Source organism: Eulemur rufifrons, chromosome 7, assembly GCF_041146395.1.
Source record: "Eulemur rufifrons isolate Redbay chromosome 7, OSU_ERuf_1, whole genome shotgun sequence".
NCBI lineage: Eukaryota > Metazoa > Chordata > Mammalia > Primates > Lemuridae > Eulemur > Eulemur rufifrons.
In genome coordinates this window covers 202,324,660-202,454,417 of record NC_090989.1, presented here as the reverse complement: position 1 = coordinate 202,454,417, position 129,758 = coordinate 202,324,660, and the positions used below count along the sequence as shown (strand labels likewise).

The 129,758-nt window shown below is 37.4% G+C and overlaps 2 protein-coding genes across 2 annotated transcripts; both read right to left on the bottom strand.

Moving 5' to 3' along the window:
• Positions 1-20,691: 20,691 nt before the first annotated feature.
• LOC138385915 (zinc finger protein 383-like) lies at positions 20,692-46,194 on the bottom strand. The gene is made up of 5 exons (XM_069472099.1): positions 46,154-46,194; positions 45,428-45,500; positions 39,164-39,290; positions 37,598-37,693; positions 20,692-21,881 (listed from the first exon to the last, which is right to left on the bottom strand). The coding sequence occupies exons 2-5, from the start codon at positions 45,458-45,460 to the stop codon at positions 20,692-20,694; spliced, it is 1,446 nt and encodes a 481-aa protein (XP_069328200.1). The 5' UTR covers positions 45,461-45,500; positions 46,154-46,194.
• Positions 46,195-63,308: 17,114 nt separating this feature from the next.
• On the bottom strand, positions 63,309-129,266 carry MFSD14B (major facilitator superfamily domain containing 14B). Its single transcript, XM_069476289.1, has 12 exons — positions 128,858-129,266; positions 109,562-109,657; positions 88,801-88,863; positions 83,728-83,855; positions 80,819-80,933; positions 75,362-75,580; positions 73,246-73,359; positions 69,563-69,634; positions 67,992-68,104; positions 66,440-66,537; positions 64,382-64,524; positions 63,309-63,680 (listed from the first exon to the last, which is right to left on the bottom strand). The coding sequence occupies exons 1-12, from the start codon at positions 128,978-128,980 to the stop codon at positions 63,432-63,434; spliced, it is 1,533 nt and encodes a 510-aa protein (XP_069332390.1). The 5' UTR covers positions 128,981-129,266; the 3' UTR covers positions 63,309-63,431.
• Between the last annotated feature and the right edge of the window lie 492 nt (positions 129,267-129,758).

The following is a 129,758-nucleotide window of genomic DNA, read 5'->3' as shown; positions in this document are numbered from 1 at the left end:
CCAGGCCAAAGTACCACACAGGAGAAAGATGCACACACACACACATATTGCACAAGGCTGAAAATATTAATAGTTCCTATTCTGGCCACTCAGAATGGACAGTTTCATACTTTGTGTGGCATTGTGGCATTGTGGCAGGTTTTGCCTCAGGAGCTGGGCAAATTTAGCCTATGCCAAATGCTGCTCTGGTCCTGCCTAACAAACCTTAAAAGCAAGACCCTAAAGGGTCAAAATGTTGTCAAATAATTGAACTGCATTCAAAAACAAATCTCAGAAATACTATTGGGAACACAAAAATATTCACCATACAAGGTAATAATCACAATGTCTGGTATCCAATTATAAATTATTACAAAAGAAGAAATGAACAATTTGAACATTTCTATGTCTATTTAAAAAATTGAATCAGTAATTAATAACCTTCCAAAATAGAAGGCACCAGGTCCAGGTGAGTGCTCTGGTAAATGCTACATTTAAGGAAGAAATTATACCAATTCTCCACAACCTCTTCCAGAAGATAGAAGCAGAAGGAATACTTTCTAACTCACTCTGTGAGGCCAGCATTACTCTAATACCAAAACCAGACAAAGATTCTGCCAGAAAGCTGCAGACTAATAGGTCTAATGAACACAGATGCAAAAATCCTCAACAAAATGTTAGCAAATTGAATCCAACAATGTATAAAAAGAATTATGTACCATGATCAGGTGGGATTTATCCCAAGTATGCAAATTTGATTCAACATTTGAAAAATCAATAAATGTAATCAATCACATTAAAGGCTAAAGAAGAAAAATCATAAGATCATATCAATAGATGCATAAAAAGCATTGGAAAAAATTCCATACCAATTTGTGATTAAAACAAACTCTCAGCAAACTAGGAGTAGAGAGGAACTTCCTCAACTTGATAAAGAACGTCTACAAAAAACTGCAAGGATTTCCCCTTTTCTCACTGCTTCTCAACATCACACTGCAAGTCCCAGCTAATGCAATAATAAGATGAGAAATGGAAATTGAAAGTATACAGATTGGGAAAGCAGAAATAAAACTTTGTTCACAGATGAGATGGTTGTCTATGTGGAAAATCTGAAAGAACTGACAAAAAAAAATACCTCTTGGAACTAACAATTATAGCAAAGTTATAAGATACAAGGTTATATAAATATATATATATATATCCTAATGCCAATTGCTTTCCAATATACCTGCCATGAACAAGTAGAATTGGAAATCTAAAATAGAATAGCACTTATATTAGCATAAAAAATGAAATACTTAGGTATAAATCTAATAAAATATGGACAAAATCTTTATGAGGAGAACTACAAAACTGATGAAAGCAGTCAAAGAAATAAATAAATGGAGATATATTCCATGTTTATGGATAGGAAGACTCAATATTGCCAAGATGTCAGTTCTTCCCAACTTGATCTACAGACTCAATGAAATACCAATCAAAATCTCAGCAAGTTATTTTGTGGATATCAACAAACTATTTCTTAAGTTTATATGGAGAGGCAAAAGACCCAGAATAGCCGATACAATATTGAAGGAGAAAGCCAAAGTATAAGATTGATACTATTCAACTTCAAGACACACTAGAAAGTTATAGTAAATGACATTGTGGTGTTAGCAAAAGAAAAGAAAAATAGATGAGTGGAACAGGATAGACAGCCCAGAAATAAACCCACATTAATGGAGTCAACTAACCTTTTACAGAGGAGCAAAGGGAATACAATGGAGAAAAGATAACCTTTTCAACTGTGACGGTTAATTTTGTGTCAATTTAAATAGGCCATGGGGTGCCTATATTAAAGATTGTTTCGGTTATGTTTGTGAGGTTATTTTCAGATGAGATTAGTGTTTGAACTGGTGGACTCAGGAAAGTAGATTTTCCTCCCCACTGTGGTTGGGCATCATCCAATCCACTGAGAACCTGAATAAAATAAAAGGTGGTGGAAGGAGGAATTTGTCGCCTTTTTCCTTCCTCATAGCTTACCCTTAGACGTCTCATCTCATCTCCAGCTGTGAGCTGGGCTGCTGTCTCATCTGAAGGCTTGTCTGGGGGAGGATCTGCTTCCAACTCTCTGTGGTTGTTGTCAAGACTCAGTCCCATATTGGACTGAGGCCTCAATTCTTCATGGGCTATGGCTGGAGTCCTTCCTCACTTTTTTGTCATGTGGACCTCTCCATAGGGCAGCTGATAACATGGCCACTGTCTTCTTGCAGAACAAGCAAGACAGTGAGAGACAACAAGCAAGATGGAAGCCACTGTTTGTAACTTAATGTCAGAAGTAATATCCCATCACTTTTACCATTTCTACTTGTTTGAGGCAAGTCACTGGGTCCAGCCTACACTCCAGTGCAGGGAGTTTTAGAAGGGCTTGAATACCAGGAAGTGGGATCCTTGAACCAGCTCAGAAGCTAATACAACCCCCATGAGGAGCATTAAGAGACATGACAACTCCAACTTCATGTATTAGGTAATTTCCCTAATACATGAAAACCTCCTAAAATCACTAAGAAAAAGAGGCACAACTCAAAAGAAAAAAATGGGAAAAGAATATGAAAGACAATTGAAAGACAAGCAAATGCAAAGGGCTCTTAAACATGAAAATATGTTCAATCTTAAATATAAACTGAAGTATCATTTTCACTTGTGAGATTGACAAAGATCGAAAACGCTGATAATACAATATTGCAAGGGAACTAGAGAAACAGGTATTCATTCATTTTTAATTACAGTTACAACCTCTATGAAAGGCATTTTGGCAAAATCTGTCAAATTTAAAATGCATGTACTACCACAGATATATGTATAAATATCCAAATCTGTTTTAACCTACAGCTATAATTACCAAATGCAAAATGATATATGTACATAATTACGTATTGCAGCATTTTTCTCACAGAATCGGAAACACAACCTAAATTTCCATCAATAAGAGAATGGTTACATTAATGAATACTATACAGGTTTTAAAAATAATGGAAAATTTATTATTTCCAAAATATACTATTAAGTGAAAAAGGCAAGGTTTTCCAACTTTCATATAAAAAGGGGGGTGGGGAAATATGCAAAGAAGGATATACAAGGAACAGATAAGAGAACTGCATAACTGGGGAACACAGATGGAGGAATAATTATTTTAATTGTGTATCTGTCCCAGATATCACTACATCAAAAGACACTCCAAAACCTAAACCAACTATTTTATTATTGTCTATAAGTCTACAGGTCAGTTGGGAAGTTCTGTTCTTACTGGGTTCATTCATAAATCTGCAGTCAACTGTGGGTTGGGTGGCAGCTCTGTTGAACCTGGCAGGGTTCTCTCACACACACATTTGGGGACCAGTTGCATATAGGCTGTTTGAAGAGAGCATCAGTTGCAACAACAGTAGTATAATTCTCCAGAGAGCCAGCCCAAGGCTGTTCATACGATGGTGGCAGAAACAAAGACTCTCATGGCCTAGGTTCAGAACTGGCACATCATTACTTCTGCTGCATTATATTAACCAAATCAAATTACAAGACCAATGCCAATTCAAGGGGTGGGAAGTTAACCTCACACCTTGGGAAAAGCTGCCCAGTTATGTTGCAAGAGTTACAGATGCAGAGAAGAAGAAAAAAATGCAGCTATTTAAAAAATCATTTGGCCAGGCGCAGTGGCTCACGCCTGTAATCCTAGCACTCTGGGAGACCGAGGCGGGCGGATCGTTTGAGCTCTGGAGTTCGAAACCAGCCTGAGCAAGAGTGAGACCCCGTCTCTACTAAAAAATAAAAAGAAATTAGCTGGACAACTAAAAATATATAGAAAAAATTAGCCGGGGATGGTGGCGCATGCCTGTAGTCCCAGCTACTCGGGAGGCTGAGGCAGAAGGATTGCTTGAGCCCAGGAGTTTGAGGTTGCTGTGAGCTAGGCTGACGCTATGGCACTCTAGCCAGGGTGACAGAGCGGGACTCTGCCTCAAAAAAAAAAAAAATCATTTTATCCCAATATCCTTTTGTACTTTTCCAACTTCAGGCATGTTTGTGTAGTACCTATTCAGAAATTTTAAAAATTATTTTTAAAATTGAGCTCAAGAGGTTTAATTAAGTGGATCATAGCCTACAACTGGTTAGACTCAGTGCTCAAATATTTAAGGGCACTATTTAGAAAAAGGAAAACTTATCTACTGTCCTATCATCCAAATATAATTAGTAGTTAAGTTTCGACTTAATTTCTTCCACTATGTATTTCTGCCTATAGATCATGTATTTATGTTTAAAATTATACTTAAATGAGTTTTGGTACTATAAATGTTTATGTTTAGTTCTCACTTCCTGAATTTAACATCAGAGAGGGTGAAAAGAATGTTTGATGTCCTCCTGAAGCACATAGCATAGGGTCTTAGATATAGGCAATACTTACTAAATGCGTGATTTGATGTAACTTTTTATTTTTAAAAAACAAAGGTTACATTTTTATAACTAAGATTCTCCAGGAGATGAGTTCTAGCTCATCATCATCAATACACCTGGAAATCTGGTACATATGGAGGTCTCTCCCAAATTTTGTGGTAATAATTTATACGGTCAAAACAACAGGGGGGCTACTTGATACTACCAGGAATTTGTCAGGTAAACATCCAAAGAGAGAGAGAGGAAAGAAAAAAAGTATATTTTAGCCACCTAGAAATACAACCCATTCTAAAGATTTTACTTAAAAGGAAAAAAAAGGGGAAAGGAACAGATTACTTTGCAGTGGGCATTCAAACCAGAGACAATCTACTGCCTAAAGGCTCTGGGCCCCCTTCCCTCTTCCGCTCTTCCTCTTATCAGCCAAAGACAGAAACTAAGAATTTCAGCTTCAGGTGGCTAAAAATCTTAAAACTAAAAAAGGGGATGGGACATTGCCAATTAGGTGGCCACAAGTCCAAGAAAAAAAAAGTTTCAACTTTAATTCTGAGCAAACACCAGGTCAAGCAAACATAATGCTAGCCCTAGATTACTTGCTGATTTATTAACAAACCCGTAGATATAGGGGAAAATAAAAGGTAATTAAATAAATTTCATATATTTAATATAAATATATGATAAACATATAAATTGTGTACATATTTTCCATAATTTGATATAATTGGAAATTCAAAACTTATATACTAATTTATATACTATAGAATTTATATAACAAAAAGATTAAAAGAGAGGCTTTTGTGCCTCTACAACACTCATTCTAATTCAACTATTGTTTTTGTTTGTTTGTTTGTTTGCTTTTTGTTTGAGACAAGGTCTTGCTCTGGTGCCTGGACTAGGGTGCAGTGGCATCATCGTAGCTCACTGCAACCTCAAACTCCTGGGCTCCTGGGCTCAAATGATTCTCCTGCCTCAGCCTCTCTAGTAGCTTGGACTACAGGTGTGCACCACCACACTCGGCTAATTTTTCTATTTTTTGTAGAGATGGGGGTCTTGCTCATGCTGAGGCTAGTCTCGAACCCCTGGCCTCAAGCAATCCTCCCACCTTGGCCTCCTAAAGTGCTAGGATTACAGGCATAAGCTGCTGTACCTGGCCTTCTAATTCAACTTTAACATTTATTAAAATGCACTAATTGACAAAAATTCATGGATTTGATCTATACTGGAGCTCAAGTTGTAGTTATACCTTGAGATGCCACTAAATTTAAGCACTCTGCCCTGATAATTTTAAGAAGGTAACTAAATATCAATGTTTAAAAATAAGTATGCCTCACCATAGCCTTGCCTAAATTTCTCATAGTAATATAACCATTGCTGTAAAATATTTCATGTTGGACATAGATGCTCTGACACAATAAAGTAAATCTTTGGCACTTACAAATTGGCTTGATAAAATGAGACCCAGAAGCCCCCACGTGAAACAAGGCCTTCAAGAATTAAAGCTAATTATATAAAACCTAATTAATAAAGGGGTGATTATTGCCACAATTTCTCCACTTAAGAGCCCAATATTCTCCCTGTTGCCAAATTTGAAAAAAAAAAAAATTGTACAAAGGGCATCTTATGATGGATTAGTATACCCTTAATGCTGTGGTCTCATCCATCCAGGGCCTCCATTCCCAATTATTAAAATGACTGACTCCATCTAACCCACACCTGGAAAATATTTTGCTCTTACACAGTTGGCTAAGCTGTTTTGTGTGGTGCCTATTTTTACAGCCTCTCAGTGGCAGTTAGCCTCCACCTCTGAAGGGACACAATATACCTATAAAAGCTACCAATAGGGGAATTCCATAGCTTTGTCATCACACACAGTCTTTGCAGATAAGATCTTAATGACATTCACCTTCTTCAGGAGCAGGGATGTCACAGTACATTGAGAATAGCCTCCTCCAAGGAGACTTATTTGATACGTGCATTAAGGACATTTTAGTTCAATATCTCTTGGTTCTTTTGGATTCTGATGCCAACATATTCTTCATTTACAAATTTTACTTCTTAATTAAGTCAACAGGTGCTCCTGTGAGTGGCCTCAAAAAACACCAAACAAAAACTCAACTCCTTCACTGTAGAAGCATTGGTAACCTTTTGTAATGATTCCTTGAGTCTCTAGATAACTTACTATGGCCATTTTAGTTGCCCCAGGACTTCTAAAACAAGGTATTGAGCCTCTTGGCTTTGTTCTGTAATCCTTAAAACAACAAATGACTGGCTCTCTACTGGACTCTTTGGAAAGAGAGGCTGTCACAGACCCTGAGCCTCCCCATACTCAGCTGCCCATTATACTTCGGGTCATTGAAGCAACATCCCACAAGCTTGACACAGCTACTGAGGCCTCCCTAAGACAGGATGGAAACAAAGCTGGGCCCTCTGGTATATTCCACCTGCAAGAGGGGGTGACTTCCTCTGTCCTCAGTCCCTTGTCAGAAGCCAAAGTGCTGCAGGAGGTCATCCCTCCCCTCAACTCCTTGAATAACTGGGAAGGCCCTTGGGATTAACTGAGTAAACAGTAATGAGAATTCATAGACTATGGTAAATAACACTGCTAACCATCATATGCCATAGGGCTTACTGGAACGTTGCCCCTTTGCACCTCTTAGCCAAGATGTCCCTAATAAATGAGGGAGCCCAAGGAACAACACACTTGGCCAAAACTTCAGGCAGTCACCTTAGGACTGGATGCCCAGGTCAACAAATGACCCCATCACATTTATTATAAACTATTACCTAAAACCTGTCCTTTTCAAGGTAAAAAAAAAAAACAACAACAAAACAACAACAACTCTGGAAATTTTTTTGCCTCACAGATACCCAAAATATAAATTAAAATCACACATCCCCACATACACAAAGGACACTCCCATTCCCTTCAGAGTTGCAGACATTACTAATAATAGCCAAGGCACACATGTCAATTCTTAGGATACACCATACTGGGCTTTTGGAGGAGGCATGTAATAGAACCTTCACGTCCCTGATAGGTCCCAAAGAATTAGTTTAACTAAGAAACATAATGATGTCCTCAAACAACTCCTTTTCAAATTCCAATACAACAAATAAACTGTTAAAGATTTTAGTTCACTCCAGGACTCAACCTGGATTTTTTACATAAAATTTTTATCTTGCCTCCATCCCACAAGGGTTAGAGGCCAGATTAAGGGCATGCAAACTCATGGGACATATTAACCATAGATTGTCCCACACACCAGGCAGCTGCTCATCTGATAGGGGATCCATTTGAACCTAAACTTCCACCCAAAACAAAACCTGGTCAGGTGCAGCTACACACTTTTAATTGTTGGTCTAATTGCTACTGGTTTGGATGCTTTCATTGGTTTACAACCAGAGACCCCAAACATCCAGATCCTCCAGCAGATCACTGTTACAATCAAACATGGCAAATGCTGAGGCCCACATCAACTCAAATGGCCACCCACCGGAAAAGAACACTCCAGTTCCACATCCCAGATGACACTGCTCTGGCCCCACATCTCACCACAGGAGATGACATTGCCTCAGACATCACTCCAACCAAGACCTTGACATTGGAGATAACTTCACCCCCATGCTGGAGATGACTTCACCCCAGATACTAAAGCCTTCACCCAGTGGTGCCCATGGACTAACTGCCTCTCCTAAGGCAGAAAATTGACACGATGTTTTTTGGTTTTGGGTTTTTTTGTTTTTGTTTTTGTTTTTTTTTTTTTCTTTTCTTACTAAACTCACTGTCTGCTTAGCACAATGATCCTGGTATACTTCTTGCTCTCTGCTCAAATGTCCATGCCCACACTCCCATACCTAAAGGGAACTCCGATACAGGTTACTAAAATTAATGAACATTATTGCTTTCCCCGGAGGCATCAGCCCCACATGAGTCAACCCTTTGACCTCCTGGGGGAAAGGAACACCCACTCCTTGATGTCTTTTCCTACTATCACCCTCCAGACACCACAATCTCTTGCCCTGTGTCTCCAAATGTAACCACTGTTTCCCCTTGTGGTCAATAGATCACCACTCCGCTACAACTTCCTTTCTTTTAAATATGATGCTCAAACACCAAGAGATGAATGCTAATGAGTGCTTATAATTTTATGTTGCCCCAGCATCCATTTTTTTTGTTGTTGTTGTTGAGACAGAGTCTCACTTTGTTGCCCAGGCTAGAGTGAGTGCCGTGGCGTCAGCCTAGCTCACAGCAACCTCAGACTCCTCGGCTTAAGCGATCCTACTGCCTCAGCCTCCCAAGTAGCTGGGACTACAGGCATGCGCCACTATGCCCGGCTAATTTTTTCTATATAGATTTTTAGTTGTCCATATAATGTCTTTCTATTTTTAGTAGAGACGGGGTCTCGCTCAGGCTGGTCTCGAACTCCTGACCTTGAGCAATCCACCCGCCTCAGCCTCCCAGAGTGCTAGGATTACAGGCGTGAGCCACCGTGCCCGGCCCCCAGCATCCATTTTTAAACGTAAGTTTAACTTTCTTGTACCAGAAGCAGAGCTCAGTCATCTTTAACACAGCATCCAATTCTACACCACACTCAAATGACTCACGCTGGTGGCCAGAGATAAAAACTTAGAGGCATCCCTCCTGCCTAGCAGACTTTTCTAGTTTTTTTTAAACGGACCATTCAGACATTTGCCTGTGTGACCCACAGTCTATTTTCCAATATATACTGCTAGTTGTCACACTTTCTCCTCTCTCTCTCTCCCTATACTCCTTGACCTCTGTGTGTGTGGCCTCATGGCAAGTACTTAAGAAATCCTCCCATCTTTCACATTGTGGTTATGTCATTGAAGCCTACAATGCAACCACTGACAGTGAGGCCACCCAGAGGAGATTCACAGAGGTGGGTCCCCTCTGCTGGTGCCCTTCTATCTGGGCCTCTGGTGGCTGCTGGCTACAGTAGGTAACAGCTGAGAGATGATGAATCTTTAAGTTTCATTCAAAACAATGAATAACTTAAAATAGCCAAATTCATAGAGAAAGAAAGTAGAATAGAGGTACCGAGGAACTGTGGAAGGAGGAATGGAGAGTTATTGTTTAATGGGTCCAAAGTTTCTGTTTGGAATAATAAAAAAGTTCTAGAAATGGATAGTGGTGATTGTTACACACACTGTGAATATACTAATGCCACTTAACTGTACACTTACAAATGGATTAAATGGTAAATTTTCTGTTCTGTATATTTTACCACCACAATAAAAAGAATAATATGAAAAATAAAAACCTGTACACAATGTTCATAAAAGCACTCTTTACAATAGCCAAAAGATGGAAACAACACAAACGTCCACCAATGGATCAACTGATAAATAAAATGTGTATATCCATAAAATGGAATATTTTAAAAAATAAAACATAGGCTTTTTTCTTTTCTTGATTTATTTTTAAATTGTGTAATATATATAATGTAAAGTGTATCATTTTAACCATTTAAAAATGTCATTCAGTGCCAATGAGTACATTCACATTATTATGAACAATTATCACCATTATCTGCAGATGTTTTTTGTCTTGCAAAAGTGAAACAATAACTCCTCATTTCTCTCTTCCTGCTAGCCCCTGGCAACCAACATTCTACTTTCTATGAATTTGATTACACTACTATGGTATATTTGTATTTGACCTGTTGTGACTGTCTTATCACATACCATAATGTCTTCAAGGTTCACACACAATGTGGCATGTATCAGATTTTCCTTCCTTTTTAAGGATGAATAATATTCCATTTTCTGTATATACCATATTTTGTTTTTCTGGGTTCTCTACCTTTTGGTTATTATGAATAATGCTGCTATGAATATGGTTGTACAAATATCTCCTCTAGACCCTATTTTCAATTCTTTTGTGTATATTCCTAGGTGTGGAATTGCTGGAACACATGGCAATTTAATTCTTAATTTTTTGAGAAACCATTATATCAGAAGCTGCACCATTTTATTTTCCCACCAGCAATGCACAAAGTTCAAATTTCTCCACATCTTCAACAACACTTGTTATTTTCTTTGTGTTTTTTAAAATAATAATCATCCTAATGGGTATGAAGTAGCATCTTATTGTGGTTTTGATTTACATTTCCATAATGATTAGTGATATTGAGCATCTTTTCATGTGCTTGTCAGCCATTTTTAATACCTTCCTTGGAGAAATGTCTATTCAACTGTTTTGTTCATTTTTAAATCAGGTTGTTTTTTGTTGTTGAGTTTTTGTAGTTTTCTATATATTATACTCTTATCATATATGCAATTTGCAAATATTTTCTCTAATTCTGTAGACCTTTTTACTCTGTTGATAGTTTTCTTTGATGCACAAGTTTTTTTCCATTTTGGTAAAGTCTGATTTTCTATTTTGTATTTTATTGCTTGTGCTTTTGGTGTCACATCCAGGAAAACATTGCCAAATCCAATGTCATGAAGATTTTCTCCTTGTTTTCTTCTAAGAGCTTTATAGTTTTAGCTCTTATGTTTAGGTATTTGATCTATTTTTTCCCATTTCCCACTTATTTTTTATTTGTATACATTCATAGATGCAAGTACAATTTTGCTACATTGATACATTGCATTGCAGTGAAGTCAGGACAGTCAGTGCATACATCACTGAAGCAATGCACGTTGTACCCAACAACCAATTTGATCCATTTTGAATTAATATTTATACATGGTGCTAGGCAAAGTCTCAACTTCATTCTTTTGCATGTGGATATCTGGTTTTCTCAGCATCATTTGTTGAAGATTAACCTTTCTCCATTGAATGGTCTTTGCATCCTTGTTGCAAATCATTTGACCATGTATGCAAGAGCTTATTTCTGGGGTCTCTATTCTGTTTATGCCAGTACCACACCATTTTAAATACTGTAGCTTTGTAGTAAATTGTGAAATCAGGAAGTATGAGTCCTCCAACTTATTTCTTCTTTTTCAAGATTGTTTTGGCTATTGGTGGTCCCTTGAGTTTCCATATTAATTTTGGGCTGGATTTTTTTTATTTCTCAGAAAACATCATTGGGATATTGATAAGAATCGCATTGAATCTGTATATCACCATGTATGTTAATATTGATATCTTAAAATAGTGTCTTCCAATCAATGACCATGGAATGTCTTTCCATTTATTTATATCTCATTTAAGTTTTTTCAGCAGCATTTTGTAGTTTTCAATGTACAGTTCTGTTACCTCCTTAAGTTACTTTCTGAGTATTTTAATTTTTTGATCCTATGGTAAATGAGATTGTTCTCTTAATTTCCTTTTTGAAATGTTCATTGTTAGTGGATAGAAACACAACTGATTTATTAATGTTGATTTTATATCCTGCTACTTTCCTGAATTCATTTATTCTAACAGTTTATTTTGTGGAATCTTTAGGGCTTTCTACACATAAGATCATGTCACCTGATAATAGAGATAATTTACTTCTTCCTTTCCAATTAGGATGCCTTTCATTTCTATTTCTTGCTTAATTGCTCTTACTAGAACCTCCAATAGTATGTTGAATAGAATTGGCAAAAGTGGGCATTCTTGTCTTGTTCTTGATCTTAGAAAAAAGCCTTTAGTCTTTCACCATTGAGTATGATGTTAGCTGTGGGATTTTTCACAGATTGCTCTTATTTTATTAAGGTAGTTTCCTTCTATTCTAAATTGTTGAGTTTTTTTAAATAAAAGGATGTTGAATTTTGTCAAATGCTTTTCCTGCACCAATGGAGATAATCATGTGGTTTCTATCCTTTATTCTGTAAATATGGTATATTATACTGATTGCTTTCATTATGTTGCATTCCTAGAATAAATCCCACTTGGTCATGGGTACATAATACTTTTAATATGCTGCTGAATTCAATTTGCTAGTATTTTGTTGAGAAATTCTGCATCAATATTTATCAGAGATACTGTAGCTTTCTTTTCTTGTAGTGTCTTTGTCTGGTTTGGATACTTTTCACAGTGATGGCTTTATAAAATGAATTTGAAAGTGTTCTCACCTCTTCAATTGTAGAGGAAGAATTTGAAAAGTATTGGTGTTGATTCTTTCAATATTTGGTGGAACTCACCAGTGAAGTCATCAGATCCAGGGCTTTTCTTTGTCAAAAGGTTTTTGATTACTGATTCATATAATTTGTTTCTATTTTTAGTAGAGACTGTCTCAAAACAAACAAAAAAAAAAGAATGCCATTGAGATTTTGATATGCATTGCATTGAATTTGTAGATCACTTTGGGTAACAATACTAATTCTTCCTGTTCACGAACACAGGATGTCTTTTCATTTATTTGTATCTTCTTTAATTTCATTCATTGATGTTTTATAATTTTTAATTTGTAAATCTTTTACTTATTTGGTTAACATTATTCTTAAGTATTTAATCTTTTGTTGTTATTGTGAATGGGATTGTTTGCTTAATTTCATTTTCAGATACCTTATTGTGTACAGAAACATGATTGATTTTGTATATTGATTTTCTATCCTGCAACTTTATTGATTTTATTTATTACTTCTAACAAATTTTTGTTGAATCATTAAGGTTTTCTGTCTATTAGTATATGATTATGTTATCTGCAGAGATAATTGTGCTTCTTCCTTTCCAATTTAGATGCATTTTATTTCTTTTTCTTGCCTAATTGCTCTGGTTAAGACCTCCAGAACTATATTGAAAAGAAGTGGTGACAATGGGTATCCTTACCTTGTACAAGATCTTAGAGGGAAGGTTTCCAGGTTTTTGCCAAATAATTATGTTATTTGTGGGCTTTTCATAAATGGCCTTTTTTTTTTTTTTTTTTTTTGAGTCAAGATCCTTCCATACCTATTTTCTTGAGAGTTTAATCATGAATGGGTGTTGAACTTAGGCAATGGTTTTTCTGTATCTATTGAGAGTATTATCTGGCTTTATTTTTTAATTTAACATGTTATATCACATTGATTGGTATATGTTGAACCATCTTTGCATCCAAGGGATAAATCACACTTGATTATTATGTATATTCCTTTTCGTGTTCTGTTGAATTTGGTTTTTTTTTGTTTGTTTGTTTGTTTTTATAAGAGACCTGCTAGTACCGTGTTCTGTTGAATTTGGATTGCCAGTATGTGGTGGAGGATTTTTGCATCTATGTTCATCAGAGATATTGACCTATAGTTTTCTTTTCTTGTGGTAATTGCCTGCTTTTGGTTTCATGGTGATGCTAGCCTCATAAAATGAGTTTGGAAGTGTAACTTCTATTCCTTTACTTTCAGAGGAGTTTAAGGATAAGTATTGATTCCTCTTTCAATGTTTGGTAGAATTCATCCATGAAGCCATTAGGTTCTGGGCTTCTTTGTGGGGACATTTTTTATTGCTGATTAATCTCCTTATTTGTTATTGGTTTATTCAGGCTGTTTCTTCCTAATTGTTTGGTAGTTTGTATGTTTCTAGGAATTTATCCATTTCTTCTAGGGTGTCCAGTTTGTCAGCATATAATTGTTCAAAATAGTCCCTTATGATCCTTTTTATTTCTGAGACATTTGTTGTAATGTCTCTTGTTTTATTGCAGCTTTTATTTATTTGGGTCTTCTCTTTTTCTTAGTCAGTCTAGCTAAGTTTTTGTGAATTTTGTATATCTTTTCAAAAAACCAACTCTGTCTTACTGACTTTTTCTATTCCTATTTATTTCTGATCTACTCCTTATTATTTCCTTCCTTCTAACTTTGGGCTTAATTTGTTCTTTGTCTAGTTGCTTGAGGCATAAAGTTAAGTTGTGTATTTGAGATCTTTCTTTTTAATGCAGGCATTTATTGTTATAAGCTTCCCTCTTATCGATTCTTTTGCTACATCTCGTAGGTTCTGGTATGTTATGTTTTCATTTAATTTTGTCTTGAGATACTTTAAAAATTCCCTTTGATTTTCTCTTTGACCCATTAATAGTTCAAGAGTGTCCTGTTTAGTTTCCACATATTTGTGAATTTCTCTGTTTTCTTACCTTATTGATTTTTAGTTTTATTCCGCTGTGGTCAGAAAAGACACATGTTTTCAATCTTCTTAAATTTGTTAAAACTTGTTTGCAACTTAATATGTCATCTATACTAGGGAATCCATCCATGCCTGAGAAGAATGTGTACTCTGCTGTTGGATGGAATATTCTATAAATGTTCATTAGGTCCATTTGGTCTAAAGTACAATTCAAATTCAGTATTTCCTTATTGATTTTATGTATGGAGGGTCTATCTATTATTGTAACTGGAGTATTGAAGTCCCCTATTATTTTTGCATTGCTTTCAATTTCTGTCTTCAGATCTGTCAATATTTGCTTTATATGTTTAGGTGCTCTGATGTTTGGTACATATTTATAATTGTTATATTTCCTGTTTAATTTACTCTTCTATCATTACATAATCATATTCTTTGTCTCTAAATAGTTTTATATTTAAATTCTATTTTGTCTGATATAAGTAGAACCACCTTGCTTTCTATTGTTATAAAACCATAAAATACCTCTTTCCATCCCTTCACTTTCAGCCTATGTGTGTTTTCATTTTATACTGAGTCTCATAAACAGCATATGTGAAATCTTGTTTAATTAATTCATACAGCCACTCTATGCCTTTTGGTTGGTGAGTTTAATCCATTTATATTTAAAGTAATTATTGATAAGGGAAGGCTTACAATTGCTATTTGTTCACAGTTTCTGTCTTACAGTTGCTTTGTTCCTCTCTTCCTCTCTTATTATTATTCTCTCATCATTTTTTGTAATGATTTATTTTTATTTTTTCCTTTTAATTTTTTGTATCTGTTGTAGTTTTTCTATGTGGTTAGCTCAAAGCTTACATAAAATATTTTGTTATCATACATTCTCATTATAAGTTAGTAACAATATAACTTCAGTCACATACAAAAATTCTATACTTTACTCCCCGTCCACACACACTTTGTGTTCTTAAAGACAGAGATTGTTTCATTTTATATTGTGTACTCATTAACAAATTTTTAACTTTTTATATTAGGGTTGAAAGTAATTTATGCACCTTTACAGCATGTTAATCTGTATAAATCTATATATTTACCTTTACCTATGAAATTTATGCTTTTTTTTTTCTAAACTTCAATAGATTTAGGGGGTACAAGTGTTTTTTGTTATATGGATGAATTATATAATGCTAAAGCCAGGGATTAAAGAATTAAATATAAGACCTGAAACCATAAAAATTCTAGAAGAAAACACAGAAAAAACTCTTCTAGACATTGGCCTCAGCAAAGAATTTATGACTAAGAACCAAAAAGCAAATACAGCAACAACAAAAATAAATGGGACTTAATTAAACTAAAAACTTTATGTTTTCCTATGCTTTCATGTTGCTGTTTAGCACATTTTTCATTTCAATTTGAAAAAGTTCCCTCCTCAGAATTTTTGGTGAGATGGGTTTAGTAGTGATAAATTCCATCACTTTTTGTTTCTCCGGGAAAAATTTTCTCTGTCCCCTCAATTTAAGAATAATTTTGATGAGTGTAGTATTCTTGGTTGGCAGTGTTTTTTCTTTTGACGCTTTGAATATATCATCACCCTTTCTACTAGCCTGCAAGGTTTCTGCTGAGAAATCTGCTGATAATATTATGGAGGTTATCTTTTGAGTAGCTTTTCTCTTGCTGATTTCAAAATTCTCTTTGACATTGCCTTTGCCTTTTGATAATTCATTATAATGTGTCTTGGTGTAGACTTCTTTGAATAAGATCCTGTTTGGGAACTTTTGAGCTTTATGAATATGGATGTTCATATCCCTTCAAAGATTTGAGACATTTTCAACCATTTTTTTTTTCCCCCTTTGGAGACAGTCTTGTTCTGTTGCCCGGGCTAGAGTGCCGTGGCTTCAGCCTAGCTCACAGCAACCTCAAACTCCTGGGCTTAAGCAATCCTTCTGCCTCAGCCTCCCAAGTAGCTGGGACTACAGGCATGCACCACCATGCCTGGCTAATTTTTTTTCTATATATTTTTAGTTGTCCGGATAATTTCTTTCTATTTTTGGTAGAGACGGGGCCTCACTCTTGTTTAGGCTGGTCTTGAACTCCTGACCTCGAGTGATCCTCCCGCCTCGGCCTCCCAGAGTGGGAGGATTATAGGTGTGAGCCACTGCACCCAGCCTCAAGCATTATTTCTTAAAGTAAGATTTCTATTTCTTTCTCTTTCTTCTTTCCTTCTAGAACTTCACTAATGTGAATACCAGTTTGCTTGTTGGTGTCACAAAAATCCCACATGCTTTCTTTTTCATTTTTTCTTTTCCTCTGACTGGATAATTTCAAATAACCTGTATTTCAGTTTAAAGATTCTTTCCTCTGCTTGATCAAATCTGAGATTGAAGCTCTCTTCAATTTTTATCTCATTCATTGTATTCTTTAGCTCCAGAATTTGATTCTTTTTTTTAAGATTTCTATCTCTTTGTTGAACTTTTCTTATTTTGTTCATGTGTTGTTTTTCCTGATACAGTGAGTTGTCTGTGTCCTCTTGGAGCACTCTGAGCTTCTTTAAAACAATTATTTTGAATTCATAGGTAATTTCTGATCTCCATTTTATTGAGATTGTTGCTGGAAAATTATCGTGTTTCTTTGGCAGTGTCTTATTTCTTTAATTTTTCACATTTCTTGTGGCCTTGCAATGATGTCTATGCATATGAGAAAGCAGTCACCTCTTCCAGACTTTCTGGATTGGCTTTGGAGAGGAAAGACCTTCACATATGGGTGTGTATGAGGGTGCTGGCTGGGTGGGGTGCAGTGGCTCTAGCTTCTGGGCAAGCACAGCAGCAGTGTTGGTTTCAGGAAGGACACAGAAGCATAGTCTTCATGGAGCAACTTTAGCTTAAATGATCATCAGCAAAGACTGTGGTGGTCCTACATGGCCAAGTCTACTGATATCCATGACAGTGGCAAGGGCAGTGGGGACCTCTGATTTCCTTTTCTCCTGCATGGGTAAGTTGTGGCCATTGGGGATCCCTCTTGGCATCAGACCTGGCACATGATGTACCCACTGCAATGGTAGCACCGTGCCTGAGGCACAGGTAGATGTGGGGCTGCTGCAAAGCTGGGGTCTAGGGTATGTACACATGTGTGGGAGGTGGTAGTGGCACTGATGCTGGAAGATTGGGACAGTGCACAGCAGTGGCTACAGCCCTGTGGGGGGTGCTTAGGCCCCAAAGGAGTAGTGGATGTTGGTGGCTCTGGTGCCAACGGAGTGATGTGTAGCTGTGGCTCAGGCCTCGGAGGGAAGTCAGCATGCAGAGGTACGCCTGGCCTGGGGGAGAGGGGTATTATGCAGTGGTGGTCTGGTTCTGGTGGCGGACACAGTGGCAAATCTTTTTCTGGGAGACACAGAGTGACATGGACTCCAGGCAGCTGGGTCAGCTGAACCCAGGGGTACTCAGTGGCAAAAGCTGCAGGTGTCCACAGCAATGACAAAGGCTTCTTCAGTCCTCTTGCTCTCCCTTTACCCCATAGGGGGAAGTTGTGTCAAGGGGATCCCTCTAGGTGCCGAACTGTGCCAGATTGTAGTATGGGGTGGCAAAGGTAAAATGCTTCCTATATTTTTCTATTCAGCCATTCTTGTTTTGGGTACTTCATAGAGTTTCTGCAGTTTCTTTTGTATTCCATAGCTCTCCCAGAGCCACTTTTGCCAGTACGTAGTTGTATTCATTACTTTGGGGTGGGGTGGGGGCAAGCATTGGGACCTAGTAGTTGGCCACCTTATGGACATAACTTCTCAACTTTTATAGTTTCTTTATAGAACAGCCAGTAATTTTTTTGTAGTTTTGACTCATTACTTTTCATGTTTCTATGTCAATTATTTCTGTCTCTATATCCTTCTTTTTCCTTTAGATTTATTTTACTGTCCTTTATAAAAGCTACTTGTTATGTTAGTTAATTAGTAATTATTAATTACTCTTGCAATACTCTAATGTGTCATGCATTTTAGCCTTATGTATTTATAGGATAGTATATTTTATAGGTTACAGCATTTCTCATAACCTTTAGGTTTTTCCATATAGTGGACTTTTTGACATTCATTTTCCTTCAAAGACTTTGTAATTTTTGTCTTAATTTCAATTTAAATTTAGATAGACCTTAAATGGATATGTGGATGTTGTAGGCTATATTTCTGTCAAGGATTTTATTACTATGATTTTGATCAAAAAGCATGAGCTATACATCCAGTCTCATTTTCAAAAACTGATTATAGAGACACATTTCAACATCTTTCTCTGATCTTTAGATAGGTGTGCTCACATATACCCTACAGAGTTTCATATTGACATGGTATCTTTCTCCAGCCTATGGGAAGAGGTCTAAATAAAATGCTCACACACATTATGTTCCGTTTTTTCCTCAATTTTTCAGAACAAATTCTTTCATGTTCAATAACTTAAAACTACTGAATGAAGTCTTCCCAATATTTATTACATTGAAAACATCATAACCACCAAAACTCTAAGATTGAATGTGGTATACAACATATTTAAATTCCTATCCACAAATAGTTATCATGATGGTTAATATTTACTGAATGTTTATTGTATGCCAGGTACAGTTCTAAGCACTTCAGGTTTATTAACTCGTTTGATCTTCACACTCACACATGAGGTAGAATCTCTCCCTATTTTATAATGTATACATGTAATATCATAAAACATATTAATATATTACTAAAAAACTTAGATAAAAGATTTGGACTCATAAAGACTAACCTGATAAGAGTGATTGCCTATGTAGAGTGTACAGGGATTCAGGATAGACATGAAACAGGAATTTAAGAATCTGTCATCTTTAAATCTTTTTCACAAGAATAATGTATTTGTGCATTATTGGCAATATAAACTTCCCTAAAAAGAAAAAAGTAGATAAGCATACAAAGATGTGTCTTTTAAAATGTTAATCTAGGACAATTTTCATGATCTCCCCAAATCAGAGGCAAATCTTTGAAGGTATGTGGTAAACATAGTCTCATAAGGAATACAAGGAAGCCATTAATAACTATGGAAGATTTCTATCCATTAATAGGAAAATTTCTTTGGCATGGGATTGGTAGGTAAAAGTATAGTATGTTAATCTTTCATAAGCACAAAACCTGGATTTGATACAATTATTTGCCAGTGGATTTCTCTGGTTGATAGGACTGCAAATAATCTTTTTTCCTGTGCTTCTCTATTTCAACTAAAGTTTTATGGTATTCTTTTTATAATGGGCAAAATAAATAAAGCCAGCTTTTAAAACAAAGAGATATAAATATATCCATTATGTAAAATAGTAAATTTAGATATTTAAATAGTGAGAGCAACTATAGATATTTTTGGATCAAAGTATAGTTTATCTTTTAACAACAGGGTTTGAACTGTGCACATCCAATTATATAAGGATTTTTTTCAATAAATGTTACACCAAATGTGCCTGCCTCCCTGCTGCCCCTTCTACCTCCTCCTCCTCCTCTTGTACCTCTGCCACCCCTGAGACAACAAGACCAACTTCTCCTCTTTCTCCTCCTGCTCCTCAGCCTGCTCAATGCGAAGACAATGAAGACCTTTATGATGATCCATTTCCACTTTGTGAATAAATATATTTTCTTTCCTTACAATTTTCTTAATATTTTCTGTTCTCTAGCTAACTTTACTGTAAGAATACAGCATACAATACATGTAACACACAAAATGTGTGTTCATTGACTGTTTAAGTTGTTGGTAAGTCTTCTGGTCAACAGTAGTCTATCAGTAGTAAAGTGTTGGGGAATCAAAAGTAATGTGTGGATTTTCAGCTACATGAAGCAGTCAACATCACTAACTCCTGTGTGGTTTAAGGGTAAACTGTAATAGAAAAGGGGGTCTAACACATAGCATAATTGTAATAAAAATATAACATATCAATGACCAGGAGGCAATACAAGCATGTAGAATAAAGAAATTAATGATTACCTAGTCCTCAGATAAGAATGTGAGGATAAATTATAAATTTAGACACTTTCATAATTTGGAGTAAAATTTGAAATGGCTTCAAAGCTGAATATAAAAGTACAGACATTAATTTTAAAAGATAAATTCACATGGTCACTCTCAAATATAAACCTTTTAATATATACCATAAGATTATAAGGGTAAAGTGTATCTGATTTTCTGATGCCAATTAACTTGGAGATGTTAATAATTTTTCCAATTTTTATTTTGTTCACAGGATGTTTCTATTATTTTGATTAGTTTTATAAACTCTGAACCATGAAAAAAATCCTCTAAGCAGTCCTTGTATTCATTGGGTTAATCAACATTATGAATTCTCTGATGTTGAATACAGCTTGAACTCCTAGTGAAGGCCTTCCCACAGCTCATGCAGTGATAGGGTTTCTCACCTGTGTGCATTTTCTTATGCACAGTAAAGTTAGAGCGATAACTAAAGGCCTTCCCACATTCTTTACATTCATAGGGTTTCTTACCAGTGTGGAATCTCTGATGTTGAGAAAGGTATGAGCTACAACTAAAGGTTTTCCCACATTCTTTACATTTATAGGGTTTTTCACCAGTGTGAATTCTCTGATGCTGAATAAGGCTTGACCTCCTACTAAAGGCCTTTCCACATTCTTTACATTCATAGGGCTTCTCACCAGTATGAATTCTTTGATGCTGAACAAGTTTTGAATTCTTATTAAAGGCCTTCCCACACTCCTTACATTCATAGGGTTTCTCACCAGTATGAATTCTCTGATGTTTTGTAAGATAGGAGCTCCAACAAAATGTTTTTCCACATTCCTTACATTCATATGGTTTTTTACCAGTGTGAATTTTCTGATGTTGGGAAAGATATGAGCTAGTTCTAAATGCCTTCCCACATTCCTTACATTCATAAGGCTTTTCACCAGTATGAATTCTTTGGTGTTGAGAAAAGTATGAGATCCAACTAAAAGCCTTCCCACACTGTCTACATTCATAGGGTTTCTCACCAGTATGAATTCTCTGATGTCGTAAAAGGTCTGAGCCACAACTAAAAGATTTACCACATTCCTTACATTCATACGGTTTCTCACCAGTGTGAATTTTCTGGTGTTTTGTAAGTGCCGAACCACAACTAAAGGCCTTCCCACATTCCCTACACTCATAGGGTTTCTCACCAGTATGAATCCTCTGATGTTGAGTAAGTTGTGAGCCACGAGTAAAAGCCTTTCCACATTCCTTACACTCATATGATTTCTCTTCATTGTCAATTCTTTGGTGTAGAGTAAGAGATACACGCTGATTGAAAGCAGGTACATCTTCATGGGTGATTATTACTTGGCTGAAATGTGCCTTCTGAAGTAACTGTTTTCTCTCAGGCTGATCTTTACATTCCCAAATATCTCTGACACTTCGTCCTGGCCTTATAATTCTTTTCATTAACTCCAACTGGAATGATTTTACATTACTAATTTTTTTCCTTAAAGACGATTTCTTGCTTACAGATGTTGATGGTTGATCTGAAATGAAATAAAGAGGAAATATTTGCCTTTTTTGTAATCTGGGGGGAACAAAACTTCTATAGTGGGAAAGGTAAAAATGAAATGAAAACATTTTCAAATAAACCTCTAATAGTGAATGGCTAAGAAACTACTAAAATGCAGCTATCCATCTCAACAAATGGACAAGGAAAGCAGAGAATGAAAAATTTCATAAGTAAAATAAATAAGAAATTACAATGATTCTCAAATATTTGTATGACTCAGAAATATTTGGGAAGTTTGATAAATATTGTCCTGAGTGATCATCCAAATTGAAGATTTGGTTAATTATATATGCATACCTCATTTTATTCCACTTCACTTTTTCAGCTTTGAAGATACTATATTTTGTTTTACTATAAATTGAAGCTTTGTGGCAATCCTACATTGAGAAAGTCTATCAGTGCCTTTTTTTTCCCAACAGCTTGAGTTTGCTTCACCTTTCTGTGTAACATGTTTGTAATTCTTACAATATTTCAAATTTTTTCATTATTAATATATCTGTTATGATGATTTGTGTTCAAACTTGATGAAACAGCCTTATATTGGAAGAAGATGCCATCTAGGACTTTCATAGCTAGAGAGAAGTAAATGCCTGGCTTCAAAGCTTCAAAAGACAGGCTTACTCTCTTGCTAGGGGTTAATGTAGCTGGTGACTTTAATTTGAAGCCAATGCTCATTTACCATTCCAAAAATCCCAGGGTTCTCAATAATTATGCTAAATCTACTCTGCCTGTGCTCTATCAATAAAACAACAAAGCCTGGATGACAGCACATCTGTTTACAGAATGGCTTATTGAGTATTAATTTTGAGACAGGGTCTTGCTCTGTCACCCAGGCTGGAGTGCAGCAGCAGCAGCATAGCTCACTGCAGCCTCCAACTCCTGGGCTCAAGTAATCCTACTGCCTAAGCCTCACTAGCAGCTGGGACTATAGGAGCACATCACTCTGCCAAGCTAATTTTCTTTTGCTTTTTGTTGAGAGGGTATCTCACTATTGCCCAGGCTGGTTTCAAACTCCTGGCCTCATACAATCCTCCCGCCTGGGCCTACCAAAGTGCTAGGATTACAGTTGTGAGCCACTGTGCCCAACTTGAATATTTTAAGCTCACTGCTAGGACTTATTACTCAGAAAAAAGGATTCCTTTAAAAATATTACTGCTCATTGAGAATGTACAAGGTCACCTAAGAGTTCTGATGGAGGTGTACACGGAGATTAATGTTATCTTCATGCCTGCTAACACAATATTCATTCGATAGCCCATGGATCAAGAAGTCATTTTGGCTTTCAAGTCTTAATATTATTATTTATTTTATTTTTTTTTTTTTTTTGAGACAGGGTCTCGCTCTGTCACCTAGGCCGGAATGCAATTGACACAATCACAGCTCACTGTAGCTTCAAACTCCTGGGCTCAAGTGATACTCTCACCTCAGCCTCGCAAGCAGCTAGGACTTGTATGACGCTGACACACCCAACTAATTTTTTAATTTTTTGTAAAGACAATGTGTCTTGCTATGTTGGCCAGGCTTGCCTCGAACTCCTGACCTCATGTGATCCTCCTGCCTTGGTCTCCCAAAGTGCTGGGATTAAAGGCATGAGCCACCACACCAGGCCTCAAATCTTATTATCTAAAAAATACATTTGGTAAGGATATAGCTACAATAGTGTTTCCTCTGATGGATCTGGGCAAAGTAAATTGAAAAACTTTTGAAAAGAATTCACCATTATAGATGCTATTAAGAACATTCATGAGAGGTCAAAATATTAACATTAACAGAAGCCTGGAAGAAGTTGATTCCAGCTCTCATGGATGACTTTGAGGGGTTCAAGATTTCAGTGGAGGAAGTCACTATAGACGTGGTTTAAATACCAAGAAAACTAGAATTAGAAGTGGAGCCTGAAGATGTGACTTAATTGCTGAAATATCATGATAAAACTTGAATAAATGAGGAGTTGCTTCTTATGGGTGAGCAAAGAAAGTGGTTTCTTGAGATGGAATCTACTTCTGGTGAAGATGCTGTGAACACTGTGGAAATAGCCACAAAGGATTTAGAATATTACACAAACTTAGTTGATAAAGCAGTGGCAGAGTTTGAGAGAATTTACTTTAATTTGGAAGAAGTTCTACTGTGGGTAAAATGCTGTCAAATAGCATTACATGCTATGGAGAAATCTGTCATGAAAGGAAGAGTCAATCAATGTGGCAAGCTTCATTGTTGTCTTACTGTAAGAAATTGCCACAGCCACCCTAACCTTCAGCAACCACCACCCTGATCAGTCAGCAGTTACCAACATCAAGGTAAGACCCTTCACCAACAAAAAGATTATGACTCACTGAAGGCTCAGAAGATCACTAGCATTTTTTAGTAACAAAGTATTTTTAAATAAATTATTTAATACATATATCTTAAAAATATATTTTTAGATATAATGTTATTACACACATAATAGACTACAGTATAAATGTAACTTTTATATACATGGGGAAACCAAAAAATTGTGTCACTTGCTTTATTATGATATTCACTTTATTATGGTGGTCTGGAACTGAATCTGCAATATCTTCAAGGTATGCCTGTATATATTTCTATACATATAATATCAAACTATATATTCTGAAAAGGGGAGGAGTATCATTGCTGTATCATAATGTGATAAATAAAGTATAACCATAGGATGTTTCTGAGGTGAAAGGACAGAGAGCTTGTTAACAAATAATATATCAGAAATGATCTGAAAGTAGGTTAATAGAAGGTAGAAATCCAGACTGATTATAACCTAAGAAAAAGACATAAAATGAGTCGGGCATGAACGGACTTAGGAAAAACTCTGCTGTAGCTAGACTTCAAAATGTGTGAAGTTCAGTGAAAATACTGGTTTGTTTATTTGTTTGTTTATCTGTTTTTAGAATTCCACAAAACACAATCTTAGCACAGGGGACATTATTCAGCAAAGGCTACAATGGTGACAAACTGTGGGAGGAATCAGCTATAAGTTCAGATAAATGGGAAAAGTATAAAATGGTCATGTGATATTGTAGGAATATTAGAAGCATTGGGTTTTTCTGTAACCCAGCATTGAAACACTAGTTTAAAATTTGGAGGCAAATCAGTAAATCACCCTAATCCCCAGCTCAGAAAATGATTAATCTTGCCCAAAGAAAGGTTTTGCCCTTGCTCAACTCTTGGTACTTGAAACAGTTCTAAAGAAATAGGATGAATAAAGTGGACGTTGATGGGAGCCAAACAAAGATCTCAAAACAGCACAGTTGGAGGTGGGGTGGATCAAGAGAAGCCTGTGTAGTCCTTTGATACCGAAGATTGCTGAAAACAAATTGCTTCATTTACCCTAGTTTGGAAGAACTTAAAAAGCTGTAAGGCAAAATCATTACACAACATATACATATATCAAATCATCATGTTGTATACCTTGAGTATGTACAATTTTTATCTGTCAACTAAATTTTTTTTTTTTTTCTTTCAAAAAGCTGCAATGACCGCAAGGAGGAACTTGACCTCAAATCACCTGGGGCAAACAAACTAATCAGGGAAAAGACTGACAAACAGACCAACATTCCTTGGCAAATCCCCTAGCTAGGAACCCAAATTCACTATGTGCAGCAAAGCACATGTGTAAAATGCTGCGGGGGTGAGGAATAAACTTTTCTGGGACTCTTTGATGTGGAAGCCCAATGCACCACGATTTAAAAACTCTTTAGTAAAGTTCTACTGGGGGCTCCAGTTAGACTGGGAGAATATGAAAAATTGATGGGATTAAGTTGAAAGATTGGACAAGATTTCGAATGAATAAACAGACTTTATGTGGAGTGATTATATCTCCTCTACCTGAATATATTACAAGAATGGACATTATGCCTGACTGGGAATACTTCTTGGTATTACCAAGTACTGTAAAACAGAAGATGTATACCAAATATTGATTGGACATGCTAATTGGTAACCAATAGAATTGCCCAAGCTCACACAGGTTGTTAATTTGAAACAAAATAGAATAACTGGTGGACAAAAAGAGATTACCATTTTAATGACTTGTTAGAAGCTAGAATGCTTCTACTGACAAATTCTGTCCAATAACTCTGTGTGGACTAGAGACTGGTCCATACTATAAAACCCAGTGAATGCCATGTTGCAGAAACCAGTTAAATTTTGGATGAGAAAATTTCCAGATCCTGTGGTACAGTATACACTATTTGAGAGACATTTATTTGCTTGCCTAATTGTAATTGCCCCATGACTGAATCCTTCCATTATTAAAATCTTGGATCCTAAATTGCCCATAATTCCTTTTTAGCATTTTGATTATGATGGGTCTTGCTGAATTTCAAAAAAATATACAGTCACATGTTGCTTTGTGACAGGGATATGTTCTGAGAAATGCATTGTTCTGACAAAAGAATTTTGTCATTGTCCAAGCTTCATGGAGTATACTTACACAAACCTAGGTGGTATGAACTACTACACACCTAGGCTATACAGTAGCCTATTGCTCTTAAGCTACAAAGCTGTACAGCATGTTACTGTTCTGAATACTGTAGGCAACTATAACAAAATGGTAAGTATTTGTGTAGCTAAACAAAGAAAATGTACATTAAAATATGGTGGTATAATCTTATGGAACCACCATCATACATGCAATCCATCATTGACTAAAATGCCTTTATGTGATGTACCGTATAGTTTTCTTGTACTTGGGGTTCATTATGGTTATTGGCTTGGTTGTTTCTCAAGTTTTCAGCAATTATTTCTTCAAATATTGTTTCTGCTGTCAGTCTTTTGGGAGGACTCCCAATATACATATATTAAGTGACTTAAAGTTAACCCAAAGCTCACTAATCTTTTCTTTAAAATTTTTTTCTCTTTTCCTATTATATAAGTTTCTATTGCAATGCTTTCAAGCTCACTAATCCCTTTTTTTTTCCAATGTAATGTCTAATACATGGTTAAATAGTTTTCAACTCTAGAAACTAAATGCAGGTTTTTTTTGTTTTTTTGCCTTTAGACATGGGGTCTTGTTATGTTGCCCAGGCTGGACTGCAGTGGCTATTCACAAATGCAACCATAGCACGCTACACCCTAGAACTCCTGGGCTCAAGCAATCCTCCTGCCTCAGCCTCCCAAGTAGCTGGGACTGCAGGCAACTGCCACCACATCCAGCATTGAATATGGGTGTTTTAAAATATACTCTATGTCTGTCTCTACTTAACTTTTGAACATCTGGAATATAGTTATAATAACTGCTTTATGGGACTGCAAATTAGTGCAACCTCTGTGGAAAAGAATTTGGAGATACCTCAAAGAGCTAAAAATAGAAATACCATTCAATCCAGCAATAGCACTATTAGGCATCTACCCAAAAGAGCAAAAGACATTCTATAATAAAGACATCTGCACCCAAATGTTTATGGCAGCACAATTCACTACTGCAAGGATGTGGAAACAGCCCAAGTGCCCATCAATTCATGAGTGGATTATTAAAATTTGGTATATGTATACAATGGGATATTACTCAATAAGAAACAACAGTGATCTAGCACCTCCTGTATTTTCCTGGATAGAGCTTGAGACCATTATCCAAAGTGAGGTATCACAAGATTGGAAGAATAGCTTCCACATGTACTGGCCATCAAATTGGCACTGACTGATCAACACTATGGTGCTCACACGGTAGTAATATTCTCCAGGGATTAGGGGGTTGGGGGTAAACTCACAACTAATGGACGCGGTGAGCATTGTAGAGGGGTAGGGCATGCCTCCAATCCTCGCTTGGGTGATGCAAAGACATAAAATGTAACCCAAATGTTTGTCCCCTCATAATATCCTGAAATAAAAATAATAAAAAAAGATTTCAAATGAAGCATGTTAAAGAATGAAAAAAAAAATAACTGCTTTAATGTCTTTTGCTAATTCTAATATTTGTCATTTCTTGGTCAGTTTTAATTGAAAATTCTTATTATGTGTCCTTTCCCTCTCTCTTTGCATGCAGTTATCTTTGATTGAATTTTGCCTTGTTAAGTGCCAGATTTTGTAATCTTCTAAAACTTCTTGAGCTTTGTTCTGAGATCCAGTTAAATTACTGAAAGTAGCTTGATCCTTTCAGGTCTTCCTTTTATGAATTGGTAGGAAGACCCAGAGAAGTCTGCTGTCCTCACTACTAAGGCAAGACATTGCTGAGTAATCTAACCAATACACGATAAATTATGACGTTTTCCAGTCTGACGGGTGGGAGCAAGTATCTTCCTGGCTGTGTAAGTGCTGGGCACAGTTCCTTCTAATCCTTTTGAATGGTTCTTTTGGCAGCCTCAGGTAGTTTCCCTCATGCTGACAAGTACTCTGATGAACTGTCAAAGGAGATCCTCTGCAGATCTTTAAGGTTCCCTTCCTCTGCAGCTTCCTCTTCTTTAGTACTGCTCCCAAACATTTGCTGCCTTAATCACCCTCAACTCTCAGCTCCATCTCCTCCATTCAGGAAATCTCTTGGGTTTTGCCTCACTTCTCTGCGTTAGAATCTCTCTCAAGCCAGTAAAAAGGGATAATCATAGAGCCTCATTTGTTTCCTATCCCTCAAGAATCACTGTTCCTTATTGCCTGATGTCCAAATATGTTCCTGAAAAACCACTGGTCATGTATTTTCTATTTTGGGGGCAGGATAGTAAAACAAGTTCCTGTTACTCCATCTTGGTGGAAGTAGAATTCTCAGAGAATGTGTACATTCATTTTGAAGTCTATTTTTGCTGGACATAAAATTCTAGGTTGACAGTTTCTTTCAGTACTTTTAAAGACATCTTTCACTTATCCTCACATTTTAATAGTTTCTGATGAATTCTTTGTTGCTGTATCTTTAAAGTGTCTTCTTTCTCTGGCTACTTTTTTATAAAGCTATCATTGCTCTTCAAAAATTGATTTTGATGGACCTAGCTAGATTTTCATTATATTGCTGTGGGTTCCTTAGTCAGATATGAGAGCTCATAGTTTTCATCTAATTTGGAAAATAATCAGCCATTCTTCTTTAAAATCTTTTCTGACCCTCCTCGTCCGGAATTCCATTATATTCAATTTTGACCATTTGCTATTGTCCCACAGATTACTGGGAATTTTTTTTTTTTTTCACTCACTCTGTGCTATTTTGGATAATTTCTGTGTCTTTGTTTTGAAAATCAATTTCTTCTGAACTGCATAATCTGCTGTTAAAAATCATTATTTGCATGTTCTTGAAATACCAGTTGGTTCTTTTACTATAACTTTAATTTCTCTTCCATTATATTCATAGTTTCTTCTAATTCATAAGCTTGTTAAAATATTTACAATAGCTGCTTTAACATTCTTGTCTGCTAATTTCATAATTTCTGTCATTTCCATTGACTATTCACTTCACCTGACTATGGTCATAGTTCCTGCCTCCTCCACATCTAGTACTTTGTAGTTGGATGCCAGAAATAATGAATGCTATGTTATTAATGCTAAGTTTTGTTAATGTCCTATAAAGATTGTTGGACTTTGTTCTGGTAGACAGTGAAGTCATTTGAGGATGTTTGATCCTTTCAAAGCTTTTATTAGTAGAGACTGACCATTCTCAGGTCTTTACTGAGCCAGAGTTATTCAGTGAACTCTCTCCACTGGCTATTCAAAATTCAAATGCCCCTTATTCGTGTGTGATTTCTGGAAATTGTTCAGATTACAGCTTCACTGTTATTCTCTGCCTGGCCCTGATGTAGCTTCATTCTGTGCATGTGTGGTTTGGTACTCAGCAACAGTTTCATGGGGACCACTATGTAGATTTCTGGATTTCTTTTTCAGGGTAGTTCTCCTCTGGTTCTCTTGGGGTCCATTTTAATGTCTTCAACCCATGCCTTTTGCTTATTACACCTATTTGAGGTAAAAAATTCTTCCATTATAACAGTAACCATAGAATAAACATTTACTTATATGCCAGATATTTTACGTTATTTTTTACCCACAGAATCATTGAATGAATGAGTTAATTTTTTCAACTTTTTGCCCAAAAGTAATTAGGGTTGTAGTTTTGGAGGTCTCCAAGACTTCAGGTTCAATGATTCACTAGAATGACTCACAGAACTCCAAACAGCTACTATACTCATAGTTTCAATTTATTAAAGAGAAAGGATATAGACTACAGTCAGCAAAGAAAATAAGCACATAGGGCAGGGTCCAGCAGAGTTCCAAACATGAGCTTCCAGTTGTCCCCTTCCAGTGGAATAGTGAGGACAGTGCTTTCTTCTAGCAATGTATGGCCATATGCATGGAGTACTGCTAACCAGGAAGTGCACCCAAATCTTGGTGTCCAGGGTTTTTGTGGGAGGCCAGTCATATAGGCACAGCCACATGGTTGCCCTATCTATAGCACCTCTATCTCTACCTGGCCTAACTCTAACTGGCATTGTGGTTGTCCTGTCTATAGCACCTCTAGACATTAAGCTGATACCACATGGCTCAAGGACCTCACCAAAAATCACACTGTTAGCACAGACTAACTGGTGTGCCCTAATCCCCAAAGTAAACAAAGTATTCTATCAGGCAGAATATTCTAAGACATTAGGGGCTACCTCCCAGAGCTGGGCAAAAGCCAAACATTTCTTTAGGCAAGGTCAATTCTTCGCTGCACAAGCCAGCCCCTAGCCCTTGACATAGACTCTCCTATAGTAAAATGATACTTGTCTGCGCATCTACATTTAGTATAACATTTTTAGATAATATGTACAGCAATAGCATCAGTATGACTATGACTAACATTTGGAGAAGTTAGTGTAGGGTAGTGGTAGATTTAAACAAACAAAATTCACCACATAAAGCCATTAACACATTTTTGGTTTTTTTTTTGTTTTTTTTTTTTTGAGACAGAGTCTCGCTCTGTGGCCCAGGTTAGAGTGCTGTGGTATCAGCCTAGCTCACAGCAACCTCAAACTCCTGGGCTAAAGCAATCCTCCTGCCTCAGCCTTCCGAGTACCTGGGACTACAGGTGGACGCTACCACACCCAGCTAATTTTTTCTATTTTTAGTAGAGACGGGCTCTCACTCTTGCTCAGGCTGGTTTCGAACTCCTGAGCTCAAGCAATCCTCCTGCTTCGGCCTCCCAGAGTGCTAGGATTGCAGGGGTGAGCCACTGCACCCGGCCACATCTTCTTATTTCTTTAGTAATTTGAATACTTGCTTCCTTCCTTGATCCATTGCTAATTGTGCCTTATGATAATCTTGTACAGATTAGCATAGAACTTAGCTGATGGTTATCTAAACTTTCTCAGGCCAATCATTTTCAATTGGTATTATATTCTGAGGAAGCTTTAAATCAATCACTTAATACATTTAATCATCCGTATCATTATTATCATATGACATTTACAGAAGGTAGTTGAATCTTATCAGTAATGTCAGTATTACAACAGATTGCAATATAGTCATGGTACCATTCAATTTTATTATAGAGCAGATCAGCAAAAATTAAAGTATTTGTTATGTCTTTCCAACGTAATTAGCCCATGCCCATATACCAAATATTAGGGACAGATATCATCACAATTGGTCATGACTTGGTTACTTCTGGGCTCCAAGTCAGTTGGGAACAAAGTCAGCCACCCTTAGTTCACAGGCTTGCACTGAGACTGGCTTCTATTGTGTGCTATCATACAGCAGGGTTGTTCACAACTGTCCTATAGTCGTATGGGTGGAATTCAGACTAGTTCCTTTTCCTGCTAATTATACTACAAAATATGTATTATTCTGACCTATTCTTGGGGAAAGGGGAGTTAGGGCACATCATTATACATTACAAGTGCCCCAAAGAACTTCAATATTTTGAAGTCCACACGTTTGCCATAGGTATAGCTCTTCAATCTCAGAAACTAGGATAGAGGACCATTGGCCTATGGCTACTTCAGCCTCCACTTGTCTCTGTTGGGTCAGCATACGAGTGGTTTCCCAACACTGAGTCCTAGCATTATTTGTTGCATCTTTCTGACTGTATTTATTTCCAGAGCTGCCATAACAAAATGCCACAAAGTGGATAGCTCAAAACAACAGAAGTCTATTGTTTCACAATTCTGGAAGCTAGACGTCTGAAATGAAGGTGTTAGCAGGGTCATGCTCTCTGTGAAGGTTCTCAGGGAGGATCCTTCCTAGCTTCTGGTGTTTGCTGGCAACTTGGTGTTCCTTGGTTTGTAGGTGCATCACTCCAACCTCTGCCTCCAACATCACATGATGCTCTCCTTCCATGTCTCTGTGTCTCTTTTCTTAAGGACACCAGTAACACAGAATTAGGGCTCACCCTAATGACCTCATTTTCACTACATCTGCCAGGACCCGACTTCCAAAAAAGTTCACACTCAAAGGTACTGGGGGTTAGGACTTCAAAATATGTTCTTGGGGGGCACAATTCAACCTATAATAATGACCCTAAAAGGCCTCATCTTCTTTCAAGGCTGAGTCTCATCCTTTGCCTTCCACCTGGAAGCAAATCCCTTCTAATCTGCTTATTCTAGTTCATAAGTTATTTTCTCTAAATGCTGCTCCTCAATAAATGTGAATTAAGCTTGCTGCATGATGCCTAGACTGGCACTTAGCTCCTGTAAAACCCTTTTCTGTCTTGTAGACAAATGTTTAAATAACCACACATGTTGTTGCCACTGTGTAATAATGGCCTGAGTGTGGTTAGGATATACAATTTGCACCCCAAAATGTTAGGTCCTCCATTCTAGGGTTAGATGAATGGTAGTCACAGCTACATGTAATTTAGTTTGAGTGTGGCAGAAGGCTTCCCATAGCTTCACCCAGTCAGATCCTTAGGAATTCTGACACAAAGGTTTAATGGTACAGTTATGGTTTCTTGCTTAGGGATCATTCCTACTTCCAGCATCCACAGTTGCAGCCCTGGTCCCAGAATCACTGCACCAGATGAGAACAGAAAAAGTTGAGGTGATGTGGGAAGAATTGTACAGTCAAATAGATACCCAGGGCTATCAGCATCAGTCCAATGTAGTCAACATTGTGTGGAGCCTTTCTCCTGGAAAATCTGCCTTATAACCATCTACAGTGTCTCTCTTAATGGCAACAGTTTTTGGCATTTTGTGCCACAGAAAAGCAGAGAGAGCGATATATTGAGATTCAGCCCATCTCTGCATTGCCACAGCTCTTCCATGTCCATCTCACGGACCTATGTGGTGGCCTCAAGTGAACTCACCAGGATACCTATCTGACAGTTCTAATCACCTGCTGACCCTGGAAGGATTCTTCTGATAGGTTTCAACAAGTCGTACTTTAATGTGTGCCTTAAATTACCATAGTGATTTCCATACAAGCATCCCTTTAATAGTCCAGTTTTCTACTGCGTATCGTCTGACAATATGGTCAGGCCATTAGCCACCAGCCATGAGTTGATAAAAACTCAAACTAGGAGAGGACAGCATAAAATTCAGCTCACTGAGCTGATTTGTTTTTACTTCTAACCCTAGTTTTTCCATCAGTAATTCCTAGTCTCGTAGCTTTCCAAACAAGAGCTGTCCATTCATCTTGGAATTGTCATCCATAAACCAAGCAACTTTGTTAGTTTATATAGAACTGCTAATAAGGCACTACAAGTGGCAATAGGATCTGGAAGCTCCTCAGGTGATTGCAAATTTGTTCCTAGGCAAAAAAGGAGCTATCTGTTGTGACTATGAGTACCTCTTTGCATTCCCCAGTAGCATGTTCCTACACAAACCATTTTCGTTATAGCATGGAACTCTTCTGGACACTGCCTTCCACCACCAAGGAATTAGGGGTATTTCAGGTTTCAAGATTATTTAGACTTTTAGTCATAGTGGCAGTTTCAAGCTAGCAACTGTCTCTCAAATAGAAACTGTCTAGTCCAAAATCCCAGTAGTTACTATTCGGTGGTGCCCACTGGCTTTTGCCATAAGCCTCAACCTGCACTCCACATCGGGTTACTGTACAGAGAATCTGCCTGTACCAGTACTCCACCTTCTCCTTCTAACAGGGCTTTATTTAAAGTGGTAATCTCTTTTTTGTCCATCACATATTCTACAGTCTTTCAAATTAACAATTTGTGTAGACTCAGACAATCTTTTTTTTTTTTGAGACAGAGTCTCACTCTGTTGCCCAGGCTAGAGTGCCGTGGCGTCAGCCTAGCTCACAGCAACCTCAAACTCCTGGGCTCAAGCAATCCTCCTGCCTCAGCCTCCCAAGTAGCTGGGACTACAGGCATGTGCCACCATGCCCAGCTAATTTTTTCTATATATATATTTTTAGCTGTCCATATAATTTCTTTCTATTTTTAGTAGAGACAGGGTCTCGCTCTTGCTCAGGCTGGTCTCGAACTCCTGAGCTCAAACAATTCGCCTGCCTCGGCCTCCCAGAGTGCTAGGATTACAGGCGCGAGCCACCGCGCCTGGCCTGACTCAGACAATCTTAATGGTTCCCTTTTAGCATGCCCAATCAATATTGCTAAAGGTCGGGTTTATATGCCTTTTGTCTTACAATACTAGGTAGGGAAAATGGTCCCCAGCCAGGTTATGTCTATACTCATAATACATTCAGACAAAGGAGATACAATCATTTCACATAGTATCTGTTCAAATATTACAAGGTTTACCAAACCTTCCCCTTAATCCCATCAAACACTATATTCCCATAGCCTCTCAATCTAAATGTAGCCCCACCCCCCACCCTTACGACTTCACCACCAGGTTTTAGAATCACAGTACATTGGGCTCCCATGTCAAGGAGTCCCAGAAAAGTCTCTTCTTCACTCTTTCACCATTTTACCCACTCGTGTGCATATGGCCTTGAATCCCCAGTCAGGGATGGGGCCAAAGGACACTGCAACCTTCATCAATTCTTATGCTGATTAGATTACAAAACCATCAACCGTCATGATTCTCCAGGTCACATTCTCATTATCCCTTTGTATTCTGGTTTTCTAAACTCCTCCAAACTAGAGTAAATAGAGTAGGTTTATATAGGACCTTTCAGAGTTGAGGGGCTAGCAGGGGATCTTATATGTCTACCCAATCTCTAAGAGTGCTGCATTAAGACCTTTTTTTGCTCCATTAATGTTTCCTTTATCCTTCTCATTTTTCAAAAACTCTTTAAAGACTTCCACCTTCTCACACCTCATGCGTACAATGCACACCATATGGGTGATGGACACACTTAGAACTTTGACTCGAACTGTACAAAAGCAATTTGTGTAACCAAAACATTTGTACCCCCATACTACTCTCAAATTTAAAAAACAAACAAACACGATTTCCACCTTCTGAGATGAGTCCCTTGATTTTCCCTTTGTCTTTCCCCATTCTCTTACAAATCACTCTAACCTTCTTAAGTATCTGTCCTTCAGCATAACCTTCCCTTTGAAAGCAGGCCTGAGGCTAACAGCAGTGGCTTGGACCAGCTGAATTCAAGGCTGGCCCAACGCTTTTCTTACTTTTATTCTAACTTTACCATTAGCACTGAGACTAGAGGCCAGAGCATGGACCAGCCACAATCTAAGCTGGGCTCAGTGTCAGGATCCACCCCAATATTCTCCTTTACTTTTGTTTTATCTATTAATATTACATACCACAATAACCAAGGGATTGTACAGCTGGCATGTTTCTTGTTAATCTGCATTTCCTTGTACAACCAGTGAGTGAAGTTGGATCCATTTCTAAATGCCATTGGAAACATTTACCTCCTGTAACTGACTACAATATAGCTGCAGTTCCACGCTGTGGGTGACCCAATGGCCACCCAGGGATTGAAAGTTATCACCCACTCCTCATCCTTTCTCTCCCCAAACCACGTGTTTCAGTGTGTCAGGGTCATTCTAGAAAATTCCACTTCTGATACCAACTTCAGAGTTAGAGAAAACACAGTCCAAAGAGCCTCATTTCCGACAGCATTTCCAAGTCTGGGGAGGGGGAATTCTCAAACCTTCTCAGGTTCAATAACTTACTAGAAGGACTCACAGAACTCACTGAAAGCTGTTATACTCATGGTTATGATTTATACAGGGGAAATATACAGATTAAATTCAGACAACGGAAGAAAAGCATAGAGCAGAATCCAGGAGGGTTTCAAATGCAGAAATTCCAGGTTTTCTCTTCTTGTGGAATCACAGTTAGCATTCACTCCTGGCAATGATGTGCGACAATATGCACATAGTATTGCCGATCAGGGAAGGTCACCTGACCCTTGGTATCCAGAATCTTTACTGGGGCTCCACAGTCAACTGCCTGTGTGACTGATACATCATAAATTGATACACAATATTGATACACAATAAATCACACTGTTAAGACTTTCTCACATGGTCATCCCCCAACCTAAATGAAGACACCTTCTTGGGCATGACACTCCAAGGGCTTAGAAATTACCTCCCAGAAGCCAAGGGGAAAGGCCAGACCTCTCTTTGGGTACAGTTAAATCCTTTATTACATCATACCCTTCCCTTGTTTAAAAAAATTTCACCACACTTAAGACAATCAGATGTTATGTATTCAATTGCTTATTAATTTTCCCCCTATAAAAATGTAAGCTTCAAGAGAACACAAACTGTAAATATTTTGTTCCCTGCTGTAATCTGGCACATAATAGTTGCCCAACAAATATATGCCGAATTAATGTACTCTCCTAGGTCTCCCTTCATTCTTTTTCTCAATGCAAGTACAGATTCTGTATTCCCAACACTCTCACCATAGGCAACTCTACTCGCTCCAAGTATTATTTCTATGTGGACCAACTCCACTTCATTTCCAGTCTTCCCTTCCTTTTGAGGTAAATTCCTCTTGAGGTAAATTCTACCTCGTGGAAGTTATTTATAGGCATGTTATCAGCCCCCATTAGACTAAGAAAGACTTAACATTTTACACATTTTGTAATCTCTTGTACCCAAGAGATCACTTTGTATAATTTATGAATTCAATACATGTTGGTTAAAACAACAAATGCATGGGTGAACAAGAAAAATTGGTGAAAAAAAAGTAACAAAATGTTGGCAGATCATTAAGTGAAGACTCATATAGAAAAATATGCACGCACACACATACTTTTTCCTAGAACACGCACACACATACTTTTTCCTAGAAATGAACATCACTTATACAATTCTAAATACAAAATAAATAAGCAAAGAAAGATTTAAATACAAAATATAGATAAAATAATTTTCATGGGTGAAGAAGAAGGTTGAATGGTTAAAAAACAAAAGTAAAAATGGCATGCGTGAGAGTAAAGAAGAGGTGAAGTGGCCAGGCGCAGTGGCTCTTGCCTATAATCCCAGTATTTTGGGAAGCCAAGGCAGGAAAATTGCTTGAGGCCAGGAGTTTGAGACCAGCCTGGGCAACACAGCAAGACCCATTCTTTACAAAAAACTTTACAATTAGCCAGGCATGGTGGCACACACCTATAGTCCCAGCTACTTGGGAGGCTGAGGTGGGAGGATCACTTGAGCCCAAGAGTTCAAAGCTGCAACGAGCTGTGATTGTGCCACTGCACCTCAGCCTGGATGACAGAGCAAGACCCTGTCTAAAAAAAAAAAAAGAGAGGTGAATGGAAAGTCACTCAGAGCAGTTCTGTCTCCATAGACCAAAGGCCGTTTCCAGACTCAAAGGTGTCACCTTCTCACTGACAGCTGGATTACTACCTGAAATGCTCTCCTCCAATACCTTATTTCCCCTCACTTACCTGAGCACTGGCCTCTAGCTGGCATTCTATCATGTATCCAGGGCTCCTGCCCTTGCTCCAGTAAGGAGATCACAGCTGGCTTAGAAATGGAAAGTCCTGCTCATGAGAAAAAACAGTTATGCTGGGATGTCCGAGAATTCAAATCCAGTCCTTTGGTCAAGAAATAAATAGGCAAAAGCTCAGACTACAAAACAAAAATAAATAAATGGGACTAAATGAAACTAAAAAGCTTCTGCACAGCAAAGGAAACAATCAACGGTATGAAAAAATAACCTACCGACTGGGAAAAAAATACTTGCAAGCCACCTATTTGATAAGGGGTTAACATCCAAAATTTATAAAGAACACTTACAATTCAACAGCAAAAAAACAAACAGCCCAATTGAAAAATGGACAAAGGACCTGAACAGACATTTCTCCAGAGAAGACATAAAAATAGCCAACAGGTTTATGAAAAGGTACTCAATATCACTATTCATAAGGGAAATGAAAATTGAAACCACTATGATATATCACCTCCCATCTGTAATGATGGCTATTATCAAAAAGACAAGAGATAACAAATGTTGGTGAGGGTATGCAGAAAAAGGAACCCTAGTACTGTTGGTGGGAATGTGGATTGTTACAGCCATTATGGAAAACAGTATGCAGGTTCCTAAAGAACTTAAAAATAGACTTATTAATACCATATGACCTAGCAATTCCTCTGCTGGGCATATACCCAAAGGAAATGAAATTACCACCTTGTAAAGATATGTGCTCTTCCATGTTTTTTTGCAGCAGTATTCACATTAGCCAAGATATGGTAACAACCTAAATTCCCACTGATGGACAAATGGACAAAGAACATGTGGTTTATCTACACAATGGAATGTTATTCAGCCTTAAAAAGGAGATCCTGTCATTTGCCACAACACCATGGATGTGGAGAACATTATGCTAAGTGAAATAAGCTAGATACAGAAAAAAAAAGTATGATATCAATTATATGTGGAATTTAAAAAGGTCAAATATGTAGAGATAGAGAATAAAACAGTGGTTACCAGGGTTAAGGTGGGTGGTAGGAAATGGGGAGATGTAGGTCAAAGGAACCAAACAGCAGAAAAGTAGGATAAACAAGTCAAGAGATCTAATGTATAACATGAGGATTAAAGTTAATAAAATTGCACTGTATCAGAGATCTTTGTTAAATAAGTAGATCTTAGCTGCCTGTCACCAAAAAATTACGTGAGATGACAGATACGATATTTTGCTTCACTATAGTAACCATTTTACTATCTATATGTATCCCATTACATCATGTAAACCTAAAATATACATAATAAAATTTATTTTTAATAAAATGATTATAGGAAGGACCACAGAAAAGTAAATCTTAAGAAAAAAAGTTAAGCTTCAACCATTAGCTCATAATCTAATGAAGCCACATATTTCCAGTTCCACAAAAGTTCAAACTCTGTGAACAAAAAGCAGAAATTCAGCTGCAAAGGCAACTAATAATTCATGGTGTAGGAAACAGACATTCCTAAGGACAGATTTTAAAATTTGGGGGACAGATGTCCTTACCCACTGAGACCAGGTTTCTGTAGTTCTCCAACATCACGTCTCTATATAAAACTTTCTGCATAGAGTCCAGGCAGTCCCACTCCTCTTGGGAGAAATCTACAGTCACATCACTGAATACCACCAACCTCTGCAAAAGCAAACATGGAGAGAGGCAGAAGGAAATGAGGTGAGCACAGAGAAGGAAGAGGTATTGAATGAATGAAAGGGGAGCTATTGTGTGTCAACAATCTGGAAATGGAGAATTCTAAGAAAATCAATGACTGAAACAATAAGTGTTCGGGTCCTTAAACATTCCATTTTCTCCATGCAAAGTTTTCCATATAAAATGGGCATCTCCATGATGCCGAGACAGATCTGGGTATGTACCAAATCAAATTATGTGGAATCTCACAATGAAAAGATATATGCAAGCAACCCAAGACAATTTCTTGCAGAGTAAATCCTAATAAATGTTTCCTCTTTTCTCTCATCTCTCTATACTTTAGAAAGAAAAAATTCTGGGATTCTTTATACAATCATATTAAGATTTTTTATAATACTTGGTATAAACACAAAATCCTAAAACCTCCAGAGAGAAAATGTAGGTCCAATAACAGGTGCAGAGGCAGTATGGCAAGGGGCTCCCCAATAGCATCCCTAGAATGAGGGAGATAGAGGAGCAATTCTTCCAACATACTCAGGAAAATCAACACTGATCCAAATTCTATCGAACTACCAACTTAGTGAAAGTGTTGAATAAAGATATTTCTCCTATATAAGGACTAAATAAAGCATCGTTATCAAACGCACATTCCCCCTTCTTAGAAAGCTAGTGAAGTACAAGCTCTGTCATAACACAGAGATAAATCAAGCATGAGAAGACAAAGGATACCTCCCTTCTTCCCCCCTAAAAGAGGAAGTATCACAGAGGTTGTTGAAGCAAAGTCCTAGGATAACATGTGAAAGTGACATCTCAGCTACAAATCTTGTAGTAGCCACTGTTAGTCAATCTGTCCATTAAGGGCTCTATAAAGTCTCAAAAGAAAAACAAAAGAACTAATGCATGTGGCCATATGAAAAATATTATTGATAAGCATGTGATAGTATTGTTTGATTACTGGAAAAATTAAGTGATAGATCATGATGGATTTCTTTTAAAAACATAGCAAATAGCTCCAAGAACAAAAAGTTATACTTCAAAGAATCTATGAGCTTCATGTACTACATATCTTAGTAATGTGTAATCATAACCATGTGTACACTACTGATTTAACAAAGTAAGTTTATATATTCCCTACTAGGTGAAAGGGAAGTGCAGGTGTAGTAGAGAAACTCTAAAATTCATATGTACCAAGCGTGGTGGTAGCACATGCCTGTAGTCCCAGCTACTTGGGAGGCTAAAGCAGGAGGATCACTTGAGCCCAGGAGTTTGAGGCTGCACTGAGCCATGATGGTGCCACTGCACCCTAGTCCAGGCAAAACAGCAAGACCCTGTCTCAGAAAATGATTGAAAAATAAAAATAAAATTCATATGGGAAGTTAGATAATGATGTCTAAAACTGATTAAGAAATGCCAGGCTAAGAATATTAATTAGGAACATGGACTTAAATATCAGAGGAATCAACTAAAAGAGTTGATGTGGCCACTCTTTGCATGGAGACTGTGTCATGTGGCAGGAATATGCTTTTGCTTTAAATAAGCTCTAGCTTAGAAAATAGAATGTGCATATAACTTAGAAAATTTTAACTAATACATTCCTATGTCATACTATAATAAAGTGTTCCTTGTTATGAAAAATTATTTAGTAAACACCATTTTTACTGGCTGTATAATATTCTATTGTATGAATGTATCTTAAAACCTTAACACCTATGGCCCTCCATCTCTAGAGCCTTAGACAAAACTGAAACAGAGATTGTCCCTTTTTAACTTTCTGTTATAAAATAAAAACTGTAACTTCCAAACAATTGGAGACTGCAGGAAGATGGCTAATCAAGTTGGCTTACTACAGCTCTATAATGTTTTACTATCTGATTACAAATAAGGAAACAGTGACAGCTAGAATGAATCTTAAGGTGTTAGATTAGAATTAGAGATCAGTATTACCTTATGGCTTTTATTAGTAATATATATAGATAGGGACAGATACATAAATATAGATACATGTGAATATGTATTAGTATATATACGCCTCTGTATGTTAAAAGGGCATAGAGGCAATGACACCTCAGAAACAGTAAGCACACCTATCATCCACATCTTGGTTTCTAAATGCTATTCTTCAATGTAAAGAAACAGGGCTTGGGAACATGTTGACTCCAGGACTGAGAAAATGCAAAATAAGTTAGGAACATATTGTGAGTGCCAGAAAGTAAAGAAGTGGTCAAAAAATAACGGGGATATCAAAAGTATGTAGGAACTAATTTGAAGGAGCTTCCAATCAGCAAAACTTGGTCAATTTGAACAACAAAACAAATAAGAATGGAAAAAATAAATGTGAGTCTGTACTGATATAAACAAACAGAAAAAAGGAACAGCTCTTTCTTCTTACAGTTGAATTCCAATTAACAAGCAGAAGAAATAGGGAAACAGATATTTTTACACAAATACCACAATAAAAACTGTTGCAGGCAAGAAGCATTGATGGATGCTAAAATTAGTGGGCCAATGTATATAAGGAACAGGATATTTAGACAATCTCAAAGTATCTCTCCACAAGATATTAATTACAAAGGGAATAAACAGTAACTTTACAGTAGAGGAACTAGACACTACTTTAACAAAGTGATATACGTTAACAATGCCAGAGATAAAGACATACCATCATATCAACATTACATATCCCCTAGTAAGATGCTTCTTAAGGGGCACAAGATCACTTCTGTGGTATATTTGTCAAAATGCATAACCTCAATTTAATCATGATAAGGTATGGGCCATTCTACAATAAGTGACCAGTTCTTTTCAAAAGTGCCAAGGTTATTAAAAGACTGAGGAGTTTTCACAGATTCAAGGAGACTAAGGAGATACGAAAACTAACTGCAATGTGTGATTGTGTGGATTAGATTATGGACCAGAAAAAGTAAATTAGGAGGAAAACTGACAAAATTGGAATAAGGTCTGTAAATTAGTTTTTCATATTGTATCACTGCTGTATAGTGTCATACAAATGTATTCTCCCTATGAAAATATAACAATTTTAAAATTCCACTTTACTCCTCATGGGCATTGGGATTATTTCAATGAACATTATTGTACATCCAAAAGAAGCTATAAACAAACTCATAATAGTAAATATATTTATCAAATTCATTGACTATAAGATAAATACATAAAACCTATTTCATTTCTATATGTCAGCAACAAAATGAAAATTTATAAAATATCATTAAAGACAACATCAGAAAAATAAAATTTTTAAGAGTAAATTTAACAGGAGACATGTAAGACCTATACATTAAAAACTGTAATAAAAGTGAAGACCTAAGTAAATAGAGGGATATAGCATGTTCAGGGATTAAAAGATTTCATAAAGTAAATATCAATTTTCCTCAGATTAACCTACAAATAGAATACAATCTCAATCAAAATCCCAGCAGGATTTTTTAATGAAAAATAACAAGCTAATTCTAAAATGTATATTGAAAAAAGTGCAAAGAAATCAAAGGACCAACAGCCAAGGCACTTACAAAGTATACAAATAAAGTGGGAGACCCTGTCAGTTAGATATAAGGAGTTATCAGAAAGGTATATTTAATATAGTATGGTATTATCTCAGAGATAGATAAATAGACCAACAGAACAAAAAAGCCCAGGACAAAACCCATGTGTATATGGTCATATCATTAAGGAAAGAACTGTCATCAAATTAGGAAGAAAAAACGATTTTTCAGTAAATTCTAGTGGAACCATGCAGTATCCAAATACTGGGGAGGAAACCCACCTAAAATTGATCTTATAAATCACATGATACACAAACATAAATTCCAGATGGATTAAGACAAATTGAAGATCTAAAACAATAAAGTTTTTAACATATAATTCTATATAGGATAATATTTTCAAGGATATAAGGAACAGAGCACAAAACACAGTAATTATAAAAGAAAATATTAATAAATTTAACTATATTAAGAACTTCTGTTTATTCAAAGATACCATACAGAATCAAAAAAAAGTTACAAAAAGATACAATACATATAACATAGGACTAGCATCAAGAATATATAATGACCTACTAAAATCAGTAAGAAAAAAACAGACAACCCAATTTTATTCCATTGATTTGTGCAGGGACTTTACAAAGGACATCCTTTATCCAAACACCACGTGAAAAAGTTCTCAACCTCATTAGTCATCAGGGAATGTCAATTAAAACCCAGATTAGGTGGCTTTTACCCAATTTACCAGAATGACTAAAATTAAAAAGCCTGATTATACCAAATGTTGGTAAGGATGTGAAACAACTGGAACTCTCATACAAAATGATGAAAATATAAATTGGTACAATCACCTTGGAAAAGTTTGTCACTGTCTACTAAACTGATGTATAAATTGAGCATATACATAATCTATGACCCAACAATTCCACACCTAGTTATTATTACCAAACAGGAATGCATATATACATTCACCAGATGAAACACAGAATGCTCATAGCAACACTCTTCATAATAACCAAAGGATGGAAATGCCTGCCAACATCAGAACAGAGAGAATGGTATTTTCAAACAATGGAATACAAAGTGCACAAGATCACTGCACACAGCAATGAAGATGTATAGCTGCAAGTAAATGCACCAACATTGATGATGCTGAAACAGAATATTATGAGAAAGGAATTGGACACAAAGGAGCACACACTACATAATTCCATTTATATGAAGTTCAAAAACTAATCTCTGATAGAATCAGGTTATCCTTGGGAGAGAGGTGGGAAAGTGGAAGTAGGGATGACAAAGGACATTGGTAATATTCAATTTCTTGATCCTGGGTGATGGTATCAGGGATCCAGTTTGTGAAAATTCACAAGCTATATGCTCATGATTTTTGCACTTATTTATACTTACAATAGTGTTTAGTAAAAAACTTAAAGGAAACCACATGACATACCATTACCACACAAGAGAACAGAAACAATGATAAATACTTATGTAGAACCAAGGAATGAATAGACAAGAAAACTCTCATACGCTGCTGATGGGAAGATGGCAAAATTAGTTTCAGAAAGTATTTGGCATATTTTTAGAAAGCTGAAAGAGACATACCTAATTACCCAGCAATTTCATTTCTAAATATATACCCTAGAGAAATATGCATACCTGTATACCACTAATTATGTACAAAAACGTTCCAATAGCCTTGTATGTAACAGCCCCAAATTAAAAAGAGCCAAAGCAACCATAATCAATACAATAGACATATAAATTAACCTATTTCATATAATGGTACTACATGGTATGAAAAAATAGACTAATTTCACAATTGTAATGTTCAAAAATAGCATGATACAAAAGGATAGAAAGTTATATAAAGTTAATAAAAAGTAAAAATAAACTATATCATTTATTGACACATGCTTACGTAGGTAAAACTATAATGGAAAAACTAATCATCATGAAGGTTAGGGGTGGGTGATTTTGATTGGGGTGTTGGCAATGTTTTATGTTTTGATATGGGTGGTTGTTACCTGAGTGTGCTCTCTATAGTTCTTAGTAAGCTTTACACATATTCTTATAATTAAAGGAAAAAAATTATTACAAACTCACTCGAAGAAATATTGTGGCTATAAAAATGGTATTTTCAATAAGAACTTTAAAACATAGGAAAAGTCACAATGCAAGTTTAAATAACGTAGGATATAAAATCGTATACACGGTATAAATGTACACCTTATGAATTGAAAACAACGAAATAAAACTACATCAAAATATCAACAATGGTTGTTCAGAGGCTGGGATTTTAATGTTCTCCTTTGTTACTTTGTGAATTTTTCAAATTCTCTAAACTGATAATTTTATAATCAGAAAAAAATGTATTAAACTAAAAAGACAACAGAATAAAACCGAAACATTGGTCAAATTTCAGAGTGTTAGGGGAAGGGGGAGATATACTGGGCTCTTTACAACCCCCAGCAGTTTCTTAAATGGTAATGCTAAAAACCGCGACACCTGATGGGCTGAATCAGGCAAAAGAAAAAAAAAAAATCAGAAGGAAAGCAAATCAAGACTAGAGGGAAAACATGAATGCTACAAAAAGAAAATGCAAAAGAAATACCAAGCTACCTCATACGTGGTTTTTAGATACGCAACAGCCATTCTTTCCTCCACCAAGCGCCTCTCTTGGAGAAGAGCAGAACTGGGAAGTAGAAATGCCTCATGAGGCGCCAAGGTTTTTCTTGGAGTCCAGATTAAGTTTGAAAATCGCCTCAGCTCCAGCCTCTACCCGCGACGCCCAACCACAGATACACACGTAAGAGAGCCTAGGACCTTCTCGCCAACGCCGCGTTATCAGGTGAAGCTGGAATCTGACCGCAGAGCGCGGGAGGCGCAGGTCCACGCACACCCGCACACCCCTCAACCATACACACGCTGTTGGTGCGGCACCGGGACCAGCGCCCTGGCAGAGCCATTAGTTGCCCTACACACAGCCACAGCTCAATCGCGCCTCGGCCCCTGCCCCGCTAACAGTCCTGTGATTCCCATCGCCTCACCCGTCCTAGGAATCTGGGAACCCCTGCTTTTGGCCTCCCCCGGGTACCGTCAGGAACGACCCAAACTGCCGTGGGGACCTGAGACGCTTGCACTTCAGAGTCCTCCGCCCAGAGAAATGCGAGTAGCCTGCCCACTCCACGAGGCAGCCGAGACCCCGCGGTAACTAGAGCTGTGATGCAGAACCTATGGGGACGTAATGCAGCGCTAGGCCAGCTGCTCGAAGACGGAGGTTGGTCCTTGGAACCCTGCCAGCACCAAGCCTACACAAGGCTCCAACAGATGCAACCCCAAGCCAACCTTCCCGAGAACTCTAGAAAATTCCTCCATGCGGGCCCGCCCCCCTCTCCAAGGAGCCCGTAAAGCCTTGCTCTGCAGCTTGTGGACCTCCTGGGAAATGTCGCGCAGAGCCGTAAAAGCTGCGGGACCGGTGAGGGGGCGGTCGGCTCGCAGGGCAGGGCCTCATGGGAAATGTCGCGCAGAGTTGTAAAAGCTGCAGGACCGGCGAGGGTTATGTTTGTCCCACCTCTGAGCGGTTGGCCTGCGATTGCAGCAGTGACCCTGCCTGGCCGCCCTGGAAGAATCCTGAGAGTCTGGTGCAGCTTCCAGTTCAGACGAAAGTGCGCACTATTTAGGCCTTTCTCTGCGGACTAGCGGCTTGTGTGGAGCAAGGATGTGAAGCTGGGTGGGTGAATGGGTGAACGGGATCTGGAAGCCCAGGACAGGCTGTGTCCCAGGCCAGGCCTGTAGGAATGTCAACGAAAAATAAGTGTCCGAGGAAAAGATCTCACAGAGCATTCCCATCCAAATGAATAGTTGTGATTTCACAACCCTGTGTCATGACTATGTGTAAGCCAGGTTCCCACAACTAAAGTGCTTTGCCTCTCTGGATGGCTTTCTTCACATACTGCTTACAGGAAAGTGCCTTGTTACCTGTAAATCTGTTGTCAAAACCACAAGGGGGTTTCTGTCTAGATCCCGTTTTATTGCACAAAGATCCACTTATTGAGACAATGAGGATTGCCAAGGAAGAAAGGAATTTTTAATATGACAGATGTCTTGCCAGGAGAACGGGGAGAAGCTGTCTCAAATCTGTCGCCGACTTAAGGGAGATCATAGGCTTTTAAGCGAGGGCTCTAGGGCAGGTCGTGGTGTATCTCACAAGGGGCTACATGAATTGGGGGCAGGTTGTAGGGGATGATGAATCTTGGTGTCATGAAGTCTGCCCCAGAGCCTTCAGAATCTCATCTCCTTTGTTTTGCAGAAAATCCACTATTTCTGGGGGAAAAACTCAAAAACCCAAGTAGTTAAGGGAGATGATTATATAGGGGTCACTGAAATTTGTTCAAAGGGGGGGGGGCAGCTACATACCTTTCAGAATTATAACCCCTATAAAACAAGCACATGCCAATTATAACCTTAGGACTACAACCTAAATTCTTGATCCTGTGCTAAGTTTCATGCTGACAATGCCAATTACAAGCCTATCTCCACAGATACAGACGAAGGATGAGATGAGATCACTCCTCTGCCTATCCTGAGACGACTACATAATTGATTTCTTTCCCTCTACTCCCTTTTGAATGTTCACCTTATGTAAAATGTAGATTTACTGAGCACTAATTAGAACCTCACAAGAATGTAACTATTTGCCTCACTGCCTGTGTAGTCAGTCTGCAGTTTGGAGTAGAATGTTGTATAGATATCAGTTAATGTCAAATTTGTTGGGAGTTTTAAGTCTTCTATATACTGGCTTTGTGCCTAGTTGTTATATCCATTATTGAAAGAGGGTTATGAAGCTTTTATTGCTAAATTGTCTATGTCTCCCTTTAATTTTATTACTACTTTGCATGTTTTTGAACTCTGCTGTTAGGTGCATATATGTTGCTAATTGTTATATCTTCCTGATGAATTGGCACTGTTATTATAAAATGTCTCCCTCTGCTTTTAATAACATTTTTGGTCCTTAGTACTTGTGAACTAAAATAAAATCTGAAGGCTAACCCTCATAGGTTGACTCCATGGACCCCCTCCTGGCCAAGGGGATATCCTAAAACTAAATTGACTGCAGGAGGAGGGAGGTCAGACATGCCTCATCATGCGCCCCACCCTTCTTGTAAACATTCTTTGTAACTCACTGATAGGCCTAAGGCTATGCAAGACAAACCTGCAGGTCCTCATTTTACACAACAAATATGTCCAGTAGCTTGTCTCTGACTAACAGAGTCACTTATCTTAAAACATTCCAAGCCTTTCGACAAAAGCTTCATGTCTTTCAACCACTTACAAGTCAAAGTGTTTAAACCCACCTATAACCTGTAAGCTCCGCCCCCCACGTCAAGATGGACCACCTTTGGCAAACCAATGTATGCCTTCCATGTATTGATTTATGACTTTACCTGTAACTCCTGTCTCCCTGAAATCCATAAAACGAAACTGTAACCCAACCACAGCAAGTGCACTTGCTCAAGACTTCTTGGGCATGGCTCTGGGTCATGGTTTTCACATTTGGCTCAGAATAAACATCTTTAAATTATTTTTACAGAGTTTGGCTTCTTTTCCATCAACACACTGTTTTGCCTGGTATTAATATAGCTCCCTTGGGGTAACTGATAGCATGATATAACTTTTTCCACTCTTTTGCTTTCAACCTATTTTCACCTTTGACTCTAAAGTATGTTTCATGTGGACAATAAACATATAGGTGGATAGTTTATTGTCTGAAAATCTTTTTAAATTGAAATTCTTATCAAGATAATGTAGATTGATGTGCAGTTTTCATTTTCTTTCTTTTCTTCTTTTTTTCTTTTTTTTGAGACAGAGTCTCACTTTGTTGCCCAGGCTAGAGTGCCATGGTGTCAGCCTCGTTCACAGCAACCTCAAACTCCTGGGCTCAAGCAATCCTACTGCCTCAGCCTCCCGAGTAGCTGGGACTACAAGCATGCACCACCATGCCCAGCTAATTTTACATATATATATATATATATATTTTTTTTTTTTTTGTCCAGATAATTTCTTTCTATTTTTAGTAGAGATGGGGTCTCACTCTTGGTCAGGCTGGTCTTGAACACCTGAGTTCAAACAATCTACCCTCCTCAGCCTCCCAGAGTGCTAGGATTAGAGGCATGAGCCACTGCGCCCCGCCTGACGTGCAGTTTTAAGAAATAATACAGGCCGGGCGCGGTGGCTCACGCCTGTAATCCTAGCACTCTGTGCCGGGTGGATCGCTCAAGGTCAGGAGTTCGAGACCAGCCTGAGCAATGAGCGAGACCTCGTCTCTACTAAAAATAGAAAGAAATTATCTGGCCAACTAAAATATATATAGAAAAAAAAATTAGCCGGGCATGGTGGCGCATGCCTGTAGTCTCAGCTACTCGGGAGGCTGAGGCAGTAGGATCGCTTAAGCCCAGGCGTTTGAGGTTGCTGTGAGCTAGGCTGACGCCACGGCACTCACTCTAGCCTGGGCAACAAAGCGACACTCTGTCTCAAAAAAAAAAAGAAATAATACAGAGAGATTCCCATGTACATTTTACTCAGTTTCTCACAACTGTGGTATAACATAACCAGGATATGGACATTGATACAATCCACTAATCTTATTCAAATTGCTCCAATTTTCCTTTGTAAAAAGAAAATAAAAGTCTCAGGGCCACTCCCCACAACTTCCTCATGCAGAAGAAAAGGTAAAGGCCTCGGGCACCTGTGAAGAGCTGGCCCCGCAGATCATTCCTTAAGAAAATTCCTTGCTAACCTCCCATAAGCAAGGACATACAAATTGTACCTAAAACTAAAGCCTATTGGATCCTATACTAATAATGAATTAGAAGTTTATCTTTACAGGTACCAGAACTGGAGATAAGACCGTATCAGACATTCTTCCACCTACCCAGGGACAGCTACATAATTGATACTTCTTTCACTCCTTTTTCCCTTCTAACATTTCCCTTATTTTATGTTAAATGCAGATTTCCTGGGCCTCACAAGAATGTAACCACTTTGCCTCGTCAGCCCTTACCCCTCTCCCTTTTTTTCCTTCTCTCTGTATGCCTTTAAAATGCTGAGGGTTCCAACTTTCCCTTTGGAAAAAACTGGAAAAACAGCCACAGCTTGTCTGCAGTACATGTTTTTCCTGGGCACATCCCCAACTTTGGCTTAATAAACCTATATTGATTGAGATTTTTGCCTCACTTACTTGGGTCAACAGCTTGTACTCATCTGTGTGTATTTCACTGTATAGGTTTGTGTTTCCAGTCAAGATATGGAACAATTCCAACACCATAAGGATTCTCTTGTGTTGGCCTTTTATAACCATGTCCCCCCTTCTAGCACCTTAGCCCCTGACAACCCTGTCTTCCATTTCTAAAATGTTATCATTTCAAAAATGTGATATACATGGGGTCATAAAATATGGAACTTTTGGAGACTGACTTTTTTCACTCAGTATAATTCCTTCAAGATTCATCCAAGTTATTGCCTGTATCAATAATTTGTTCCTTTTTATTTCTGAGTATTAATAGTACTCCATGGTATGGATGTATCACAGTTTAACTATTCACCTGGTGAAGTACATCTGGGTGGATTCCAGTTTTGGGCTGTTATAAACAAAACTGGTATGAACATTGTGTACAGGGTTTTTTGTGAACATAAATTTTCATTTCTCTGGAATAAATGCTCAAAATAAAATTGCTGTGTCATATGGCAATTGCAGTTCAGTTTTATAAGAAAGTGCCAAACTGTTTTCCAGAGTAGCTGTAATCTCTGCCTTTTGAATGGAATGTTCACTCAACTCATTTTGCATAATTATTGATATGGTGGAATTTATATTTGCCATTTTGTGATTTATTTTCTATATGTCTTTTTTGTTCCTCTATTCCTTCTTTACTACCATCTTCTCTTTTATTAAATAGATATAGTGTACCATTGTAATTCCTTTCATTACTTTTAAACTTTTTTGTGAGTTATTTTCTTAAAGGCTGTTGTAGGGATTACAATGTGCACCTTATCACAATCTACTTCATCTTAATACTTAGTTCCAGTATAATATAAAAACGTTACTCCAATATAGCTCTATTTATTTCTTCTTCCTTTTTGCCATTGCTATATATATTCATACGTTATAAGCCAAACTATATTTATTGCTTCATAATTAACATGTAAATCTGGTGATGTTAATCTCATCTTGAAACCCTTTCATTAACAGCATGTGGGGGTTTTCAAACCTAGCTGCAAGTTCTTTGACATAGCTTCCATCAAAAGGTGGGCTCTATGACCCCTTTGAATCAGAGTGGGCTTGCAACTGTGTCAAACAATAGAGTATGGCAGAAATTATGCATTGTGACTTCTATGGCTGGGTCATAAAAGGTCATTGGCCTTGTTCCTGGAACAATCTCTCTGAAGTCCTGAGCTATCATGTAAACTGATTCTGCAAAAGCCATATGTAGCCACCCTGGTTGATAGTCTCAGATGACAGTATTAGTTTCTATATTTGAAGCAGAATGCTGGAAACAAGTTATAAAGTACTTCAACATTTTACCCCATTGTTTAAGGGAAACTAACAGACTTTAAGTCAGAAAGATCAATCCAAGCATCAAAACATTAAAATAATTCCTGTAAGATACCACCATCTCTTAGGGGAAATCAAGTTAAATGTCTAACCTGAGTTCTCTGGAGAAATCAGTTAAACAACCACTCGGTTTCAATCTATCTCAGCTTTGCTACACTGAACAAGGCTTATTTACTCCAATAGCACTTCATAAGGCTTTTGTGGAGATTAAGTGAAATAATAAACATAGAAAAACGCCAAATGGAAGCTGCTTTTGTAATCATCATCAGCTCATTAATTTCATCAAAATTAAAGTAAGCTTGAGTCAGCTTAATGACAGGCATTTCGGAAGGTGATGCTGAGGAAAGGTCAGAACAAGGCACCAAGACAGAGTTCTTTTAGGGTAATAAGGACCACGTGTTATCTTGTGCCCCTATTTCCTAGAATAATGCTTAATACACACAGAGCCCACAATAACTGAAAGTTAAATGAGTAAATCACTGAATGAGTTCTGTGGGCTGGATTGAGTCATTTTAGCAATCTAGGTAGTTTCTTGGGAGCCTATCTATTCTGATAAAAGCTGAAGAGTCTAGTGGACATTTATGTTGCAGGGTTACTGAAGCAGTCTTGCAACCTATTGGCCTCCATGGAATGTGGTAATGGATGTCTTTATCTCTCTGGGGTTGGAAATTGACTCTTTTTCCCCTCCAACATATTTTTGTGTCTGACCATCATCATCAGGGACAGCCTCATCTTTTGCCCTAGCCTTTGTTCTCAATCTTTAGGTAACTGGTATGGTGTTCAAGGACCCCTTAATTTCCTGGGGCAATGCAATGTTTGATTTGGAGCCTCAGTCTCCCTACATTCATCCTTCTTTAGTATGGGAATATTCAAATTTCTTTTTGAATGGCTGTTGTCAGATTCACTTTTACCCACAAAATTATGAGAGCTTATCAGTGCTACACCAAGAATGAGAATCACAACAGCGTTCTCAGGGCTGATCCAGACCCACATTCAATTAGAAAATGAAGTATATCTATTCATTCAGTATTTAAAGAAGTGGAATCTCAGAACCCAATTGAAAAATGACTTTTTAAAGGATTATAATAAACTGAATACTAGTCAGTTGAAAACTCCGAGGAAAAAATGTTTGATTAGACAAATAATGCAGGAAAATAGATTCTAAATCTATTCAAACAAAATGCTTCTGGATTCTTATAATAGAAAACCAATATCCATATAATAAATATCCGTAAGCAATTTGGCCTGTAATTATCTTAACAGCCTAAAATCTCCATTTTATCACTAGCAGTTGGCCAAACTCAAAATTTCCCTTAAGTGGACTTTCAGCAGCTTACCACACTGATAGAAAAGCCAGATGAGAACAGAGAATATTTAAGAACTCTTTCATGACAAAAGAGGCCAGTGCTTTCTTCTATAATAGTATTACCCTGGTCAGAACAGGAAAAAGATGAGCATCCTTGCATGTTAGTACCACTTTTCCCTCTTACACTTCTTTTTTGGTATCATGTACATTTAATGTGAAGTTATGACTGACACTGAACACAGGAAAGAACAATGAAAAGAAAAATGGAAGTATATATAGCTTTAACGTTTTTATTGTCTTAATATTATTGTTCAAAAGTGTTCACAAGGAAGTATTTTAAAATGCTCATTTCCACGTAATTCCAATTTTTTTCCATTTAAAAATGTAAAAGCTCCAGGTGACATTGGCAAGATGACAGATGAGAAGGTCCCAATGCTTGCCTCAACAAAAAAAAAAAAAAAAAAAAAAATTCAACAAATAAATAACTACATACCTAGGAAAATAGCTCTGGGAGAACTTTGGAATACAACAAAGCAGCAGTAGAAACCCTGTGGAGCACAAAAGCCAAGGATGGCCACATGTTTTTCCATAGAAAAGCATAGGAAACATTTTCCTCTGTCCTGAGAAACTCTGGTGCCATGAGGGATTTCCTCCAGTGGAGAAAAAGAAAGGAGGACCACAGGACCCCTTATTACCACCACAGACACCCATAGCCTTTGCCACTGAGGAAGCCTTTAGTCTTCACTAATGCTGAGCTGAACTGGCAGAGCTGCCTGGAGTATAGGCCACTGTGCTTCCCTCAGAGTAATAGCCACCACTGCATTCCCCTCCCCAAGACCAAGCTGCCAAGTCCATCCCAGGGGCTGGAACCAACGGTGTGTGGTGCTGTGCCCCTCAAGCTCTGAGTTGCAAGTGTACTCCACCATCCCTAGGATCCAAACTCCTGCTGTGCTACACCCCCTAGAGTCCAAACTGCTACAAAACTGCACCATTCCTTGGGCTCAAGTTGCCACTATGTCCCATTTCCCAAGGACCAGGCCACTGCTACACCTTACCTCCCAGGGTTGGAGCTCCTGTGGCTTGCCCCAGAGACACAGATCCTGGCTATGTAGGCAATCTGCACACACCTGTGCCTTAAACACTGGTGCCACCAGTGTAGTGAATGTGTTTATGCCTAAGGACCCAGGCACCATGGTGGGCCCACACACCTGAGCCCAGGACCCCAGGTCTGCTGGCACTGAGTGTCTGTGTTCCAGATCCCAGTGCTACCGCAGCTACCTGTGTACCTGTGTGCCAGACCTGGTGCCAGGAAGATTCCCCAGGCTGACTTCTCCCCTGAGGGGAAAAGGAGAACAAGAGGACCCCATAGCCTTTGCTACCAAGGTCCCCAACAATCCTCAAAGCCTGCATAGAAGGAGCCTGCATCCTAGGCTGCACAGGACTCCCACTGTCTTTACTGATGCTGAACTTAGCTGATGGAGCAGCATGGAGATTACATTACTGCACCCTCCCCAGAACTGGAGCCAACACACTCCACAGAGCCACTGCCCTTGCACCCACCGGCAGGTAGAGGTCTTTCCCCACTGAAACCAGACATAAAGTCTAGAAGAGGTGACTGCTCCCTCAAATGTGCAGACATCAATGCAAGGCCACAAGACAAATTAGTTGGGTGTGGTGGCATGCACCTGTGGTCCTAGCTACTTGGGAGGCTGACATAGAGGATTGTCTGAGCCCATGAGTGTGAGGTTACAGTGAGTTATGATTGTACCACTGCACTCCATCCTGGGCAACAGAGTGAGATTCTGTTTCTTAAAAAACAAATTTTTTAAAAATTCATTGGTATCCTAGCACTCTGGGAGGCCGAGGTGGGCGGATCGTTTGAGCTCAGGAGTTCGAGACCAGCCTGAGCAAGAGCGAGACCCCATCTCTACTAAAAATAGAAAGAAATTATATGGACAGCTAAAAATATATATAGAAAAAATTAGCCGGGCATGGTGGTGCATGCCTGTAGTCCCAGCTACTCGGGAGGCTGAGACAGGAGGATCGCTTGAGCTCAGGAGTTTGAGGTTGCTGTGAGCTAGGCTGATGCCACGGCACTCACTCTAGCCTGGGCAACAGAGTGAGACTCTGTCTCAAAAAAAAAAAAAAAAAAAAAAAAATTCATTGGTAAAGGTAAATATATAATCATATCAGAATAATACTCTAATCATGGTGTGTAAATCACTTTTAATGCTATCATAAAGATTAAAAGGCAAAAGTATTAAAATATAGCTACAATTTTAGGAGATACATAAGAAGTAAATTGTGACATCAAGAACATAAAATGGTGAAGAGTGGAAGTGTAGAGTTTTTATATGTGATTGAAGTTATCAGCTTAAAAGAGACTATTAGAACTATTATACTGACCAGGCACGGTGGCTCACACCCGTAATCCTGGCACTCTGGGAGTCCAAGGCACGAGGACCACTTGAGGACAGGAGTTCGAGACCAGCCTGAGCAAGAGCGAGACACCATCTCTACTAAAAATAGAAAAAATTAGCCGGGCACAGTGGCACTTGCCTGCGCATAGTCCCAGCTACTCAGGAGGCTGAGGCAGAAAGATCTCTTGAACCAAGGAGTTTGAGGTTACTGTGAGCTAGGCTGATCCCATGGCACTTTAGCCTGGGCAACAGAGTGAGACTGTGTCTCAAAACAAAACAAAACAAAACTATTAGACATTTTATGTAAGCCTCATGGTAATCATAAAGAACAAACTTGCAGCAGATACACCAAAGATAAATTAATCAAAGCATACCACCCAAAAAAGTCATCAGATAACAATGAAAGACAGCAAAAGAGGAACAAAGTATGAAATAGAAAACAATTAACAAAGTGGCAATAGCAAGGCCCTACCGATCAATAATTAAATTGTAAATAAATTCTCCAATCAAAAGACAGAGAGTGGCTGAATGGATGCAAAAACAAAACCCAACTATATGCTGCCTTCAAGAATTTCACTTTACTGATATTCTCCAATTTACGATGGTTTGACTTTTAATTTTTCCACTTTACCATGATGCAAAAACAATACATATTCAGTAGACAGTTAGTTTAAGATAGGCTCCACTAAGCTATGATATTCATTAGGCTTGGTATATTAAATGCACTTTTGACTTCAAATTATGATGAGTTTTCCAGGATGTAACTTCATTTTAAGTCAAGGAGCATTTGTAGATTTCAGGACACACATAGGCTGACAGTGAAGGAATGGAAAAAGATATTTCATGTAAATAGAAGCCCTAAGAACAGGGGTACCTATAATTAATATCAGATAAAATGTACTTTAAGTCAAAATGTATCAAAAGACAATGTCATTATGCAAGTGATACAGAAGGCAATCTATCAAAAGGATATAACGATTCCAAATATGTATGCATCTAACATCAGAACACTTACATATTATGGTACTTCCTGAGTATTACACATCTGAAGGGGTTGCTCTTTTACGTTGGTGAAGCAGGGTATTGCTAGGTCTTTTCCTCCCTGTTTTGTTAATGTGTGCATGTTCACAGAATAAATTGCTGTATTCAGCATGTCACTGAGGCATCCTAGTGAGTCCGCTGCTGGGTGATCAATGGTCTTAGCACAGTGGCTGTTTCTTACATCTAGGTTTCTAACAATGTGCTTGGCTAGTCTTTGTTGGATGAGCTAAGGAACCTCCTTGAGCCTCTTACTTGGTCTTGGAAACTAGCTATTTCAAATATTTTATACAATAAAATATATCTTCCTGAACAAAGAAAAATAATTTTAAAATTCAAAATAAAAAACTTCCCAAAATCTTAAAGGATGAGGCTCTAACAGGATGTACCACCTGCTTTGAGTCAAAGATAACATGGTGCACCCTCTCTCTCAGAATACATGGGTTCAGGATCAAGGGATGAGTGGAGTAGCTTCTCTCACAGTCACAACTACTAACACATCTCTGCAACTCTGAGCAGTGCTGGTGGGAGGTCAGAGGGTAATGTTATCACAAGGTGACCATAATGGTTCCACTGCATTGGAAGATGAGACTGCCACTTGGCCATTTTGACCTCCTCAAGCCACTGAGGCAGGAGGCAAATAAGGGGTTACTAAAGGCTGGCATGACTGATCTCAATTATCAAGGAGAAAATGGCTTGCTGCCACCAGTGAGGAGAAGGAGGGCTATGTCAGGAACCCAAGGGATTCTCTGAGACATCTCTTGGTAGTTCCAGGCCAAGCAAAAAAACAAAAATAGAAAAAAGCAGGACCACTGAGGATTCAGATCCTTTAAGAATAGAGATTTTTGGGTCACTCATCAGGTAGAAAACCCCAATGAGTTGAGGTTCCAGTTAGAACCTAGAAAATATGGCAGGGGTGGAAGCATAAGTTATTAATATAAATACAGCAGCCACATGACCAGTCACAGAAACAAGGACAGAGTAGCTGCACACATCTCTTTCTTTGCTGGTTTGTGTCTGTTTGTATAAAGAATTTTCTTCCCTTTCCTCCTTCTCCTTATTTTATACAAGTTTTTTTGAGCATTATTTTATGTTTTTGTAGGAGAATGATTGGTTTTGGAAGGAGTAAACATAGTCCAGTGATGGATATATGACTGTAGGATTTTGCATCTCCTTGTTCTGGGGAGGGGATGAGCACATCATTTATATGTAAGATAGCTGCATCTCATTCAATAGAAAATGGAGCTGGTTGATGGCTGCACAGAAGTTCACATACATGTAGCAGGTGCACTGATGGCGCCAGAGATTCAGTTATTAAATCTCAGTTCCCATTTGCCCTTCTGTACTTGGCATACCCATTTCTGCTTTGCCAGCTGGCTTTCTGATAGCTCTATCAACACAGGATGCTAGTGGAAGACTGCAAACTGAAGAGGATGAGGCACTGACTGACTCCTTCCTGTCTGCTTCTCACTTCCCTCAGCTTAATTCCAGCAATGCTTCTTTACGCTGGTAGTGGCAGTGCCTTCCCATAGTTGCAGCTGAACCAAGTTAACAGTTTTTCCAACACATGCCAACCAGGTACACTGTGCCAGCCCCACCCACCACCCTCATGGATGCTTCCTCTAAGCCTAGAAACACCACCAACAGCCAGCAGGTGATCCCTCTTCAGAAGGGCCCTCTTCTGACTCAATGACACAGGAACCCTTCTCTAAAATTCTAAGTTTCGATAATTAAAATCTATACCCTTAATTCCCTCAGCCTTGGGGAAACTCCAGTTGATAACCCCATGATACCTTAGAGGAGCAATTCTCAAACTGTGGTCCCAGGATCAGCAACATCAGCATCTCCTGGCAACAGTAGCTATTAGAAATAAATAGACCAGATGGCTTCAGTGGTAAATTTTACCACAAGTTTAAATGAATATTAACATAAATCTTTCTCAAACACTTCCAGAAAATTGAAGAGGAGGGAACATTTACTAACTCATTTTTATAATGCAAGCATTACCCTGATATCAAAGCCAGACAAAGACATTTTAAGAACAGAAACTATAGGCCAATATGACTTGTGAATATAGATGAAAATATCAAAAAATACTAGTACACTGAATCCAGCAGCATATTAAAGGTATTATGCACCATGATCAAGTGGGCTTTATCTCAGTAATACAAGGGTGGATCAACATATGAAAGTCAATGTAATACAATACATGAGTAGACGGAAAAAGCACAAATGATCAACCATCTCAACTTCTCCAAGAAAAAAGCATTTGACAAAATCCAACATTTTTTCATAATAGAAAACATTCAACAAGCTAGAAACAGAGGGGAACTTCCCACAACATGATAAAGGGCATCTACGAAAAACATACAACTAACATAGGCATTGGTAAAAAACTGAAAGCTTTCCCCCTAAGATCAAGAATAAGACAAGAATAGCTGCTTGTGCCACTGCTAGTCAACAATGTACTGGAAGTTCTAACCAGAAAATTAGGCAAGAAAAATAAAAACATCTAAGTTGAAATGGAAGAAGTAAAACTATCTCTGTTTGCAGATGACATGATCTGATACGTAGAAAGTCCTAAAGAATCCACACACACAAAAAATACTATTGGAACTAATAAATTCTACAGTTGCAGCATACAATATCAACACACAAAAATCAGTTATATTTCTATACATTAGCAATAAACAATAAGAAAATGACATCAAGAACATTCCATTTACAATAGCATCAAAAAGAAAAAATTCTCAGGAATAAATTTAAACTAGGAGGTGCAATACTTGTATTCTAAAAACTACAAATCATTGCTGAAAGAAATTAAATACACAGAAAGATACCTCATGGGCAGGAAGACTTAATACTGTTAAGATAGCCATACTATCAAAAGTGATCTACAGATTCAATATAATCTCTATCAAAACCCCAACTTTTTTATTTTTTGGCAGAAATGGAAAAGCCAAAACTAAGATTCATATGGAATTACAAGGATACTAAATAGCCAAAACAACCTTGAAAAAGAACAAAGTTGGAAGACTCACATTTCCTGATTTCAAAACCTACTATATATAAAGCTACAGTAATCAAAGTTGTGTGGTATTGGCATAAGACTAGACATATAGGTCAGTGGAACAGAATTAAAAGTCCAGAAACAAATCTACATATCTATGGTCATCTGATTTTTGACAAGGATGCCAAGACCATTCAGTGGGGAAAGAACAATCTCTTCAACAAGTGGTCCTGAGATCACTAAATATCTACATGCCAAAGAATGGAGCTGGACCCCTAACTTGACACCATTTACAAAATCAATTCAGTTGTATAGGAGAGGTGAGAGGAAAAACAAAAACAAAAATTAATTCAAGATGGGTCAAAGACCTAGATATAAAAGCTAAAACTATAAAACTATTAGAAGAAACCTAGGGATAAATCTTTATGACCTTGGACTTGTTAATATATTCTTCTCTATGATACCAAAAGCAAAAAACAACAAAAGAAAAAAATGGATAAATTGTACTTCACCAAAATTTAAAACTTTAGACTTAAGGTAGGAGGATTGCTTGAGGCCAGGCGTTCAAGACCAGCCTGGGCAACATAGCGAGACCCTGTCTCTAAAAATAAGAAAAATTAGCTGGAAGTGGTAGTGTGTGCTTATAGTCCAAGCTACTTGGAAGACTGGGGGAGGAGGGTTACTCTAGCCCAGGAGTTCAAGGCTGTAGTGAGCTTTGATTGTATCATGGAATGAGAGAAAATATTTGCACACCATATATCTGATAAGACGCTAGTATCCAGAATATAAAAGAACTCTTACAATGCAAAAGTAGAAAGACAAACATTCCCAATTTAAAAATGGGCAAATGACTTGAATAGACTTCTCCAAAGAAAATATACAAATGGCAAATAAGCACATAAAGATACTGAACATCATTAATCATTAGGGAAATGCAAATCAAAACCACAAGACTGCTTCAAACCCATTAGGATGGCTATAAGCATTAATAACAGAACAGAAAATAACAAGTGTTCGCAAGGATGTAGAGAAATTGGAGCCTTCCTACATTGCTGATGGGAATTTAAGTGTGCAGCTGCTATGGAAAACAGTTTGGTGATTCCTCAAACAGTTAAACACAGAGTTACCACATAACTCAGCAATTCTACTCAATGAATTCAAAACATATGCTTGCACAAAAACTTGTACACAAATGTTCACAGCAGCATCATTCAAGTAGCAAAAAAGGAAAAGCTTCAACCGTCTATCAACTGATAAGTGAATAAATAAAATGTAGCATATACAATGCAATATTCAGCCTAAAAAAGAATAAAATTTTGACAAGCTATAACATGAACTTTCAAAACATGCTATGTGGAAGAAGCTAGACACGAAAGGGCACATGTTGTATGATTCCTTTCATATGGAATGCCCCAAATAGGCAAATGGGTTGACAAAAAGGAGATCACTCATTGCCAGGGGATGGGCAAAGGGAGAATTGGGAGTGACTCCTAATAGGTACAGGATTTCTTTTGAGGGTGAGAGAAATGTTCAGGAATTAGATAGGGCTAATGATTGTATAACTTTGTGACTGCATTAAAAACCACTGAATTTTACACTTTAGAATGGTTAAAAGTCAATTTTATTACAATTTTGAAAATCTAATTAAAAAATAATTAAATGATATTTGTTATGCTGAGATTTGTTAAAATGGGTAAAGTAACTACAAGGTAAGCAGTGATAAAAAACAATAATGCCATGAGAGCATTTTTTAAAATTGCAATAAAATATACATAAGACTTAACCATTTTAATGGGTAGAGTTCAGTGGCATTAAGTACATTTACATTGTTGTACAACCTACCACCATCACCATCCCAGACCTCTTCTCATCTTGCAAAATGAAACTCTGTACTCATTAAATAACTTCCTACTTCTCCCTCCCCCAGCCCCTGGTGACCACCATTCTGCTTTCTGTCTCTATGAATGTGACTACTCTAGGTGCATCATTATTAGTGGAATCGTACAGTATTTGTCTTTTTGTGACGGTCTTATTTCATTTAGCATAATGTCTTCAATGCTCATCTATTTCATGGCATGTGTCAGAATTTCCTTCCTTTTTAAAGCTGAATAATATTTCATTGTATGTATATGTGAAAATATTTTGCTTGTTCATTCTTCATTAGTCAATGTGCACTTAGGTTTTTTTCATTTTTTGACTGCTGTGAATAATGCTACTATGAACATAGGTATACACGTATCTGTTCTGTCCCTACTTTTTGAAAATAAAATTACAACCTCTGACTTATGAAGATCCAACTTACAATTTTTCAACTTTATGATGATATAAAAGCAATAGCATTCAGTGGAAATTGTATTTCAAATTTTGAATTATCTTTTCCCAGGCTAGTGATACCTGGTATGCTGGGCAGTGGCAGTGATTACGAGTGTAAACAACCGACACTCTACAGTACCAATACCAATGGAAGGTGCTGAAGCTTTTAAGGTATATTACATCCATTTTCCACGTTATGACTTACAATGGGTTTAACAGGACATAACCCCACTGTAAATTAAGGAGCATGTGTAATTATGTTTTTAAAGGGAGATCTTGAAGGAAGTTTGTTAAAAAATATTTTGAAAATATACACATCTTTTCCATTAGCTGAGGGATTAATAATTTAGTTTAGTTGAAAGCTACCCAAAAGGGAACCCAAAAGAGCAATGATACTATTTGCTTAAAAAAAAAAAAACACACAAAAGACATAAAAATATCCATTGCAAATTTATTATGCATTAGGAAGCTTAACCTAAAAACCAACAGCATAGTAAAAAGATATGTTATCTCTGTTCATAGCAGAACAGGTTTCAAAATATATTTTCTTTTAAATGTATTCAGTCAGTACACAATCCTTTATAAAAGTTGTATATATTTTTTCTGTCAATACCTTCATTACATTTATAAATACAAGATTTACACAGCATCAAAAAAAATTAAAACCCCTTACAAATATCTACATATATGTCATAGCTATAAAACTTTCAAAGGAGTGCTCTGTTAAAGGTAGGCTCTAGATAATGGTCCATTTACTGATGCAGCAAAATACATATAAATCTGTAAAGTTTTCTTTGTCCATAAAATACCTCAAAAAATTAGCAAGACACTTTTTGTAAAACTGAGCTTCACTAAACCATAATATTTTAGAAAGGAATTTGATGTGCGTATTTCCATGAGATTGAAAAGTCAAATAAACAGCTTGAAATAAAAATTAATTAAAAACAAATGCATACTACAGAGCAGTTAAGGCAGGAGTGTGATGGAGGAGAAAAATTGAGAAGGAGGACATAGGAGATGTGGGAAAGAGCCAACAATAATAATGCATTATGAGTCTGAACTTGGATATAAACTCCACTGGTATCTAGTTACTATCGCCCTTACTTAGGAATTTTCAAATTGTTAAAAAACTTTCTTAGAAGCAGCCCCCAATTTCTACGTTGCCATGAGAATGCTTTATGTATTTTTTTCTTCTGTAAAATCACCTTGAATCTGACTAGGACACTAGGTCCAGGAATCTGACTTGTGATTTCTACGTGACTTAATTTGTAAGAAAAATTTCCTTCATGTAGTTAGCCATTGATCGGTATTATTAGTGTCCATAGATGTATATATGTTGAATCTCATTCTAGCCAAAAATAGGAAGTAGAGAAAATAAAAGGAAAGTAAAACTAGGTTTTCATTTGACCTTTGAACAAAGACAATAAATCCCTGATACTGAGTGACTCTTAAGAGTGACCACTCATCAACACCCATGGGCTAAGTAGGAATAATTCAGAGAAACAGGAAGGAAGAAAATAAGAAGGAATTCTTTACCTGCAATCTTGCCAGAGATGGCAGTCCAACTACAACCCTGCACCTTCTGCTGAGAAGGGCATGGAAAGATTGCTGACATTCTTATTCTGGAGTTACTACAGGAAAGCCATTGTTTTTTCTATTTGAGTTTCACCTTGAGAACTGCACACTATTTTCAAGGAAGTACTTCATATCTTACCTTATGCTAATGTACACATAGAAAGAAAAAGAATGGAAGAAAAGAAATAGGAGGAGGAAAGGCAAAAGGATGGAGGGGGTCATTTATCAAACTTGGCCCTGAAGGATGCTGCTAGCATCTCCCCTCCAGCACCATGAGGTCTCCATGTGGTGTGGCTCCCTCCACGGCTCAGCTCTCAGAGATGGCATCTGCAGAATCCCCTTTTCTGCCGAGTTTACAGCTCAGTGCACTGATTCCCAGGCTCCTCAAAGGAAGAGAGCTCCCAGATGCTGCTGTCTTGTAGCAGTGGTTCAATGTCCTCATCACTGCCCCGTTCTGGGGTGTTGGTCAGGCTGCCACTGCCACTGTTGCTATGTTTTTGAACTCCACTGGCTTTACTGTATTCAGGGATGAATAAGGCAACCAGAAAAGATATAAGAACTATACATGCCCCAAATACAAATGGCGGGCCTGGGACAACTCCCTGATGGATGTAGAAAACAAATAGAGACAAAGAATTCCGTTAGTATTTTTAACTCAAAATTAGTCCTGGATAACCCCAAAAAAACCACACCACCAAAAAGTGAATCATTTTCTCATAAACAAACGTTTCATTAAATGTCAAGGCAAACTCTAATAGAGTTTGGTATTTGGAATATGAAGAGGGCAACCAATCACTGCTTTTTGTACCACTTCTAAATTGCTTAACCAAACCTGTAAGCCTGTAAGCGACAGTCACTTATCTATAATCCCATAGTGTGACCTCAAATCATGCACTTCTATACATGAACATTAATTCCAGCTTTGTACAGAAACCTATACTAATTATCACTTGGAAGGCAGGAAGAAATTTCAAATAAATAGTATAAAAAGCACTCTACCTTAATTTTTAGCTGGATTTTTAGGTCATTTCATATTATATTTAGGCTGGCTTAGCAAGAGAATAGAATAGTGATTCTGTGGGTGAAAACAGAATCTGAACAAAGTTGAAAAATCTTTTACATAACCTATTAAATCACTAAAATGATCCCTCTCTGACCCTAGGAAGCAACAAACACAGCACTTAACTGTTGTCAAATACAATAGTAATATACAAGTAAGGATGCCTTCCAAATTTAAGGTCACAAGATTTTTCCATAATCAGATACAACCACTGTTACAAAACTAGACTTATTACCAAATTACCTGAAGGGCAGCATTGTCAGAATTCAATTTTGGGCCCAATTCAGTCAGTTCCACGTGGAACATGTAGAATATGAAGCCATAAAGTGCTGGTCCCAGGCCATTGCATAGTCCTCTTATTCCAGTTATGATCCCCTGGGCAACTCCTAAATCAGAACAAAGAGAACAGAGCCAGTGTTCTCAGAAAAGCAGCTCAAGATTTAGAGCTGAACAGTACTTTCTTACAATGATACACTGATTCAGCTAGACTAAGTAGAAAGCATGCTGAGGAAAGCAGATTAGGAAGACCGAATCCACCATACTTTCTTTCATTGTACAAATGTTTTCTTGGTTTTACTATGTCCACTTAATATTGTCCTCACTCTCTATAAGATCTATAAGGAGATGAAATGACAACCATGTTCTAAAATTGTTTTGGGTCAAATTTCTCACATCAGCTAGGTCTGCCTATAAATGGGGAATAAAATGCAAAACTGTAATATTCTCCCATTTTAGGGAATTTCCCCTTTTCTGCAGGTTGAGATTTCCCAGTTCTGCTGATTTAATGGTGCTTTTACAATAAATATACACCCTTTACTTCAGGCAGCCCAGGCTACATGGATATAGAGCAGTCGCCCCAGGCAGACTCCATCCTCACAGATACATTGTGGGCCCATCTCCCTGTAGACCTGAATTAAAAAATCCTAGTAGTGCCAATTTCTTGTTATCTCTGTTTTCTAAATGGCAGGTAAAAAACAGCTTGAACCACATGGAATGGATGTCTCTGTAAGTCAAAAATGATGGAATATAATTTAGCCTAACACGATAGGTTCCAATAGTTTTATATGCTGACATTTAGAAATACATATATATATATATAAAAACATGTGTCGGCATAAAAACAGCCAAAGAAAATTCATGCTCCAAATAACAGGACTGTCTGTCAGATGCCAAGACAGTGATAGTCCTCCATGGATGGCTCACATCTTTCACTTCAGACAGAACACAACTTCAAGGATGCAGCCAGCTGAGTTACCATAGCCAGCGGTGACACACAGAATTTGTGGTCTTCAAGTCACACTATTTAAAAATGGGTATGAGTAGGATGGCTAATTTCTTCCTTCCTCCCTCCTTTCCCTTTCCTTCCTCCCTCCCTCCCTTCCTTCCTTCCTTTTTTGTAGAGACAAGGTCTCGCTATGTTGCCCAGGCTAGTCTTGAACTCCTGGCCTCAAGCGATCTTCCTGCCTTGGCCTCCCAAAGTGCTGGTATTAGGCGTGACCCACAGCACCCAGCCTAGGATGGCTAATTTCTGATGTGGAAAAATAGGTGCAATGAATAAACCATTTTTTCCAATCTAGTTTTTTATTGAAACTTTTACAAGTCTCTCAGGCATGTAAAAATTTTTTCCCTCTAAAATTCTCTACCTTCCTAACTATAGTAAGGTGAGCCATTAGGAGAGATGGAGACAGAAAAGGATAAAATTCGGCAGAGGAAACTGCCTGAGAAGGAAGTAAAAGCACAGGAAGGATGGAAGAGTCTAGATGGTGGAATGTTACTCTTTACATAGCAATCTTAAATTTAATTTCATCTATCACTCTGCTGCCAATTATCAACAACCACACAGATTTATGTTTTCTTTACCCTCTGAAAGAACCATTTTCTAAATTAAGCTCATGGGCTTTGAGTTATTCCAAATAAAACACATTTTAGTGATTAAAATGATTAAATAAATAACTCATGGCTAACTGGCCATTCATTGTTTAATAGACATCTGTTAAAATGTGGTTATGGTCTTGTTAATTCTGATGGTAGTAGGCAAAACAAGTGTCAAAACTGAAAAGGGAAAATGGATAGTTCTAATTCTTAGTAATATGAACTGCTAAGTCCAGGATTTAAAAATATGAGGTAAGATCAAAGCAGGGAGGAAAATAGAATCTTTCCATTTGGCTAAGTATGATCCTTGAGAAGGGACCACATGGCTGTCAACTGCTGCTGTTGAATGTGGAGAGCTCAGAGCCTCTCGTGCTTCTGGGGAGAGGTCTCAGCTGAAGGACAAAAACAGGAAGAGGACAGCAACCTTACCTTGCTGATCTGACTCTGCATTCCGAGAGACGAGAGCACTGACTGCTGGAAATGTAATACTGGACATGGCGGCCACAGTCCCCGCTGCCCACATCATCCTGAAATGACAAGACAGGCTGCAGTCAGGCAGCAAGCCAGCCCCAAGGAGTTCACTATTCAGATTGCAATCAGTAGCAAAAGTACAAATGCCTCTGTTTTCTCCTATTAAGTTTATTTTTCCCTCTTTAAAAATGGATTTTTTTAAATATACATCACACCATTAATAACAATCACCACTTCAGGGGCAGAGAAGGAGAGAGAAGGTCTTTCAAAATCTTTTCTTCTTCCTGGTTTCTCTATTATCATCTTTAGACATAACCTCAACGACGTTCATAAGTGGATTTCTTTTGTTTCTATAAAATATCTTCCCCACTGACTTTCTACTTTTTCTTTGTATTTCTCAAAGGCTCACCTTCACACTGCCCTTGAGCGGTGCAGTTTGCTACCCCTCCACAGAGCGTAGTGTGCCACCAATTGAAAAAACAAAGCCTGCTTCCCTTAGATCTTTGCCCCTTTTCTCAATGAAAGAGGGTTAAGCGTGTGTCAGTATGAAGTGTTTGTGTGAGTAAAGTGAGGCCACAAATGGGCCTGTAACCAGCTTGGTCAGGCTTTCCTTGTAGATGGTCTTTAACTGAAAAAACTCCTTCATGATGACAAGTCTTTTCAACACTGCATGAGTTTCACTGAATCAGTTACTGAACCAAAGTTCACAGGACCAAAATCAAAAAGAACAAGAATCAACCAAGTTAATCTCATAAAAAGTCACACAGAAAGAGCAAGTGGTTCAAATAAAATTTGGAATTTCACATGGACCGCTAAAGTTCTTCTAGTTCCCCTAAATTATGTCGTCTGTTTACATGCAAAGTGAAGACCAGCTCTAAGGTCTAAAACGGAGAAGGCACTCTGCATTTGGTGACCAGGCACATGGGGAAACTTGCCACATAGCAAAAGGCAACTGAGGATTCTTTCTATTTCCTCTTATTCCACAAGGCTTATTTTTACCTCCCTTCCTGTTTGTGGGAATCTAATATGCTAGCAGTAATAACAGCCTCAGGATACACATGGTTTTGGAAGAGATTTTAGTGTTCATCTAACTCGAATCCTTTATTTTATAAAAGTTATGTTATTGCCCCAAGATCACTCAGTTAATGACAGCAGTGAGGCTTGCTATAACCAGTCATTTGGCCTTGTCTTATTTTATTGATGATTATATGCAATGTCCCGAAAAATTAACAAATGTGTTTTAAAAAGTCAATATAGAAATTTACTAGGGGTCTGGGGAAAGAGTGACACACATTCAATTAAGCAATGTGATATAAAGGCAATCTTTATAAATAATCCTGAGTTACCTAGCTCCACCCTTCCCCAAAGTGAAGCCTAATGGTTTCTGCAAAGTTAAATACACCATACCAGTTAAGTAACCCTTGCCTCCTTCTCACCACACCCAACCAGCTCAAGCTCCTCTAAGACACATCTGTCTGATAGTTCATGATAACCTAAGGGTGAGGCTTACCAGGCCTGAGATCCAAAACCGTACCAGGCTAACTGGAGCATCTGGAAGCCCAAGCCAAGGAGGACAGTATTCTTATTACCTAATGATCTCATCAAGATGCTAAGAAAGAATGTCTGCAAAGTAAAAAAGACAACCCTGAGAAACCATGTCAACACAGAATTTGAATGCAAGCTCTGTGAGTAAAGCCTACTCACTGACGACCAAGGACCTGTAAGGGCACACTGCCTGACTTGCAGCCTCAGAGTCTGGTCACTACTAATGTATCTCTACAGGGGTGGAGTTTCAGGGGCTGAACTGAGGCTTAGGGTCTTCAGCTTTCTCCCTGAGAAGCCTGTCTACCACCTGGTGCTCTGCTGGGACGTCCCAAAAGGTTATCATAGCTGTTCATCAGTTATCATGATTGAAAGGGATATTTCTCAGTCTCTCTGTGGAAATGCCAATTACTTATCTGTAAATTGCAAACTCCTGCTGAATATTTATAGAATATGAAGGATTTTGCTGGAAGTTAACAGTTTTAAAAAGTTGGAATTGATGCAAGTTTGATTTTAACAAATATATACTCTGCTAAATACAACTAGTTGGGATAGTCTGAAAAAAGTTAAAGACAACTATGGGCTAATCGACCAGGGTTAATGTAAAAAAACAAACCAATATCATGATGAACTTGAAAGTTTAACATAATTTATATTTGCTAATACGGTTTAACAAAAATAAAAGGCCTTTTGCCTTGATGCAGTCCCATGAGTCTTATTTATTCTACTGTTTGGGTGAAGTAGTTTCGAAGCCTTCTTATTTATCCTTGAGAAATAGTCATCACAGAAGGGTACTCTACTCGGCCTGGTAGCCATTTCAGGGAAACATCCTCTAGGCAGTCCCATATGATGCAGTGAATGTACCTAAGCACAACAGTGAAGTAATCTGAAGGACATACGCCCTGCCTTTTGTGGGCCCATATTTGTAACAGATGGGAAATATTTAATGCTCATTATTTGTTGCATGTATTCTAGTGTACTAGGTCACATTCTTCAGTCTGAAGACAGTAGAGTTTCAAGCATTTACTGATTTTCACTGCTGCTTTTCATCTATATTTACTTTTCAACATTAAAATAACACTGAAACATTTTCCTGGTTAATTTAATTTTGCAGTATTTAGACTTATATTGTAATTATTTATAATTTTGGTTGTTGCAAAAGCAAATAAAAGAATTGACCCAGTAGAGGTTACAACAAATATCCTCAAAAGTACTAAAAGTTGTATTAAATTCCTCCTAAATCATAACCTCAACATTTTACTTATAAAGAAATGGTTCTGTGAACCATATCTAAGTCAGTTTCCTGGACTTGACAGTATACTATAGTGGTACAAGATGTTAAATAGTATATTATAGTTGAACAAGATAGTAGATAGTATACTATAGTTGTACAAGATGTTACCATGGCAGGGAAGGAGAGACTGAGGTAGCAGTTCAGGGAATATCTCCCTGTACTTTCATATGTGGCTTCCTGTGAATCTATGGTTATCAGGATAAAAATGTTTAAAGAAGAAAAAGTATGAGTAAAATGACACTCACCTGAGCCACAATAGACAGAATTCCTACCATAGCTATGAATGCTGCAATTTTAGCAGATTCAAAACCTATGACCTATGGAAATGGAAAGAAAACACTTTAGTAAGTTAGATATTATAAAATAATTATGAAATATTATTATGTTCTATTAAAATGATAGGATAAAATAGTTGAGGAAATCTGATAAAACTTTGGCAAATTAAGGCAGTGCTGAACCTATTTAACCAGTAATTTATATCTAAATCTGAGAAATCACTATAAGCAGACTAAATTGTGAAATAGCTTTTAGATAATATTTTCTATTATATGTCTACCTATTGCTTCATATTCTATCTCCATCCCCAGTCCACAAATTGACAAATACAATGATATCAAGTAATAGAATCTGAAAGAAAATGATTTGACTTTTTGATGCTGCCAAAACAGAATTGCTCATCAGCAAAGCCAGTGGCTTTCAACTGGCTGCACACTAAAATCACAGAGGCAGAACAGAAGGGGAGAGGAGGAAAGAGGGGGGGAGGGAAGCAATGAGATACTGGAACCCACTGAAGACCAATTAAATCAGACTCTCTGGGGGTATGGCCCAGGCACAGGTATGTTTTTAAAAACTCTCATGGCAATTCCAATGAGCAGACAAAGTTAGCTGGCAATAATTTCTAAGCCTCTGGCCTTAACAGCATCTATGAAATGCCTAAAACTTCTAAGTTTTAAATACCAAGTTTCTAAAAAGTTAATTATTTTGCCCTCTATTGAAATTCTATACAACTCAAGAAAAGGACCTTAAAAATTATTTTATACATTCTTCTCATTTCATAAATGAGTATCTTGTTACTAGGCACACAACTAGCTAATGAAAGAGGTAGGGCTTGGAGAACCCAATCCAGTGCTGCTGACATTAACAATATTTTATTACTATCTAATCAAATGCAGTTTTAAAAAATGAAACCTCAAAATGTAGATGTAGGGATTATTTCTCAGCCTATATTTGTAACTCTATATATCTATATATACCTATATATACCTTTATTGAGATAGAATTTAAATACCATACAATTCACCCATTATAAGTGGTCAAGTCAATGGTTTTAGTATATCCACAGACTTGGACAACCGTCACCACAATCCCTTTTAGATTTTCATCACTCCTCAGAGAAACATGGTACCTATCAAAGAGTTCCACTCCCCCAGCCTAACCTATCCACCTCCTGTCTCCATGGATTTGCCTGTTCTGGGCATTTCATATAAATTGAATCATACAATATGTGGTCCTTCCACGTTTTCAAGGTTGACTCATGTTGTAGCACACATCGGTACTTTATTACTTTTTTACTATCAAATAATAACATTCTCTTGTATGGATAAACCACATTTTGTTAATCCATTCAACAGTTGATGGACATTTGGGTTGTTTCTACCTTTTGGCCATTATGAAGAATGATTTGTGTACAAGTTTCTACATTAGATGTGTTTTCATAATGTTGAACATTCTGAGCAACTGCTGGCTCTTTTGCACAGCAGCTGCACCATTTTATATTCCCACCACAATTTATGACAGTTCTGATTTCTCTATATCCTTGTCTGTCTTTTTGATTAAAGCCATCCTAGTGCATTTGAAATGGCATTGTTGGTTTGACTTGCATTTCCTTGATAAATAATGTTATTCATCTTTTCATATGCTCATTGGCTTTTTATATGTCTTCCTTTGTGGGTTTGAAGAATAATCTATTCAAAATCCTTTGCCTATTTTTTCAATTGGTTTGCCTTTTTGTTGTTATTATCAGATATTATTGAGTCTTTTATTGTAAGAGTTATATACATATTCTGAACACAAGTTATTTCTCAAATATATGATTTTCAAATATCAAATGAAATTTTAACTAAAATTTGTGTGTTAAGCACTCTTAAAAGCAAGCACAAATATAAAATAACATGGAATGACTCTGATTTGTTGTAACTGGTGGTGGTGGTGACATGAACACAAATGTAAGAAAAAAGGCTAGAAGAAAAAATAGTCACAGTTGTTTATCATCTGTGTAAAGAGTTTTGTTCATTTTTTTTTTTTGCTTTCTTCCTTGGACATTCCCACTTTTCCTACATTATTTTCTATATTAAATGCATATTTCATTTAATGTATAATTATAAATGCATGTATAATTTTCTCCATTAAACACACATTATCTCACCACTCTTGCCTCTAAATCTCTAGCATCCATCATCCACCATGAGCAAACAGAAATAGAAATGCTTCAAAAAAAAGCTTTACTTACATGCCACCATATAAAATGTTAGTCTCATACTCTCAGGGAAAACTATCAGAATGGAGACTATAACAAATTACATTTTTAAATCTCTCTAAAAATAGAGGAATTTATCTTAGGAAGAGGCCTGCTCTGTCAAAGTGGAGTAAACTATTAGGAAAAGGCCCTTCTTCCACTGAAATCAGAAAAAAATCAGGGCAGGATGCAATGTAAAGGCAGCTTAGGTCTCAGCAATCCCAGAGGCCTGAAGGACAGTTGGAAAACGGAAGTTTTTATTTATTTATTTATTTTTAACATTGCCTCAAATCAATTACCTATCTTAAGGGACACAATAGTTATATAAAATTTTAAACAGAAAAAAATCAGAGGAGAGGGAAAACTTTTATTACTGCTTGTGAGCCACCTTGAAGTCTATAGCAACAGTTGAGCTAAGACATACTGGAGACAGCTCAGCAAGCTGGCTGCAATTGGACCCAGGTTGGACTATGTCTGAAATAAAATACCTCTCTAGGAAATTTAATGGATATTAAAGATTTAAAACATTAAATTACATAGACGTTTATAGCAGTTTTGTTCATAATTACAAAAACTTGGAAGCAACTGATGTATCCTTAAGTAGGTGAATGGATAAATTGTGGCACATACATCTAAACAATTGCTAAAAAGAAGAGTTATCAAGCTATAAAAAGACATGAAGGAACCTTAAATGCATATTATTAAGTCAAAGAAGCCAATCTGAAAGGCTATACAGTGTACGGAAAAAGGCAAAACTATGGAGACAGTAAAGAGATTCGTGGTTCTTAGGGGTTCGGAGTGGGAAAAGGGATGAATAGGCAGAGCACAGGGGATTTTCAGGGCAGTGAACATACTCTGTATGATACTGTAACAACGGATACATGTCATCATGTCATTATACATTTGTCCAAACCCATAGTATATTCAACACCAAGCATGAACCTTAATATAAACTGCAGACTTTGGGTGATACTAATGTGTCAAAACAGGTTCATCAATTATAACAATGTACCACACTGGTGAGGGATGTTGATAGTGGAGGAGGCTGTGCCTGTACAGGGGAAGAGGAAACATGGGAAACCTCTATACCTTACTCTCACTTTTCCTGTGAACCTAAAACTGTTCTTAAAAAAAGTCTTTAAAAACAATATTGTGGTAAATTCTGTTTCTGCTAATTCTCTCTGAATACTTCTCAGGAAAAATTTTTCCACAGAATAAATATCTTACTATATTTTAAATCATCATTGTATTAAAGGTACCCTCTTTGCTAGTTATATGCCTGTACCTACATTTATAACTAAAAGCAAGTTCATGGTTTTTTTTTCTCTACAGTGGTTTCTCAAAATTTCTTTAGACAGATCCCAATCTTTGATTTTCCTCATGTCCAAAGGCTACTAGGCACTCAACACTCACCTGCCTGAGATAGAGAAAAAAACTTGAATACTGGCCAGCTTCAGGAAGGTATGAAAGAAACACGGTGATGCAGATTAGTAAGACAGTAGAATCTTTTCCAACTTTTTTCAGTGACTGGGAATAAGCAAAAAGAAAACACATAAAAAGCCAATAGACACAAATATCACCAATGTTCTGGGACATTGGCTTCACTATTTTGACGTATTAAGATGGATTATAAAAGGAAGTGAACCTTAATATTAAATCTATCATCATCTCTCTATAGAATTTACAAGTTCTAATTTCAGAGGTATATATTTCAAATATTATAGCTTTAAAAAAAAAAAAAACACTTGCTCATCTTTGTTAACAACACTGGTTCATATCCCTAAACAGATCCTGAACTTCCTAGGAACAGATCCTGAAAATACATGCCTACAGAACCTTTTAAGATAATCATTTCTCTCTCTTGATTCACAATACAACTTCTTTAAGGCCATAGTCAGTACAAGGTTTTCATTACACATAAATTCACTCTATTCTTCAAAATGTTAATATTCAATTTGCCTGTAAACCTGCTAGACAAATAGGCATGCTCTAGCCATGGGGTCAGACTGGTAAGAACTTTCTGAATGCTACAACCTTGTTGAATAATCCTTCTTATATAAAAAGGAATAAAATAATGTCTTTTGTAGCAACTTGGATGGAACTAGAGACCATCATCCTAAATGAAGTATCTCAGGAATGGAAAAACAACCACCACATGTGCTCTTTAATAACCGGGAGCCAACAGATGGGCACACATGGGCACAAAGAGATGTAAAGGTCATTGGAAATCAGAAAATGGGGGAGGGAAGGGGAGGGGTAAAAACTGTACCTATTCAGTACAATGAACACTATTTGGGTGATGGGCACACTAAAAGCCCTGACAAGCATTATAAAAGGTATCCGTGTAACAAAAACATTTATACACCTTTAATATTTTGAAATAAATGTTTAATAATCCTTCTTATATACATAGAATTGTTCCATAGAACCAAAAGGTATACTATTACCAAAGGAGTAGAAAAGACTGCAGAGCTCCTAGGTCATCATGTCATAACTTTGACATACTTAATAATATATGAAAGCTAATGTCTATTGAGATCTTGCTATATATCAGACACTAGACCATTTAATTTACACACATTAACTGTCATCCTCACAACTGCCCTGAAAAGCCACAGTAGTTCCACTTCACAGAGGAACTTCCATGATAACTTGATCACTACATGACAAGAAGGTGGGAAGCCTAACTGGCTGGCTCCAAGTCCACTCCTGGCTTCCTTTTCTAAACACTTCTTTTGTTGTCTGACATTGTGGCATAAACAGAACAGGAAGGGTCCCCTGGTCATGTCCTAAGTGGATAGTTCAGAAAAGAATTTCTGATGAGTTCATTTTCTTATTATATATACTTTTCCTAAAAGGTAAACTTGGGGACAAAAAGCAAAAATCAAATCTCTGGTTCTTTTTTTCTGCATATATCTTTTTCAAGAACAATTCCAAACCAAAGATAAGGTGGGAAGAAGCTACTTTGGGAAGAAGCTACTTTTTTTCTAGTTGTTAGTGTGACACATACACACCCATATATAAAAAAAAAAATTATATGTATATAAATCGATTCACTATATATATAAAAAATCTATTCACTCTGCAAAACACAAGTTCAAAGTCTCTGGTCAAAGTGGAGGTACACCAACAGCTTAGAAAATAACTCCTTTAGTAAGACCAAATGCACTTATCCTTTTTGAATCAAAGTAAATGAAAATGCCCACTTCAAATGACCACCTTCATTTCTTTTGTTAGAAAGAATGAAAACAACCACACAAAAGAGAAACTTCCTTCCCAAACTTTGATCAGGGATTAACTGGACATTTTCTCTCTCTTTCCTTATGACATGCTTAAGTACCAATTATACATATTTCTTGGTGCACTGACTACCTGACTGCCTTACTTGTACTTAATTTTTCTCTACTTTTTACTGGAAATAGAAATGGATCAACAACTGCTGGGATTCTTGAGGCTACACATATATTCTTTTATTTGCTTGGCTTAGAAAGATATTTAGAAAAGTAAATATTTTCATGTTTTTATTTACCGCAAAAGGGTCTGCTTGTTTCCAAGAAATCTGAGCTCCCCAGGAAACTGGTCTCATTTTCTCAGGCAGAGATTCTGGAACAGCCACTAAGATGAAGCAGATGTCTAGAAGAGCCACCACTGTGGCCACCAGCACAACGAGGCTGTCTCCATAACTGGCAGAAAGGTATGCTCCAATGGCGGGGCTGATGACCAGACTAGCCGCAAAAGTGGCTGAGACCTGCGAGAAAGCATACTCTCATCCAGGGTCCCACATGTGAACACCTGTGCATATCCTTACCCAGGGTCCCACGTGCTACAGGTGCATACCTGTGGGAAAGCGCACACTCACCCAAGGTCCCACAGGTGCATAGCTATAGCCACTTTCCATGGCTGTAAGCAAGATAAAAAGAATGTGTTGCATACAACTTTTAAGAATGAAAGAGAATTAATAAGTAATTTTGTTTTAAGAATTTTTTCACAAACTATTAACTAATTAGAGATACCCCCCAGAGCTACAAGAGTTTAAAAATACATAGATTAGGTCATTAAGTACGAAATGTCCGATTTTGAATCATAAGTGTAGTTTATTGTATCTCAAACAAGCAGCTGTACAATTAATCAAAGCATATGCCTAAACTATCGACACAGTGTTGCCATCTTAATGGTAGCTTATTTATGTTAGCAGTGAAGAGGCCTGGAGAGTGAGTGGCCATGAAATCACAAAAGGCATTTCCCATAGCTTGTTGAGAATTGAATACTTTGCCCTTATAAGAAGAGGTCCAAAGCCTGGAAGAAGTGGTAGTCAGTTGGTGCAAGAGCTGGTGAATATAGTAGATGACAGAGAGTTTCTAAGTCCACCTTCTGTAGTTTGAGCAGTGTTGCTAGTGTGACATGCGGTCATTGTCTTGCAAGAGGATTGGCCTGTCTCTAGTGACCAATCTCGGCTACTCAATCGCAAGCATCTTCATCATTTCATCCAATTGGTTGCATCCACTGTCATCAACTGACCAGGTTTCATGAAAAGCTGTAATAGATAATACCAGCGCTGGACCACCAACACACACCATGAGCTCTTTTTTGATGAATATTCAGTTTCGGACTGTTTTGCCACTTCATCTTTGTCTAACCGTTGTGCTGAACACTTGGGATTGTCAAAAAGAATCCATTTTTCATCACATGTAACAATATGGTGTAGAAATGGTTTGCCTTTATGTTGTGACAGCAAAAAAGGGCAAGCTTTGAGATGCTTTCTCTTCTGATGCTCGTTTGATTCATGCGGTGCCCATCTATCTGGCTTCTTCACATTGCCAATTTGTTTCAAATGGTCCAATATTATTGGAATAGTAACATCAGACCTTGCTGCTAATTCATGTGTAGGGTGAGATGGATTCACTTCCACTATAGCTTTCCACTAATCATTATCCACCTTGGTCTCAGGTTACTCATGTGGCTCATTTTCAAGTGAAAATCACCAGAATGGAACTTCTCAAACCATTGACGTACGGTGCACTCATTAGCCACGTATTTCCCAAACACTTTGTTGGTATTTCAAGCTGTCTGTGCTGCATTGGTTCCACGACGGAACTCATACTCAAAAGTAACAAGAATTTTTCACTGATCCATGGTTTCACAAAAATTGCTCTGAAAAAAATATTTGAAAATTTGAAAAAAAATTTGAAAGCCAAAAAAAATTTGAAAGACTGAAGATGTACCTTCACAATAAAAATAAAGTAAGAAGTGTCAAAGTGAAATTCCAGAGATATCAACTAACTTAGTACTTAAGGAAATTGGACATTTCATACTTAATAACCTAATAATGATCTTGTTAGAAATAAAAATTATGAAAACTTTCCCCACAAATAAACATTCACTCTTTGGTCTTCTTTAACTGGAGGATGGGAATGTGAGATTATGGAAAAACAACATTCTTACAGAGCTGATGATAAAATCTACAAATTAGTCAGGGACTGTACTTAGTTTCATCTTCCAAAAACAGTGTACTGTTTCACCATTTTATCATTTGGTGGCCATTTCGTTACACTGAGGCGGGGGGGGGGGGGAATCCCAAAGCTGGTATTCTTAGAAAGAGGGGGAAAAAAAATAACAAAAAAAAAAAAGGAGGAGAGGAGGGGAGGGGAGGGGAGGGGAGGGGAGGGGAGGGGAGGGGAGAATTTGTTGAAGGAGAGGTTGGAGATTTTTGACTAGAGGGCTGTAGATTTCTGTCACACTGTCACCATGTGACTATTGTCCAGCACAAAGACCACAGAGCCAGCTGACCACAGCTGCAACCTGAAGCCACACTGAGCCTCTTCACACTGCACTCCCAGAGGCATGTCGAATGCCTGCTGTATTTTAGAATGCAATCTGAATGTTCAGAAACTTAATAGCAGTCTCTAAATTATAACCAGACTGAGTGTCAAAGCATATCTATAAGTCAGCTACTTAAACTTCTAATGGATTTTACTAGAAACCACATAAATCATTATCTGTGATTGTAATTATGATTCCTAGTATGCCAATGACACTGTTTTCATCCATCATCCCCAACTGAATACAAAAATACAATAATATGAAATTAGTATTATGCTAAAAATACTATAAAAGTCATAAATCAAAAAAAAATTTCTAGAGAGGAAAAAAAGAGTGTGGAGAATTCTAATTTGGGGAACAGGAATTCTTTCATTCAGTATTTATTTAGTACCTACTGTCAACCAGATGGAGATGACGAAGCTCCTTCCCTTCAGGCTTTCCCACTTTGAGAAGATCAAGGCAACCATATAACTGCATTATGAAACAGTTATAGGAGCATTCCTACACTCTCCTCAGGTGCTACAGAAACATTGCTACAGCATCCTCATGTATACAGAAGCATTGCTGTAGCATCCTCAAGTGCTATGAGAGCACTGCTGCAGAATCCTCAGGTACTATGGAAACACTGCTGCAGCACCTTCAGATTTTCAATAAGGAAGGTGCACATATTTTATATGTTGTTCTTTAATGGGTCTCAAAATGCTCCTTAATACTTGACTATAATTAATTGGCAAGAAATTCTCCTATATTTGTCAGATAGGTAGAGAGGCTGCAAGTTGCTTCTTTTAATTCTGTCATCTTAACATCTAGCATTAGGGGTAAATGTAAAGTAGTCATTGGCCAAGATCCTAGGTCTTGTGACAAATCCAGGCAGCCTTACATGCTGAGTTGCTCATGCTGGCTGGGAGCACATTTCAGCTAAGCAGTGTCTCAGCCTTGATGTGCATGCTCACTGACTTCTCTCAATGCCCCCATGAACAGGCATTAAGCCTAACTGCCATATTACAAGGAGGAGCTAAGTTAGAGAGGGTAATTAAGTCTTGGTCACTTCTAGTTAGAACTCCTCTGAACGCTTTCCTTAAAGCACTACTGCTCCGCACAACAGCTTTGTGAATGGTTTTCCAGCTGAAAGGAAGGAACAAAAATTGAACAAAACTGCAGAGAAATGGGTATCTCAATGGGTTTTCCCCAGTGTAGAAGAAAGCTATCTTTCAACTCTCTCTGTTGGCCAACCCTTACAAGCCCACTCTGAACATCCTTCCCTCTTTGAAAGCCTTCCTTGTCCCCGTCTTCCTCCACAGCACTCTGAAGACGCCCTGTTTTAGGGCATGGCAAGAGGGGGACATTCAGGGGTGGAGGGGAGAAGGCAGGGAGAAAGCAGGCAGTAGTCAGAGGGGAAGTGTGGTTTAAAGAGAAGTTTTCAAACTATTATGTCTAAAGTGAACAAAGTAAAAAATTTTGTGTTTTGTGGAACAGCAGTAATTTACTTACATGTCCATCACTGATTCATGAAGTTATTGATTAGGTCAATCAGCAGTGAATGACTACTTACTCTATTCCAGGAAGTGGAATTTAAAAGAAAGAGTAAGACTCAGGGAAAGGCGAGGAATAACCTAAGTTTCTGGCATTCCATCCCTCTCCAATCTATTCCCCACAATCCAGCCAGATCATCATTTTCTACCTTCTTATTGTGAACATTATCAAACACAGAGGAAGGTGGGAGAAGGTTACAAAGCACACTTCCATGTCCTACAGGTTTAGGCATGGAACACATGACAACACATGAGCATCCACATGCTCACATGCTATCTTTTCCCCCTAACCATTTTAAAGTAACTTGCAGAGTTGCAGCACTCTGATCCAAAATGCTTAGGCTGCCATCTTTTAACAAGTCTTTCTTCTCCTACATAACCACAATACCACTTATGTCTGGGAAAATTAGAAAGATAGTCTAATACCAAATTGTCAAAAAAAAAAAAAAAGTCTCCTATAACTTCCTTTTTTTCCCCTGTGAAACAGGGTCTTGTTCTGTTGCTGGGGCTAGAGTGCAGTGGCATCATCGTAGCTCACTACAACCTGAAACTCCTGGACTCAAGGGATCCTCTTGCCTCAGCCTTCCAAGTGTCTGGGACCACACGCACGTGCCACAACACCTGGCTAATTTTTCTATTTTTTTGCAGAGATGAGGGTCTTGCTCTTGCTCAGGTTGGTCTAGAACTCTTGGCCTCAAGCAATCCTCCCACCTTGGCCTCCCAAATTGCTAGGATTTCAGGCCTGAGCCACTGCACCCGGCCTCCTATAACTTTTGTTATCTATTCAACAACTATGTATTTGCTGAATGAAGGAATGTAGTCCTTTTTCCACAGTATGTCCCAAATGGGTGCCCTACACAACTACCAATAAAGTTATAATGTATTAACATTGCTGAGATTCCAGCACTTCTTCAATTAGAATTAGGTGCACACAGACTTCTGATCTCAACACCTGTTGACTGTTTAAGGTTTCTCAAGAGATCAGATAACAAGAAACAAATCAAACGAATTTTTTAAAACACTTTACAACTGACAAGTCACATATTCCTGTCAATCTTCCAACCCTAAAACCAGGGAATAAATTACTAGCAATTTCTTTTTTTTTTTTTTTTTTTGTTGTTGTTGTTGAGACAGAGTCTCACTTTGTTGCCCAGGCTAGAGTGAGTGCCGTGGCGTCAGCTTAGCTCACAGCAACCTCAGACTCCTCGGCTTAAGCGATCCTACTGCCTCAGCCTCCCGAGTAGCTGGGACTACAGGCATGCGCCACTATGCCCGGCTAATTTTTTCTATATAGATTTTTTTTTAGTTGTCCATATAATGTCTTTCTATTTTTTTAGTAGAGACGGGGTCTCGCTCAGGCTGGTCTCGAACTCCTGACCTTGAGCAATCCACCCGCCTCGGCCTCCCAGAGTGCTAGGATTACAGGCGTGAGCCACCGCGCCCGGCCACTAGCAATTTCTATCTTGCTATTTTTAACTTTTTGTAAGAGCCCTTTTTTATTTCATTTGCTTTAGATTTCCTTTTATATAATATAAATAAATATTTACCACTTATTTTAAATCTCAGTTTCTGGTGAATTTTTAATAGAATATTAATTATTATTCTGGTTAAAAAAATATAGTCTACTATCTTACCCATCCATAAGCAGTACTCCGTGCGTGCTCCTGAGTGACATCAGCTACGTAGGCAAATATCACAGAGAACGTGACTGAGAAGACTCCAGACACAGAAATCATTGCAAAATACCACCTATAAAAAGATTAGTTTAATTACTCAGGAGAGAGGCAGTGTATGCGCACTTTTATAACCCAAGCCAAATATATCATGTAAAGATTACAACCCAATAAATAAATAAATATACATGTATATGTGTGTATACTTAAAGATAGAAAAATTAAAATCAAAATGGGGAGGAAGAAGTAGATACATACTAATTTTGTCATTGCTCAAAGGGGGGTCAATACATGTAGTCTACAAAAGAAGAGAAAAGAGTAGGAAAAAAGTGAAAGAAAAAGGGGAGTTAAGTAAAAGTTATAGTTTTAAAAGTAGCCAACAGAATAAAAATTTTTCCAATTTCTTAGCTTTAAGTAAGAAAAAGACATACACAACAAATAATTTTAAAACTGCAGTCCCCAACCCCTAGGCCAGGACTGGTACCAGTCCGTGGCTTATTAGGAACCAGGCCACACAGCAGGAGGTGAGCCACGGGAAGAGGGGGTGAGGGAATGAAGCTTTATCTGTATTTACAGCCACTCCGCATGGCTTCCATCACCTCCTGAGCTCCGCCTCCTGCCAGATCAGCAGCAGCATTAGATTTTCACAGGAGCACAAACCCTACTTAAACTGTACTTGTGAAAGATCTAGGTTGTATGATCCTTATGAGAATCTAATGTCTGATGATCTGAGGTGGAGCTGAAGTAGTGATACTAGCGTTGGGGAGGGCTGCAAATACAGATTGCCATTAGCAAAGGTTTGACTGTACAGAGACCATAATAAATCAATTGCTTGCAGACTCATATTAAAACCCTATCAGTGAGTGGCAAGTGACAATTAAACTGCATCTGGTGGCAGGCTTTGTAGTGGCAAGTGAGCATCTTACCATCTCCCCCCCAACCCCCAGTCCATTGTCTTCCTTGAAACCAGTCCCTGGTACCAAAAAGGGTGGGGACCGCTGTATCTACACAAAAGCAGAAAGTATAACAAAAAAAAAATAATGTAATTGAGACCAAAATTTTCTATCATATACATAGATGATTTTTAGAAACCTAGTTAAAATATTAGCACAGAAAATCTTACAGACAAAAAGTAGGGTTTATTCCAGGATAAAAGAATATGAAAATATTTGTAAAATAAATTAAAACTATTAGAAAATCTATTAATTAATCACATTAATAGCTCTAAGGAGAAAAAGTAAATAATCTCCATTAATGTTAAAATGTCATTTAATAAAATTTGACATTCATTCTTGATTTAAAAAAAATAATCTCCGGATAAAATAGGAATAAGTATTTTTCAACCCAAAAGCTAGCCTAACACCTAATGATGAAACACTACAACGCCCACAATCGTCAATTTATTTAACATTATCCATTAGTCAATACAATTAGCAAAAGCAGTGAACAGCATGAAAACTGGAAGGAAAGAGGTAAAATTTTTGAGAGATGACAACATACCTAGAAAACCAAGCAATTAGAAGAAAAGAGCCCCTTCTTTAACAGAACAAAAATAATAAAATTTATAGGAATAAAACTTAACAAGAAATGTATGAGATCTGAAGAAAAAATTTTAAGTTACCAAAGGACATTTAAAAAGCCCTAACTCATTAGAAAAGCAAGACATGACATGTTCTTGGACATAAAGACTCAATACCAAAAAGCATTTTATAAAAATTCACCACCTGGGGCCAGGCTCATGCCTGTAATCCTAGCACTCTGGGAGGCCGAGCCAGGTGGATCGTTTGAGCTCAGGAGTTTGAGACCAGCCTGGGCAAGAGAGCGAGACCCTGTCTTTACTAAAAATAGAAAGAAATTAGCTGGACAACTAAAAATATGTAGAAAAAATTACCCGGGCATGGTGGCGCATGCCTGTAGTCCCAGCTACTCAGGAGGCTGAGGCAGTAGGATTGCTTGAGCCCAGGAGTTTGAGGTTTCTGTGAGCTAGGCTGACACCACGGCACTCTAGCCGGGGCAACAGAGACTGTGTCTCAGAAAAAAAAAAAAAAACAACACAACTCACTACCTGGTAAAAAATAAAATGATTATGGGTACCCAACAAATTCAGAATGTGACAATGCTGACATAAAATTCTTATGAGATAATCAAATGAAAATATTTTCACATGACCCAAAAAAAGGAAATCTATTAATAGCATTAAAAACCAAAACAAACTTCCATATTTAGGTATATTCTTCACATAGGAAGAGTATGTCATCAACATGAACACAGGCCAAAATACCATCCTCTGACATCCAGAAAACAACTAAGTTACATCTCACATGCAAATTGCAACCCACCTTTGGTACCTAAATGGACTTTGGTCACATGCTAAATGCTCTCTCCAATTTATCATGTTGCAGGGGGAAAATGAACCCAAATTCAAATTCATATTATAATTTAGAATAGGCTATCAGTCAGACTATACTATATGCAAAAGTGACTCCGCCTATTATGATATTAACTGTTCATGTCAATGCCCCAAAAGCAATGAGCTGACAGTAACAATATATTTACAAAGTCAACTGAGCCACAATGATGAGCCCACCCCCAGGGTTAAGCTCCTATAACTGACATTATGGCAACAACAGCCACCTTACAGACATCTTTTATTTCTATTTCTTCAGCTGAGTAGCTTATCTCTGCAATGTCTTATATTTCCCCATTTATAAAATGAACATGATGGCAACTGCCCAAACTGGCTTTCAGTATTACCAAAGACAGCAAATGAAAACACAGGTAAAACTGCTTTGGTTAAGTGCTCTGCAGATGGAAGTATAACTTACACATGACTCAAAAACAGTCACAATGTGAAAGCCCAAGCCACTCACCACGGGCTGATCCTCATCAGTGGAATTGGGAAGCAGGTAAAGAAGACAGTAATGAGGAGAAAGGGCTTCCTCCCCAACACGTCAGACAGAGCACCTATGAGCGGGGCACTCAGAAAAGAGAGCAGGCCCTGGAGAAGAAAACAGAAGCAACAGTTAAATCTATAATATGATCCCCCAATTATTTGTACCTATTATTTTCTAAATGCATTAACTCTAATTCAATTTATTGGCCCAAAAACAGAATAGATGAAACACTAAATACAAGCTGCTATTTTTAAAAAACATTTTAACAAAATTTTAAATGTGCTATTATAAAGAGAAGGAAAGGTTAAAAGAGCATGTTTTCTAGAAGGAATTAGAAAAGAGAGATAACATGAGATACACACACACACACAAAAAACACACCCATGTTTAGCCCTTAAGATGAACACCAAGCATATAAGAAGTCAGAAACTTAAATCATTTTAATAAATACATATGGCATATGAATTCTGCACAAGTCTCTGCATTAACTGCTGCAATGAGGACACCCAAATGAATATACGCCATACACACTCCAAGGGCCTCACAGAAATAAAAAGGATGAATGTGCATATGCTAAATGCCCAAAAGAAAAGTAGATTCCTTGTCAATCAAAATAAAGGTTCTCTGCCTGATGAGTTTAGGATGAAGGAGATAATTCAACTTGAACAACAACAGAGTTGAGGCCAGGGGAAGTCTGTGTGGTGATAGGTAACACCACACAAAAGCAAAGGAAGTCAAGTAACTCACATTCACTATTTGCCAGTCACTCTGCTGCTGGCCACTTTCATATGGATGGGGGTGGATAAGAGCAGAAAAATGTTAATAAATAATGAAACAGGACATGAGTACATGGGTATTCATTATATTATTCTCTACTTTTGTGTATTTGAATTTTCATTAAAATACATTTAAAAAACTACTCAGCATGGCATATAAATATTTAATAGGACACTCTAAAATCTGGCCCCTGGCACACATCCTATTCTGTAGCTGCATGCAATACTTCCAATTTTCTGGACATACCACATTCCTTTGTACCAATGGGCCTTAGCACAGGCCCCTGCTGTGCCTGCAGGTTCTTCCCACGCTTGGATCAGTGAAAACTGCTAGTCATTATTTCCAAGCTTGAAGGAGAAGCACTTCTTCCTCTCTCTAGTCCCTTAGCTACGTAAGCAAAGTAAATCATACTACTGGGGCAGGGACAAAACAAACTTCCCCCACCTGGTACATATCTCTTCTGTTCTAATTTCAACACTCCATTACAATCACTTGTTATTTGTCTATCTTTTCTGTTGGATTAGAAATTGAGAGTAAGGTCAGAGAGATGAGGTTTCTTTTCATCTCTGTACCCTTCCTTGGTGCCTATCATAGGGCCTGGTGAATATAGGCTTTCAAATTTGTTTGGTGACTTGAATAGAACTTCTAAGAGGAAATCGACTTGTAGAAGTTAACAAGGTCACATAGATTCTAATCCCCTATCGGCCACCAGTTAACCCAGGACAGCAGACACTGCAAACTGAAGGTAAATTGAAGTAAGGTTGAGAGAAGGACACAATGGAGGGGAGGCAAGCTGAAGAGAAAAGTTTTTTGGCTCCTCTGAAATAATAAATTTATGCATGGCCCAGGAATCAAACCTTATAGATCCCGAGTCACAGCAGACTTCAAGTGCATTTGCCCTGCTCTCGTATCAAGACAGTAACAGATGGAGGATTAAATAATTTTCCTTTAACTAAGCACTAAAAGACTGCAGAAGCAAGGCTAAACTTTAAGACATGTGACAATCAGCTTCATGAATTTTAAAAAAGAAAACCTTTCATGTTGCTTCAAAATTAAGTATCAAATACCTGAGTACCTATGTAGTATAAAACTAGTCCAGAAAATAATGTAAAAAAATTTAAGAGAGAAAGGCAATACAAATGACCACTACCACAATCACCACAAAACAGTAACAAAAACTTTATAAGCACAAAGAACCCAGGAAAAGTTTTTGGACAGTCCTAATTTCAGATTTCAACACAGCACTTCAAACATGGAATATATGCTATTTTTTAAAAAAGGATATGAAAAGGCCAACTATATTTTATATATTTAAAATAATGTAGTTTTATAGAAAAAAGATATTATCTTCTAGATTATTGATTTAAATTTTATTGTATTCCATTCTTTAAATAATATATCTTACATTATCACTGACCAAAACAAGTATTAAAAATATTTTCTAGGAGAACCTACTGTTTTATTAAGATGCCAAAATACAACTTACTAAAATACTTGACTCTGTGGAAAATTTATATTTCCTAAATATCAAATACTTTCTTCTGTCCAGAGCTATTTCTGTAATACCCAAACTGACCCTAGATCCCATCAGGCCATATTATCAGAGCTGTAGACTGACCAGGACACTTTGTCATTTATTCATTGAGCAAGTACTTCATCAGTATTAAAGTTGCAGAGCACAATTTGCAAGAACAAAATGTTTAAACATTAAAACCAGACTGACATCAAAGCCCCAGTCTTAACCTTTTATATACGCAATTCTCACTATTCATAGTAGTTATACTCTATAAAATCACCACAAACACTGAATTAGTGAATACAGAACCATTGCTTCTAAGGAAAACAAGGATGCAGAGTGTGGTCTTATTAGACCTCAGATGAAATGTGTACATCAGGAAACCCAAATTTTTCCCCTACTCTGAGCACATCTATGAATGATGACAAAAGCACTGTACTGATTTTGGGGTGAGAAATAAACTTAAGCGAGTAGATGGATTCACAAATATGGAATCCTCAAGTAATGAGGATCGACTGTACTCATATCATGCAACCATAGCCCAACAAGTACCTGAATAAAACATGGTGTGGACGGCAAAATTAACCAACAGTTTATCATAGTCACTTTAGTAAAGCAAGCTTCCAAACAGGTGTTTAAGATGGCATAATTAATTGGCCAGTAATTCTGACATGGCCTTATAGGTTCTAATTTCACAAAATAGCAATTAAAACTTGTTCAATTAAATGCAATTATCCAATAAATTGTTAAAAGCATACAAAGAATGGCAAATACAACTCATCTGAAACAAATATATATAAATTTTATAATTTATATAGCCATCATTAAATGTTTCAAGCATATATTTTCCTTAACATATGCAGTTGGCAAAATATTATACTAAAACAATTTAGGTCAATATCCTTAAAAAGCTTTAAAACTAAAACTAAACTAAAAATAGTTTTTAATTTTGCTTCAAATACTGTTAGAAGGGAAAGGAAAGGGAAAGGGAAAGGGAAAGGGAAGGAAAGCAAAGGAAAGGAAAGGGGAAAGGAAAGGGGAAAGGGAAAGGGAAAAGGAAGGAAGAAAGAAAGAAAGAAAGACAGACAGACAGACAGACAAAGGGAAAAGGAAAGGGAAAGGGAGAAAGAAAATATAGGGCAAAAGTGTCATGACATTGGATTTGGCAATGATTTCTTGACTATAACACCACAGCACAGATAACAACAACTAAAAATATAGACAAATTGGACTTCATGAAAATTAAAAAATTTTGTGAATCAAAACATAATATCAACAGTAAAAAGGCAACCCACAAAATGGGAGAAAATATTCACAAATCATATATCTGATAAGGGATTAATATCCAGAATATATCAAGAACTTCTAAAACTCACCACTAAAAACCACCTGCACTATGGTTTCAATGTGTCCCCTGCAAAATTCAGGTGTTGCCAATGTGACAGTATTAGGAGTTGGGACCTTTAAGAGGTGATTGGGCCACTCCTAACAGTAACCAAATATTAAAGTATTTAAGTCCTTGCAGAAGTTCAATAATTAAAGTCCAGTAATTACTGAAGTTTAGTAAGTCCTTAATCAAAACCTTGAATAAACTGAAATACCTTTTCTTTCTTGTTTTCTAGATAACATTGTGGATGTCCATGGGCGAAAGCATAGCATGCTACTTACTCATCTTTAGGGTGTAAACTTAGTTGGTTTTATTTTACAGAACCACACTAAAATAATTTTATCAGCTTCTCCACAGCACAAAAGATTTGTAGAGTAACTTCCCTAAGAATCTCCTGGAAGGACAAACTTCCATGGTATGTCTTTATCAGTGCTCTCTCTCATTAATTTAGTTTTTCTTTTCATCTACACTGCTTATAAATGGGTACTCAAACCACCTCACGCCAGATTCTTGAAGATATTCCTCTTCCTCTCAATGAGTATCAAAACCTTCAGTTTCAACCTTTATTTAAATTGCTTTGTTTTACATATAAGCATCTGCAAATCCTTTTTGAAAGTAGGCAAAGAATAAATAATATTCACAACAATTCAATTAATATTGCTCAAGGCTGTGAATCCAACAAATTACTATGGCTGAATTCAGCAAATTACTACGGCATAAATTTATTAATAAGTGTGTTGTTCAGTACAAAGTATAATTATGCACAGACTGACATTATCTAAAGTGGGAAAGACAATTTAGATCCTATGCCCATATACTTTACTGTAAAGTAAGACTGGAACATAACACTATATTTTAACTGCCTATTAAAAGCTTTTCTGACATATATCACATTACAATTGAAATAATGACTTAATGCTAATTAAATCGAGTGGTTGACAACTCAAAGTCAAGGCTAGAGCATTGAGCCTAGCCAAAAGACTAAATATCCAACTAAATCCTGATCTATCTTCTCCCTTAGTCTCAAAGTCTATCTAAAAAGAAGACAGTGGCAATTGCCTTATTCTGTTGATAGGCAGAGCAGTTAAAAGTTCACATAATAACTAAATCCTTTATAAACTGATGTGTACACATTAACAAAAATGAAGGGAGGCCTATAAAGTATTATACACTGCTTTTGCCAATAAACCATTCTATAACGATCTAATGTGTTTGTGCTGTAGTTTATTCTGACTTTGGTAACCCAGCTAAAAATTTACATTTCAGTCTCCAGAACAAATAGTAATTGTTTCCTTAAGTCACACTTAAACCTCCAGAGTTAAAATTCCTGGCTTTGGTTCATTATGAATCACACAAAAATTGTTCTTACCTTCACACCTTGAATGAGACCATTCATAAGGAATGTGTGTTGAGGAAATGTTTCATGTAGAACCTACAAAAAAACAAACAAACATCAAGACAAATTTAAATGCAAGTTAAAGGAAAAGATTTCTGCCTCTGTCGATGGCAGGCTACATAAAAAAGATGAACCCTGTAATGAAAAATTACAAAATATCAATGAAATACACAAAATATCTTAAAAGTGCAAAGAGGCAACAAAATAGTGAGGCAAAATCTAAAGGCAAGAACCCAAAAAGGTAAGCCCAGCATTCAAAGTTGCTTTTGTCACAAAACACCTGCAGTAAAATAAATTATTTATTGGCTACTCTCCTCAACTACCAACAACTTTAAGGGGCTACCATTCCCCCCAACCCACACTCCCCCAGCAAAGAGTTATACAAACTGTGGTATGGACCCAGCTTCATGATACCTAGGTAGTCAAAAAACCTCAAGCCTTAAATTTGAATTATAGTGATTCTAAACAGGTAGCACCTCCAGATGCCTAGTAGAAAAAACCTAAAATCACTTCTGAAGACACTATACTCTGGGTTTCAAATCAACCATACAAATATATTTTTAAAATATAATGACCAACACACAAAGGTAATCATATACAAAAGGAAGTAAAGACACTATGAGCAAGAAACAAGCACCAAACAATAAAACAAAAATAAAACCAAAAAAAAAAAAAAACGCACAAAAACAGACCCTCTTCAACTTCACATTTTGGAATTGCCCAATAAAGACTTTAAAATGAATATGCTTACTGTGTTCTAAGATATAGAAGACATGTTTGAAACTTTTGAACTAGAATCTACACAAAAGTGTCTAGCAGATTTAAAAGAGAACACAAAAAAATCCAGAGCAGAAAAAAATATATTAACTTAAGAAGTCAACAGGTATGTTTAACATAAGATTAGAAACAGCTAAAGAGAGAATTACTAAACACTAACGTAGGCTGTCTTAGTCTGTTTTGTGCTGCTGTAACAGAATACCTGAGTCCAGGTAACTTAAAATCAACAGAAATTTATTGGCTCACAGTTCTAGAGGTTGGGAAGTCAAGTTAAGGGACCTACATCTGGCAAGGGCCTTCTTACTGCACCATTGCATTGCAAAAGGGCAAAAGAGAGCAAGAGGGAGCCAAACTTACCCTTTTATAAGGGTTTAATTCCACCCATGAGAGCAGAGCCATCATGGCCTAATCATCTCTTAACGGTCCCAACTCTTAATACGATTACAATGGCAATTAAATTTCAACATGAGTTTTGGAACGGACATTCAAACCATAGCATATGCCAAAAGAAAGTATCCAGTATGCAGTATGGAAAGACAAAAAGAATATAAAAAAGAGACACAGAGGATCTAGTAAGTCCAACATAGGTTCTAGTAAACTTGTTCTGTAAGGAGAATAAGGCAGAGATGATACTTTGAGAGCCACTGGCTGAAACTGTACCAGAACCAATGAAAGACATCAGTGAAGAGATTAAAATATCCTAACAAATTCTAAGGTGTATAAAAAGAAATATACACACTCACAATCAAATTAACACTGCAGAAAACAAAAGGCAAATTTTTAAAAGGAGCCAGAGAAATAAAGATAGACTGCCTTCAAAGGAGCAACAGTTAGACTTATAGCTTCTTAACAGCAACAAGAGACCGCAGACAAGGAACATGCTATCATCAATGAAATGATGAAAACAAAACAACTACCAAGTGGAATTTGAAATTAAAAACACAATATCATTACATTAGCACCCCCAAAAATGAAATACTTAGGTACAAATCTAACAAAATATGCATAACATCTATATGAGGAAAACTATAAAACTGATAAAAGAAATCAAAGATAAATAAAGAGCTAGCTATTCCATGTTCATGATACAGAGACTCCATATTGTCAAGATGTCAGTTCTTCCCAACTTTATCTATAGATTTAAAGCAACTCCAATCAAAATCCCAGCAAGTTTATTTTGTGGATTTCAACAAAATGATTATTAAGTTTATATGAAGAGGCATAAGATATAGAAGAGTCAACAGAATATTCAAGAAGAAAAACAAAGTTGGAGGACCAACACTAACCTGATTTCAAGACTTACCATAAAGCAGGAGTAATCAAGGCAATGTGGAATTGGTGAAAGAATAGACACATAGATCAATGAAACAGAATAGAAAGCCCAGAAATACACCCACATAAAAACATAGTCAACTGACCTTTGACAAATAAGTAAAGGCAATACAATGGAGAAAAGACAGTCTTTTCAATAAACTGTGCTGGAACAACTGGACATTGATATACAAAAAAGTGAATCTAGACACAGGCCTTGCACCCTTAACAAAAATTAACTCAAGATGGCTGGGCGCAGTGGCTCATGCCTACAATTCTAAACACTTTGAGAGGCGGAGGCGGGAAGACTGCTTGAGGCCAGGAGTTCCAGACCAGTCAGAGCAACATACCAAGACCTTGTCTCTACAAAAAATAGAAAAATTAGCTGGGCATGGTGGCACAGGCCTGTAGTCCCAGCTTCTCAGGGAGCTGAGACAGGAGGATCGCTTGAGCCCAAGAGTTTGAGGTTGCAGTGAGCTATGATGACTTCACTGCATTCTAGCCCAGGCAACAGAATGGGACTCTGTCTCAAAAAAAAAAAAAAAAAAAAAAAAAAATTAACTCAAGATGGATCATAGACCTAAATGTAAAACCCAAACTACAAAATTCCAGTAAGATAACATAGGAGAAAAATCTAGATGACCCTGGGTTTGACTATGACTTTTTAGATACAACACCAAAGGCACAATCCATGAAAGAAAAATTGATAAGCCGAATTTCACTAAAATTAAAAATTTCCACTCTGCGAAAGATACTGTCAAGAGAACGAAAAGACAAGCCACAAACTGGAAATATTTGCAAAAGACGTACCTGATATAGGACTGTTAACTAAATTTTACAAAGAATTATTAAGATTCAACAATAAGAATCCTAACAACCCAATTAAAAAAGGAGCCAAAGACACCTCACCAAAGAAGATAGATAGATGGGAAATAAGCAGGGGCGGCACATCATACATCATCAGGAAAATGTAACTTAAAACAACGAGATACCATTACACACCTATTAAAATGGCCAAAATCCAGAATATTGACAACACCAAATGCCAGGGAGGATGTGGAGCAACAGAAACTCCACTTACTTCTGGTGGAAATACAAAGTGATGCAGCCACTTTCGTGGTTTCTTACAAAACTAAACATGTTCTTACTCCGTAAGATCCAGCAGTTGTACTGCTTTGGTATTTACCCAAAGGAGTTGAAGAGTTATGTCCACATGCAAACCTGCACATAGATTTTTATAATAGATTTATCCATGATTGCCAAAACTTGGAAGCAACCAAGGTGTCCTTCAGTAGGTGAATAAATAAACAAACTGTAATACATCCAGACTCTTGCTAAAAAGAAATTACCTATGAAACCATTAAATGACATAGAAGAACCTTAAATGCACATTAATAAGTAAAAGAAGCCAATCTGAAAAGGCTACATACTATATTGCATGATTCCAAATAGCTGACACTCTGGAAAAGACAAAACTATGGAGACAATAAAAAGATCAGTGGTTGTCAGGGTTTGAGGAGGGAGGGATGAATAGGCAGAGCAAAGAGGATATTTAAGGCAATAAAAATGCTTTGTATGATACTATCTATGACGATGGATACATTCATTTTACATTTATCAAAACTCACAAAATGTATAACAGAACACCAAGAGTAACCCTAATGTAAATTATGGAATTTGGGTGATAATGGCCTGTCAATGTAGGTTCATCAATTGTGTCAAATGTACCACTCTGATGGGAGATGTTGATAACAGAGGAGGCTGTGCAAGTGTAGGGGTAGGGGATATTTGGGAAACCGCTGTACCTTACTCTCATTTTTGCTGTGAACCTAAAGCTGCTCTAAAAAAATAAAGTCTTTAAAACAATGAAATTAAAATCCAATCAAATTACTTCCAACATTTCCTCTAAAACATTACTTTCAACATTTGGAAAAAGTTTGTCATCTCTGCTTTTAGCACTTGAACTCTACTTGTACAGAAGAAAAACAAATAAAGGACACCAAACATATACAGTGAAATAATAAGGTTCTCAGAAAAATCTTCCAAAATAACAAATTCCATCGGATACAGAGACATAGAAATTTTCTTTAAAGAAAAAACTAACACAAATCAATATTAGAACTGTTCAATAACTTAATCTGTCACATGCATCATGAAATTATGGTCAAACACAAAACACAAAAGTCAGCATTTTTTAAAAAAACATTTCTCTCATCAAGAGTATGCCAGTTCTTAATCCATTGTCTCTCGGCCCCACATTCTCCCTTCTATAGTCTACTCAGGCAGACCAAGTCTAAGAGCCTATAGACATTTCTCAGTGTCCGCTTGCCCACTGGCTTCCCCTTAGCTTCTGTCAGTGGGAAACAGAAGGTCAGGGGAGTGCTGGTGAACACTGCCCCAACAATTCCAGGGGTGTCCCTCATGCTGTCAAAGGGGCAGCAGTGCTAGTCCTTCCCTACCCCTACTTCAGACCTGCCCTATATCGACTCTACATGGAACATTATGCAAACATGCGTTCTCTGCACCTAGGAATAAGAGACAATCTTTTTAATTTGGCAAAACAATACCCATGAATGAACGATAGATTATATATTTATGTGTTTATTGAGTTGCACATTAAACTAAATAGATCTAACGGAATCTCTGGCACTATGGGGCCATTTCTGGGCAATCAAGCCACCATCCAGGCAATTCCTCTAAAAACTTTCAATATGTACTTTTAAAAACTTTTCCATTACTTCCTTTACCTCCCTCCTCAAAAAGAACACAGTGAAATCTTATTGGAGAAATAAGTAAAACAAGCCCATAAATTCTTTTTTAAAAAGAATTTTTAAAAATTTTTTTAAAAATTTTAAGGCTTTTAAAAAAATTTTTAAAAGCCTTTTTTTTTTAAAAGGCTAACCTTCATAAATTAAAGCAGTTGTAAAGAAAACAACATACTATATTCAGACTATTATGGTTAAGTATAAAAACCAAAATAAAGTATATAAATAATTTAACTACAAAAGACAACTATTATCGGGATAAAGTAAACCTAATGAGAATAGGTGTGCTAAATATTTCAGATAAGATCAAGGCTTTCATTTTTAACATCTCTCCACACAAAAACCAATCTCAGGGAAGATATCTCTTTTAATTAAACATAAAATAAAATGGCATTCCTTATTATTTTTTAAAAAATAACTTTAGAAAGTTTTGAGAATTGATCTGTCTTCCAATACAGCATAGCTTAGAAATATCTGCATGTATGTAAACATTATATACAAATATACACACAGCTGTGGTTCTCCATTTCTACAGATATAACAGGAAAAATATGAAATTAAATTTATAGTATCCCTGGAAAGCCAATAATAATAAGGCACTTCTTAGCTAGGTGTGGTGGCTCATGCCTGTAATCCCAGCACTTTGGAAAGCCAAGGGGGGAGGACCACTTGAGGTCAGGAGTAGTTTTGAGGTCAGCCTGGGCAACAAGCAAGATCCCGTCACTACAAATTTAAAAATTAGCTTGGTGTGGTGATGCACTCGGAGGCTGACACACTTAGTTACTCAGGAGGCTGAGGCAGGAGGATCCCTTGAGCCCAGGAATTCAAGATTACAGTGAGCTATAATGGCACCACTGTACTCCAGCCTGGGTGACAAAGCGAGATCCTGTCTCTAAAAAAACTAATTAAAATAAAATATGTGGACATAAAAAAGGCTTCAGCCAAGGCAATCTTGAGGAAGAACCACACTACAGAACTTATACAAGATATTACTATAGAAATTAACACAGGATTGTGTGGGCACAAGGACACATAGATAAATAGAATATAATACAAAACTTAGAAACAAGCCCGTATGTACATGGTTGCCTGATTTATGATGGAGTTGACACAGTACAGTAGGGAAAGAAGAATTTTTTCAATTAATTATGCTGGTTCAACTATATATTCTTATGGAACCAAAATTAACTTTAACCCCTACCAAATGCAATGATCTTTTCTAGATGGACGATAAATCTACATGGGAACAATAAACCAGTAAAGCTTTGGGATAGAAAAAGGTTTCTTGAACAGGATTTTTAGAAGGCATTAACAATAATGAAAAATTAGCTGAACACACAAAAATTAAATTTAAAGTTAGTGTCAACAAAAGACACTAGTCTGGGCATGATGGCTCATGCCTGTAATCCTAGCACTATGGGAGGCCAAGGCAAGAGGATCGCTTGAGGTCAAGAGTTTTAGATCAAGCCTCAGCAAGAGCGAGACCCCATCTCTACTAAAAACAGAAAGAAATTAGCCGGGCAACTAAAAATATAAAAAATTAGCTGAGTGTGGTGGTACATGCCTGTAGTCCCAGCTACTCGGGAGGCTAAGGCAGGAGGATCACTTGAGCAGGGAGTTGTGAGGTTGCTCTGAGCTAGGCTGACACCACCATAGCACTCTAGCCCGGGCAACAGAGTGAGACTGTCTCAAAAAAAAAAAAAAAAGAAAAAAAAAGACACTATCAAAAGATTAAAAAGCAATCCAAAGATGAGGAAAAGATATTAGCAATAATAAATATATATGTTTGTATAAACACACACATATACATGCCAAAAAAGAATTTGTATCCAGAGTATATAAAGAACTCCTACAAAAAATAAGAAAAAGGCAAACAATCCAATTTTTTAAAAATGGATGAAACACTTGAACTGAACTTAATAAAACGATAGTCACAGGGCCAATAAATATGTAAAGGAGGTTAACTTCAATGATCATTAGGAATATGCAAATTAAGACCACAATGTACCCACCAGGATGGCTAAAATGACATATAAATTGTTGATGAAGCTATAGAGTCTGCCTGGTTGAATGGTAAACTGGTTCAACCACTCTGGAAAACTTTCGGCAGTACATACTGAAATTGAACACAACCCTGCATTTTATACATACTCCAAGAAATATCACGGCAGCAATATTTCTAATAGACAAAAATTGGAAATCCATCAACAACAGAATGAATTTATATCAACAGTCTCCAAGATCACCTCTAAGATCAGTAATTCGCTAAAAGGATTCAGAGGACTCAAAAATCGTTATATTCACAGTTTATTACAGCTTAAGAAGACACAAAGCAAAACAGCAAAGGGAAAAGGGACATCAAGCAAAGTCTGCAGGAACCAAGTCCATGCTTCTAAGAGCTCTTTCCCAATGCGATCATGCAGGAAGTATTTAACTCCTCCAGCAATGCCATGTAAAGTATTGTCTACTTGGGAAGCTCACTAGAGCCTAGAAGTCCTAGACTCCAGCCACCCACACATCCCTGGCCGAAAGATGCTGCACATAATCACAGAGGAGACTTTGAGAGAATCTGGCAGAAGGCAAAAGATAGGAAAGAACTGAAAATGGCCTGAAGTTAGAATGCACTTTTAACTCACATACAGATCCATCAGTGGAGAGTGGAAACTTCACTGGCTTGAGGTGTTTAACCATAATCTCTAACCAATCTTTGGCTGATCCCCAAATTATGGACATAAGATCCCAAGGGGCAAAGCTTAAAAGTAAAAATAAGAAAAAAAAAAAAAATAGAAAGAAATTATATGGACAACTAAAATATATATATACAAAAAATTAGCCGGGCATGGTGGCGCATGCCTGTAGTCCCAGCTACTCGGGAGGCTGAGGCAGTAGGATCGCTTAAGCCCAGGAGTTTGAGGTTGCTGTGAGCTAGACTGACGCCACGGCACTCACTCTAGCCCGGGCAACAGAGTGAGACTCTGTCTCATAAAAAAAAAAAAAAAATGAAAAACTGAAAAGAGACACCAGCAGCTATATATTGCACAGAAGACTTCAGATTTAGTACAAGCAAAACAAAAACAACTTTCGGGGGGGGGGGGGTGGTTCCAAAGTTACAAAAATATTAGTATATTATCTAAATGTTCAACTTTCAACAAAAAATGATGAGACATATAAAGAAACAAGAATACATAACCCACTCAGGAAAAAAGGCAGTTAATAGAAACAGTTTCTGAGTGTCCCGAGATGTTTACTACAGCAGACAAAAACTTCAAAGCAGTTATTATAAATATGTTCAAAGAACTAAAGGAATTGACATTTAAAGAATAAAGAATCTCAGGAAAGCATGAGAATTATTCAGTAAATAGGCAATTTCAATAAAAATATAAAAATTATAAAAAAAGAAATCTGGACATTCTGGAGTTGAAAAATTAAATAATCAAAATGAACAATTCACTACAGGGACACAACAGAAGATTTACAAAGACAAAAGAAAGAACCAGTAACCTTAAAGACAAATGAACAAATTCTTCACCCAGAAGAATAGAGAAAAAAATTGGCCAAAAATAATGAATAGCACCTCAGAGATCTATGAGACATTATCAAGTGTAAAAACACATATGTAATGGGAGTCCCAAAAGGAAAAAAGGAGCAGCAAAAGTGTTTGAAGAAATAATGGTCAAAAAATTCCCAAAGTTGATGAAAAACAATAATCTACAGAATCAAGGAGCTCAGTAAACCCCAAGTAAAATAAACACAAAGAGATCTACACCTAGACACATTATAGCACAAACTGTAGAAAGACAAATAGGAAATTTCTAAAGCAGCAAGAGAAAAAAATGAATTATGACATACAGAGGGACTGATCCACTATTCTGTAAAGGGATAGATAATAAATATTTCATAGTCTCTATTGCAACTACTCAACTCTGCCACTGTAGCACAACAGCAGCCAAATTCTATGGGCATGGTTGTTGTCTAATAAAATTTTATTTATGGACTCTGACATCTGAATTTTATACAATTTTCATGTGCCACCAAATACCTTCTTTTGATTTTTTACCAATCCTTTAAGTATGTAAGAACCATTCTTAGCACACAGACATCACAAAAGCAGGCAGTAATGGTCATAGCACCATTAGAAAACTATCAAAACCACAAGGTAAGCCTAGAACACCTTCTGATTCCAGAAAGCAAGACAGTCTCCATGTGCCTGTAGTTAGAAAATTTACTTTACTTCTTTTTCACGTGAAGAGCAAATTACTCAACAAAGTCCCTGTGTACTGTGACAAAAATGCCTAGCAAGCAGTCCTATCCCATTCCGGCCACTCCAACTCCTGAAAGGAAACAATGATTAAGTGAAGGATACAGGAAAACTGGACAGCAGAGCAAATAAGGGACTGATGAGAGAAGCCATAGCCGCTGAATGAATGAATGGACATATATGTTGAAAGTCAGGAAGAAGGGATGAGAAAATTGAATGTGGCAGGAAAGCGTTCAGAGAGCATTCCTTGGATCATCACCACATGAAAGGGCAGTATAGTAGGGGATACTGAGTCCTTGAATCTCTAGCAGGCTTTCAAAGTCAGCTTATAAAAAATTCTTTACTTACAGGAACTAACATTAAGTGTGTCTTCAGGTAGTATATCTTCATTGAAATAAGTGCTTAATTTAAATATATCTGAAGACATTTAAATTAGCTTAATCAGATCACTTCATTTAGAATAAACTGAGGTTAGGGCATTTAAGAGGATGCATATTTTGACTATAGCATAGAATGTCAAGCAGGAACATAAGAGAGAGGTCATTTTCATGTACAAACTACTACTATTATCATTACTACTACTAGAATGTAAGGTCACTGTATAAGGCCAATTTTATAAATTTGCTAAATTTAGATCAAGGGAATATGGGTGTCCATTTTACTATTCTTTAAAATTTTTGTAGTTTTGAAATTTTTCAAAAAGAGCCAAGTACAATTGTTATTAAATACTCAAACTTGCAAATTTCTCAATGTCTAACAATAAGTTGTTTAAAGCCATTCAATAACAAAACGTTTGCAAAATGGAAAGCACTTCACAAAGTTTAAAAGAAAAACAAAAGAATCATTTAAGCACCTAACAACTCAAAAAAAATCAAAAGGCCCTTAACTTATCAGCACAACCTTCAAAAACTACCATTTTTCACTAGTCCTACACCAACAGAATAAGCAGGTCTACTAACTCAGCAATACTCCTCCCAGGACACTATAGAATGATGCTAGCAACTGTGTACTCTCACACCTAAATGCTCATTGTAACCAGATCTCTGCAAGCAGCATTATCTGAGTTATCTATTCAGAAAATGCAGAGGTAGTAGGAGAGCAGCATTTTAACTGCCTCTAAGACTACATTCCAGGGTCTACCAGTGAGACAAAAACCCTAGAAAAATTATCCCCTTTGGGTAGTTACAAGATGCATCAGTAAAATCTATTAAAATTAATTAATTAAAATAAAAAGAGATCTGACAATCTCGTTGAGGGTCAGAACAGCCAAAGGATTTCAACTGCCTGGAAGGAGGTTTTGGAATTTCTGACAAGGCATCAAATATATTAAGGTATTCTTTCTTCATTTCAATCTGAATTCTTCCAAATCACAGGATCACTTATACATTAATAAAACTGCTGAAACACTACAATAGACTACAAGCAACTGACTACAAAACTCTCAACTTTGTAACCTAAAGGAGTTGCCAGGAGGGGGAATCAGAGAATAGGAGAAGGAGGGAAGGGTGAGAAAGGGAAGGGGGAGGACAGGGAGAAGGTGGAGGATGAGGGGAAGAGGAGGAGAGGGGAAAGTGGAGGAGAGGGAGGGGAAGGAGGAAGGGAGAGGGAAAGGAGGAGGAGAAGGGGAGAGGAAGGAGGGGGAGAAGGAAGGGGGTAGAAGGGGGAGAAGGGTAAAGGAATGTATGTTGGTAGAAATGTAAAATTGTGCAGCCTCTATGTAAAACAGTTTGGCAGTTCCACAAAAAATTAAAAATGGAGAGTTCTTGGAGGAAGATGGTAGAATAGAAACCTCGAACACAAACACCTAATTCAACAACTATCCATGCAAGCAAGCACCTTCAGAAGAACCAAAAATCAGGTGAGCAATCATACTACCTGGCTTTAACATTATATCAAGGAAAGAGGCACGTAAGAGGGCAGAAAAGACCATCTTGCATTGCCTATGCCAACCCTTCCCCATCCCCCGGCAGCACCCCAGTGTAGAGAGAATCTGTGTGCCTGGGGAAGGGAGAGTGAAGTGATTGTGAGGCTTTGAATTGAAACTCAGGGCTCCCATGGCACAGGGGAACACAGCACAGGGCAGAATTCTGCCAGTGCCCACAGAGGGAACATTTTGACCAACCCCGCCAGAGAGAAATCCTCCACCTTGAAGCCTGAGTTCCCATTAGCCCCCCCACCACCACCACCAGCAGAAAAAAAGAAATGTAGGGCCTGGACTAAATGCGTAAGGCAGTCAGGCCAGAAGTGCTGCAGTCCTTGTGTTAGAGTAAAAAGCTAGGAGACAGCGCCAAAACTGGATACAGGAGCTTACAGAGTGGGTACAGCTGTTAAAGTAAACAACCCTCAGGCAGAAGCTAACTAAGGGGGCTGATAACCGAAGGCAAGAACCTACTGCAACCACCTTGTCAGCTATCTCTGTCACTCTACCTGTACTTTGGCTAATTATAGTATCAGTTGCCCTGTGGTTTTAAAATTCGTCCACCCTTGATATTGCCATGACAGTTCCAAAACAACCATATAACCACATAAACTATGAAAATGAGAAAGAACCCAATTCTAGAAATTACTACCAAAATTCTTAGTAAAAGCCAACCCCTTAGCCTTGAATGTTCCCCCCTTCAGTAAGACTTTGAGAGATCAAAAACCACTTTCTCCTGGGGCAGCTGCTCTTTTCAAGCCTGCCTGCTCTCTTCTCTTGAGAGCATACATTGGCTTTCAATCTTTTGATAAAACACTACTTGCTTGGCTTACATGGTGCATCCTGAAATTCTTTTCTCCTAAGGATCACCAAAAACCTGGGAAAACCCTCCACTTGGAGGCTGCTAACACCTGGACAATTCTTGTCACTGTGCTGACTCAAAGCAAGTGGACTTGCGGTACACATGACCCAGTGAGACAATAGCTGCAGCAGCCAAGCCAGTGCCTGTGTCACCCCTCCCACAATTACAGGCAGTATGGCTCAGGAAAGGGAGGAGTTTCCATTTGAGGAAAGGACAGGGAAGAGCTCAGAAGACTTTCTTTTGCAACTTGGGTACCAGTTCAGCCACGGTAAAATAAAGCACCAAGCAGACTCCTGAGGCCCCTGAGTCCAGGCCTTGGGACCTGGATAGCATTTCTGCACCCATGCTGGGCCAGAAAGAAACATGCTGCCTTGAAGGGAAGGACTCAGTCCTGGCAGGATTCACCTTATGCTGACTAAAGAGCCCTTGGACTTTGAATAAGCAACAGAGGTAGCCAGGCAATAGTCACCACTGGATTTGGGTGAGGCTTCACCGGCTTCAGCTGTGACGTGGTGCTGGTGGCCATGAGGCAGTGCCCACGTCACTCCTCACCAAACTCCAGCAGCCCAGCAGAGAGAGTGAGGGAAGAGAGTGAGAGAATTTGCCTGGTAATCCAGGGAATTCTCTTATATCTTATCCAAGCTCATTAAGGCAGTACCACCAGGAGTCTGCAAGAATCACAGCATTACTGGGCTTGGGGCACCAGTGCCCCACAGCTGCAGTGATCAAAGACTTACACCACAATACTCAATTCCCTTTGAGTATCTGGAAAGCCTTCTCAATAAGGACACGTTCGAGCAAGCCCAGACTGTAAAGATTAAAATAAATACCTAATTCTTCAATGCCCAATCCTTAACAAGCATGAAAAACATCCAGGAAAACATGACCTCACCACTTGAACTAAATAAGGTACTGGTGACCAATCCCAGAGTCATGGAAATAGGTGAGCTTCCAGACAAAGAATTCAAAATAGCTGTCCTGAAGAAGCTCAATGAAGCTCAGTTCAAGACAACACAGAAAAAGGAACTCAGAAGCCTATCAGGGAAATTTAACAAAGAAATTGCAACAACAAAACTCAAGCAGAAATTCTACAGCTTAAGAAGTTTATTGACAAACTGAGAAATATGCATCACAGTCTCTCAACAGCAGAGTTGACTAAGCAGAAGAGAGAATTAGTGAGCTCGAAGATAGGCTATTTGAAAATACATAGAAAAGAAAAAAGAATAAGAAGGAAGCACACCTATAAGATCTAGAAAACAGCCTCAAAAGAGCAAATCTAAGAGTTACTGGCCTTAAAGAGGAGGTAGACAGAAAGAGATTGGGGTAGAAAGTTTAGCAAAGAAATATCAGAAACCTTTCCAAACCTACAGAAAGATACCAATATTCAGGTACAAGAAGGTCATCCAACAACAAGCAGATTTAACCCAAACAAGGCCATTGCATGGCATTTAATAATCAAGCTCCCAAAGGTCACAGATAAAGATAAGGTCCTAAGCGAAGCAAGAAAAAAGAAAAAGATAGCATGTAAAGGTGCTCCAATATGTCTGGCAGCAAATTTCTCAGTGGAAACCTTACAGACCAGGAGAGTGTGGCATGACATATTCAAAGTGCTGAAGAACAAAAACCTTAACCCTAGAATATTAATTATATCCTGCAAAAATATTCTTCAAACATGAAGGAGAAATAAAGATTTTCCCAGATAAACAAAATCTGAGGAATTTCATCAACACCAGACCTGGCCTACAAGAAATGCTAAAAGGAATTCCTTCATCTGAAAGAAAAGAACATTAATGAACAATAAGAAATCTTACGAAGGTATACAACTCACTGGTAACAGTAAGAAAACAAATATGGAATATTCAGTCATTGTAATTGTGATATATAAACCACATATGTCTTGAATAGGAAGACTAAAAGAAAAATCTATCAAAAATAACATTTTGAGAGACAGTATAAAAAGATATGGATAAAAACATCAGAAAGTTAAAAACCAGGGGAAGATGGAGTTAAAGTATAGAATTTCTGTTAGATTTTTGTTTGTTTGTAAGCAGAGTTGTCATGTGTTTAAAATAATTGGTTATAAATGTTTTTTTACAAGCCTCATGGTAACCTCAAATCAAAAAACCTACAACAGATACATAAAAAATAAGAAGAAATTAAAACACACTACCAGAGAAAATCACTTTTAATAAAGGAAGACAGGAAGAAAGAGAGGACCACAAAGCAACCAGAAATAAAATAACAACATGGCTGCAGTAAGTCCTTACCTATCAATAATAACATTGAACGTGAATGGAGTAAACTCTCCAATCAAGAGACACAGAATGGCTGAATGGATAAAAAGACAAGAGCCAACTATATGTTGCAAGAAACACACTTCACCTATAAAGACACACATAGACTGAAATAAAGGGATGGAGAAGATATTCCAAAATAAAGGCATGGAAAAAGATATTCCATGAAAATGGAAACCAACAAAGAACAGGTGTAGCTATACTTTTATCAGATAAAATAGATTTCAAGACAAAAACTGTAAAAAGAGACAAAGAAGGTCATTATAATAAGGAAGGGGTCAATTCAGCAAGAGGATATAACAATTTTAAAATATATATGTGCCCACAACTGGAGCACCCAGATATATAAAGCAAATATTATCAGAGATAGAGAGAGAGATAGACCCCAATACAGTCATTATTGGAGACCTCGGCACTCCACTTTCAGCATTGGATAGATCATCCAGACAGAAAATCAACAGTGAAACATGGGAATTAATCTGCACTATAGACCAAATGGATGTTAATAGAGATTTACAGAACATTTCAACCAATAGTTACAGAATTCACATTCTTCTCCTCAGCTCATGGATCATTCTCAAGGATAGACCATATATTAGGACACAAAACAAGTCTCAAAAAATTCAAAAAAAATTGAAATTATACCAAGTATTTTCTCTGACCACAGTGGAATAAAACTAGAAATAAATAATAAGAGGAACATTGGAAAGTATAAAAACACATGGAAATTAAACATGCTCCTGCATGACCGGTGGGTCAATGAAGAGATTAAGAAAGAAAATAAAAAATTTCTCGAAACAAATAAAAATGAAAATACAATATATCAAAACCTATGGGATAAAGTAAAAGTAGTAATAGGAGGACAGTTTATAACAATAAGTGTTTACATCAAAAAAGTAGAAAACCTTTAAAGAAAAAACCTACTACTGCATCTCCAAGAACTAGAAAAACAAGAGCAAACTGAACCCAAAATTACTAGAAGAAATAATAAAGATCAGAGCAGAAATAAAAGAAATTGAAACAAAAAAAAAATACAAAAAGATCAAATGCAGTTTTGATAAGATAAACAAAATAGACACACCTTAAACCATACTTAAAAAAAAAAAGAGAAAACCCAAACAAATAAAATCAGAGATGAAAACGGAGACATCACAACTGACACTGCCAAAATCCAAAGGATCATCAGAGACTACTATGAGCAACTACATGTCAATAAATTGGAAACTGTAGAAGAAATGGATAAATCACTAGACACACACAAGCTACCAAGACTGAACCAGGAAGAAATCCAAAACCTGAATAAACCGATAACAAGTAATGAAATAGGAGTAATGAAAAGCCTCCCATCAAAGAAAAGCCCAGGACCCAATGGCTTCATTGTTGAATCCAACCAAGTATTCAAAGAGCTAATATCCTACTTAAACTATTCCAAAAATAGAGCCTGAGGGGACACTCCCAAACTCATTCTATGAGGCCCATATCACCCTGATACTAAAACCAAAGACATAACAAAAAAAGAAAATCATAGGCCAACATCTCTGATGAACACAGAGATGCAAAAATCCTCAACAAAATACTAGCAAACAGGATTCAACAACACATTAAAAAGATTATTCATCATGACCAAGTGGGATTCATCCCAGGAATGCAAGGATGTTTCAACATATGCAAATCTATCAATGTGATACATCATATCAACAGAATGAAGTGCAAAAACCAGATGATCATTTCATTGATACTGAAAAAGCATTTGATAAAATTTAACATGCCTTCATGATTAAAAAAACTCTCAAAAAACTGGGTATACAACCAACTTACCTCAACATGATAAAAGCCATATATAACAGACACACAGCTAGTATCATACTGAACAGAGAAAAACTGAAGGCCTTTCCTCTAAGATCTGGAACAAGACAAGGATGCCCACTTTCACCACTGTTATTCAACACAGTACTGGAATTTCTAGCTAGAGCAATCAGACAAGAGAAAGAAATAAAGGGCATTCAAATTGGAAAGGAAGAAATAAAATTATCCTTGTTTGCAGACAATATGATCTTATATCTAGAGTAACCTAAAAACTCCACAAAAAAACTATTAAAATTTATATTCAGTAAAGTTGCAGGATACAAATCAACATACAAAAATCAGTGCTATTACTATATGCCAACAGTAAACTATCTGAAAAGAATCCAAGACATTAATCCCATTTACAATAGCTACAAATAAAATACCTAAGAATAAACTTAACCAAAGTGAAAGATTTCTATAATAAAACTATAAAACATTGATAAATGAAGTTGAAGAGAACACAACAAAATGGAAAGATATTCCATGCTCATGGATTGGAAGAATCAATACTGTTAAAATGTCCATTCTACCCAAAACAATCTACAGATTCAATGCAATACCCATCAAAATACCAACGACATTCCGCACAGAAACAGAAAAAATAATCCTAAAATTTATACGGAACCGCAAAAGACCCAGAATAGCCAAAGCCATCCTGAGCAAAAAGAACAAAACTGGAGGAATCACATTATCTGACTAAATTATACTACAGAGCTGTAGTCATCAAAACAGCATGGTAGTGGCATAAAACAGACACAAAGACCAATGGAACAGAATAGAGAACCCAGAAATAAATCCACATATCTAAAGCAAACTTATTTTTGACAAAGATGCCAAGAACATACAGTGGGGAAAGGACAGTCTCTTCAGTAAATGGTGCTGGGAAAACTGAATATCCATATGCAGAAGAATGAAACTAATCCCTTATTTCTCCAAATACAAAAATCTACTCAAAAATGGATTGAAGACTTAAATCTGAGATCTGAAACTATGAACTACTAAAATAAAACATTGGGGAAACATTTCAGGACATTGTTCTGGGCAAGAACTTCTTGAGTAATACACCCAAACCACGGGCAACCAAAGCAAAATTGGACAAATGGGATCACAAAGCTAAAATGCTTCTACATAGCAAAAGAAACAAGCAACAAAGTGAAGAGACAACCCACAGAATGGGAGAAAATATCTGAAAACTACCCATCTGACAAGGGGAATAATAACTAAAATATAAAGTGAGCTCTAACTCAATAGGCAAAAATCAAATAATCCAATTAAAAATGGGCAAGGGATCTGAATAGTCCTTTCTCAAGAGAAAACACACAAATGATCAATAGGTGTATGAAAAAACATTCAACATCATTAGTCATCAGAGAAATGCGAATCAAAACTACAAGATATCATCTCATCCCAGTTAAAATGGCTGTTATCAGAAAGGCAACAACAAATGCTGGGGAGGATGTGGAGAAAGGGGAACCCTCAAACACTGTTGGTGGGAATGTAAATTAGTGTGACCACTATGGTAAACAGTACGGAGGTTCCTCAGAAAACTAAAAATAGAACTACCCTTTGACCCAGCAATCCCACTGCTGGAAATATATCCAAAAAAAGGGAATTCAGTATACTGAAAGATATCTGCACTCCCATGTTTACTGCAGCACTATTTATAATAACCAAGACATGGAATCAACATAAGTGCCCATAAACGGATAAACGAATTAAGAATTGTGATACATATACACAATGGATTATATAGCCACAGAAAAGAATGAAATCCTGCCATTTGCAACAACATGGATGGAAGTGGAGAACATCATGTTAAGTGACATAAGCCAAGCACAGAAAGACGAATCTTGCATGTTCTCACTCATACATGGAAGCTAAATATTAAAAAAAAATTGATCCTATAGAGACAAAGAGTAGAATGACAGTTACTAGAGGCTGGGAAGGATGGTGGAGAGGGAAAGATAAAGTGCGGCTGGTTAATGGTTGCAAAAATATAGTTAGATATAATAGATAGAATGAACAATATTTGATAGCACAACAAAGTGACTATAATCAACAATAAATTATGGTATAATTTTTAGTTTTAAAATAACTAAAAGAGTGGAATTGGAATGTTCCTAGCACAAAGAAATATTAAATGACTGAGGCAATGGATACCCTGATTATCCTGATTTGGTTAATTCACAATGTATGCCTGTATCAAAACTTCACATGTCCCCTAAAAAGTTACACAACTATTATGTACACATAGTATTTAAAAACAAAAAATTTTAAAAATAACTTAAAAAATAAAAATGGAATTACTCTATGATCCAGCAATTCTACTTCTGAGTATACATATATCTGAGGGGAAAAAAAGAGGTTTCCCCCCAGGAATAGTTGATATCCAAGGGTTAAAAGAAAAGCAGTGGCCTAAGATAAACACAAAAAGTACCAAGAAAAACCACAAGGCCCAAGAGAGGGCACCTGTAAGCACAGCCTTGTAAAAGGGTTGAAACTGCTTGTAATCACTTTTGCTGTCCTACAGTACCATTTGGCTCATTTTACTACTAAAATCCCCGCCTAGGGGAAAATTATAATATCATTAACATAACATGGGCCACATAAAGATACATGATGGCTATATTGTACATGCTTAGTATGTTTATCTGTGTAAATACAGAGATGTCAGGAAAGACTCCACATCATTCACTAAGAAGAAATTTAAGGTGCCACAATGGGCAAGCAGTATGGACTTTAATCCCCTGAGAAATCTTTTTTCATCCAGGAGTGAACGCCCTTGGTAAGTAACCTCTAATAAACTCATTTAACTCGCCAAGATGGACTTGTCCAAATCATTCTTTGGTCTCTCAGCACCCTCTCAGTTCAGAGGGAAGTTTTTCTATCCCATCCCATCCCAGGTTTTTCCCAAAATAATATCCAAAAGAATTGAAAGCAGGACTCGAATAGATTTTTATACATTCATGTTCATAGCAGTGAATATTATTCAGCCTTAAATAAAAAAAAAAAATTCTGATACATGCCACAATGTGGATGAATCTTGAGAACATTATGCTAAGTGAAATACACCAGTAACAAAAGAGACAAATATTGTATGGTTCTACTTAGTAAAGTTGTCAAAATTAGACAGTAGAATGGTGGTTGCCAAAGGTTGAGGGGAGGGGGAAATGAGGAGTTACTGTTTTATGGGCACAAAGTTTCAATTTTAAAAGATGAAGAGTTCTGGAGACGGATGGTCGTGACAGGTGCACAACGTTATGAATATATTTAATACCACTGAACTGAACACTTCAAACATAGTTAAGATAGTAAATTTGTTATGTGTCTTTTATGTACCACAATTTAAAAAAAAAAAAAAAGTGGCCTGGTTTATCTATATTGATACTAAAAATGTGTCTTGGAGAAACATTCACATGAGAACACACGAATACCTGCAACACATGTATTTGTTCAAAGAAAATGGTTATATCAAGCACCAACTGTGTCCTAGGCAGCACTAGGCACTAGGGACATAGTGAAGAAAGGTAGGATCTCATGAAACTTAAAATGGAACTAACTATCCCCATTAACTAATGACTAATTACCTACTGTAGTAAAGCACTATGAAGGAAAACATAATGCAATAAGAATAAAAAAGGACTAGACATACAGGCAATTTTTTTAGTATACTCTTCCACCCAAATTATAATTTTAATTAATCAAATTATATTTCAAATGTGTCAGATGAATTAAAAACTTTAAAGGGTCATAGCAAGGTTTTATGTAAGGCTAATCGGCCAATAGCCACACTCTAAAGTTCTCTATTTTCAAAATCTAATTAAGGAGCAAAGATTATCTGTACTCAAAGGGATTTTCTGGTAAGGCAAATGATGACTGGGAAGAGTTAACCACCAATGAGTTTTTTTTTTTAATGAATGGATTAATTTGTTATTTATTTTTATTGATTGATTGATTGATTGAGACAGGGTTCTGCCTACATTGCCCAGGCTGGACTCAAACTTCTGGGCTCCCACCCCAGCCTCCGAGTAGCTAGGACTACAGGCACACACCACGGCATCCAGCCCACCAATGATTTTAAAAGAATAATTTAAGACAACTGAAACTTAAGGCCAATTTAAAACATCTTTATTAAAATTAAGTGTAAGTTACAAGCCCCCTAATGTTTTCTTTGGCATCTTTCTTCCCTCTCACCACACCATAATATCAAACATCCAAGTTCTTGCTAGGAAATTCAATACCACCTCTGAAGAAATGGCTGTACATAAGCTATCAAAATGGAAATATGGACATTCTTACATTACTTTTATTGCTACAAATTACCTACCAATCTCCTATTTTAGTAAAATCCTAAGTCAAAGGCCATTATCATCCCCATAAAGAAGTTACAAACTTCAACAATGCTCTGCAATTATTTCCTATAGGGTATCTTAAAGATTTTCCTAAATATACACAGTTCATTTGTATAACAGCACCCCCAAGACTCTGGTTCAGTGGGAATGCAGTGCTACCCAGGAATATCTAATGAGGTGGTTTTGTCATAGGTGGTTCACAAACCACACAGTACCAACAACCCAATGAAATAAGCAGTCTTAAATCACCATCAAGAGCTATTCCCAAACACATACCTAGACATAGAGACCTGGGGATGTATGGCTAAGAACACTTTTATAAATAAGAACCCAGTTCAGCAATACTTACAGTCAACATTGGAGTGGTCAGTAGGCCCCATGCAAAGAATTCAAGGAAGATGACAATAGCAGCATGGTATACACTTGGTCGGCCAAAGCCTTGTACCTAAAAAAGAAAAAAAGTTATTATGAAAAATAGCAAAGAGATATAAAATATCATCTTAAATGGTATATAAAAATGTATAAAATAAATTTAGGATCTACCTATAGTATTTAAGATAAAATTTCAATCTGTAGTATCCCTGATGACTTCGCCTCCCTTAATCATTGAAGGTGCTAATATTATACTTCGTATTTTTCCCATAAATGCAAATCACTGAAGCTTTGGTAAAAAATTACCTGGGTAATTACCTGAGGTTTGAGGACCTACTGTTCTGTCCCTTGCTAATTATGTGTTCCTCAGCAACTTAACCTCTCTAGGACTGAAGTTTCTTTAGCCACATTATAAGAGAGATGGGTATGGGGGTCACATACTCAAATGCCTCAGAGGCAGCACAGATAGTTTAAATACCGGCAGCTAGGTCAAATTCAAAACATACTTCATATATCTAAAGGTGTCAAAATCCAGCCTTCTGTTTCTCTTTTATTTTAACGACTTTGCCTAATTTGCTAGTTTTCTGCAGTCTGTGACTTCCAGGGATAAAAATCTAAAATTTCTTTCAATGTAACAATGCTTATTGAAGATCAGGTGTTTTGCTAATACTTGGTAGTAAATGGAGGCGATATTTACAAAAGGCTTTGTAAAACCCACACTACTCCCATGTGCATACATTTGCAACTCTTAGACAATATGTACATCTGCATGCTTTGACTAGAATCTCCTCATGAAGAAATAAACAAATGCAGATTGTTGGACAGTCTACAAGACAACTGGCCTGGCATCCTTAAAAATGTCAATGGCAAAAAACAAAGTAAAGGCAAGGAGACTAGTCCAAATTAAAGGAGAATAGAATGACCAAAGTAGTACTCCTGGACTAGATCCTGCATGAAAAGGAAAAAACAGGAAAAATACAAAAAGAACTACATACTAGATAATCCTATGGCATTAATGTTAGATCTCTTAGGTATTCTTGATGTTGCAACTTATTGTCAAAAGGCTTGGAAAAAAATTGGTGTATATACACTTTCTAACTTCAATGTCACAAAATGTTAATTGCTGAATTTAGACCAAGGGAAGATAAGCATTCATCGTACTATTCTTTAAAAATTTTGCTGGGTACAGTGGCTCACGCCTGTAATCCTAGCACTCCGGGAGGCCGAGGCGGGTGGATCATTTGAGCTAAGGAGTTCAAGACCAGCCTGAGCAAGAGCAAGACCCCGTCTCTACTAAAAATAGAAATTATCTGGACAACTAAAAATATATATAGAAAAAATTAGCCGGGCATGGTGGCGCATGCCTGTAGTCCCAGCTACTCGGGAGGCTGAGACAGAAGGATTGCTTGAGCCCAGGACTTTGAGGTTGCTGTGAGCTAGGCTGATGCGATGGCACTCTAGCCCGGGCAACAGAGTGAGACTCTGTCTCAAAAAAAATAAATAAATAAAATTAAAAAATTAAAAAAATAAATAAAAATACTTTAAAATTTTTGTAGCTGTGAAATTTTTCAAGAGTCAAGTATTAAATACAATTATTAAATATTCAAACTTGTAAATTTCTCAATGTCTAATAATAAGCAGTTTTTTAAAGCCATTCAATAACAAAATGTTTGCAAAATGGAAAGTACAAAGTTTAAAAGAAAAAGAAAAGAACCATTCAAGCACCTAACAACTCAAAAAAAATCAAAAGGCCCTTAACAAACCAGCACAACCTGCAAAGAGTACCAGTTTTTGCCAGTCCTTCACCAACAGAATAGTGAATGGAAATGGAGGCAACTATTCAGGCTCTGCCTGTGATGGAGACCCTCTACATTACCCTCCTTCCTCCTCAGTCCTTCCAGCTGCTGGAGTCAGAAACCTTGCCCTCATGCCTACCTCCTCTCTCACTGGCTGGCTCTCCCCTGGTCCAATCCTCTCTCTATCCTCTCTTGCCTAGATTACAGTGTAACTTTCTAAAGAGGACCCCTGCTTCTAACCCTTGCTCCTTCACCCACTGCATGGTAGCCAGAGTGAACCTTTTAAATATAACTCAGGTCCGATTCCTCCTCTCATCCACCCTCCCTGGCTCCCACTGCATTCAATCACACATTTTACATGTCCAACAAGGTCCTACAACTCCCTATCCCTTTATTATGCCCTATTGTTTTCTAGAGGATTTCCAACAAACTTTACAATTTATTTTTATTTATTGCCTACATCCTGTAGAATGTAAATGCCACAAGGGAAAGGATTTTTTTCTTGTTTTGTTCAATGATCCGCCCCAAACAGCCCTTCTCTTACCCCACTATAGGTAAAGCACTTGGCAATACATTAGTGGTAAGGACTGAACTCTGATCTTTTTTCTTTTGTCCAAATTCCTTTCTAAGAGACCTGGTGAGTCATACCTACAAACGATAAAATCTCACTAACAGGATTTTATTAGCCAGGTATAATGTGGCTTACTATCTAGCCTGATTCCCATACAGCATCACATAACAGATAGACTCCCTTAACTTAACTCAAGCATTCTAGAGACCTCTATCTTAACTCAAACATTCCTTTCTACTAACTCCAGGTCTTTAGACAAAGCTTAACTCTTGCAACCAACTGCAAACTAAAGAATCCCTAAAACCCACCTATGACTTGTAAACCCCTGCTTCAAGATGCCCTGCCTTTCCTAGCAGGGCCAATACATACCTTCCATGTATTGATTAATTCCCATCTCTGTGAATGTATAAAACCAAACTGCAACCCAGCCGCATAAGGCACATTTTCTCAAGACCTCTTGAGGGGATGTTTCCCCCGGCCACAGCTGCACACATTTGACTCAGCATAAACCTCTTAAAATTATTTTACAGAGTTTGAGTTTTTCCACTGACAGCAGCATGGATCTCTTCTGAGACTAATATTTTTTCTCTGTTCTTTCATTTTCAACAGCAAAACCCAGAATGTAGAAAAATCTTTGGAACAAATGGCCCAGTTTCAACAAAGAAATGGCATGGGTAAAAAAAAAAAAAAAGAATTACACAGTATATTGATTAAAATAAATTTTTAAAATATTAACCAAAAGTAATAAGTGGACTTTGGATTTTGACTACCATTAATTGGAAAAAAGATAATTTTGAGACAATCATGGAAACTTGAAAATGGACTGAATATTAGCGAATATTAAGAGTAACACTCATTGTAATAACAGTATTGAAGTTAGTTTTTTTAAAAGTCCTTATCTCTTAGAGATACATACTAACATATTTACTTGTGAAATGAGATAATATCTAGAACCTGGTTTAAAATCTACAGCAAAAAAAATAAAACCAAAGGAGAGGAGTAGCAATAGACGAAGAAAGTAAGGGTGAAAGTGACAGTTACTGAAGAAGAGTGAGAGGTATATTGGGGGAGGGGGTGTCACTGCATGTTTCCCTGTGTGTATAAAAACTTCCCTAATAAAAGATCTTTTTTTTTAAGTTAGGAAGATCAATGACAAAGATGACATCTTGTAGAAAATTATTCCAAGTAAGTGTTTTATCTTATGTTTTCCATCTTATGCTTGGTACAATTCAGTCTATAACTCCTTTGGCATTCCTTCAGAACTGGGACCTATCTGCTGCACCACTGCTAGAAATTAACTTTCAGGCTGGCATGGTACCTCACTTGTAATCCTAGCACTCTGGGAGGCTGAGGCAGGAGGACCAGCCTCAACAATAGTGAGACCCATCTCTACTAAAAATAGAAAAATTAGCCAGGAATGGTGGTGCACACCTGTAGTCTCAGCTACTTGGGAGGATGAGGCAGGAGGATTGCTTGAGCTCAGGAGTTTGAGGTTTCAGTGAGCTAGGATCGTGCCACTGCTGCACTCTAGCCCAGGCGACAGAGTGAGACCGCATCTTTAAAAACAATTTAAAAAGTTAAAGTCTTAGGAACTGTCTCAGATTGGAAGAGTCTAAGGAAACATGAGAACTAAAGGCAATGTGAAATCTTTGATTAGATCCTGAACCAGGAAAAAATGGGAAAAGTGGTAAAATTCAAATAAGATATGTAGACTGAAGTACTGTAGCAATGTTAATAGCCTGGTTTGGATAATTAATACCATGGCTTATAGAAGATGTTAGCATTTGAGGAAGCTGCATGAAGGATATATAGGAACTCTACTAGTTTTGCAACTTTTCCATCAGTTTAAAAGTATTACAAAATTAAAAAATTAATGGCAATAATTTTGAATAAGTAGAAATTCCATAAATGTCTATCAGTAGTGGAATGGTTAAAATTATGCTACATTCATACAATGAGATACTGAAAAAGCTATTTAAAAGAATGTGGATTTACATAAAATGACACAGAAAAAGATAAAGATAATATGCATACTCTTATTTATGTAAGAGTATGTTTTTACCTATGAATGTATATGTATAAAAACATATGCCAATTTTTTCCCCGACATGAAAGCTAATACTGTGGCATACGCCAAATGTCTAAATTTCTAACCATGTGATTAATTACTTAGGGAAAACAGAATATATATGTGTGTGTGTGTGTGTGTGTGTGTGTTCCTTTAATTTTTTTTTTCTTTCTTTCTTTTTTAGAGACAAGGTCTCACTATGGTGCCCAGGCTGGTCTCTAACTTCTGGCCTCAAGTGATCCTCCCACCTCAGCTTTCCAAGTAGCTGTAATTACAGGCATAAGCTACTGTGCCTATTTCTTTAATATTTTACAACTTTCATATATTCATATAGTAGTTGTAATTTTTTAAAAAAGGTCTGTGTGCTTCTATGTATATACAAACATTCCATAAAAATGAAAGCAAAAAGAAATAAATTCATTTGACTCTACTGTTTTATAAAATATTAGGTTAAAGAAAAATGCTAAATCCAAGTATGTAGTTCCCTTATAATACTGCCTTTCATAGATTTAATATTTTGTTTCTTTGTATTTAATTTGTTTTCTTGATTTTTTCCTCATAATTAGTATACAGAAACGCCACTGACTTTTGAATGTTGATATTGTATCCTGCATCTTCATTGAATTTATCAGATCTAACAGTTTTTGGTGGAATTGCTAGGGTTTTCTACACATATGATCATGTCATCTATAAACAGGGACAATTTAAGTTCTTCCTTTCCAGTTTAGATGTCCTTTTTTTCTTTCTCTTACCTTAAGTTTTCCTTCTCAAGCAATACAGTATTCATTCCTCAAATTAAAAAACAAAAAAAATTAGTGTTTACTATTTCCAAAGATGGGTGGTATATAACGCTAGGGACCTTTTTATTGACCTACTATCTAACCTCCAATATGCTCAGAAAATTATCAAGTTAAAACACAAGATCCTGCACTTTGTATCCTGCAGTACCTTGTATGTGACAGGAAGCTCAAAGACAAATGTAGACCTGTGGCTGCTCTTGGCTCTTTACATTTGAGTTTGTGTTTAAAAGCAACAGGTCTTAATCTGTATGGATGTATCATCATCTTTTATCATAGATACTTCCCTTTCTTCTGTGTCTTTCAAAGATGGCTTTCCTAAAGCAGGAGGATACCAGAAAGGAAGAAGTAAAATTATCTCTGTTCACAGATGATGTGATCTTAGTAAGTTGAAAAATCTAAAGATTCCACACTAATAAAAACTATTAGAGCTAATGTATGAATCCAACAAAGTTGCAGGACACAAATCATCTGCATTTCTATACACTAACAATGAACAACTTGAAAATAATTTTTTTTAAATTCCATTTACCATAGCATCATAAAGAATAAGATACTTGGAAATAAATTTAACCAAGGAGGTGAAAAACTTGTACACAAAATACTACTAAAAGAAATTCAAGAAGGTATGAACAAATGTAAAAAAAAAAATCCTCTGTCCATAGATTTGAAGATTTAATATTGTTAAGATGTCACTACCACCAAAAGTGATCTAATAGAACCAATGCCATCCCTATCAAAATCCCAATGACATTTTTTGCAAAAATAGAAAACTCCATTCTAAAGTTCACATGGAATCTGAAGGGACCCCAATCGCCAAAACAATCTTGATAAAGTTGAAGGTCTCACACTTTCTGACTTCAAAACTTACTATAAAGGCATGGTAATCAAAACAGTGTGGTTCTGGCATAAAAACAGACATAGAGACCAATGGAATAGGATAAAGAGCCCAGAAATAAACACTCACATATATGGTCAAATTGATGTGCATCAAAGGTACCAAGACCATTTGACGGAAAAAGGACAGTCTTTTCAACAAACACTAATGGAAAAACTAGATAGCCACATTAAAAAGAATGAAGTTGGAGCCTTTTCAGATGCTATACACAAAAATTAATTCAAAATGGATCAAAAACCTAAAAGAGCTAAAACTATGAAACTGTTGGAAAAAACTAAAAACATAGGGAAAAGCTTCACGACATTGAATTTGGCAATGATTTCTTGGATATGGCAACAAAAGAAAAAAATAGATAAACTGGACTTCATCAAAATGAAAAGTTTTTGTGTACCAAAGGACATTACCAACAGACAACAGAGTGAACAGAGAACCCAGGGAATGTGAGAAAATATTTGCAAAACACCTCCCAAAAGGCCCTGCTTCCAAACACTGCTGCATTGGGAATTGTTTCAAACACTTGAATTTGGGGGGGACACATTCAGAACATAGCCACTACAATTTCTTTTAAAAAACTAAAAGTGCAGGCAAGAAATTAGAACCCCTGCGAACTGTTGGTAGGAATTAATATAAAATGGTGCAGCATCTAAGGAAAACAGTTCTGTGGTTCCTCAAAAAATTTAAAGTAGAATTATTCTATGACCCAGCAATTCCACTTCATACGGGTATATATCCAAAAGAACTGAAAGCAGGGACTTGAACAGATCTTTATATACCCATGTTCACAGCAGCATTATTCACAACAGCCAAAAAGTGGAAGCAGTCCAAATGTTCATCAAATTATGAATGGGTAAACAAAATATGGTACATATAATGGAATATAATTCAGCCATGAAAAGGAAGGAAATTCTGACCACTACAACATGGATGAACCTTAAAGACACTGTGGTAAGTGAAATAAGCCAGTCACAAAAAGACAAATACCATAGGATTTCATTTATATGAGTAACCAAATTCATAGAGGCAGAAAGTAGAACAGTGATTACCACGGGCTAGGGAGTTACTGGTTAACGGGTACAGAGTTCAGTTTGGGATGATGAAAAAGTTCTAGAGATGGACAGTGATAATGAATGCCTAACAATGTGAATATACTTAATGCCACTGAACTGTACACTTAAAAATGATTAAAATTATGAATTTGATGTTATATATCTTTACCAAAATAAAAACCAGTAACTCAAAATAGATCACAAACCTAAAAATAAAAGGCAAAACCACAAACAGAAGATAACAGGAGAAAATATAAGTGACCTTGGTCACATGGTTTCATAAGTTTATAGAGACAAGACTAAAGTCACAGTACATGCAAGAAAAAGTTATGTTGGACTTTACTAAAATTAAAAACTTCTGCTCTGCAAAAGACACTCTTAAGAAAATGAAGACAAGCCACAGATTGAAAGAAAATATTTGCAAAACCTGTATCTGATAAGGGACTTGAATCAAGAACATATAAAGAGCTCTGACAAGTCACTAATAAAATGACAATATAAAAATGGGCAAAGGCCCTGGGAGGACAGGGAGACCGAGAGTGACTGCTAATGGGTATGGGGGCTCTTTCTGGAGAGAGAAAAATGTTCTGGAATTAGATAATGATGATAATTATACAACCTTGTGAATATACTAAAAACAACTGGATTGTACACTTTCAGACAATGAATTTTACATGTGAATATTTCAATTTAAAAACACAACAGGGGAAAAAGAGGAGAGAGATTCCTTTTCTGCCTCTGAACATTGCTACTGTGTGTGAAGCTTAGAACTATGGGAGCCATCTTAAGATCTTGAGAGCTGGATAAGTGAATATACTGGAAGAACCTGGGTCTTTGATGCTAAATCAAGGATCAATCCTGGAAATGTCTTTCCAGCAAACTTCTTGTTAAATTACATAATGAATTCCCTAATTGAAAAAAAAAAAAAAAAAAGTGGGGGGTAGGGGCCTACTATATGTCACTGTTCATTTTATAAAATGCAAATTTTAAAAACAATCATTGTTAGCTGGATGGATCTATTGCTAAGTGAAAGAAGCAAGTCTGAAAGGCTACAAAGCCTATGATATCATTTACACCACATTCTGGAAAAGGTAAAATTGTAGAGATAGTAAATAGATCAGTGGGGTAGCTAGGACATAGGGGGTAGGGTTAAATAGGTGAAGCAGAGGAGATTTTTTTTCAGGCAGTAAAACTATTCTGTATGATACTGTAATCCTAGGTAAATGAATGACACAATGCATTTGTCAAAACCAACAGAACTTCAGAGAACAAGAGTAAACCTCAGTACATGTTAATTTTTTAAAAATATTTAGGAGGTCATGGAATCCGTGGATAGGATGCAGAATGTAACAAAACAATGTAATTGTATTACAAATGCATGAAACAATCTCACTGAAGGGGGTGGGGGAGAAGGTGGTGATCCAAGTAACTTTGGAAATTAATGCAGCCTTGTAGGACTGAAGAAAAAAACTGACCATAAGCACTGTACTCTGATAAAGTTGTGCCCCACAGAAGTACAGGTTAACAATTCTGAAACCACTATGCATGTATACTGGAATTGAACAAAAATGGATGGCAAATGGTGGAAGTCAGTTTTCTCATTGCTGGAGTGGAAGGTTACAAATAAACACAGGGAGGAAATTAGAATGATCATGTGATAATGGATTAGAGTTGGAGATATCATTATGAATTCATTTTTAGCTGCTTATAGATACAGATGGTCAGAAACAGAACAGAAATATCTATGTGTATTATACATCCATATTTCTTTGTTCTGTCACCTGATTGAGTCTAAAAGCATTGACACCCTCAATAGCAATAAGCACATCTAGTGTGACGTCTTGGTTTCAAAATAAAAGGAAACAGGGCTCCCTGCAGAAATCGCTAATTCTGGGACTAGGGCAGGAAATACATAAGAGGAGCCGAGCCTAGAGTATGTCGCAGTGCCAGAATAAGGGCTTAAAAATAAAAATAAAATAAAGATTGGGTGTAGGGTGTATGTCAAAGAGCTCCCAATGGCCAAAGCTAGAACAATCTGACAAGGAAATAGAACAGTACTGAATTTTGGATTATAATCCAAAGTATAAAATAAATGAGTTCATGTTGATGAAATGATTAAACAAACAAATGGGGAGAACAAATCTCCCATGCAGAGGAATTCCAAATAATTTATGTAGACATTCTGCCCCCAAGGAGGTGGAGTATAACTTCTCATTCCAAAAGTATGGCTGCACATAGTGGCTCCCTTCCAAAGAGTACAGTATGGGGGCAGGGGGAGAAGGAGTAAGGGAAGAGTAATTTTACAGTGGAAAAGCCTGACAATACCTCAGCCAGGTGATCAAAATTAACACCAACAGTGATATGTACCATTGATATGATATGATGAAAACAGTACTTCACCTCTGTGGGCTTCCTCCCCAAAATCTACAATTCCAGTCCAATCATGAGAAAAACACCAAGATGAATCCCAACTGACATTCTATAAAACACCTGACCAGTACTTGTCAAAATTGTCAGGGTCGTGAAAAACAAGGAAAAGCCTCAGGCGATGCTTGCGTATGGTGTAAAATCAGGGTCCAATTTCATCATTTTGTATCGCATATCCACTTTTCCCAACATCATTTATTGAAGAGACTATCCTTTCCCCATTTTGTATTCCTGATGCCCTAGTCAAAGATTAGTTGAACATACACGTCTGGTTTTATTTCTGAGCTCTCTATTCTGTTCCACTGCTCTGTGTGTCTGTTTTTATGCCAGTACCACACTGTTTTGATAACTTTGTAATATAATTTGAAATCAAAGTTTCAGGTATGTAAGATAAATAAGTTCTGGAGATATATGTAGCACAATGCCTATAACTAACAATATGTAAAACTTGTTATGTATAAACTACAATGACTTATTGTACTGTTAGCAAATTGGATACTTAAAATTTACTACGGTAGATCTTATGTTAAATGTCTTACCACAAGGAAAATAATAACAACAACAACAATAATAATAAAGAGGGCAGTAAGAAACTTTGGGAGGTGATGGATATGATGTGTCTATGGCCTTGGTAGTGATGGTTTCACAGGTATATACTTATCCCCAAACTCACTGAGTTGTACACATTAAGTAAGTACAGCTTTTTACATATCATATCTCAACTAAGTAGTTTGATTTTTTAAAAACTGTTAGAAGACTTTAAAAAGGACATTATATATTGATGGAAAGGTCAATTTATCAAGAAGATATAACAACTATAAATATATATGCATTCAATAGAGCTCCAAAATATATGAAACAAATACTAAAAGAATTGAATGAAAAAACAGGGTTACAACAATAGCCGGAGGCTTCGATACATCATTTCCAATAACAGATAGAACATCTGGCAATGTCTGTAAAGAAATAGAGAACTTGAACAACTCTAAGAGCCAACTAAGTCTGTCAAACATATATAGAATGCTCTACTCAACAAGAGCAGAACACAAAAACTTCAGGATAGAATATACATTAAACTACAAAACGGTCTCAATAAATTTAAAAATATTTAAATCATACAAAATATCTTTTACAATCACAAAGGAATGAAGCTCTAAATCAATAATGGAAGAAAAACTAGAAAATTCACAAATATGTGGAAATTAAACAACAAATAGACCAAAAAGAAATCACAAGGGAAATTAGAAAATACTTAGACAAATGAAAATAAAAACACAACATACTAAAACTTATAGGATGCAGCAAAGGCAGTGCTAAGAGGGCAATTTATAGCTGTAAATGTCTACATTTAAAAAGAAGAAAGATCTCAAATCACTAAACGTAACTTTACTGAGAAACTAAAAAATGAAAAGTGCACCAAACTGAAACCTACTAAAAGAAAGAAACAAGATTAGAGCAGAGATAAATACAATGGAGAATAGTAAAACACAGAGAATGAATGAAATAAAAGTTGGTACTTTGAAAATACCAACAAAATTGACAAAATTTTAGCTAGATTGACCAAAAAAGATACAAATTTAAAAATCAGAAATGAAACAGGAGACATTTCTACCAACAATTTCACAGAAATATAAAGGATTCTAAGAGAATAGTATAGTATACGTCAACAAATTGGATAACCTAGATGACATAAACACACTCCTAGAAATATATAATTTACCAAAACTGAATCATAAAAAAATAGAAAATCTGAATAGACCTATAACTTGTAAGGAGATTGACACAGTAATCAAAAATGTCCCAACTAAGTCCATGACCTGATGGCTTCACTCTAGCAAACATCTGAACAATCATTCTCAAACTCTTCTAGAAAATATAAGAGACCATTTCCTAACTCATTCTACGAGGCCAGCATTACCCTAATATTAAAGTCAGACAAGAAAAGAAACTACAATACACTATCAAAAAAATACAGGCCAATATACCTCATAAACACTGATGCAAAAATCCTAAACAAAATACTAGCAAACCAAATGCAATACAAAGTGAGATTTATTCCTAGAAAGCAAAGATAGTTCGACATATGAAAATCAATGTAATACAACACATTAAAATGAAGAGGAAAAAACCACATGATCATCTCGATTAATGGGAAAAAGCATTTGATAAAATTCAACACCCTTTCATGACAAAAACATTAAAAAAACTAGGGATAAAAGGAATCTTCCTCTACATGTTAAGACGAATTTGTTAAAAACCCATAGTTAATATTCTCAATGATCAAAGATTGAGAGCTTACCTCCTAAAATCAGGAACAAGACAAGGATGTCTGCCCTTACCACTGCTATTCAACATTGTGCTGGAAGTTGCTCTAGCCAGAGCAATTAGACAAAAAAAAAAAAAAAAAAAAAAAAGAGAGAGAGAGAGAAGGTATCCAAATTGGAAAGAAAGAAGTAAAACTAACTCTCATGCAGATGACATGATCCTACATATAGAGAGTTCCAAAGAAGCCACAGAAAAGCTATTAGAACTAACACCTTGATTCAACAAAAATGAAGAATACAAGATCAACAAAAATCAGTTGTGTATCCATACATGTGCAATAAACAATCCAAGAAGGAAATTAAGAAAGTAATTTCATTTACAATGGCATCTAAGAAAATAAAATATCTAGGAATACATTTAACTAAGGATGTGAAAAATTTATACACTGAAAACTACAAATCAATGCTGAAAATAAATTTCAAAATACCTAAATAAATAGAAAGACAATCAATCATATTCACAGGAAGACTTAATATTGTTAAGATGCCAGTACTACCCAAGGTGATCTACAGATTCAATATAATCCCTATCAAATTCCCAATGACTTTCTTGCAGAAAGGAAAAGGTGATCTTCAAAATCATGTGGAATTGCAAAGAGCACCAAACAGCCAAAAAAATCTTTAAAAAGAACAAAATTGGAGAACTCAAATTTCCCAATTTCAAAACTTACTATAAAGCTACAGTAATCCGCTGGATGCTGTGTTCACACCTATGATCCTAGCACTTCGGAAGGCCAAGGCAGGAGGACTGCTTGAGCCCTGGAGTTTGAGACCATCCTTGGCAACACAGTAAGATCTCATCTCTACAAAAAATAAAAAAATTAATGGAGTGTGGTGACACATACCTGTAGTCCCCACTCAGGAGGCTGAGACGTAAGGATAGCTTCAGTTAATTCAGGAATTTTAGGCTGCAGTGAGCTATGACTATGCCACTGTAGTTCAGCCTGGGCAAGAGAGCAAGACCTTGTCTCTTAAAAAAAAGAAAAAAGCAGCCGGGCGCGGTGGATCACGCCTGTAATCCTAGCACTCTGGGAGGCCGAGGCAGGCGGATCGTTTGAGCTCAGGAGTTCAAGACCAGCTTGAGCAAGAGCAAGACCCCATCTCGACTAAAAATAGAAAGAAATTAGCTGGACAACTAAAAATATATAGAAATAATTAGCCAGGCATGGTGGCACATGCCTGTAGTCCTAGCTACTCAGGAGGCTGAGGCAGGAGGATTGCCTGAGTCCAGGAGTTTGAGGTTGCTGTGAGCTAGGCTGACGCCACAGCACTCTAGCCCGGGCAACAGAGTGAGACTCTGTCTAAAAAAAAAAGAATAGCCTTTTCAGTAAACGACACAACTGGTGATCCATAAGCAAATGAACTTCTGTCCGTACCTTGCACCATATTAAAAAAATTAATCAAAATGGAACATAAAACCAATTTGTAAAATTTAAAACCATAAAACTTACAAAAGCATAAACAGAAGTCCCTGTGATATTGGGTTAACATGGTCTACAAAAGAACAAGTTGATAAATTTCACCAAAATTTAAAACTTTTGCTCTTCAAGACACTGCTCAGAGAATGAAAAGATGAACCATAGAGAAAAAGTATATAACCATAAGCAAAACATCTGAGAAAGGACTTGAATCCAACATACAAAGAACTCTCAAAACTTAATTACAGGAAAACAAACAAACAAAAACAAACAAACAAAAAAATAGGCAAAAAAAAGGAACAAACATTTTGCCAAAAGGGATAATGCAGGTGGTAAATAAGCTTATAGAAAGGTGTTGAATGTAATTAGCCATAAGGAAGTACGAATTAAAAGCACAATGAGATACCACTACAGAACTATTAGAAGAGCTAAAATTGACCAAGTGTTGGCAAGGATGTGGACAAACTGGAATTTTCATACAGTACTAGTGGCAATGTGAAACTGTACAATTACTTTAGCAAACAATTTGGCAGTTTCTTAAAAAATTAAACAATACATCTACCAGATGACCCAGCCATTCCACTCCAAAGTATGTACTTAAAACAAAGTATATTCTGTACAAAGATTGGTACACAAATGTTCACAGCAGCTTTATTTGCAACAGCCCAAAACTGGTGATAACTCAAATGTCCATCAACAGGTCAATGTATAAACAAATTGTGGTACAACCATATAATGGAATACTACTCAGCAATAAAAAGGAATGAGCTACTGATTTACATAAGAACATTGAAAAAAATCTCAAAAAATTTATACTGGGTTGAACAAACCCAAACAAAAAGGATGATATGGTATATGATTCCATTCATATAAAACTAGAAAATGCAAAATAATATTATATGTAGTAACACAAGGTAGATAAATGATTGTCTGGGAAGGGTGAATAAAGACAGAGGTATACACATAGACACAAAATACATACAGTTTATTTTATGTCAATTATACTTGAATAAAACTGTTTTAAAAAGACAAGCAAATACAAAACTATCAAAATATCAGGCAGCTGAATAAAAAGTTGATCCAACTTCATATATACGTTTTTGCAGGGTTAAAAAAGGCTATTTATTATAGTTGATTATACGTTGTTAAGGATAGGTTTGTCTCCAATTCTCAGTCAGAACAATGACCTTGCTATGCTATAACCTCTTTCTCCATAGCACATCTCAGATTTCACAACCCACTTGTCAAAGTTCTATGAGACAGTGAACGGGAGGGAAAAGAAGGAGGGGAAGGAGAGACATGCAAGAAAATGAATGAGAAATTTCAAAAATGCTTCCATAGGGTAATAAAGCATGTTTATATCATACAGCTAACAAGATCCTTAACAGTGAAAAAAATTAATGTATCCTGTTATGCAGAGAAGGTTGTGTGCAGTTTTACCATTATTACTAAACATTTTCCTGGATATTCTAGTTCATGTAATATAGAAATAAGACATAAAATTATCATTACTTGCAATATTTGTGAATACTCTTCCAAAAGATCCTAAAGAATTAAATGTTTTTTTAAAAGATAAGGCACAAATTACCAATATCAGCAATGAAAAAGTAGACTAAGGATCTTACAGAAGGTAAAAAGAATCTAAGAGAAAGTTATTCTGGACAAGGTTATGCCAATTAATTTGAAATTTTAGATAAAAAAAAAGACAGAATTCCTAGCAAAATACAACTGACTACAACTAACGGAAGAAAACTGAAAATCAAATAGAAAACCTGAATTGTTTCAGAACTAAATAACCCCCCAAAGGTCATGAACTATAAAGTTCTGGAACTGTATTACCAATCTTATACAAATTCTTCCAGAGAATAGAAGCAACCAGAACTCTCCAATTTGTTTTATAAGGCCAACCAAAGCACATTATACAAAAGTAAGCCAACACCTTAAATCTCACTGATAAGCATAATTACTGATTTAAGGCTCAATTGATTTATTTCTTCATTAACAAATATTTATTGATCACCTCCTAAAGGACTATTTCAGATTCAAAGATGCACAGCTGCAGTCCCTGTCTAGAAAGACTTAATCTAGTTAAGAAAAATGGTGAGAAAGGATGCTCAAATATCCTAAGAAGCAAGGTCTACAAAATTTTGCCTATACCAGGCCTAAGAACAACACAACAGCAACAAGTCTTTGTCATGACAAAGGCTGGGCTTAAAGATGATGAATTAACTAAAGAGTTGCATAACTCTAAACAGGAAATACAAATGTTCCTGCCATAAATGCATGACATATTTGCTCTTATAAACTGCAACATATCGACTGCTTATAAATGCTTTTGCTTTCTCCCCTTATCTGCTGTAATTTACTTACAGACTTTGGCTATGCCAATGTCCCAGTACTATTTTATTTTTATTGAAATGATCATACTGGTTCCTAACAGTGTTAAGGAAAAACTGAAAAATGATCATTACATTTTTTTCCCCTAATATGTCCCTAAGTCCTTTCACTCTTTACAAACAAAACATACCTAGTCATTTTAGCCTTTTTGTAAACAGAAGCTACCCCTCAGTATTATTTCCATTTTGCCTATATAATAACCTTGTTCTCAAAATCAACATTATCCTTCACAGGGTCCCCTCTGAAACAGTCTAAGGAAAATGAACTCAAGAGACATCAAATGTCTTAAGAGAAACACTGATTCTCGGAGGCCCCACATCAGTGCCCTTAACTGGTCTCCAAGTATTGGCTTCTTAGAGTCCATAAGCAATCTGAAATGTATGTCTTTGCAACAAATCCTTAATTCTCATCAAATGCTGAAGGGTAAATAATTCCATTAAGGACTTTTCCTTCAGCTGGTTGTGAAGGATAAGTGTACTGACAAATCTACATTCAATGATATACAAATAATTCTGATAAAACAACTGAAAGTGTGCATGTGCGTGCACATTTAGGGAGGGCTAGAGCAAAGAGAGTATGATAAAACAAGAGCTTATTGATACACACCTCCCTATTCTAGAGGGAAATGATTTCAGAGTTGACACCCTAATAAGAGATCATAACATCTCTTTGCCAGTATCTTTTTCAAGTCAATACATCTCTTTGCCAAACAAGGTAGACAAAAGTTGTCAGCTGATTCCCTGTACTTGGGCAGTCATCCCTGTGACTGTTAGTAGCATCTGAAAACCATTGAGTGTCACTGGAACCAAGCTATAAGGAAATTCCAACACATTAAAAACAAATAAAGTCATGGGGACTGTAGGACAGGCACCTGGAAGTGATATTAGACAGAAACTGCAAGTGGGAAAAATGCATAATTCGAGGGCACTGGTATATGACATGAACATATATGATTACAGGCATTCACTGCTTTCCCAGCTTCCACACACTCAGAAAAGCACTGCCACCTGCCCATGCTAGTTATCTCACTAACTACAGCAAACACCAAGAAAACTTTCTCAGTATTCACTGCAGTTTATCAATACCGACTCCATACACTCGGAGAGACAAGGGAAGACTGGGCAGGAATCTACTTGTGCCCAAAATTAGCAGATTAGCACCAGGATATAAAGGAGAAGAAGCTGGGGAATAAATTAAGCCTAGATTTCTTTGAGTAAAAAACATCTCTCAAAAGTTCCTGCTCTAAGCACATAAAATAAGCAACTTTTTTTTTTTTTTTTTTTTTGAGACAGAGTCTCACTCTGTTGCCCAGGCTAGAGTGAGTGCTGTGGCATCAGCCTAGCTCATAGCAACCTCAAACTCCTGAGCTCAAGGGATCCTCCTGTCTCAGCCTCCCGAGTCGCTGGGACTACAGGCATGCACCACCATGCCCGGCTAATTTTTTCTATATATATTTTTAGCTGTCCAATTTCTTTCTATTTTTTTTTTAGTAGAGATGGGGTCTCGCTCTTGCTCAGGCTGGTCTCCAACTCCTGAGCTCAAACGATCCGCCCACCTCGGCCTCCCAGAGTGCTAGGATTACAGGCCTGAGCCATCGCGCCCGGCCAAGCAACTTTAAATTTTAGGTAGGGGTCTAGTTCCTGTCTAGATTAAGAAATGGGAGAGAACAAATTCTTTTATCACAGTCAGGGGATCACCTATGTAGATTGTGACCATTCAATTTATACTTGCAAAAAACACTGATAAGTAATAACAGATAATATGAAAGGGCTTACTAGGTGCCAGGTTACAGCAACCCTCACAATTCCATAAGGTAAATACTCTTTTTAATTAGAAGGTATGCAACTTACCCAAAGTTGCACCAGTAACGAAGGTGGAAACTGGGATTCCAAGCATGCTCACCTAATCACTATGCTAACAATGTTTCAACCTGCCAGTTTATTTTTTATTCTGCAAGACATAGGGAGCCAATGAAAAAAATTAAGGACAGCAATAAGGATCATTTTCATGGTAGATCACATTAGTCAGCAATGTAGAAGGGTAAGCAAGAGTCTCAAAAGAGAGAGGTCAAAAATGCTGAAGAAATGAACCACAGGAATGCAAAGGATAGGATAAAAACCTAAAATCTGTACCTGGTAAACTTAGCTGGACTTTCTGGTTGTTATAGGTATGGGAAGGGATGAAGGAAGCTATCTCTCTGATTACTAGCTTGCCACTGGTTACTAATTGCTGTCCATCAATTTAAGGAAGACAGAAAGAAGGATTTGGTGGTTTAATTTTGTTTAGGGGGCAGGAAGAGGACAAGTCTACTTAATCAAAATCAAAATGAGAGAAACCAATTCTATACAACTTCTCTCCCCCGACAAGATATACTTTCTATATTACAGAGATGTTATCTTCGAAATGAGGGGCCCCTAACGCTTTTTCAAAAATAAGGAGTCATTTGGGCTGGGAGGGGCCTTCAACATTACTAAGTGCGCATTTCAGTTTAAGCACTGAGTGGCAATAATACCCTTCCCCTAGTGGGCATTATTTCGGTAGAACCAGGACTAGAAAGTAGCTCTGCTGGCTCCGTATTACTTACTGCTGCTTCTACTTCACAGGCTTTCTCAATTCTACTAATGCGGATTCACATCTCCAAATATGCACATTTAATGCATATTTGCATTAAAGCAAAACCTAAAGCTAAAAACCTAAAGCTGATCGCATATATTTTTCATAAAATGTATATTTATCTCTGGAAAAACTTTTCTATGGTGTCAGTTTGTATTCACTGTAACATTTTCTATATTCCAAGTCCTAAATAAACCCCAACAAATCCTTAAGTTTAGGCCTTGAAGAAACGACAGACACTCTATGCTTAGTATTCCACTGTCCGAAACCAGAGCACAACCGGCAAGGCCTGTTCTGCTGAATCCAGGCCAGTTACATAGGGGCTTCCCTGTCCTGCTCTCAGAAACCATTTCAATTTCAAGTAAAACTGGAGAAAGAGACCAGCCTGAACTTGCTCCTTAGCCGGTCCTGAGATCGGTGGCTTCCCCTGAAACTGCTCCCCATTGGCGCGACAGCTCCTCGGACGCCTGGACAATGCGGAAGGAGCAGGAACGCGCTTCCCAACCTTCACTGCCAACTTCCCAGCCTACTATTTGGTAGTGTAGGACCGAATCTGGTTCGGAAGACTCCCTACCGGTTGTCTGCGTAGCTTTGGGCGCAACTGCGCCATGAAAACTGCATCAACTGTCACAGGGATGGAGAACTGTGAAATAACCAAATTACTACTCACATTCACTGCATATAGTCATATGTATGGCGCCTTTTGAAACAATAACCAAATCACCTGAAGTTTTGTCTAGCGGCGTGGAGCCGCTAGGAAAGCCTGTTATTAGTGATGAATTAGGCTCACCCAGAAAAAGACTGGCTTCCCGAGAGAGCCGGAGTCCCCTGCCCGGCGCACTGGGTTCGCGGGCCCCAGACGCAACCCCACCCAGCCTCCCTGGGACTCGGGCGATCCCACGCCGCGCCCGCGCTCACCCAGCTGCTGCTGCTGTTGCTGCTGCCCGCGGCCTGCGCGCCCGCGCGTTTCTCCGGCATGGCTCCCGCCTCGGACTCCGACACCGCCTTCTCCTCCGGCTCCTTCGGCAGCTGCACGCTCATGCCGTGGCCATACCCGCGCCAGCTAGGGGAGCTCCGGGACGACCGCGACGCCGCGAAGGCGGCGGCGGGGCCCGCGCCTTCATGGGCTCCGCGGCCCGCGGCGGCCTGCGGGTCGGGCGGCGGCGCCAGCTGCGGCGCTGAAGGCTGAGGGGGTGGCCGAAGCTGACGCCGGGGAGGAGGCAGGGAGAGAACCACAGCTCCAGGAGCCGGCAGCCGCGCGGACGGGACAGACACGGGCTCTACCGGCTGCCGGCAACAGCGTCAGTGGCAGGCTGGGCGGTGAGGAGGCCGCGCCTCGGCCCGCCCCGCTTCACCACAGGCCGGCGCCGGGTTGGAGGCCCCGCCCCACGCTTCAGCTCCCGCCTCAAGCTCTGACGTCTCTCCTGGGTCGCCTCCAACAACGCCCGGCCCACCTCAGGCCCCGCCTCCGCCTCGCGTCTGCCGCCTTGGCTTCCGGACTTCGCGGCGCGCCGGGAACACGTCATCTCCCAGAGCCTCTAGGCTCTGTTTTCTGTTTTCGGAGAGTGAGAGCCAACAGAGCCGAACTGAGCCGCGGTTAGTGAGCGGTGACGGGTAGTTATGCTGGGATTTTGTAGTGACTACAGCTCTGGTCTTGGTCTGATCCAACCCAGCAAATGAACGATTCTTGATGCCCTCAGCGTTATAAAGATGTGCACGTCCTAACACAGAAGGCGAGCCCCTGGGTCTGGAATCCTGAACTGGGAAAGTGGCATATGCTCTGTAACTGTAACATTCCGCTCCTTTCCAAAATCCAAAG

What these genes read in the sequence shown, in the direction of transcription:
- LOC138385915 (XM_069472099.1), bottom strand. Translation starts at nt 45,460, where the DNA reads ATGGCTGTTGCGTATCTAAAAACCACGTATGAG. An exon ending in ATCTAAAAACCACGTATGAG is followed by an intron (nt 39,291 to 45,427) that starts GTAGCTTGGTAT and finishes TTGCTTTTGCAG; the next exon opens with AGGTTGGTGGTATTCAGTGA. An exon ending in AGCTAGAGGCCAGTGCTCAG is followed by an intron (nt 21,882 to 37,597) that starts GTAAGTGAGGGG and finishes ATTTCATTTCAG; the next exon opens with ATCAACCATCAACATCTGTA.
- MFSD14B (XM_069476289.1), bottom strand. Translation starts at nt 128,980, where the DNA reads ATGAGCGTGCAGCTGCCGAAGGAGCCGGAGGAGAAGGCGGTGTCGGAG. An exon ending in GCAACAGCAGCAGCAGCTGG is followed by an intron (nt 109,658 to 128,857) that starts GTGAGCGCGGGC and finishes TTTCTTTTTTAG; the next exon opens with GTACAAGGCTTTGGCCGACC. An exon ending in GTCTCATTCAAGGTGTGAAG is followed by an intron (nt 83,856 to 88,800) that starts GTAAGAACAATT and finishes TTTCTTCTCCAG; the next exon opens with GGCCTGCTCTCTTTTCTGAG.